This window comes from Pygocentrus nattereri, chromosome 25 (genome assembly GCF_015220715.1).
Source record: "Pygocentrus nattereri isolate fPygNat1 chromosome 25, fPygNat1.pri, whole genome shotgun sequence".
NCBI lineage: Eukaryota > Metazoa > Chordata > Actinopteri > Characiformes > Serrasalmidae > Pygocentrus > Pygocentrus nattereri.
The window spans coordinates 15,274,804-15,417,270 of record NC_051235.1 but is presented as its reverse complement, the minus strand read 5'-3'; the positions used below and the strand labels follow the sequence as shown (position 1 = coordinate 15,417,270).

At 39.6% G+C, this 142,467-nt stretch overlaps 2 protein-coding genes and 1 long non-coding RNA gene across 4 annotated transcripts; 2 read left to right on the top strand and 1 right to left on the bottom strand.

Moving 5' to 3' along the window:
* Window positions 1–30,473: 30,473 nt before the first annotated feature.
* On the bottom strand, window positions 30,474–32,755 carry LOC108424909. The gene is made up of 2 exons (XR_001857667.2): window positions 32,627–32,755; window positions 30,474–32,165 (listed from the first exon to the last, which is right to left on the bottom strand). It is a non-coding gene; the product is annotated as an uncharacterized LOC108424909 (long non-coding RNA).
* On the top strand, window positions 32,350–47,763 carry nod2 (nucleotide-binding oligomerization domain containing 2). Its single transcript, XM_017693226.2, is given in 12 exon segments — window positions 32,350–32,698; window positions 33,762–34,286; window positions 35,250–35,373; window positions 37,573–39,337; window positions 40,707–40,790; window positions 40,878–40,961; window positions 42,873–42,948; window positions 42,950–42,957; window positions 45,124–45,207; window positions 45,304–45,387; window positions 45,550–45,633; window positions 46,592–47,763. Coding segments are annotated over 11 exon segments (2,952 nt in total). The 5' UTR covers window positions 32,350–32,698; window positions 33,762–33,800; the 3' UTR covers window positions 46,665–47,763.
* An 846-nt stretch (window positions 47,764–48,609) lies between these two features.
* cylda (cylindromatosis (turban tumor syndrome), a) lies at window positions 48,610–93,244 on the top strand. Of its 2 annotated transcripts, XM_017693224.2 has the most exons (17): window positions 48,610–49,010; window positions 56,640–57,268; window positions 61,945–62,250; window positions 64,631–64,736; window positions 69,555–69,650; window positions 71,867–71,983; window positions 79,739–80,130; window positions 80,689–80,854; window positions 81,786–81,927; window positions 82,109–82,231; window positions 82,809–82,900; window positions 83,556–83,622; window positions 84,187–84,319; window positions 85,091–85,199; window positions 86,756–86,874; window positions 88,011–88,227; window positions 90,416–93,244. In XM_017693224.2, the coding sequence occupies exons 2-17, from the start codon at window positions 56,777–56,779 to the stop codon at window positions 90,598–90,600; spliced, it is 2,862 nt and encodes a 953-aa protein (XP_017548713.1). In that variant the 5' UTR covers window positions 48,610–49,010; window positions 56,640–56,776; the 3' UTR covers window positions 90,601–93,244. The 2 variants fall into 2 exon arrangements, with proteins under 2 accessions (XP_017548713.1, XP_017548714.1); XM_017693225.2 differs by lacking the exon at window positions 71,867–71,983.
* The last annotated feature ends 49,223 nt before the right edge of the window (window positions 93,245–142,467 follow it).

Below are 142,467 nucleotides of genomic sequence, written 5' to 3'. Positions count from 1 at the left end.
GTTTGCAGCAGCCATATCTTTACTTCGTACACCATAAACACAAACCAGACAAAACCAACGCTATGCTGGCCACTTTTCAGTGGCTTCAGCTAGCTAGCTAGACTTTTCAGTCTCTTATTCAAGCTTTCCAGTTCTTCAATCCTCCCGCGTTGCTGCTGCTCGTCCCTCTCTGTCTCGCTTTGTTCCTTCTCTCTTTCTTTCTTTCTTTCTTTCTCTCTCTCTCTGTTCCCTCTCAGTTCTTTTTAAAAGTCACTCACGCTGGCAGTGAGATCAGCATCAGTTGGCTCTCATTAAGTGCAGCGTGAGCACCCAAGCCGAGAGGGAACAAGAGCTCACTGCTCTGCCTCCCCGTTACCACCCCCAGCTGGCAGCTCGGCCGCCCGGGTCAAATGTGAGGTGTAGTGAAGTGGTCTCGCTGCGTAACGGGGGGTGGGACCCGGGTGGCTGAGCTCGGGACTTGCTCCTCCCTCTGGTGCACCCTTCACTTTGGTTTTGGCTTTTCTTCGTGAAATGCAGAATGTGTCAAAACTAAACACTGTCATGACTCAGATCAGACCAAACGGCCTCAGAGAAAAGGTATCAGACCAAACACAAGCCTGTTTGAGTGTATACTGGTTCAGATAACTTAGAAAACTATTGTGTATCTTGTTATAAATGCCAGTATAACATTTTCATTTTTTTTCTGAGGCCATTTGGTCTGATGTCTTTTCTCTGAGGCCATTTGGTCACCACACCTGAGACATGACGGTGTTTTTGCTCGGACGGCTGAGGATGTTCTAAAATGTACTCCGTAGCCCCGCCTAGTGCTAATTAACATATATTTTCATGCTGGTTAGTTTGAAAAAGCAAATGAAAAGTGGAAAATGAAAAGTGAATCTCCAGCAGATGGCGCTGATGTTCATTTACATTTGCCCTTTCATTCTGACAGTTAAAGCGCATCAGCGCCGAAAACTGAATCACAGACTGTCACTTTGCTGTTGATTAATTCATTTTGCATTTTCATTTTAATTTTGTCAGATTTGTAGCCGATCGCCATGAAAAAGAAATAAGACAGTAAACACTGCATTTTGATTTTAGTTTTGACACGTATTCTGCATTTCACAAAGAAAAGCCAAAGTGAAGCTTGTATTTTCTTTTCTCTGTTAGCTTTTTCATTTTAGATTTGGCCATAAAAAATAAAATAATAATAAAAATAATGACTCAAATGAAATGACAAATAGCTGTTTTCAATTAATTTTTATTATTGTCACAAACGACTTGTGCTCATGTGAAAAATGAAACTGCAAATGAAGGTATTTCATTTCATTTTCAATTTTGGCAGGATATTTGTGCAGATGTTTGGAAAAAGAAATGGCAAAAAGAGGTTTGCATTTACATTTTATTGTTTTCATTTTCATTTCTTTTTTGGCTGGATTTGCCTCCCGTACTCTCGCCGTCACTCTTGTGACTTGTGTCTGTCTGGGGAGCTCAGGATTTGTGCTCCGCCCGCTCCAGACTCATGGCTCTCTCCCTGGCGTCCTCGCCGAGGTTTGTCGCTGCTGGGTATTCGGGCCCCGCCTTCCTGCCGGCTCTCGCGGCCATCATCGTCGGGCCCGGGGCGTGGGCGCATGCCCATACAGATGCATATTCAATATCTAGGAACATTTGTTTGTTCCAAAGAACAAACCTTTACACACAAGTGTGATTTATCTGTGTGTTTTATTTGGATGATGATAAATTTGGTCATTTGTATAACTGATGATATTTTTCACACCAAATGAGTTTTTTCGACAGCAGCATTATTTTATTCACTCTTGATTAAAATTGATTATTGCAAACTTTCGTCAGCAACATGAACTCACTGACCAGGAGTTCATGTTGGGAGGCCTCTTTTGTTCTTCCAGCCATATGACATCATGACCAACCATTAACTGGAGCACAGATTGAGTGGTGGTGAGTTGAAGACATGACGTGGATCAAGGAATGAGGCTTCAACTGGGTAGACAGAGCAGAGGCACAGACAGTTAAGCACAAATCTGAGTTGAGTCACAAGTCAGTTAAACACAAATCCGTGTTGAGTTGCGAGTCATTTAAGCAAGAGCCCTAGTTGAGTTGCAAGTCAGTTAAATGCAAGTCCCAGTTCAGTCATGAGACAGCTCAGGACAAATTGGAGTTGAGTTACAAGTCAATTAAACACATGTACGAGTTGAGTTGCGAGCCTGTTATGCACAAGTCTGAGTTGAGTCAGGAGTCAGTTAAACTCAAGTCGCGAGTCAGTAAAGCACGCATCCGAGTTAAGCCATGAGTCAGTTAAGCATGAGTCTGAGTTGAGTCACAAATCAGTTACATGTGCATCAGAATGAAGAAAACAAATGATTCTATATATGTTGGAGATACATATGGGCGATATAAAAGATCCCACGTCCTGACATTGTATGAAACCAACCCGTGTGTTATTGTGCATGTTGTTCATTTTTCCTATTTTTTTTCTAGCAATGCAATTGTATTTTATAGTGCTGTTCACATGAGGATCTGTTTATCTTTAAATGTTTCTCATGAACATTCCTACATTTTTCCATGTGGGTTTTTGCACGCAAGTCTGCATTTGATTGCTTGCGTGTGTGTGTGTGTGTGCAGTTCAACTCTTAAGGTGCCTCAACCCCCCCCCCCAAATCTGCCCCAGCAGCACGGCCACAACCTGTCTCTCTCCACATGTACTCACTTTGATAAGTATGCACACATAAACATGCATGTGCATTCACACACACCCCGGCTTATCTTTCAGGGACAACCACAGAGCTTTTATATACACACACATGTTTAAATCCTCCCTGGTCCTCTCCAGGGTTCTGAGTTAAAACCCTCTGTCCACATAACACTCTGCAAACGTTCACTTTGTTCTCAACATGTCGTCTCACTTTAAATTCAGCTCCTCCTCTGCTGTATCCAACACAGGCCGCTACTTGCTTCACAAACACATCTATAAGCCAACAATTCTGTTGGCTTTTAAACCGAAAATGTTTTCTCCTGTGTACAGTATTGTATAAAAGTCAGAGACCCTTCATTTGTTTAAATTAATCATTTTTCAGCATACTGTATATATGTTTAGGCACTTGAAACAGTAAAAAAACCCTGTGCAGTAATTGTTTATTAGCTTAGAAAAACACTAATATTAGAAGACAGATAACACTGGGTAGTGATGCTTGTCAATGCCAAAACTTTATTCTTCTAACAAGATGTCTAGTTTGTTTTTGAAAACAATAAATTCTTGTTTCTTTTTACTGTGTTAATGTTATTTTACCTGCATTCTAATGACGTATGATGTTCTTACAAGCATGAAAAAAGTCATTGTGCAGACAAATGGCTTTTAATGATGTGACTCGGTCCCTAAAACCTTTGCAAAGTACTATATATTCAACAGAAAAGAGGCCTCAACAACTACATATCAGATTTTTCTGTTTTCGGTGTGTTCAGCCTTTACTTTTATTACGGCTTCCATTGTTTTTGGGAGACTTGCTTTCAGTTGCTTTCGGAAATCTGATGTTTTTCCACAGAAGATTTTTTGCTTTTTATGCTTATCATAAGGGTTGGGATGACTACTGAAAAAATTGTAGTTAACTGATTTGTAGCTATTTTCTCAAAATGTGTAGCTAGCTACAATTTAGATACTTTTCCAGAAAGAGTAGTCACTATAATTTAGGTACTTTTCCAGAAAGAATAGGGACTAGAATTTAGGTACTTTTCCAGAAAGAGTAGTGACTACAATTTAGCTACTTTTCCAGAAAGAGTAGTGACTACAATTTAGCTACTTTTTTAGAAAGAGTAGTGACTACAGTTTAGCTACTTTTTTAGAAAGAGTAGTGACTACAATTTAGCTACTTTTTCAGAAAGAGTAGTGACTATAATTTAGGTACTTTTCCAGAAAGAGTAGTGACTACAATTTAGGTACTTTTCCAGAAAGAGTAGTGACTACAATTTACCTACTTTTTCAGAAAGAGTAATGACTATAATTTAGGTACTTTTCCAGAAAGAATAGTGACTAGAATTTAGGTACTTTTCCAGAAAGAGTAGTGACTAGAATTTAGCTACTTTTCCGGAAAGAGTAGTGACTAGAATTTAGCTACTTTTTCGGAAAGAGTAGTGACTACAATTAAGCTACTTTTTCAGAAAGAGTAGTGACTACAATTTAGCTACTTTTCCAGAAAGAGTAGTGACTACAATTAAGCTACTTTTTCAGAAAGAGTAGTGACTACAGTTTAGCTACTTTTTTAGAAAGAGTAGTGACTACAGTTTAGCTACTTTTTTAGAAAGAGTAGTCACTACACTTTACCTACTTTTTCAGAAAGAGTAGTGACTACAATTTAGCTACTTTTTCAGAAAGAGTAGTGACTACAATTTAGCTACTTTTTCAGAGAGTAGTGGCTACTTTTTAGCTACTTTTTGAAAAGTAGTGTGCTACTTTTAAAAGACTTCAAAGCACAATTGTCAGAACGTTTGTGAGTCTCTACCTGACACACCAAATAAGCCCAACTGACAGTGTGAACAAGACACTGCATTTTATCCTGTGCTAGAAAGAAAAACGCAATTAAAAAGCTGCAAATATACAAGAAGATCACCAAAAAGTGTAACTAACAATCAAACTTACACACCCAAAAGGCATGATATTCAACAAAAATGAAGACTAAAGGCAAAGTCAATCATTCCAGGTTTTTACTAACAAAAATCAACAAAAACAACTGAATAAAAACCAAAGAATTTAGTGCAAAGCATTGTCAACTTTTGAAATAAAACTGCTCCAATTTAAACATTTCAGCAAGATACACTGATCAGGAATAACATTATGACCACCTTCTTGATTCTACGCTCATTATACTTTTTTTTCAGCTCCACTTACTATATAGGTGCACTTTGTAGTTCTACAGTTACAGACTGTAGTCCATCTGTTTCTCTGTATACTTTGTAAGCCCACTTTTACCCTGTTCTTCAGTGGTCAGGACCCCCATGGACCCTTAGAGCTACTCAGGTACTGTTTGGGTGGTGGATCATTCTCAGCATTAAAGTAACACTGGTGTGGTGGTGGTGTGTTAGTGTATGTTGCGCTGGTCTGAGTGGATCAGACACAGCAGTGCTGTTGGAGTTTTTAAACACCTCAGTGTCACTGCTGGACTGAGAATAGTCCACCAACCAAAAATATCCAGCCAACAGTGTCCTTTGATCACTGATGAAGGACTAGAGGATGATTACTCCATATTGTACAGCAAGAGATGTCGTCTCTCTTTTTACAACTACAGGGTGAACCAACAATGTAGGTGCGTCTAACAGAGTGGACAGTGAGTGGACACAGTGTTTAAAAATGAGTGTAGAAACAAGGAGGTGGTCATAATGTTATGTCTCATCGGTGTGTGTACAGACATGCACATTCAGAGTCTTTATTAAACTTCAGCAACAATTTACCCTAAAAATTCTCATCAGTGACTGTGGCTCTGTTTGGGGTCAGAATCAGGCCTAAATAAGCTCTCCACTGCTGCAGAGCTGCTGCAGCTCCACAGCAGAACTAGATTTTTGGAGTTAGCGCATAACTGCTAATTCAACTTTAATGCTGAAGACTGATGCACAGATTGTTGATCACCCAGCAACGCAGAGAACGAAATGAATTGATAATTTGGAGATGAACGACATGAACTTACATTTAGAAATCACTGGTTTCCTGATATGCTTAATCTGTAGCAACTTGTGAAAATGAAGTCAGCTTCTCCTTCTCCGGCTTCTAATTCGAATTCTCCCGCTCCACCTTAAATGGCGCAGCGAAACAATCTGGCACCTTAGGCACCATTTAAGGTGGAACCCAGAATTCGAACGAGAAGCTGGAGGATGAGAAGCGACTTCAACCTTGTAAAAAGTTGAACATTGAGAGACATTTTACAAGAAATTCATGGAAAAGTTTCCTGAGATACGAGAAAAGCAGCTACAGCTAAGGTAAAGGTTAAAGCAGAGCAAATTAAGTCTGAGTTTGCATTTATATTTTCAGCCTGTACATCAGCACATACTGAGACATACTTACAGTCAAGAGGGTAAAACTGATATAAAATGTCGTGCCTCCCAAGGTGATTATTAACATTTCAGTTGAGAGCCCTGAGTTAAGCCTGATCGTGAGGGGTGATCAGCACATGGGGCGAGCGTGTGCCTGTTTGATCGAGCTGTCCATGGCCCAGTCAGGTTTTCACAGTTGCCACCAGCCCAGTGAACGACCGCACTGTATGGTTCAGGTTTCGCTCAGATTGACTGAAGCCTGTAGTGAAATTGTAGCGAAAATTTACGCTATAGCTACACAAAAAATTGTAGGTGCTAAAGCTACTAGCTTCATTTCATAAAACTGTAGTGGTTACAGCTACTAGCTACTAATATTTGTAGCTAACTACAAAAAGTAGTGCACTACTTTGCTACTCCCCCATTCCTGCTTATCACTGTTTAAGTTTTCCTAACTCAGAAAAGGATGGCATGCCTTTTCTAGAGTTTTAAGTATCTCAGGATCTTGTTCACGAGAGATCAGCTGCAGGCTGGGACAGACGGCAGCATGCGGTCACTGTACCGGACTGTAGTGGTGAAGAGGGAGCTGAGCCATAAGGCAAAGCTCCCTGCTTACCGGTCAGTCTACATCCCGAGCCTCACCTATGGTCATGAGCTTTGAGTAATGACTGAAATAATGAGATTGTGGATATAAATGGCGGAAAAGAGCTCTTTTTGCAGGCTGGCAGTCTACACTCTACTTAATAGTGTGAGGAACTCAGTCATCTGGGAGGAGCTCTGAATAGAGCCACCACTCCTGTGCATTGAGAGGAGCCAGTTGGGGTGGTTCGAGCATCTGATCAGAATGCCCCCTGGCAACCTCCAGGCACAGACTACTGGGATGAGACCCTGAAGGGCATCCTAGGACCTGGAGGGATTCTATTTCCAATTTGGCCAGGGAGTGGCTTGGGGTACCCCAGAATGAGCTGTGAGGCACAGGATCATCTGGGATTCTCTGCTCTCCCAACTGCTACCATGTCCATAGCCGGATTAAGCAGTTTAAGATGATGATGGTGACTATTCAAGTACATATTCAATGATGTTGAGGTCTGGGCTCTGAGGTTTTGAGAACACCAGCAACTCTTTGATTTGCAAATGTCAAAATTCTTCTTTTTATCTATTTCCTTTTCTTGACAGCTACACATCCTTTCACACTCATAGCGCTGAGCTGTCTTCTCACAGTGGAAGGATGGACAGAAACAGCTGTGGGCATTTTCAGATCTGAAGCAACAGCGAAGATTGATTTCTCCCAAAGATGAATGCTTCAGGTACTGTTTATCTAATGGTGACAGTTCTGGTGGTCTTCCAGGTGTTGAATGAAGTCCTATTTGCTCAACATCTTTTAATCCTTATTTGAACAACAGTTTTGGAAACTACTTTTATTTATTTCTCCATCCTCTTCCTTATACCAGCGGATTATCTTGTATATTTTAATGATAGTTCTTAGACAAAAGTGTGTCTCTAGACTCTGAGCAATTTCTTCTTGCGACTCATACTGACAGATACTGCACATGGCTGGTATTACTGCTATAAAGCAAGCTGAAGCAGCTAAGCATGTGAGATCTTTATTAAGCTTTTCTGAAATCTCTGAGGAGGCCCATTTAATATTTTACAGCTTCAGAGAATGAGAGGGAGTGCGAAAAGGATTTGACTGACATACAAGTCATTCGCTCAGAAATACTATATCTATATTCTCGCAAAAAGTCGCATGCTGTAATTTTTTAAAAAAGTGATTTTACATGATGGAAGGGTTCAGAGAAAGACTCTCACTCCATCAGTATGCAATAGATGAAGGTTTTAAATGTTTTTGTTTAGAGAGCGTGATTTTTTTTAAAACCTAAAAAAAAAAAAAAAAAGTAAAAAAGGGCATCCGGCGTAAAACTTGTGCCAAAACTATCATGTGGATCACAAATATGATTGCCATACCGGATCGGTCGAGGCCCGGGTTAACAACGACTGCCTCCGGTGCTGTTGACCAGCAGGGTGCCGGTGGAAATTGGACTACTGTAGGTCGAAGACCATCAAAGAGGAGAAGGCGGGTTAGAAGGCAGCGAGAGAGAAGGAAAGGCAGGAGTGTGGAGGTTAGAGTAGGGACTCTGAACATAGGGACAATGACTGGTAAACGCAGAGAGCTTGCAGACATGATGGAGAGAAGGAAGGTAGACAGTCTGTGTGTCCAGGAGACCAGATGGAAAGGAAGCAACGCCAGGAACATTGGAGGTGGATTCAAACTGTTCTATCATGGTGTAGAGAGGAAGAGAAATGGAGTAAAGGAACAGCTTGTGAAAAGTGTTCTGGATGTAAAGAGAGTGTCAGTCATGAGCCTGAATTTGGAGGTTGATGGTGTAATTTTGAATGTGGTCACAGGTTGGTTGTCAGTTAGAGGAGAAAGAGGAATTTTGGAGTAAGATGGATGAAGTGGTAGATGGTGTCCCTAGAGAGAAGAGATTAGTGATTGGTGCAGACTTCAATGGACATGTTGGTGAAGGGAACAGAGGGGATGAAGAGGTGTTGGGTATGTATGGTGTGAAAGACAGAAATGCGGAAGGTCAGATGGTTGTAGATTTTGCAAAGTGAATGGAAATGGCTGTGGTGAACACGTATTTTCAGAAGAGGGAAGAACACGGGATGACATACAATAGTGGAGATTGGACATTGTAAAGTGGTATCAGGGAAAAGTGTAGCAAGGCAGCATAGGGTGGTTGTCTGTAGAATGAGATTAGAAACAAAGAAGAGGAAGAGAGTGAAGACAGAGCCAAAGATTAGATGGTGGAAGCTGAAGGAGGAGGATGGTTGCAGGCAGTTCAGGGAAAAATTGCAACAGGCCCTTGGGGGCAGTGAGGGGCTACCTGAGGACTGGGAAACTACAGCTAAGTTGGTGAGAGAAACTGGCAAAAATGTTTTCGGTGTTTCCTCTGGTCAGAGGAAAGAAGACAAGGAAAGTTGGTGGTGGAATGAGGAAGTCCAGGAGAGTATTCAGAAGAAGAAGGCAGCTAAAAAAAAGTGGGATAACCAGAGAGATGAAGGAAGTAGGCAGGAGTACTGTGAGTCTAGTCGCATAGTGAAAAGAATGGTGGCAAAGGCAAAGGCTCAGGCCTATGATGAGCTGTATGTGACAGTATGAGCTGGACAGTAAAGAAGGAGTAAAGGACTTGTATCGTTTGGCTAAACAGAGAGATAGAGCTGGAAAGGATGTACAGCAGGTTAGGCTGATAAAGGATAGAGAGGGAAATGTACTAGTGAGTGAACTGAGAGTGATGAGTAGATGGAAAGAGTACTTTGAAGAACTAATGAATGAGGAAAACGAGAGAGAGAGGAGGACAATGGGGGAGAGATAGTGGATCAGGAAGTGCAGAGAATTAGTAAGGTGGAAGTGAGGGCAGCTTTAAAAAGGATGAAGAATGGAAAGGCAGTTGGTCCAGATGACATACCTACGGAGGTATGGAGATGTTTAGGAGAGAAGGCAGTGGACTTTTTAACCAGGTTGTTTAACAAAATCTTGGAGAGTGAGAGGATGCCTGATGAGTGGAGAAATAGTGTACTGGTCCCCATTTTTAAGAACAAGGGTGATGTGCAGAGCTGCAGTAACTACAGAGGTGGAAAGTTGATGAGCCACACCATGAAGGTATGGGAAAGAGCTGTTGAAGCAAGGCTAAGGCGAGAGGTTCAGATCAGTGAGCAGCAGTTTGGTTTCATGCCCAGAAAGAGTACCACAGATGCAATTTTTGCATTGAGAGTGTTGGTAGAGAAGTACAGAGAAGGTCAGAAGGAGCTACATTGTGTCTTTGTGGATCTAGAGAAGGCATATGATAGGGTGCCAAGACAGGAACCTTGGTACTGTATGAGGAAGTCAGGTGTAGCTGAAAAGTATGTTAGGGTGGTGCAGGACATGTATAAGGATAGTGGCTGGAAGAGAATCTGGAGAGGAGAGGAATGAAGGTCAGTAGAGACAAGACGGAATACATGTGTGTGAATGAGAGGGAGGCAGGTGGAAAGGGGAAGGTGCAAGGAGTAGAGGTCGTAAAGGTGGCTGACTTCAAATATCTTGGGTCAACCATCCAGAGCAATGGACAGTGTAGAAAAGAGGTGAAGAAAGATGCAGGCAGGATGGAGTGGGTGGAGACGGATGTCAGGGCTGATGTGTGACAGAAGGATAGCAGCAAGAGTGAAAGGGAAGGTTTACAAGACAGTAGTGCGTCCTGCTATGATGTATGGTTTGGAGACTGTGGCTCTGTCTAAAAGACAGGAGGCTGAGCTGGAGGTGGCGGAGATGAAGATGCTGAGATTTTCGTTGGGAGTGACAAGGATGGACAAGATTAGAAATGAGCAGATCAGAGGGACAGTGAAGGTAGAGCAGTTTGGAGATAAAGCCAGAGAGGCCAGATTGACCTCAGAAGAAGGTTTACGGATGTAGTGAAGGTGGACATGGATATGGTTGGTGGAAAAGTAGAGGAGGCAGTGGATAGGGCAAGATGGAGGCAGATGATCTGCTGTGGCGACCCCTAAAGGGAGCAGCCGAAAGAAGAAGAAGATTTTTTTTAAAAACCTATACAACTAACCTCACATCCTCCCCTTTCCACCCATCCATCCATTTTCTAAGCTGCTTCTCCGTCAGGGTCGTGCTGGAGCCTATCCCAGCAGTCTTTGGGTGGAAGGCAGGATACACCCTGGACAGGTTGCCAGCCCATCACAGGGCAGACAGACAGTCACTCACACCTAGGGGCAATTTAGCACGTCCAATAGGCCTGACTGCATGTCTTTGGACTGTGGGAGGAAACCGGAGAGCCTGGAGGAAACCCACGCAGACACAGGGAGAACATGCAAACTCCACACAGAGAGGACCCTGGTTGCCCGGCCGGGGAATTGAACCCAGGCCCTCCTTGCTGTGAGGTGACAGCGCTACCCACCAAGCCACCGTGCCGCCCTCCTCCGGTTTTAATAGGGTTGGGTACCTTTATTGGAGATGCTGACCAATTTTCAAACACATTGTAGACTGCAATTATTTGCACAGTGACCAACCACTTGTTTTGGCTCTGTACTCCAGCACATTGGACTTGGAAACAATGGCTTCTGCATAATAAACCATTAAGATAAAAAAAAAAAGTAATGTATAGTAGTTTGGTGGGAAATACTAGAGATTTTATAGAAGAGAAGCATAACAAGAATTGTTTAAGTGGTGGAGATAGGAACCAGACATCTGAAGTGATTAATGTATCTAAAAATTACATTACAGAAAGCTAACACAAGTTATACTATATTTATATTACAACAGTTATTAAGACGCCATGTAAGGCCTGATACATTGTTATACAATAATTTTGAGAGGTTTTGTCATAAAACATGTTTTGTCCATTTAGAGAAATTTACAGTGTCACAACTGTTTATAACAGTACCCACAGGTACCAGATATGCAAAGCATAGATTTCTGTAATAACAAAAACAGAGACATTTGCTGTTTGGCAGTCATAATATCCAGTGTGAATTAAAAAAGAGAAGCTGTTTTAGTTTCATCTATTTTCACTATGTTGACTGTTGTATTAAACAATGGTGATAAAATTGACTAATAAAATTGGGTACTAACTTTGTAAACTGAAAAAATCCTACAGTTGTCTACCATTGTGAGTGAAGCTATAGTAAACTATAGATATATAGAACATTCAATAAAGAAAATAGTCAATATAAGAATGAGAAAACTTTACAATAGTGCTGTAAAAGATTTAGATTACGTGCTTTCCCCTTCACAAAATTTGTCACCTGTTGCTTTTTAGAAATAAAGTCACTAAGTAAAGGGTCTTAAAAGTAATTAAGTCTAGTGGCTTAGGCAGGGCAAAAGGAAGGGATAGGTTTACCACAAGAGATTAAGTGCTTGTAAAAGCCCCTAACTCATATTTCTATTAAATATTTTAGCAGGAAAAAGAGACCTATAGCTACAGAAAAAAGACACATGGCTATAGCCCAATAGTGAGACCCTAACTAACCCTGGGCTAGCTCCAGTTCTGGAAAGACAGAGATGGGTGCTGTCACCATATACCATATGTCAATTGGATGGCTGAAAAAATGATGCGGTTAAATTATGCACAAAAGTCCCTTTTAAGACGCAAAATGACAGGTTCATTTAAAGATATTTACATCTACACTGTGTGAAACAGCACATCATTTTTAGAGGTCCAAAAGTAAGTGGACAAATTAACATACAATCTAGTATTTGGTTACTAATACTTTATCAATGACTGCCTGAAATCCAAGTACCCATACACTGCACACTGACTATCCTCTCTCACTCTAAGAGTCAGTTATGGGGAATGGGGAGATGGTGGTATGAGGACATGTAGTCTCGTCTCAGAGAAGAGTAGTGGCAAGGGAATATATTAGCTAGGAGGGAACAGTTATAGACATGGTCCTTCTGCCAAAGATCAGTTGTTTCACAACTATTTTTTTTGTTTTGTTTTTATTTTCTAATGTTTCAGCTGTGGTTCTGAGTTATAGTGATTTTATCACTTTTTGAGAAATATCAGAACTTTACATTGGATGCAAATGTCAACTGTACTGGAGTCATCCCAACTAGAGTCAACTCAGGAATCTTGTTAGCTCTCTTGTGCATAAAGTACTGATGCAATGACATGCAGCAAGAAAAAAAAAGTGCAGCAAATTGTCCAGTTACTTCTGGTGTCCCAAAATGGGAGAACTATGCAAAAAAGCATGTCATTAAAAGTCAGAATGTTCTATACCAATCACAAACTTTTGGGGGGAAAGAAAATGCTGAACTTTACTAGCAGGCTTTACAAGTTTTACTACACACGTCCATAACCTGAGAATAAGTGAACTAGTTTGCATTGTAGTCTGCAATAATAAGCCTTAGTATGTCATAAGCCTGGGATTTTAAGGGCTTAGAAAAAATTAAACTTGTACATAGAGTGTAAATTCTAGATATAGAAGATTCTGTCTATTATAATAAACATTGCATTACATTATATTGGCTGGGGTAACATCCCATTAGCATTTATCTGTTGCCTGTTTAGTGTAGTAATGATAAAATGCTGAGTGGCACAGTAAGAAATTGCACAGTGCTTGGAGTTGCAAAGTGCTGGCACCCATCAACAGTGTATGTCCATGCCAGTGTGTGTACCTTCATTAAAAACAATGGGTTCAATGAGCTTTGGATGCTGCAGAACACTTCATGCCACAGCGCATCTAGTGTGTCTTCTTTCTTCTTCTTTTGGCTGCTCCCTTTAGGGGTCGCCACAGCGGATCATCTGCCTCCATCTTGCCCTATCCATTGCCTCCTCTACTTTCACACCAACCATCTCCATGTCCACCTTCACTACATCCATAAACCTTCTCTGAGGTCTACCTCTTCTCCTTCTACCCAGCAGCTCCATCTCCAACATTCTTTGCCCAATATATCCACTACTCCTCCTCAACACATGTCCAAACCATCTCAACCTGGCCTCTCTGGCTTCATCTCCAAACTGCTCCACCTTCACTGTCCCTCTGATCTGCTCATTTCTAATCTTGTCCATCCTTGTCAATCACAACGAAAATCTCAGCATCTTCATCTCCGCCACCTCCAGCTCAGCCTCCTGTCTTTTAGACAGAGCCACAGTCTCCAAACCATACATCATAGCAGGACGTACTACTGTCTTATAAACCTTCCCTTTCACTCTTGCTGCTATCCTTCTGTCACACATCAGCCCTGACATCCGTCTCCACCCACTCCATCCTGCCTGCATCCTCTTCTTCACCTCTTTTCTACACTGTCCATTGCTCTGGATGGTTGACCCAAGATATTTGAAGTCATCCACCTTTATGACCTCTACTCCTTGCATCTTCCCCTTTCCACCTGCCTCCCTCTCATTCACACATATGTATTCCGTCTTATCTCTACTGACCTTCATTCCTCTCCTCTCCAGTGCAAACCTCCACCTCTCCAGATTCTCTTCCACCTCCTCTCTACTCTCACCACAGATTACAATGTCATCTGCAAACATCATGGTCCATGGAGCCTCCTGCCTGACCTCATCTGTCAACCTGTCCATCACCATTGCAAACAAGAAGGGGCTCAAAGCTGATCCCTGATGTAACCCTACCTTCACCTTGAAACCATTTGTCACTCCAACTGCACACCTCACCACTGTCTCACTATCCTCATACATGTCCTGCACCACCCTAACATACTTTTCAGCTACACCTGACTTCCTCATACAGTACCACAGTTCCTGTCTTGGCACCCTATCATATGCCTTCTCTAGATCCACAAAGACACAATGTAGCTCCTTCTGACCTTCTCTGTACTTCTCTACCAACACTCTCAATGCAAAAATTGCATCTGTGGTACTCTTTCAGGGCATGAAACCAAACTGCTGCTCACTGATCTGAACCTCTCGCCTTAGCCTTGCTTCAACAACTCTTTCCCATACCTTCATGGTGTGGCTCATCAACTTTATACCTCTGTAGTTACTGCAGCTCTGCACATCACCTTTGTTCTTAAAAATGGGGACCAATACACTACTTCTCCACTCATCAGGCATCCTTTCACTCTCCAGGATTTTGTTAAACAACCTGATTAAAAAGTCCACTGCCTTCTCTCCTAAACATCTCCATACCTCCACAGGTATGTCATCTGGACCAACTGCCTTTCCATTCTTCATCCTAGTACACCCCTAATGGCTGGTTTACAGCGTATCTAGTGTGTGGTGGCTTTAAATGTCAGACTACCCCTAATATTCACAGTCATTGACTTATCTAGGACCTCCAGAAGGTTTGAATCATCTATCACTTTCTTAGTATTTTGGTTGTTAATCGAATAAATAGGGCCTTCTCTCCAGCTCCTGAAGTCCTAACCAACAGAAGAGCTCAACTGGTTGTATCTACCTAGATACCAAACAATCTAAACTGAACAACAAGATTTTAACCCTTTCATTTTCAACCAAAATGTAACAATGAATAAATGCAGAATTTAAATACAAGTCATGATTATTCTCCTACATAAAAATGAATAAAAAATACAAAGGTTTAGAATAGACAATAGAAATGTCCTAATTATTTGTCCCATCATTAAGACTTTCCTGAAGGACTTGAACGCCCTAATGGGTCCCTTCTGGTTTAGCTCATGGTGCACAAATTGACCTCTGGACTGACATTTGTTAGACACTCTTCTCTCTTGTTGATACTTTTTGCCAAGGGTAACATGCAAAAGCTTGAACATGAAGATTGTGAGTAACAGCAAAGCAGTCCAGGATCTGAACCAACACAACAGGACAGAAAGGTAGAAAAGGGATTTGGAATTTAACTCGAGAGACTAAAATGTAACCAATCAAATATGATGGACATACTCGAGCCGAAAATATAGGGTAATTAAAAAAAACAACACAAATCCTTCTAATTTCCTCTCAAGTATATGAAGCCGAATAATCATAATTAGTTACTACCCTGCCCCTGCACAAGTCAGTACACAGCAGGTCAGACATTTCTATTGCACTGTGGACACACTGTAGGCCTTTGCTTTTTAGTAAAATAAAATTATTAGAATTTGAAAATACTCAGGAAGGTACGAATCAGTCCAAACAATACTAGGGCACCCACTGAGTAACTGAAACTGGCTATTTCCCACCCCTGGCTCAGGAGAGCACCAGGTGAGGCACTGTCCCGGGAGAGTTGATAAGAGTGGCCGTTATCTCAGCATCGCCAAAGGCTGAGCGATGCCTGTTGCCTGTGCGGCGCGAGACGGGCTCAGCATGCTTTTGTCTTGTGCTGCTTTGAAGTGCGGATGGGCCCGGTGGGGTGCTGCAGCCTCCGGAGCTCAGACACGCTCCACACACTGGAGGGAAGGTGGGAGGGGGACTTTACCCACGCAGGAGCAGAAAAAATAAAGCAAATCCAATGATAATGTACATCTGTTCCACCATATTTAGGGGCTTTGAACATTTTTTTGTAGGCTGTATAAGTGGACCCCCTTTTTCTTACAGTATCTGGCAACTTCAAAGCAGATTGGTGGGATAATGCAAATCATCGGGAATATGCAGCTTTTTCTGTGGGCGCGAGAGCATGGAGAGAAGAAAAAGGGGAGAAAGACAGGAATTAAAGCTAATTGGTCTGGCAGCCTTTTATGTGCAGGAGGAAGAGTAAAAATAAAACACCGCGATAATTGTCAAGTTCATTGAATTAGGAAAGAAGCTGATGGAGAGGTTCAGATCACAGTGATCTCACTCTCCCGCTCTCTCTCGCCCTCTGTTTCTCTCCCTTATTCTCCACTGTAGAAAATCAGAAGTCAACTCAGCTTAAAATAATAAAGTAACTGATTACACAGCTTTTTGTGAGTTACCTTAACTGGAGAACACCAGAGTTCACCCAACTCAAACTTCTTCGTTGAGTAAAAAAGATTTCTCACCTCCCCTTTTTGTACTGTTAACTATAGAGCATTCGCATTCTTACTGAGTTCCTCTGCTAGCTGGGACTCTTTCCATCAAGCAATCTCACTAGACATTTTCTCCTCTTGGCTTTCCAGATATAGACAGCTGTGGCTTTGTTTAGTTTGAACTCACAATGTCCTGATGTTGGGATGAATTATTAGACAGGTGCACCACATGTGACCATGCAAAGATTCAAAGTTAAAGCAAGCATTTTCTCCACTGTGCACATTTGAACATTTATGGTCTATTTGATGGAAAGTAGAGGCCTGCTATAATATCTTGTAGCATGCGACTAATTTTCAGTGTTGGGTGCGGGAGCAAAGATATCCCACAAATTAATAAATAGCCTAAAGTAGCACAATCACTACATCATGTATATAAACAATATAAAAAGATAGCATAAAAACTAACTAAAAATCAATTATCAAGAGTTGTGAAGCAACCGATCACGTGAACAACAGGCAAAATTCTTGTAGCTTATATCTCACACGCTTCTGTGTGGTGTGAGCGATGCAGAAAGTCTTGTTTTTATTTCGGTGCCCATGTTAAGTGGTCAGGGCTTTCACACATGCTGCCCATGCAATGTGGGAAAGCATCCCTGATGCCACACTAAAGCGGCACAATATTTAGGGAATAGAACAGGGAGCGATTTTTTCCACGTGCCAGTTGCCTCACACTGAAAAATACACTGAAATAAGCCATGACAAATCTATGAAAATGACACAGAAAACCATATACAACTTAAAAACGCTGTTTTTTTAAAAAACAGAATTTAATTCATGACGAAATACTACTTAAACAGTGTGTGCTGCAAACAGATTTCCTGGATTCTGTGACCCTTTATCCATCTGGAAAAAGGAATGTCTGAACATCTTTCTTGCTGCCTTAATTCACAGCTCAAACACTGTATGTATGAAAGACCAGCGCATTCCAGCTGTAGCTCTCATGCTGTCTCATTGCTCACGCCACGCAGGAGTAGCATGTGTGATTCAGGCATTACAGAGATGACCAATGTGAAGTCACAGCTTTTTCATCTTTACCACCTGCTTACAGTATTATTCCTCTTAACTCAGCTGTCGGACCTCTCTCTGGTTTTCTCCTATTGAATCTGCTCTCATCTCTGAGTTAATTGCCAAATCAAATTCATCTAACTGTCAGCTTGATCCCACCCCCACCCCACTTCTTATGAAGTGTCTTAGTTATCTCTGATCCTATCTGTCATTTCATTAACACATCTCTTGCTTCAGGTTATGACCCCACCGCCTTTAAACTAAACTCTAACTGACATTTTACTCATTGGCCCAAAGTCAGGTAAATTCCACTGACCTCATTTTAGTCCTCTCTCTCTTTTGCTGTCCCATTCTTTCTTTCTTCTCTCCTGTCTTCATCTCACTATCTCTCTATCTCATTCTCGCTCTTTCTTGTCTGTCTTTTACTTTCCCTTGCTGTCCATCTTTCCCTGTCCTTTTCTTTCTCACTCTGTCTCCTCATCTCTCTTCTCCTCTCCCTCTTTCCTTTTATCTCAGACCCTCTGTCTCTCACTTTCTTGTAGTGTGCTTTCTTGTCTCGTCTCTTCTCTTCCGCTTTTCTTCCACTCACTCACTTTTTTCTTCCTCCCAAGTATCTCTCTCACCCTGGCTCTTTATCCCATTTTTTCTCTTTATCTCTCCTTCTTGCTTTTTTCCTCTCTCCTGTTCTTTCTTTCGTGTTATTTTTTGTGCCTTTCTCTTTATAACTTACTTTCTCCTTCCCTCATGCCCTCTCTTGCCCTCTTTCTCTCCCTGTCATTCACACTCACTCACCTTCTTTCTGTTTCTCACTCTTTCTTCCTAGTTCTTCATTTTTTTCTATTTCTAGCTCTTGCTCTGCTCTCTTCCTCCACCTATTTTCTTCTCTTCCTCCGATTCTTTTTGTTCGCTCCTTGTTCTTTCTTCCTCTTTTATACTATATCTCCCTCACTTCTTCTACTCCTCCTCTCTTCCACTTTTTGTTTCCCATTATCTTTCTTCCTCTTTCTTTCTCATTCCACTCTTTTTTTCTCTCTCTCTCTCTCTCTCTCTCTCTCTCTCTCTCTCTCTCTCACCTGTTTCTGACAACTCAGGGTTCTCCCAGACTCTTGTTAAAAACCTGATTTGATTGATAAGAGATAAAGTGATAAAGCAATGAGATGCTGGTTGTCTGACTGAGTGATGGGTGTTTTATTAGCCGAGTGTGAGCCTGTGCGTGTGATTTGAGTGTGTGTGATCTTATCCTGCCCTGCTGACAGTACCTGTAATGACACGGAGGATGTACATGTCACCCGGATCCTATCAAGATCTTTTATGCACCAATTACGGAAACCAGCGAGACATAAATAATCACTGTTCAAAGAGTCTCCAGCCTTCAGAGACGTTTAATAAACTCCAGCGTTTCAGAAGCAACTCTGCAGGCTGCCCCAGGCCCCGCATGCTTGACAGCTGGTTTTAGAAAAGTGCTGAAAGGAGCAGAGAGCAAATGCTTTGAAAGAGCGAGGCAGGATTTTACACTTAAACTCTTATAATGATTATTCGGAAGGCACTTTCAAATATTAAACGAGTCAGTGTCGCTGTTAGCTGGCTTCTAAAGCCGATCAATGTAGGCATAGGTAGGTTACAATGTCTGATCAAACAAGATCATCATGCAAGTTAAAATACTCACAAGAAACTTGCTGTGTTTCAAAGTTTGACTTTCAACTGCCTTAGAGGTCCTTTTGCTGTGAGTGATCCAATACTTTAATTATGCTTATTTCATTAAAGCAAATGATTTAAAAATGACTAACATTTCATTTTGTCACTCCCAAAACAATCATAACACTATGTAAACTTTACTAGATTTAGAGTTTCGGTAGTGACAATATAGGCTATTTTGAGCAGAACTCAAAAACATTAGCCATTATATGACTAACTGTCATGATTGGCCCCTCCCAGTCCTGTCCATGTGTTTGTGTTTTGGTCTAGTCCACCTGTTTTCTGTTTTGATCTGGCCCCTTGTTTTGTGACTCCGCCCCTGATTGTTCCCACCTGTGTTTCCGCCTGTCCCTCGGTAACCCTGTTTGTATTTAAGCCCCGTGTTTGCCCCTTGTGTTTGCTGGTCTTTGTATGTGCTGTTTGATTTGTTTGAATGTTCTGTTGGAAGTGTTTGGATTTGTATTCTGTGGTTGTATTTCATCATGTTTGCCCCCCATTCGATCTGTGTTGTGTATATGAACCTGAACTGTTCCGACTACGACCCTGGATTTGCCCAAAATAAATCTCACTTTACTCAGCACGTGTCTGCCTCCTCGCTCCTTGTTACACTTGTTACCTTGTAACACAGCTTTGAATAGTAAATAACATAAAATCATAACATGTTCCTTTAAAACAGTAAAAGTTTATTTAGCTGCCGAAAATGTGTCAAAATTAGCTACAGTTGTCACTACCAAAACAATCACTACTGAAATATTTAATAACATTTCTGTAGTGTTTTGGTAGTGACAGTTCTTATTGTTACACACTGATTTTCAGAATTTGGGAAACATTTAGTTCAAAACAAAGGGATCTAACTGCTCAGTATGTGGCCATAAGGGACAGGGATGCAGTCTCACTTCTCACATCTGCCGCCTGATATTCTCCTCCCCACCACAGGAGGTCACTGTCTCCAGAATACTAGATATCTCTTGATCCTTTGACCTTTTATGTTGGCCATTTTGTATATATAAATATATATATATATATATATATATATATATATACCCTGCATTTGCGCATGTTCTTTGCGAAGTCTTGTTTTGGTGTTTCAACAATTCTGAGCGTTTGTTTCTGATTGGGTTTTCTGGTGTTTTGACCTTGCTTTGTGGTTTGTTATTGACAACTCTTTTGGATTTGCCCCCTTTCAATTTGTCTGCTTTCCATGACCTGCTTTTCTGGATTTCTGACCCTCTGCTTGTTATAACCTACTTTGCACCTGGAATTAAACTTGCACTTGACTCCTGCACATTGTGTGATGCAGTTCATGACATCCTGCTCTAAAATACAGGGGTGTGGCTAAAATAAGGTTCTACCTGCATACTAAACCTGTTTGTCTCCATAGTGACAAATATTTTTTCATTTAAAAATTAAACTCATGATAAATCTAATAAAAGAGATCAAAAACACATTAAAAAAATGTAATTTAATTCAAGACTTTGGGCCAGCCACCTCCCAATAGAAAGTACGCTATAGAGGATGATTTGAGTATATTTAGTTTAATAGTATCTCATTAATGCCTTGAGTTTAAATAGATCATAATATCTCTAAGCATCTAAGATCTGAATACTTATGTATTTATTGATTGATTGATTGATTGACTGATTACTGTTTTCTCATACTGCAGGAATTGTTATAGTCAGATTTATAGTACTTAAAAAGAGAGAGTGTCATGATTGGCCCCTCCCAGTCCTGCGCATGTGCTTGTCTTGTGTTTACTTCCCAGTCCTGTCCATGTGCTTTGTTTTGGTTTTCAGTCTTGCCCTCTTGTTTCGTGACTCCACCCCTGATTGTCTCCACCTGTTTCCACCTGTCCCTCGTCTACCTTCATGTATTTAAGCCCTGTGTTTTCCCCTGTCTGGTTGCTGGTCTTTGTTTGATGTTTGAGTTGTTTGTAAGCCTGCTCTGACGTGCTGTTTGAATAGTTTGGATTTCTTTGTATTTCGTCATGTCTGTCCCTCAATCTATCCGTGCTGGCTATATGAACCTGTACTGTCATGACCACGACCCTGGATTTGCCCTTAATAAAAATATATTTTTATTATGTGCTTATCTCGGTGCATGCGTCCGCCTCATCGCTCCCAGCCGAGATCTCTCTCTCTCTCTCTCTCTCTCTCTCTCTCTCTTTGCTCCTGGGCAAAAACAGCCAACATCCTTCTGTAATTATAGCTTTAAAATGGTAAAGGACTAGTAATTAGAGTGTAAAACTCTGCAACAGCGTTTAAATCTCACGTCAGAAGTGGAAGGCTGAGAGACATATCAACATTTCATAGGTATTTGCAGTACGTAACCTGAAGGGTTGGGTAGTAACAGAATTCATGTAAAGGCATTACATAATCAGGATGTAAATAAAAGGTAACTGGGGTGGGCAATATGGCAAAAATATTATATCACGATAGTTAAAGACATTTTCACAATACATGATTTGCATAACAGTACTTTTTTATATTTTGTAGGGCTGGAACAGACAAAATAGAACCTGCAGTGCAATGTATAATATACTGTAAAGACGGCAATGATTTTGCTCAATAATTTATAAACTGCATTAAATACAATTAAACAGACCACTTTGCAATGAAACATGTAGTTACTCATTTACTACTAATGATTTCCATATTATGCTCAGACATAATTTATCACAGTAATGATAAAATATCATCACACTGCCCACCAGTAAGTACAGGAAGAAGGGTGATTACTAGCCAGATTGTATCTTCACTCATGCATCAATAGGTGGCTCCTGCATTGACCATACATAGAAAGACATAAGAGAACAAGAGCGGGTGTGTGCCCACCTAGACAATAGTGAGGGAACAGTCTTTGGCAAAAGACATGGTATCCAAGTGGATACCAAAGTATTGTGCAGGCCAAGATTAGTTGTCCAGTACCCACCTGATCCAAAGTTTTACTTCACACTTCTACAACCTAAGAATAACTCTGTTTGCATTAGTCCATTTAGTTATTTAATAATAATGTAATAAATCCTGGAGGTGTTAACAAGACATAATTAAGAAAATGGTGAGGACAAACATCTGAGGATGAAGACTCTTGAACAGAACCTTAGTTGAAATGTGAAAACATCCACAGCCCCAGAAAGGAAGGGAGCAGGTAAAGTTACAGAGACAAAGAAGGAAAGGGAGCAGGGAAAATCCCAGAGACAGGAGTAGGACAAGACTTCAGAGGTTAATGTCAGCAATGGTGGAATGGAGATCCAGTGACATTTATGAGGGCACTTGGCTGAAATTTAACAGGTACATGTCCGGTAACTTAACAAGGTAGTGTGGTCAGCTTTGGTGAGCTTAGGATCTGAGGGCCAGGATAGGTGATCCAGCAGAGCTAAAGCATAAAAAACCAAAGGAGCTGAAGGAACTGGAGCTGTACCAGGTGTTGATGGGCGAGTAGAGGTTGATGTAGCACTGCACAGTGCCTGAGGCCAGACAAAAGAGGCTGCAGCTGGAGGGAGCAGAAAGGTAGCAAATGGAGGAACTACAGCCACTGAGGCAAGAAGAGCTGTAGCTGGAGCCAAACCTGAAGTGCAAACAGAGAGAGATGAGGAAGGAGAAAATGGTGCGAGGAACAGCTTTGAAACATCATTTGCCAGACAGAGCTTATCTCAGACTGGAACCTGGACTAGAGGATAGAGCAGTGAATGGGGCTGCAGAAGCAGGCACTTCAGCCACTGTAGAAAGAGGGAAAACAGAGCTGGAGATCCTGCCAACTTCTCCAACTCCATGTCCTCACCTTGGCTGGAACAAGGGCTGAACAGTAAGTGGAGCTGAGGCTCAGGCAATATGAGACAAGAAGGTGAGATGGTAGCCACAGTGCTAGAGAATGGTGAGGCTGGCACTGTGAATGGTCTTGAACTGGAACATAGGAAATAGAAAACAGAACTAGGGTGCATGACATGGGAACATTTTCAAGACTGTATAACATTCCCCTCCTTTGCTACTGCTGCTGTCAATACCTGCTCAATGGTGGTCCTGTAGGGGGTTCTGATCATTGATGAACAGGGTAAAGTGCACCAATGTGGTAAGTGGACTTTAAAAAATTGACAAAACTGGCCAATAAGTGTGTTTGTATGAGTGGGTGTGGGATTGTACAATGCCATAATATTATTGCATTTGCTATGAGAAATTAATCCATTGCAAATAAAATTAATGTGCAAATCAATGTACAAATGCAATAAACCTTTTTGTGTGCACATGTGTACATCTCCATTTAAATATTCTCGCCCAAGTACTCATGGAAGTTGTAGTCAATTATTCAGTCAGTTATTCATGCTATTCTAACTTGGTAGTTTGTGCAATATCGAACAACTCATCCCCAGTGGTCCTCTCTGCTCAAGAGTAGACATGCAAGCTACAATGCAGGTTTAGTTCTAGTGTGTATGGTAGTTGTAGTCTGTCAGATAACGCAAACACTACAGAACTAAGTGCCTCACGATTTACAAAGTGCCCCAAAACAGATAAATTTGAAAAGTCATATTTAAAGCTGGCAACAATTTGAGAGTTTATAGTTTGAAATATAATTCTTTCTAAACAAGCATTTGGAGGCCCCCCGTTTCACCTACTTAATTACTGTGTAGAAAATCTGTATAATCTGTCCATCTGTACATTTTGTAACATGAACAGAGCTTACATGTTGCTTTTTTTCCTGTTAAAATGTCAGTTTGTTGCACTTATTAATACATATATACAAACACACACAAACACACACACACACATAATATATATATATAGATTTTATGTCATTGCTAAAAAAAAATTATTTGTGCTACAACACTTGCAACTTGCAACACTTGCCACTAGCACCAGTACATGCTCAAAAAGTTTGCGTACAACTGTGGTGTGAGTGTACAAGTGTGTGACAGACACAGGCTCAGCATACATTCCCCAACACACTGCTTCCTTCCTCCAAATATGCCTTTGATGTTGCAGATCAGTGATGGCAAAAACAACAGCCAAGAAACAGATCCTGTCCACAGAGTTTCCGCCCATTCAGCATTTTTGGGTTATGGTCGATGTGTGATTTCTGCACATTTCTAACAGTGCACATTAAAAAAAAAACATTCATAAATTTAGATCAATCAAGGAGTGGGGTGGGGGGAGTGGTGGGGGGTTGTGAGACAGCTGGAAACCGGACTGGAATCCTATTCAGAATCTAAGAGCAGATTGGTCCCAGATGTGTGCCTACGTGTTTGTGTGTGTGTGTGTTAGACAAATCTCACATTTTATGCTACTGTCGTTCACATTAATTATCTTCACGTGACACTTTTCTGACTGACCTATGTCATAGCATACACTACCTTATTAGGTCATAAAATGACTTATAAGTGATAAATGCGAAATGTTAGTTACTGATTTGTTTCTGTTTGCTAACATTCTAAACCAGGAGTTCCCAATTTTTTTGTCTTGGTCAAAGTGTAATGTTTGTGGTGGCCCGAGGGCCAAGAAAACCAAAACAATGTACGAATAAACAATGCTTTAACCCCTTAAATAGTCAGGGTCCACTGACAGGCCCAAAGTTTATCACACACTTCTATAACCTAGGAACAGCTCAGATGGTTTGCACTAATGTCTGTAATTACCACATAATAAGCCTTGCATTTAGTTTTTCAAACAAATTTGCAGGGATAATTTTGCACACTCCAAAGCTCAAAGTCTTTTGGTTGCTTTTTCTGCTTCTCATGACCCACATTCAGTCATGTTGAGGTCAGACTCTGAAGTGGCCAGTAGAATGATCTCATGTGAAAATGAATTATGACATGTATGTCATCTTTGGAGGGAAAATATACAATAACAACAACAAAATGTAGGATGTGGGCCCTTTCATACAACCCCAATTCCAATGAAGTTGAGACATTGTGTAAAACATAAATAAAAACAGAATATGATGATTTGCAAATCCTTTTCAACCTATATTCAATTGAATACACTACAAAGGCAAGATATTTAATGTTCAAACAGATAAACTTTATTGTTTTTTGCAAATATTCACTCATTGTGAATTTGATGCCTGCAACACGTTCCAAAGAAGTTGGGACAGGGGCAACAAAAGACTGGGAAAGTTGAGGAATGCTCAAAAAAACACCTGTTTGGAACATTCCACAGGTGAACATGTTAAATGGAAACAGGTGAGTGTCATGATTGGGTATAAAGGGAGCATCCCTGAAAGGCTCAGTCGTTCACAAGCAAGGACAGGGTGAGGTTCACCACTTTGTGAACAACTGCGTGAACAAATAGTCCAACAGTTTAAGAACAACGTTTCTCAACGTGCAATTGGAAGGAATTTAGGGATTTAATCATCTGCAGTCCATAATATCATCAAAAGATTCAGAGAATCTGGAGAAATCTCTGCAAGTAAGCTGCAAGGCAGAAAACCAACATTGAATGCCTGTGACCTTTGATCCCTCAGGCGGCACTGCATTAAAAACCGACATCATTCTGTAACGGATGTTACCAGATGGGCTCAGGAACACTTCAGAAAACCACTGTCAGTGAACACAGTTCGTCTCTCCATCTACAAGTGCAAGTTAAAACTATACCATGCAAAGTGAAAGCCATATATCAACAACACCCAGAAACGCCGCCGGCTTCTCTGGGCCCGAGTTCATGGACTGACGCAAAGTGGAAAAGTGTCCTGTGGTCTGACGAGTCCACGTTTCAAATTGTTTTTGGAAATCATGGACGTCGTGTCCTCCAGGCCAAAGAGGAGAAGGACTGTCCGGATTGTTATCAGCGCAAAGTTCAAAAGCCAGCATCTCTATGTTTTTATTTATGTTTTACACAACGTCCCAACTTCATTGGAATTGGGGTTGTACTTCAGGGCTGTACATATCTATCAGTTTTCCATATCAGTCTCTTTGTTACTGAAAGTCTCTGGATGCAGTGCTCTAGACCAGAGGTCTTTAATTAAAATTCTTTTAATTAAAAGTCCAGTTAAAGAAAATGTCTTGAAGGTCAAGAACATCATAATGTCTAACTTGCATCATGATTCAGCACCATATACTGTTTACTCAAGTAGCCTAATAGGTATATCAACATCTTATACAGTCAACAACTGAATGTCAAATCAAATAAAGTACAATTCAGTAATATTTCAACATTTGTCAGTTTCTCTTTTTAGAGCACAACATTTAAAATAATCTGGCTCACTTTCTTCTGCGACTGCTGTTCCTGGGCTCATCCCTCCCCTGTGTGTGCGTCACTCACTCGAGTCTCAGTGTGCTTTAAAGTGCACAGATCTGATTTGCTGAATCGAGTCACGTGTGATATTTACAACAAATGCATCAAAATGAATTAATTCTTCATAGTTAATTGCTCATAGGTCCAGGTCTGCATAGGACAGTGTCTGGGCCTGTTAGTGACCTCTGGTTCAGACTGTGCTGGTGGTGAGACAAGTCTCTGCTGTCTTCACCACAGGCCTCTATTCCCAAATGGATTTTTACCAAATCAATGCTCACCCAATGGGCCTCTAATCCATGGGACAAAGTCACCCACTCTCCCCCTCAAAAAATGGACATATTGACAGGGTCCAGCAATGGATAGAAAATGCTCTCATGTAGGGAAAGCAGGAGAGAGAGAGAGAGACGGAGAGAGAGAGGCTCCAAAAAGTTCCATTGGTTTTTAGTAGATCATTGGAGCTCTTTCTTTTTGCAACATCAAAGGGAGTGTGGCTGCTTTGATGTGGCAGCATGCTGTTTAAGGTACAGCGTGAATGGAAGGATGTCAAGCTGCAAGGTGCCTCTGTATTTTGCGTGGCGAGCTGTGCCGAGCTGGAGATGAAAGGAGCAAACAGGGTTTGATAATGAATGTCCAACAAGTAGGACCATCTCGAGCGGCGGTGCGCCCAGCGGGAGTCAGAGCTAACCTTGAACACGGCACCCTGCACCCCAGACTCTCTCTCTCTTTCTCTATCTATCTTTAGCTGCACCCTGAAAAGAAAACCTTCTTAGAAGTAAGCTTTAATCTTCCTGTCAATTAAAACTCGATACACACGCGTGTGCACGCGCACACCCTGGCGTTCATACACACAGGACCCCCCTTTCTGTACCCTTTTCTCTTGGAGAGACATTTGATCTGCTCTTCCTTTTAACCGAGCCAAGTCTCTCCGCTAATTGGGTCCCGATTTGGTGGCGACTCCAGTCAATTAGGACATCGCTTATCAGCTTCCCTTCCTTTGCTCGTTTGAAGCCATTGTCCACCTCTCTCTCTGCCAGTGGTGACTAACATCAGACACTGTGAGTGTCAACTCCTCACCGTCTTTGATCTTCTATCTGCCATCTCAAAGGAGCATCTTGCCGAGGAAACTTGCAATGTCCTGCAATGACAGAGAACTGTCACTGCTGATATGCTTTGAATTTAGTGCAACTGAAGGCTGATCAAACGATGCCAGAGCGAGACACTTGTTCCCGTTTGATCCGTGCTGAAACGCAATTGTTGTGGTATATTATTGATCACTTTGTAGCTGATGTTGTCTGCGTGTCTCGTGGACGGTTCCGTTGACTAAGCAATGCCCGATCCTGAAAAGCGTTTCCAATAAAGACTCCCAGTTGATGGTGTAATTTAATCCACAATCAGCTTTAATCTCTGTTCTTATTACTCTGACCTTCAGTACTGTTAAGCTGAGATAATTCACAATGATCTTTAGCTGTGGAAGAGCTTAAAGTTAAGAGCAGCAGAGGGAGCTAGATGGAGCCCATGAGAAGGAGAAATGGACAGATATCAAATAAACCTTCTGCTATTGTACTCAGCCGTGGAGTCTAAATAGGTTTTGACATTGAGCTGGCATGAAAAAGGTGGATGCTATGTTTCTGAAAGATTCTGCCCTTGTCTCTGGTACAGCTGCAAAGTAGAATGAGTTGTCAATCTTAATTGAGGATGAGAAAGAAAAAGAGCCTCTTTTTTAGTACTGGACGGATGGCATGGATCCCCCATTTCCCCTTATCTGTCAGTCAAAATCTTCGTGGGTCTCATCTTCGTCCTGCTTTCACTACTAACTGGCTTACATGGACCACCAGTGATGAATACCATACGGGACAGATTTCAGTCGAATGCAACCTCGTGGAATGCTCAAGAGCTGTCAGATGGAACTATAATAGCTCACATCTGACTGTAAGGTTTGCTCAAGCTTAAATTTCTTGCAGGCTGAATTAAAGGAAGGACAAAGGAGAGTGGGTGGTACTCAAGTGTGTTCATGTGCAGTGGAAGGAGGTCCAATTAGACATGGAGAGGCTTAATTTGTCCCAGGAGAAGCTGGTGCTGGTGGTAAAACATAGCTGCCATGCAATGCAGTGCAGGAAAGTTTCTACCAGCTGTTTTAGGCAGATCTGTGAAGATCATTAATTCAGTTCTAGGTAACTGGGTAAGAAGAAATGGTTTTGGATCAGTGGTGCATAAATGCCCAAGAAACACTTCATCACACTGAAGGTAAAGTAACAAGGTCAAGAAAAGAATGACTGCTCCTGGAGATCAGTGGTGAACTGTGGCTATTAAAGCTAGGCCTTCAGTTTGTGCTATAAATATCAAGACCCTGTCAAAAACCATGAAAAAACACGTCTATGTGAAATGTGCTTTTCTGCTAGCGACCAAATGGGATTTCTAATAGTGTACTACTACCACGCTAATGCTGGAGGACAAGAATATTTTTGACCAGTCTAGTTTAAACACGGATAATTAAAGCCTGTAACAGATATTAACATGTATTTTACCTGTAGCAGTATTAACAGAAAGTCCTTCAGTGAAGAGTGGCATACAGCCAGGTTCCATTCCTAACAACTGACTGAAACCTGGCTAGACTATGGCTCACATTTATATGGTTTATATTCCCAGTGTCCATCCAAAAGGTCTAGAATGACTTTTTATTCGCTTAATTGGTCCCACTCTATGCAAATGAAAACTTGATTCATGGATTTCACTGTTTTAGACCTTCTGTCCAGCTCCTGAAGGCCTATTCAATAGGAAAGCTCACTTGGCTATTTCTACCTAAATACTACAAATAAAAAAATAAATATATGAATACATTAATAAATTAACTATTTTGTTTAACTACGAAATAAGAATAGAACTGCAATACTTATACAGTTTAAATACAAGAAACATATGATTCTACTAAATAAAAATGAACTAAAAATGATAAACATGTGTTTTTTAGCTCCTGGAAATCATTAGCCCTTCTCTGAAGGAGAAGGCCCTGAGGGTTCCCAACTGCTGGCAATCTACCTTCCTGTAGTCTATTTCCAAACTGCTCCAGCTAATTAAAGGCTTCGGTAGTCCTTGACCCAGTCGTTCCTAATCGCATTACTGCTTCCATCACGCTCCGCATATATTTTCTGTTTTCTGTCACCTACACACATGAACATCTAACTAACAAGTCATTAACAATCCTCCCCATGAGCTGGGTCAAGATGTATTAGTGTAAAGACAAAGTCGCCCGGAATGGGATTGGGAGCCACTGAGCTATGTTACAGGCCGGAGTTCTTAATTCCAGTTGTGGGCACCAACTGCAGTGCACTGGTTAAAATGCACCTAATCCAAATCATGTAGGGCTTAATAATTAGTTAATTAGTTGAAACAGACGTGTTTGGGCAGAGATTTCTTGAAACACTGCAGTGGATCCCTAGAACTGGAGTTGAAAACCCCTGTTGTGTTAGTGGACTATCATTGTGTTACCACAATATTTCACAGCTCCAGTGCTGAGCACCCATTTACTGCAGAGGATATCTTTTCTCATGTGGTGTATTATTAGCTAATTATGAGCCTCTTCTTGGGCTGAATCAGGTGTACTAGAGCAGGTCTGCAGTGCAGGTCAAATACAGAAGGGGACTTGAGAAACACTGATGTAGGCCACCAAGCTATAGCCTGAAAGATTAAACATTTTCATATCAAAAATTGCATTTTGAAAGAGTGCAAAATGAAAAATCGCAAGAGCTGCAAATAAACCTAAATAACAGGCTTATATTAAAAGAGTTCAAAGCACATTTCTTTTAACTGACTTGGACTTTAGACTAATATCATTGTGCTTGGAGTTACCCTATACCCTGATTTACTTTACTTTACTAAAACAAATGATAAAACATTCCATTTTGTCACTGCTTTACCAAATGTTTCAGTGGTGACTGTTTCGGTAGAGATCATTTTTAGCTAATTTTGAGCTTAACTCACAGCTTAACTACAGGGTTGGTAGGTGACTGAGATGTATTAAATTAAGGTTAGAAATATTTATTTCTTACAAAAATTAAAAAGCAACTCTGTGGGGTTTAAAATAATAAAATCTCACACTGACAACACTGATTTTATTGGCACACTTCTTTTTTCATAACAAGCAGTCACACCAGCAGTATGTCAGCCTGCGCTTTCCTGATATAGCCTTAAAATGTGATCTGATAGACAGAAACATTTCATACTTTCATATTTCAAGACATGAGTTTTGAGGAGACATTAAAGACTGGCAGAACAAGTCAGGGATGCTAGGACAAACATTTCTATGTTATGCAATGATAAAGCCCCATCTAGTGTCCCATCTTTGGTATTGCACTTAAATTTACAGTATATCTACTCAGTATCAGGACACCTTCTGAACCAAGACATGAGAGCAATAATCTGTTAAATAACTGCAAGTCACTAAGACACATCATATCTGCTCTGTGTCAGGAAACATGACTAATGTTGTTGCAACAGCAATAACTTCACCACAAAAGCAAAAGTAGCGTAAAGGTTGTCACAGAGAACTTACACAATGTTGTAGACAGAACTAACATTTTCATTTCTACATATGGAACTCATATAACCACCAAACCTGTTGGTCATTTTCTCATTACTTAAATATGGGCGGACTCGTCAGGTTTGTCTAAAAACTTTCGCAATAGCTTGAAAAGAAGAAGAGTAAAGTTTCAGATTCATCATGGGGTGGATATGTCACTTAAAAGTTTCCCAACAAGCCCACTTAGGACTTGACTAATGGCTCACAGTGAGCTGCCTGCCCAGGGCCCATGACATTTTCTTCATTGGCAAACGACTGGCCACTCACTGTTGGCCTTGTGCAGCTCTAAATCACTGAGGGATTTCTGTAGGGGTTTGTCAGCTAAGTCAGCTCAGCGGGCCACATTGTGGAATGGTGGCGCAGCCCAGTGTGCGGTACGCATGAAGGGCCCCATGTAGGTTTTGTGTGGACTTGCCAAGGTCAAGGTTATCCAGAGTCAGCCCATAGTGAGCCAGGGGCATGTTGGCTGGGTAAATTTGAACTATCTTTAATACTTCAAATACATGGGCTGGGCTTTACTGGCTTTGATTTACTGGACTGTTTTATTTCTGAATTTCCTTATCAAAAACTGGGGCCCAGAGAAAAACATCTTTCTTAAGATTTTCTTGAAGAAGCAGACCTCGATATTGTACTAATGATCACTGATTTCTGAATTCTTTCTACTAAACCCCCCTTAGCAGAAAACAGCATTAACATCAGCATTTCAATGTAAGAAGTTCTGATGATGAATGAGAAAAGCATGAGTTCTCTGTGTGATACAGAATAGATCTATAAAGAAATTATGAGATCGTACACTTTTCTTATGGAAATATCATTCAGCTAAGACTTGGGTTGGATGAGTCACGTAAGAGTAAATCAATATTTGCAATATTTTGATCAAAGTATGAAAATCTGAGGGTTAATTCTCAGTAGACACATTTCAGAAACCTGAGAGAAGTGTCTACGTGAACTAAAGAGATCTCATTCAGAATATTTCTTTCCTCTGGGTGGCTGTGTGAATTAGGTCCTGAATGGCATATTGGCAAAGCAGCAAGGCAGGCATGACTCAAATAAAAATGTGCATTTTTATATAATGCAATTGGATTTCTCATTCCACCTTGCGACAGTTGAGGAGTGTTTCTCTGTGCTGATGATGATTCATTCAGGAATGGGCAATTCCAGGATGGAAAGGGCAGCAGACTGGCGTATCACAAAACAGAAGAACGATTATCTGAGGAAAAAAATAATAACACAGAGAAAACATTACTAAGAGCAAATGTTAAAACTGGTACGTTTCAAACCAGTACTTTGGAAAACAAAAAAAGAAAACATAACCTGCTAGCATAACAGCACAGCTAACTAGCTAGCACTCGTCAAGAGCCTCCTCGTTTCGTCAAACCGTAGTTCTGGTTTTACTTTCGGTTCTTTATTGACGTTTTGGCTGAACCCAAAGACCTATAATGACTATTTTTAACCCTCAGGGAAAATTTCACCAAATTTACAAAATCAAATCAAAGATTAACAAAGGTGTTTTTAGGTGGTTTATGGTATAAATGTTCGAAAACGTCAGGGCAAAGAAGCTCAGAGTAACAACAATTCATTTACGCCCAGGAATGAGGAAGAAAGCTCCGAATTTCCTTTTTTTTCCCTCACAGCCGAGTTCGCCTACAGAGGATTTCTCACAGTACACACCTTTGCGAGCCTGTGAGTAACCGCCAGCCGAGTTCAGCGGATTTTTACGAGCAGCGCAGACTTTCTGAACAGGTAAGCTATTTGACTCTTCATGCGTCACAGACTGGCTGTATGAACTGTACTCACTGCATTAGCGCGACTGTATAGTCAATACCGTTTTATCTGTTTCGCCTACAGTTGAGTCGGTTAGCCTCCGCAGTTATCTTAGCGTTATCTTAAAGGGGAATTCCACCAATTTTATCAAAATATCTGAAGGAGCTCATCGCAGAGAAACTCTTTTCGCCAGTGGTGATACAGGTTTTTATATATATATTTAATGACGTTACAAAGTTATGAATCTGAAAAATACAGTTTCTTTAGGGACTCTTTTGTCTTACAACACCCTGCACGTGCACCCCCACCATGAATGGATTAAAGTAAATGGATTAAAATAAATCTTTAGCCAAAACTATCATAAAATAATGTGTCAGACATCAGGCCGTGTATTCATAAACCACTTTTTAATTTTAGTGAGGGAGACTTCAAGGGTATTAAACTCAAGTATCTCTAGAATGGAGCTTCTCACACCAAACTGCTCTGAATGGCTTTGTTTACCTCCTTTTAATTATGTAGGTTTTTTTAAGCTGTGGAGTTCCCCTTAAGACTCATGAGTCATTTACTGAACACAGCTGTAAATTAAAAATAAAGAAAGGCCTAGGACAAATTCATAAAGACATATATGACAGAGAGTGTAATACCTGACGCATTGCCTAGGGTGGCAGTGGCAGCTGAGTTGAGTAGCACATTTGAAATGTATTCTGCTGTCATAGCAGTTTGAAAGGACAGCTAAGGGAGTTCTGGTTAGAAGAAGAGTATTAACCGGTTTCTTCACTGACACAGTTATATCTGTATGGTATGGATTTGCTTATCTTGAGAAATTCTCCTTTGTGGGACTAATAAAGGATTATCGTATCATATCTTATGCTCTAAAACTGCTTGAACACCCTCTAGAAGGTTCCTTCTTGGTGAGGAGCACAGATAAATGTTTCAGTAGCACTTAGCAAACATTATTTAAGATCTTTTCATCGGTTTTGTTCTGTAATAACATTGAATTTGAGAGTGATTTTTGAACTTCTCCCACCTGTTATGTGTGCAGCTGAAACCAGGACGCTCCAGATGTGAAGGTACTAGAGTTATGTCTGGACAGCAGCTCGTGTTAAAGCAGAGAGCTGAGCTCCTGGGGGCTCTGTGCTGTGGGGGAACGGCTGAACCACTGGACTGTGTGCTGGACCTGCTCCTCTCTTGGGGCATCCTTATCTGGGAAGATTACCAGATCATTCAGGGGTCAGCCAGGCCCCTCTGCTCCAACGCCCGAGACCTCCTAGACTTGGTCTATGGCAAAGGAGAGGAGGCCTGCTGTCTTCTGCTAGCAGCATTTGAACAAGTATTACCTGAGGCTCAGAAAGCTGGTCTCTATTTTGGTAAGGCTATTTCAGTGGGGAGTTATGCCAAGTGGACTCCCTCTACTTCCAGTCAGGCTTTGTTGACTGACAGACCAGCTCTGGTAAGGAAACTAAGGGACCATATTGATGGAGCGCTGGATGCTCTGTTGGAGGCTGGCTGCTTCATTTCAAAAGACTGTGATGAGGTGCTATTACCTGTGTACACGCCTTCACAGAAGGTAAGCAACACATACTTTCTACCCACATCGGACTAGTCTCTTAAATGTCTCTGTTACCTTAGATTATAATTATATCTTCATAATCATGTCTTGTTGGGTAATATTTGAAACTAAGCAACCTCACTGAAATCTTTTAATTTCTGCAATACACTGCTTAATTGTTGACCTGTCCTTAGGATTATGATTTTTTTTTAAAGAAATGGATTCTATTTAGTTCTCAAGTCATTTGTCTCTTACATGCTTCCCAAAATCTCATGCTTACATCTATGGCCAGCCGACACTGCTAAAATTTGGTAAATATTACAACTCATTCATGCTATCAGTAGCAAATGAGACCAGGCCTAAGACAGCAGCATCACCTGATGCACTGATTTGTCTGAGGGATGCATCCATCCATCCATCCATTTTCTAAACCGCTTCTTCGTCGGGGTCGCCGGGTCTGAGGGACGCAGTGCCAGAGAAATCAGAAGCGTAGCAGGCATGCTGGTGTCCATGCTACACTAAAGGCTAACCACAAGAGACTGGCTGTTGCTTCCATATATATCTCTAATGTTTGCTCCCTCAGTAACAAACTGAAATAGTGTTGCCTCAGAATGCAATTGACTGCACAGTGGAAAATGAGGGTTTGCTAAAAACATCCCTGGCTAAGCTAATCAGCTAAACGAACTGACAGTAGCGTGTTCAGTAGTGTATATGTATACACTGGATGAACCAGATAATCTGGTATAGCGCCTGCTACTCTGGAGCAGCCTAAGGTCATGAATCATTTACTAGAGGGGTGTAAAGCTTTAGAACTAATCACCCCACGCCAGTATCTGACCTCATTATTGCTCTTGTGGCGAAATGCAATCAGATCTTCATTTGACACATGCATTTAACGTCAATGTGTAAGAACAATCATACTGTCCTAGAGCAGATCCTACTGACAGGATCCCTGTCATGTTTTCCCCTTGTCTTGTGTAGGTTAGGAAGCTATTAGACCAGGTGAGGTACCGAGGGGAGGGTGCTGCCCATGTTTTACTACAATATCTACAGTACTTAGATGTTCCATCTCAACTTATTGAAAAGGAAAAGCAACTCAGTGGTGGTATGTATGTGGTTTACACTTACTTTACTCTTGAGTGGGATGTTTGTTTCACTCTCTCAAGTGACCTTTGATTATACAAACCTTACAGTCAATATGAGAATATAGTTTAACACTGGTACTTTCACTGTGTATCTTCCTCAGAATGGCAAAAGACAAAAATGACATTATCACTTAGGATTTAAAGTTGTATCACTGTTTCCCTTTAGGTAAGACATATATAAAGTATTACTATCATTATCACATGTGTTTAGAGGCACAATTTATGGGGCAATTGCCTTGGGAGTATGTACAAAATAGCTGACATTTTATTTCTTTGACAGCAATTCATCAGATCCACACAGTGAGTCAGCAAAGTGGGACAAAATTTGATGTGACCCCCATCTAAGTTTAAAAATATTGGCAAATGGGTCTGCACTGATTCCTTAAAGAACACAAAAAACAGGCACAGCAGCTGGGTTAGCTAGGTTAGCTAGTGTTAAGGTTATTGGTAGCCAATGTTGCCAGGGGTACTGATGTTGTTAGATCACGAACCAATGCATTAGCTTACAGTGTCAATGTTATCCATTTGGTCAGATGAGACATGATCAGTTGACATTGATATGCTATGTTAGTAATATAACAGCTGAATGAGGTGAACAGTGAAAGTAAAGATGCACCGATATGGGCATTGTGGGGCCTTTGTCGATACAGGTACATAAACTTTTGTAAAATTACATAGTAATATAACTTTTATGTCTGTAGGATTATAAATGCAGTTAAACAAATTAAATGCAGACAGTAAAGAGCAGTAGTGAAGCATTGTCTAAATACTCAAAGTGCAATTAATGCATCAAAATAATATATAATTAATTCATATAATAAATAATGCATCTGGTTCTTCCACAGTACAGTAAATGTGACAATCATCAGGCATTAAATGCTGCTCTTCCAGAGTACAATAAATGCTTCATCAAGTATCAGTTGGATATAGTGGTAAAAACATCTGTCTGAAAAAGCAAGTACCTGCCAAAACCTATTTGATTGAAGCGAAATCCATTTTATCCAGCACAGTTAAGTTTTTTTTTTTATCTGTTTGTCAGCTGAATGAGCTTAGAAAAATCATTAATGATAGATTTAACATGGCAAAATAATAAAGCATTTGCTTTTCATCTACATTTGTAAGAATTACAGCCTGGGACACAGATCAAGACACTGGCTCTTTTTGATAAAAGTTGCATATAGTGAAACTTTTTAACAAAATTCACACACACAGATTTCACTGACAGGTTTGTTATTGATTAGTTATGTTATTGCAGTTTGTGTATGATCAAACTCACATGTAGTAGAAGTGAAAATTTGAGCAAAAAAATGCCAAAATACCAAAACTATTATGTCATGTATCTAATACCAATAATAACAATAAAAATAGTTAATAACAATAATATTAATTATCGGTGCATAAAACAGTGCAGTTCAAAAATAGATAGACTTATTTAAAGTCACATTAATGAATAGCTATACACATAAATGGTTATAATTATTTAACAGATAAACAAATGCTGCAACTATTCCATTTAAAACTGTTCCATTTAAAGGCACTGTTTAAATTATACTGTGCTTTTGTTTTATACTACTGACAAATCCCAAACAATAACAAATATAAAACACAGCTAGTGCAGAAGAATCTCATACACTGCATTAATACAGTGATTAAATATGCAATTTTAAGAAAATAAACACACGGCACCGGTTCTCAACATTATACTGTTTCAAAAAAACTAAGACATTTGTTTACTTCATAGTTGTCGTAACTTTAACACTATGAAGTTTGGTTATTTGGGGGGCAATGCACTCACTGCTCAACTTCAACCTCCACGTATGAGCACAGCCGTTGGCTCAAGGCATTTTAACAAAATGTATGCATGAATTGAGTATCAGAAGGCTGGTGCTTGATTTCATGCACTGAAGCATTGTGCTCAAATTTATGCTAATATCTCTACATAGTAAAAAAGTTTCATGGGTCAGACACAGAGTATTTTGTATGTTTTTAGACAGTTAGATCTGCCCTATTTTTATGCAACTTTGGTGAATAAAGGCCATTGTAGTTCAGGTTGCACTTCCCACCCAGGGTGTGGCCACTGCATGAATAAAACTAATGCAGTAGTTATGTTTGTTTTGACATTTGATTCTTGATTTTCTTTTTTCTATACCGTGCACCAGAATGCCTGCTTTACCAGAAGAAACTTCGTAGTTCTGTCTCTGCCCAAAGCCACTTCCTTAGTACTTATGGTGGAACAGGAAGATTCTCCCTTGACGATATCTTCACGGAGTGCATTTTACAGCTGGCACACGACAACAGGGAGATTACAAGCCTGGGGTTGGAGGATGTGGTTGGTTTGGCTGGGACTCTTAATGAGGAAGCTGATACAGTACTTGTGTCTGGGGAGGCAGGCACTGGTAAAAGTACCCTGCTGCAGAGACTTCACCAACTGTGGGCTCGAGGGGTTTTGCTGAGGGACATCCTTTTGCTTTTCCCCTTCAGCTGTCGTAAACTAAGTGCAGAGCAGAGGATGCTGTCTTTGAAAGAGCTCTTGTTCCTGCACTGCTGCTGGCCAGACCGGGGACAAGATGAGCTTTTCCAATTTATTCTGGACCACCCTCACCTAGTCCTGTTCACATTTGATGGCCTTGATGAGTTTAAGCAGAACTTCACAGATGAAGAGCGCCACTGCTCCCCCACTCAGCAAGCACCTGTACCCATGTTGCTTTTTAACCTACTCCAGGGTACCTTGATGAAAGGGGTAAAGAAGGTGGTAACCAGTAGGCCACAAGCTGTTGGTCCTGCACTGAAACGGTACCTCCGCAAGGAAGTACTTGTGAAGGGGTTCTCACCTGTAGGAATTGACTGCTTTGTTAGGAAACACTACAATGATGCCACTACAGCTTGTAGGGTGATAGAGTCCCTGCAGGCTAACACAGCCTTGCTTGGACTGTGCCATATCCCAGTTTTTTGCTGGATTGTGTCTAAGTGTTACAAGGAGCTGCTTGGATGTGGGGAAGGTAGTCCCCAGACCATCACAGATGTGTACCTCATGGTCCTGCAGCACTTCTTTCAGAGGAGGGTGCCTCAGGAGCAAAGGGCCCTAGGAAAGGGCTGGCTGCAGGAACATCTGGACACAGTAATGAGACTAGGACAGGTGGCTCTGGAAAGTCTTGAAAGCTCCTGTTATGTGTTCCCAGAGGGAGAGCTGCAGAAATGTGGCATCACAGAGCAGGATGTCAACCTGGGTTTCCTCATACATTGTAAGGACCTCTCAGACTCTATTGACTGCAAACACTATGAGTTTCTACACATCACTTTACAGTGTTTCTTTGCTGCTGTCCATGTCGTTCTCAATAACAACAGCAACCGCTCTGTTATCCCAAAGCTCTTCCAGTCTGAATGCAGGCAGCATTCAGGTCTAACTCGTGTGTGCCTTGGACACTGTATCGACCGGCCTGGAGAGGCTGACCCCAATGCTGCAGAGACTCCAAACCTACAAATCACTGCTAAGTTTGTATCAGGTCTTCTTTCCCATCGTCATCGTGGCCTACTGTTACAGTCCTGTTCTGCTGCCTCACTTGAGTGGAAGTCCAAGCAAGTACTGAAGTGTTTGTCCAAGGGCATGCAGAGGCATTTTAAGTCTATCCCTCGTCCTGTGGAGGGCGAGAAGAAGAGCATGCACGCCATGCCGAGTTTCGTTTGGCTCATCACATGCATCTATGAGATGCAGGAGAATGCAATTGCAAAGGATGCGGTGGCTAAGCTAGAGGTGGAGCACCTGAAGTTAACATACTGTAATATCGGACCAGTGGAGTGCACTGCTCTGGCCTATGTGCTGAGGCACCTTCCAAAACCAGTTGGTCTCCAACTGGACAACAACACCGTGGGGGATGTAGGAGTGGAACAACTCTTGCCATGTCTTCACATCTGTCACTCCCTCTAGTAAGAATGTAAATTTACAGACAATTCTATAGGAATTCATTATTTATTATTATAATTAATTAATTAATTAATTTATTTATTTAATTTATTATTATTATTATTAATTATTGACTTACCTTAAAGGGGAATTCCACCTGCATATTTCAATCATTGAGGTGTAAGCCATTCAGAGTCGTTTGATGTGACACACTGTTCTAGATAAACATTAGTGACTTGGATTTCTTTGTAATGGTGGTGATAGGAACCAGGGGCTATGATACCTGCAACACAAATGTAGCCCTTTCATTTACTGTCTGTCTCATAACTTTTGCACAGTCCAAAGTTTAGGTTTTATTAAGTGGCTTAGAAAATGGATGGATGATGGATGGATGGATGTTAAATTTAGCAACTAAACAGTAATTGTGCATTAAAATGTACAGATGTGTACTCTATGTAAAGGGGTGTGCGCTTATTTACATTTAGAAAATCAACTAAACATTATTTGACCAGGATGTCCAAACGTTTGCATACAACTGCATCTGTCTACCATGAATATCTTTTTTAAAAATATATTTTAGGCCAAAACGTTCTTTCAAAACCATAGTAAAACAAAGTCTCAGGCTTCAAGCAATGTATCTGTAAATGATGTTAAGTAATAACTTTCTGTGAGGTAGCTGTTAAATGCTTTGAATGTCTGGTTACTATCACCACAGTTATGAACAATTCTGACTTTGATGGAACAAAATTTGTGGAATTCCCCTTTTATCAACTGAATACGGTCTGTTTGTTACAAAGTAGAGGGCAGTCAAATAAGTGGAGCAGGAGGCAAGAGCTTCCTGTAGAAGATCATTCTCTTGATCGCTACTAACTCTTAAAAGCCATTTATTCAAATAACCATCCAGTGTATACAACAGTCACAGATGTTGCAACATATCACCCATAGCATGTATCCATCATATTCCCAAGTTATTTTTCATTCCCTTGCTGACAAAACTTGGGAAATATCTAGGAGTACTGCTACAGTGCTTACAGATTCTTGGTACTAACTGATGTGCGTGTGCTGCCAGTGAGTCGTTGGCACTAACAGAGCTACGACCTAACACAGCAGTGCTCAAGTCCAGTCCCCTTGACCTATTGCCTTAGACAGTTTAATGCCAGCCCTAATCCAACAGTTAATCAGGAGCATCTGAGTTCAGGAGCACTAACAGATATATGGGTCTAAAGAGTATGTATCATTTGCAAAAGTTAAGGTTAAAGTTTTCCAATATGTTAAACTTCATTGCATTCATGTGTTTGAATAATGTCTATTTATCATTTCTGTCTAAAATTCTGGCCATTTTCAGGCATATAAAAATTCCCTTTTTTGCTATTCACGATTATATTATTATAGCTTGAGGAACAATAACGTATCCGATGAAGGAATACGCAAACTCGTTGAAAAAGGAGTGCACTGCGAAAGCTTCCAAAAATTAGCGTGAGTATAACAACAACTGAAATCACTTCTTTTCAGTTTTCTACTGCTACTACATACTAAGATGTCTGGTTTTTACAATTTGCACAGGTTATTCAACAACAAACTAACAGATGACTGCACGAAGTATATTGCCTCGTTGCTGAAGACAAAGAAGAACTTTCTCTCATTAAGGTAACATTTGAACTGTTTTACTCTGTTTCTTTAGGGTTTCTTGTGGACTATTTTAAGTCTGAAGAACCTTACCAGTGTAGTAATGATAAGGCTTCTGCAGTATTTAAAGAATTCTAAAAGAAATGGTACAAGATTTCAAAATGCAAGTATATACAGAGTATAGGAAAGTTTAAATGTTAGAGGCCATTACATCCTTGAATATGGCATGATCTAAGCTATTAGCTTTCACAGTTATTACATAACCGTCTGACTGTAATTAACTGAGCTGATCAAAATCATTAGGGATGATCACAATTGTTGGCTTTCACAGTATGTTTATGTCACAATAAACAAAAGATTCTCCCTTGACAAACAGTGTGTTTTCATTAGTTGGTTTGTGGTAAATAAATGTAAATGCAAACCTGATTCCAAAAAAATTGTGACAGTTGCAAATAAAAGAAAGAAAGAAGTCTTTTGTAAATCCACTTTGACTTGTAATTGAACAGAAATTCAACAAGACAATAATCTTTTATCTTATCAACATTATTGTTTTTGTTTTTTACACTGGCCATTATGCCAAAAATGTGTGAGCAAAAATTATGTTTCTCAACAAGGGATTGCAAGGATTTTAAGTATTTCACTCTCTACAGTGTATAATATCATCAAAAGATCCAGGGAATCCAGATCAATCTCTGTGTTTAACAGAAAATGCCAAAAACCAGAAATGAGCACAGCATTAAAAACTGATAGACATAACCACATAGGCTTGGGAAGATTTTGAATAAAGGTCAATAAACTCCGTCCGTCACAGCACCAACATACACAAGTTAAGACTGTATTCTGTACAGCAGTTATATATGAACAATCTCAAGAAACACTACTGACTTCTCTGGGCTTAAGCTCATCTGAAATGGACTGATGCACAGTGTAAATGTGTATTGTGTTCTGAAACAATGGACATCCTGTTCTCTGGGCCAAAGAACTAAAGGACCATCCAGTGTAAAGTTTAAAGGCCAGGGTCTGTCATGGTATAGGGCTGTATTAGTAGGTAACCTGCACATCTATGAAAACACACACACACACACACACACACCATCATCATCATCATCTAAACCACTCATCCTTCTGGGTTGTGGTGGGGTGCTGGAGCCTATCATAGCTGTCATTGGCTGGAAGGCAGGATACACCCTGGACAGCGTGCCAGTGCATTGCAGGGCATCTATGAAAACAGCATTTTTTATTATCACATTTTGGAGTGACATACACTGCTTTCTAGAGGCCAGTCACCCTTTCTTATTTCAAGATGTGTAATGAATGTATGTCAATAGCCTTTTTTCAGAAACTTCTATTTCATTATTTGAACTTGAGCCAAGTCTTTTCGGTTGGGAGCTACTAGGAATCAACATCTAAGAATCAAGATAGTTGTAGGCTTGTACCGTAATAGCTGCATATCGCTGCTGTCAGAACAAAACCTTGTATCTCCAAAATGATGACTTTACAGGAGAAGCAAAAAGCAAACATATTTTAAATAAAGGTCAGTGGAACCAGATTTTTTACCAGGTCATTTTGGGGCCATTTCTTTTGGTCCATTCATGATGAAATTTGCAAAGGACAACAGGCTTTTTCACATTATGTCAAAAACTGAAAAACAAAAGTACGAGGTTTTGTTCGGACAGCAGATATATGATCAATACATGCAATAAATAAATATAGGTCTGGATTCTTGTATATCAAAACGCATGGAAAATATTTGAAAAAACAGTCAATCTAGAATAATCTATAACCTATTCATTAAACATGTTACAAATGAAAGACAAACTGAGAAACTGAAAGAGAAAGACAAACTGATCTGTACTGTTTTTTTTTTTTCAAAGCAAAAATGTTATTAAATTATAATCTCATTTGTTTATCTGATTGCCTACTGTTGTACAGACTTGGAAATAATAACATCACATCACAGGGGGCAGAGCAGTTGGCAGAGGGGCTGAGGTACAACAAGTCACTGCAGGTTTCTTGGGTGAGATTTGTTTATTACAAACTAATTGGTTTTTTGAAAAATATGTATGTATGTACGACCCCAATTCCAATGAAGTTGGGACGTATGTGTGAACATAAATAAAACAGAATACAATTATTTGCAACATCCTTTTGAACCTATATTCAATTGAATACACTACAAAGACAAGACATTTAATGTTCAAAGGATAAACTTTATTGTTTTTTGCAAATATTCACTCATTTTGAATTTGATGCCTGCAACACGTTCCAAAGAAGTTGGGACAGGGGCATGTTTACCACTGTGTTACATCACTTTTCCTTTTAACAACACTCAATAAGCGTTTGGGAACTGAGGACACTAATTGTTGAAGCTTTGTAGGTGGAATTCTTTCCCATTCTTGCTTGATGTACAACTTCAGTTGCTCAACAGTCCGGGGTTTCCGTTGTCGTATTTTGCGCTTCATAATGCGTCACACATTTTCAATGGGAGACAGGTCTGGACTGGAGACAGGCCAGTCTAGTACCCGCACTCTTTTACTATGAAGCCACGCTGTTGTAACACGTGCAGAATGTGGCTTGGCATTGTCTTGCTGAAATAAGCAGGGAAGTCCCAGAAAAAGACGTTGCTTGGATGGCAGCATATGTTGCTGCAAAACCTGTATGTACCTTTCAGCATTAATGCTGCCTTCACAGATCTGCAAGTTACCCATGCCATGGGCACTAACACACCCCCACAACATCAGAGATGCTGGCTTTTGAACTTTGAGCTAATAACAATCCAGACAGTCCTTTTCCTCTTTGGCCTGGAGGACACGACGAACTGTGTTCACTGACAGTGGTTTTCTGAAGTGTTCCTGAGCCCATGTGGTAATATCCATTACAGAATGATGTCGGTTTTTAATGCAGTGCTGCCTGAGGGATCGAAGGTCACAGGCATTCAATGATGGTTTTCTGCCTTGCTGCTACTGAGAGATTTCTCCAGATTCTCTGAATCTTTTGATGATATTATGGACTGTAGATGATGAAATCCCTAAATTCCTTGCAATTGCACGTTGAGAAACGTTGTTCTTAAACTGTTGGACTATTTGCTCACGCAGTTGTTCACATCCTTGCTCGTGAATGACTGAGCCTTTCCGTGATGCTGCCTTTATACCCACTTATGACACTCACCTGTTTCCCATTACCTGCTGACTTGTGGAATGTTCCAAACAGGTGTTTTTTGAGCATTCCTCAACTTTCCCAGTCTTTTGTTGCCCCTGTCCCAACTTCTTTGGAATATGTTGCAGGCATCAAATTCAAAATGAGTGAATATTTTCAAAAAACAATAAAATTGATCTGTTTGAACATTAAATATCTTGTCTTTGTAGTGTATTCAATTGAATATAGGTTGAAAAGGATTTGCAAATCATCGTATTCTGTTTTTATTTATGTTTTTACACAACGTCCCAGCTTCATTGGAATTGGGGTTGTATATGTATATTTTAGGAACTTCTATTTAAAAAAGATTTTTGTTTTAGACATCTGAGAAAATCTGTTTAACTGAGTAGTAAACATTTATTTACAAAGAAAAACAGTAATATTAGTACTACACAATATGTACTGATTTTACATATGTCAGTGTATTAATTTAACCATTTTCAAACCTCTCCTTGTGGCAGCGAAGCTTTAATTGTAGTTGATATCCAATTACCTTTGTTGTGTTAAAAAAAACATATTTTCATAGTATTTTTAAAGTTAAACGTGTAAAGTTGGGGGAAAAAAAACATTTTCTTCCTCACAATTAAAAAATAAATTGACACTCTGAAATTCTAATTATCATTTCAGATTGATTTTCTGTTTTTCTTAATCTCAGAAATTCTGTTTTGACTAGTAAGGAAGGAATTTTCACATGTGTAAATTAAATTCCATTGTCAAATTCAATTTAAATTGAAAGCAATATTAAATGATAAAACAGCTTGCAATAAAATCAGTTTGAACATGTAATTACAATCTCAACATTCAGTTAAATTCCTCATCAGTGATCTGGATTGAAAGCTAAACCAACTTTCCACACACAGGATAGGGGATTCGCCAAACTTCGAATTTGACACAGGAAGAAGAGACTGTTTTAAGTACAGTGCCAGTTGAAAGTGTGAGAGGAATCTGTCAATAATGTTTGAGTAGATCATTTTATCGTGTTTTGCAGATTATGGGGTAACAAGATTGGAGACAAAGGCACTGAGGCTTTGGCGGATGCACTGAAAGACAGCACTTCACTAATATGGTTAAGGTATGGGTGTTTGTTTTATTTGAGTTCAGTCGTAGTTTGGGGAAAATCACACCTTTGGATTTAATGTCTTGTGCTGTTTTGGGACTGTATCTTTAGCCTGGTGGATAATGGCGTTGGCAGTGCAGGAGCCTGTGCTTTGGCAGAGCTTGTGAAGAGGAGCACCACACTTACAGAGCTTTGGTGAGCTGAACGATAAACACACACTTTCGAAAAACGGAAGACTTGTTTCCTTCCGTGAAGAATTTACTTCCTCCGTATTCTTGTGTTCCTCTCTTTTATTCGCCCTTTCTCAATTTCTTGTCTCTCCCTCATTTTACTCTCTACTTTCACTTGACCTCTCAGGCTAAATCAAAACAACATTGGCAGGGATGGTGTGGAGAGTATAATACATGCTTTGGAAGAGAACTCCATTGTTAAAGAAGTGTGGTGAGAGTATTTACATTATTAAACATAATTTGTGTTATAAATCTTGTGTAATAATGTAATAAAAGGGGAGTCAGTCCACAAATGTCAAAGAAAATTTAATTCTGCCATACTATAGGCCACAAGGGCTCCTATTGTGCAGTGTATAAATGGCAAACTGGTATGTGTATCTATACTCTGTTATAAGACTTAATGACTGTAGGAGTGTCATGATTACTTGATTTAACTTGATTACTCAATTTAAAAACAATGAAACAACACTCTTTAAAAGGCAATTTAGCCAAATTTATAAGTGCCTTCCTGGCTTATTTTTTCAGTTAAATGACACATATTTTTCTCATATAAGGTCCACTTCTGACAGTTTTGTTGTTTTATGTCCCAAAAAACATTCATTCCCAAATTCATAATTCATTCTCAAAATGATAATTTTCCAACCTCTCTTTATTCCTTGGAATTAAACAGGCTGTTCTTGTTACTGTACTTTTGAGATTGACATAAGTGAATGAATTGATTGGCTGCTCTGTGCTTCATTGAAAAAGCAGTCTGGGCTGCAACACTCCCCATAACCTCAGTATGAATGTTTCAGAGCTACACTGTAGGACAGATAACAACATTTTGGTGATATCATGAAAGTCAGCATGTTTTTATATATATATATATATATATATATATATATATATATATATGCTGACTTTCATGATATGACAAAAATAATTTCAGATGTTTGCATACAATGCTAAACTATTTTAAAAAGTGATGAAAGGTTTGTCTTTGAAAGTCCGAAGTTGCTGTTCAGTTAGGTTTGTTACTGTTTTTACTTTGTTTTAAAACTTTATGGCTATGTACATTTTTTGAATAACAATATAAGCAATAGTAGAAGCTCTAGCTGTATGCATAAAATGAAATATGATCCAGCAAACGTCACAAACTATAAACCTTTGGACCTATTGTGCTGTTGCAGGTTGAGGGGAAACAATCTGAGCTGTGAGGAGGTGGAGGAACTTAGTCAACGTGAAAGCAGGCTGACCTTCTGAGGACGAAAGAGCACAACGATGCCTACTACGAAACACCTACAGACTAACCTCTTCAACTAGCACTGTCTGCCCTGTAAACTGTAACACTGGCCCACAGTATTGCTGGCTACTGGTCCCTGCACTTCATTCTCCATGAATATATGGACTCTATATGTCTACCACTGTCTGCTGTCGTCCTGCTGTCTTTATCAGTTTGAGCCTGAAGAGATGTTACTTGTAGTATACACTATATTTGTACCATTATTGTTGCTGACTACATTTTTTTGTGCTATTTTATTTGCATCTATATAGTAACTTTTTTTCTTTTGTTCTTAATTTTCAGTTTTTGCATTCCATTGTTTTTTTCTAAACAGGCTGAAGTTGGAGGAATCGTTTTCATGTTATCCTTCTTTCTATAAGAGAAATGGAGAACTGTAAATAAAATTACAGAAAGAGTAAGCCTCTAATATTTCAAGAATATGGCTGGAAAAACATATGTTAAAAAGAACCCAACCAGCATAAAAATGAACATTTCTAAATGGTTCTTAGGAAAAAAAATATTAATATAAAACAAGATTGGCCAATGTTGGCCTGTTCCAATGTTTGTTTAGGCATACCAAAACGTTACCCTTATCCAACACCCTCACCAGTGACAGAACATGTTTTTTTGTTCTGTATGTAGCTTATTAAACTCTTATTGCTTTTTATGTTTCTATATTTGAGTATGTTACTAACTTCTAAAGCTACGTTTGAAACCAGCCAACCTCTGACCCAGGGAGGCTAGTATTACACTACTTACTGAATAGATAACACTGACAGTCTTCAAACCATGCGGGCAAAGCCAGATGATACAATACAAGAGTAGCGTCTAAGGGAAGATGAGGGTGCAGATATTTGGTCAGTTTCCTCACCAATTGGGATTACAATGTAAATTTTTACACATTACACTTATCTTTATTCATTTATTTGTGTGTGTGTGTGTGTGTCTAGGAATGGATTACCCCATTTTTACTTTTTGGAGGGTATCAATACTCCCGATGTTTCTTTTTGAGAATCAATTCTAACATGAAAATATCCATATGAAGTGTTTTCTTTAAGCAGTAAAATGAATTTTCTGCTACTTTTCCTCCTCTCTCTCTCTCTCTCTCTGTTTCTCAGACACACAGAGGCACAGACTGCCACAACAGTACATGTTCAATAATGGCATATTACTCCTGTTTACAGTCTACATACATCTAGAAATCACAAAGAGTCTTTACACTTTTTACATGTGCAAGAATTTTAAAAGTTTCAGTATTGTTATATGGAGTCCCACTCCCTTCGCTTTTCCTGGCAGAAGTATGTCAAAAATTGAAAGAATAATGGCTTCTTACAATATTGACATTATGTCAAAAATAATGATTTAGTATGTCACAATAATTATCTCAATATAATAACTTATTTTTTTAAATGTAATAATGAAGTAATGTTTGGCATAAGGCCCTGCGATGGACTGGCGGCCTGTCCAGGGTGTATCCTGCCTTCCGCCGGATGACCGCTGGGATAGGCTCCAGTACCATCCCCCCCCATCCCCCCGGGACCCTTACGGAGAAGCGGCTTAGAAAATGGATGGATGGATGGATGTTTGGTATAAGAAGAAGTCAATATTTTGAAAGTCATTATTTCATGAAAATGAGTTTCTTGAAAATGCTTCACTATTTCATACACACACACACACACACACACACACACACACACACACACACACACACACACAGCCGCACCGGCACCCCTCACTGACCGGCAGTGACCCAGAATGATCCTCTTCAGCCACTTCTAGCAGGAGACCTGTCCCATACTCTTCAACCAAACTACTGGAAAACCCCAGAAGGTTGGCTTTAAGAACGAGCCATCACAGCGACCAATCAGCGATGAGAGAGACTCCCCTCAGCCAATCGGAGAAAGAATGCATGTGGCCCAACAAGTTCAGTTGGTATGACACTGTAAATGATACCATTTAAATTTGAAATAAAAGTCAGTTTTCATTTCACAGCGATCAGCTGACTGCTGTCTGGAGCATTGTTCGCCGACGCGTTTTTGGGTAGTCCTTTGTATTGCTTAAAGAAAATGTGCGGGAAAGTGAAACTGAGCTGGTTTACTCTTAGCACCGCTGGAGAATGCTAGTCGGTGTTAGCCTGATAGCCCTGGACTCGTACAGTCGTAATAGTGACTGGGAAGCAGCCGGAGGAGACTGTTTTCTAGACGGCCGGCTGGATGGACCTGCCCTGTCTCGCATGTAAACACCGGGAATAAGAGCGCTGAAGGATACAGCTCCGCAAAGAGGGCGGCTAGTTTTCATTCAAGGAGGAGCTGCTGCAACTGTATGAGGTAATAGAAAAGTGCTTTAAAGCTAAGTTAGCTTAACGGCATCCCCTGCGTAGCTTCCTTGCTTCAGCGAAATTTCGTAAATTTCTCAATTCGTGCTACGACATTCATTGATTGACATTACCGCGTTATTCAAAATCAGCAACAAGTGCGTGGCGTAAACGTAAACGTTTAGTGATGTTAGTGACTCACACAGCGAGCTGAGACACCGTGCTGTGTGAAACTGTAGCCGTTAGCCACTGTTAGCATTGATGACTTCACAGTGCTGGTTTGATTTACGGTGATGTCATCGCCACTGAGCGCATTTAGGCTCCCATTTATAGCTTAAGCTGGTGTAGTTTGGCTATTGCTAATGTGCTGCTCTGTGTTTGAGTACATGCACGTTTATCACAGGTTCTGTAGTCATGTTGCCAGGTAGCTCAACTGTGCTAGCACTAGGAGTGTCCTCTAGCAAATATCAAATATCAGGTTGCCGAGCCCCCCAAGAGAAGATAAAGCTGTCAGAGCTGTCATCACAGACCTCTTTCCTCCCCTGCCCACTGTGTACTAAGTACACTGCATTGTGTTATCTATCTAAGTAAGTTAAGTAAGCCCCGACGTTGTCTGTCTCCAAATCTGACATCAGTACTGTTGTGAATGGTATTTTTCTTGCTGCTGATTAGACCAAACGCTATGTTTGGTATGCTCTAGGTCCCTCTTTACTGTCTCTTACTTTAGCAGAGACTCGTTTGTTCAGAGACGTGATTACTAGTACATCAGGATCATTTAAACTTGGGTCATTAATCTGTAATATTTTTCTGTACACATAATTGTTGGCCATCCTTTTATACTGAGACAGCAGGGCTGGACAGAATACTTTGGAAAAAGTATTGATGGCTGAACACTAAATACACCGTCCCAAATGTATCAAGTAATGTATTGCATTACACCAGGGGTGTCAAACTCATTTTCACAGAGGGCCACATCAGCACAGTGGTTGCCCTCAAAGGGCCAGATGTAACTGTAAGACAGTATAAATGTAACTAAATGTAACCAAATGTAATGTAGAATAAATGTAAGTACTCCTTAATGTTAAATAACTCTGAATTTATTTACTTATTCAACTTATAAATATTTGCATAGATGTAAAAATATGTTTGCTTGTTGCTCTGTTAACATAAATCCTGTTAATTTGTCAGATTAAAAAACTCGTATTACTCCATCAATCAACGATTAAACTATCCAAGTGAATAAAGAAAAATATCATCAAACACAAGTTATGACATTAACTAACTGAAAACTTTGTCACAGTTGAAACGGGCAGAATAACAATACAACCAACAGCTGTGAGCTGCTAAGAACATGTGTAACCGATGTGGCATTTTCCAAAAAACAAATGGCTGCACACATCCTTACAGAGGTCATACATACACTTAATGACAGGTGGTTTGATTACAGTAAACATTTGTCTGCAAAAAACACATAAACCTGTGTAAACACTAAATACACTGCTACGCATATAAAGTAGTATATGTAATAAACAGGGTTTATTTATTTACCTGCTCACAGACCTTCAGCATACACTGCTTCAAAAATGCACCCTCTGAAAAAGACTTAGACGCGCGAGCGATTTCTTCAGCTACAATAAAGCTAGCTTTCACAGCTGCGTCGTTTTGGGCCGAAGCTCTTGTGAACATATTCTGCTGCGATTGCAGTTTGCCTTTTAATTCTTGTACAATTTGTTGCTTTTCTTGAAGGCTAACTTTGGCATACTTAGCTCCGTGTTTGGTATCAAAGTGCACTCCTTGACAACTGCCACCGCCTCATAACACAAAAGACATACCGGTTTGAAGCACGAACATGTATTCGCCTTCCCATCTCTCTTGAAACGTCTTCCATCAGCATCAATTTTTCTTTTCCTGGACATTTTGGGATCAATATTTGTAGCTATTTCTTGATTCCACTTGTTGAAAAAATCACATCGAAGAGTTCACACTGTAATCTAGTGGCTTAATGCCGTCGCTTCACGGGTAACATAATCGGCATGAATTGTGGGAAATGTAGTTTAAGGCCAATGCACGCTTTAGAATTAGTGGCGGAATAATTAATAATTAAATCTAAAAGCGTGCATTGACCATGAACTCCATTTCCCACAATTCATGCCGATTATGTTAACCGTGAAGCGACGGCATTAAGCCACTAGATTGCAGTCAATCAGATCTTTTAAGCTCTTGTGGGCCACATCAAATGACACGGCCGGCCACATTTGGCCCGCGGGCCTTGAGTTTGCCACATGTGCGTTACACCGTATAAATGACCATATTCAGAAGACGTTTAGAATACATAGAATACAAAACTCTGCCGTTGTAATTTCTCTTTAATTCATATTGTTCTTCACTGTTTGATTTACTATTGATTGACCGGTTTCTTCATGTAATTCACCTGTTACCTAATAATTCATTTATTGAAATATTTTGGTTCTCCACTGCTGCTCCCATAATCCCATTGCCGTCTCCTGAACTAAACAAACAATTCACCATATTCCAGAAACAAAATCTTGCATGCTTGAATATAAAGTGAGTAGCTATGTGATTTTCAGTTCACAAGTGTATGTACACTATATTGCCAAAAGTATTCGCTCATGTGCCTTCACACGCATGTGAATTTGAGTGACATCCCATTCTTAATCCATACAACTAATTTGATAGTCAAATAAGCTGTTGATTACTGCAACGAATAATCGATTATTTGGATTATGAATGTCTACATTACCAAATACACTGTATTTCCAAAAGTATTCGGTCGTCTGCCTTCACAAGCATATGAACTTGAATGACATCCCATTCTTAATCCATAGGGATTAATATGATGTCGGCCCACCCTTGGCAGCTATAACAGCTTCAACTCTCATGGGAAGGCTTTCCACAAGGTTTAGGAGTGTGTTTATGGGAATTTTTGGCCATTCTTCCAGAAGCCCATTTGTGAGGTCAGACAGTGATGTTGGACGAGAAGGCCTGGCTCACAGTCTCCGCTCTGATTCATCCCAAAGGTGCTCTATCGGGTCGAGGTCAGGACTCAAGTGTACAGGCCAGTCAAGTTCTTCCACACCAAACTTGTTCATCCATGTCTTTATGGACGTAGCTTTGTGCACTGGTGTGCAGTCATGTTGGAACAGGAAGGGGCCGTCCCCGAACTGTTCCCACAAAGTTGGGAGCATGAAATTGTTCAAAATCTCTTGGTCTGCTGAAGCATTAAGTGTTCCTTTCACTAAGGAGCTGAGCCCAACTCCTGAAGAACAAACCCACACCATAATTCCCCCCTCCACCAAACTTTACACGACACTAGGCCATCAGAAAGGTACCATTCTCCTAGCAATCGCCAAACCCAGACTCGTCCATCAGATTGGCAGACCGAGAAGTGTGATTCGTCACTCCAAAGAACACGTCTTCACTACTCTAGAGTCTAGAAATTCACAAGGAATTCTCTGAGCTCCTGAAAGCGATCCATTCTTTTACAAATGTTTGTAGAGGCAATCTGCATCCCTTGGTGCTTGGTTTTGTACATCTGTGGACATGGAAGTGATTGGAACATTTGAATTCAGTGATTTGGATGGGTGAGCTAATACTTTTGGCAATATAGTATGTCTTTCCATGAAACATGTGCACAAGTCCAGTACAACACAGATGGCTTATCACATAAACATATCCACTGCTGAGGAAACCGTTCAGTTCCATCATCCCATCAATCATTTAGTAACACTGGAAAATAAGCTGGAACTTTCCTGTTTGTAAAAATGTTGTTCCTCTTTAAAGTGTTTTTTTACATGCTGTGCACTGATGCTAAAATGGTGTTTATTTAAAAAGAAATGGTTTATATTTTTTATATACTTGGTAGGAATTCTAAAAACATTGTCCTTAAAATGTTAATAGTTATTCTGAATACTGCCTTTACAAAATGTTACTTGGTCTGGATAGAAACTTAATTTCTGTATTGTGAATACATATTCCCAGTCCTTACATTCCGTTACATTCCAACCTTGTGCGACAGTAATATTTAGGTGAAATTAAAAATGACATTTAGGGCTGATTTTGGTCTCCTGTTGCCTCATTATGGCACATTACAAGCACAGCTCTGATTGGTTACAGACCTATTCAAAGTGTATCTTGGAAAGGTCTTTAAAGTTCATGCCTCATTTCACTGTTTTGTTGCAATATTAGTCAGTTCATGTGCTGAGTGAACAGGAAGACTGAGGGGTGAGTTAGTCTCTGTGAAATCCCCTGCACCTTCACTGACACGGTCTCCAGCACTGGGGGAAATCCGAACATGCATATGTTCAGTGAGTCAATGTGTGCGTGATTGAATGAGAACTCTGTAAGCAGTGCTTGCATGAGATTCTCACCACATGAGGACAGTTGAGTTTACTCTTAACCTCACCCCATCCAGCATGCGTTCCATTTATAGAAAAGCCATTAGTTGTGATTAGTTGGCAGCTTGCATGATGATGCATATTTAAAATTCTCCTGCTGGTCTTTCTTACAGTAAGAAAATGGCTGGAACAACATGCTTCCAAAAGATATTTCCTCACTTTTGTTGATTGTATCTACAGGCCTTTACATACTGAGCACAATTGGTGTCATTTATTCAGACATCGGTAAATTCATTTGAATGTGCGAAACTGATGATTTCTTGCCTCCCAAAGGCAGTCTTTTGGGTGCCATAAGTGTGTGTTAATTTTTCCACCCTCTGTATTTATTCGCCCCTCACTGGCCAACCATCGTCGCCTCTGACATTGGCATTGATGACCAAGATTACCGTTTTTTTAAACAAATGTCAAAAGCAAGAGATTGTCTTTTGCTTCTGCTGTGTAAAGTAGCTCATTAATATGAAGAATGAGACTTTCCGAGCTACTTTCACATTTCCGGTATGAAAAGTAAGCTACCCAGTGTCACCATTTGCCCGTGTTGCCAAGGTGTGTTTTTGCAGTGTTCTTTTCTCACATTAACATTTCTCACATTTGGGCATTCGTGGGCTGGAGTTTAGGGAACTGGCCCTGTAACCGGAAGGTTGCCGGTTCGATCCCCAGTTCCAACAGTCCATGACTGAGGTGTCCTTGACCCCCAATTGCTCCCCAGGTGCCGTGGATAGGGCTACCCACCACTCTGGGCAAGTGTGCTCACTGTGTGTGTGTGCTAGTGTATGTGTGTGTGTGCTCACTGTATGTGGTGTTTCACTTCACGGATGGGTTAAATGTGGAGGTGGAATGTCCCCATTTGTGGGGTTAAAAAAGTATCGCATAAAACTTAAAATGCTGTAGCCGTTTGTGTGTTTTTGTTGTGCAAAAAAACAGTGAACATAAAAAGTAAACAGTGTTTATTTCTGTAAATCTCCCATAGATATTTGACTGGGTTTAGATATGGGTACAACAAAAGCCATAGCATATTATGTAGATCATTTTCATACTTTTCAAACCATTCAGCTAAAGCACAACATAGCCTAGCCACCACAACCCGTACTGTGGGGTTCAAGCAAGCGAACCGTATAGTTCTCTTGACGTATGCTGCGCATGCACTCACCCACTTGTGGAGAAATGGTCAAATGAGTCATCCTTCACCAATCACTTATTTCTGCATCTCTGTAGACTCATTTCTGTAGTGCCTGTTGTCCTACTAAACACACTGTGCATTTATCTTTGCAATTAGAGATTTATGCTCTGCAACACTTCTAAAATATCGCACTCTGTGTAGTTATAGATGGACTGTTCCTGCTGATGCAGTCTGACCTCTTTCTTGTTATTCTCAGTTACCTGATGAGCAGTAACTCTTCTGTTTTCCATTATGTGCCATGCTAATGTATCTGCATCATGGTCTTTGAATCTGTGCTTTTGACCACATTTTACAGACTTATTTATTAGGGAGGCATGAGGATCATAGTGGTATTGACAGATATTTGCCTAGAAAAACATTGCCATAGGACAGATGTTTGCTTTTTACTGATATTTCAAAATCAGTATTTGATGCTGTATTTATTGTCCTTTGGAAGATATGTTTTGGTGATGCTGGGCTGCTATGCTTAATGCTGCATTTGGAACAGAATTTTTCTTCCCTTACAACAAATCTGTTTGCTCAGACACAGAATTAATTTTAGCAGATCAGATTTTGTGGGACGTCTGACCACTGCAGTAGCTAACTGCAACCATTGTGATAGCTAACATGATCATTTGTGATGATGAATCTCATAGATGCTTTTCCATTGACTGAAATTTGTTAAATTTGCCACACGATTCATTCAATAGGTGGTCCTAATGGCCAGTGCAGATGTTTATATCTGTTTATCCCTGATTGCATTGCATTCTCATGCCATCCCTAGATGCAGACTACAGCTTTAATTGCACCTTAAATTTTGCTCTGAACCTGAATTTTTGTCCAAGCTCAACCTTACCTGATACATGGATTCATGAGCGTGGGCCTCTTGGATTTCAGTGCAGAGTGGGAGACATCAGTATGGCAAATTGAAAACAGTTTAAAGTAGTGAAAGCAGTGAAGAGCAAAGTAAGGAGAAACATTGAAGCTGGAGAAAACACAGGTCACCCAAGTGGTGGGTGAAAACCCAAATGTGAAATATTAACCTGTCCCAAACCCAACACATATTTGAAATGATGTACTAAGCAATCAGATAAATATAAATGTTGTATAAGTTCTAATTATTATTTTATAAGCTCTAATGTAGGCATAAATGCTGACTTGCTTATAGCTTACTGTGTGTGTGCGCTTGTCTACATGCTTGTTGCTTATCTGTTGGGTGCAGCATCTGAATAGGTCTGCTTTTACACTTGTTTGACGCCACTGCATTTCTGCTCAGCGTAATCATTCAGGTTTTCCTCTTTGGCAGCTGGCTGCTGCTATTGTTAGACACAAGTAGCAATAAAACATGTTCTCAGTGGGCAGCAGGGTCCATTTCTTATTCATGCTGTTTGAATTCTCACTTTCACTTTGTTCATTCTCAGATGTTCAGCTGAAAGTAGGTTATGTCTGTCTGTGCAGTGGAATGCACTAGTCAGGGATATCACTGTGGGAAGACTGAAGAACAGCATTGTGTAAGGCCTAAATCTGCCGCTGTGGAGATGTAATCATGGTTAATTCTGCTGTGCTAGCTTTCTCATTCCCTAGCCACTCTGACATTCTTACTGCAGAAGTAAATGTACACTTGTATATTTCACTTGTCACGTTTAGCATATTTGATTATTGTCAGTGTAACCTATAGATATTACATTTAAAAATAACAATTGTTAAAGTATCTATGTGTTTTATTTAATATTTCAAGAATTGTGGGAATGAAAAGAAGTAATTTATGTTACACTGTCATTATCTGCCTTGAGGTTTCAACACCACTTTAAAAGACATTCTTTACTTTATTAACTTTCTTTTTTCTTGCTTTTATTTAACTTTCATTTTTTATTTATAACTTTTTTTTACTCATTTTACACTCATCTACAATTACATTCATTATTCACATTTCAAAATTGCTTAATCATCTTTTGCAACTTCCCTATTTGTAACCTGTGATTTTGCTTCGGACTAGCATGTATCATATCTTAATTTGCAACCAGATTGTTCTTATATTGAGTTTGAAATATTATCATATTTTCTTTTGCAGCTCCTGACACGTTTATGATGTGTCTAATCCACTGAAAGGTCATGAGAGTCTACCTCGCCTGCGTCCACTGACGCTTCACGTCTCGACCTTTTCAACGGACTGCTCCTGTCGCCTCTCCCTTGGCCAGCGATGCAGCCATGAGCTCAGCGCTGTGGAGCCAGGAGAAGCCGGCGGGCGGCTTCCGCGATGACTGGCGCTTCTACATGGTGGTTAAGGAATGTGTGGTGGAGAAGCCACCTCAGAAGACCCTGCGCATCCCACGCGGCAGCCTGGGCCAGGCGTGTCAGGAGCGCAACAGCCTGGGTCGTCCGTTGCCGCCCAGCAAGGGCAAGCGCAGTCTGCGTATCCTGGATCAGACCAACGTGGTGGTGAGTGTGGATGAGCGCGATGTGCTGGAGCTGGACGAGAAGCTGGCTGAGCTGCTGTTCCCAATCACCAATTGCGAGGAACGCTATGGCCTGCTGTGCAACAAGCCCCGCCTGGACAGAGCCCGTGAGATTGACTGTGGCTCCAAAGTTCGTGTGCAGCTGCGCTCTGGTGATGAGCCTTTACCAGGTGTCGTCAGGTTCAAAGGGGCTCTGCTGCCTGATCGAGCGCTGTCTGGCATATGGTTCGGAGTGGAGCTGCTGGTGAGGAATGGGGCTTGCTCACTGGGGTGACTACTAGGGCTGGGTAGCATGACATTTGTACCAGTTGACCAAATGTTAGCTAGTGGTGGGTGATACAGGTTTATCCACTATACTAGTTGAAATTCTTCCTCTGGTATGGAGGTTTGTCATAACCGTTATCCCACATACATGCAGATAACGTGCTATGCAGGCAGTGCAAACCACGTTAATATTAGCCTCTGTGGCTGAGTTGCTGAGCCATGGATGTTTGTCACATTATAACTATAACTAAATAGCTGTTATACTGGTGTATAAAGCACAGACAATGCAACATACAAATAGTGCAAACCAAGCTAACATTAACCCATTTAGTCAGGTCACTGAGCCAGGGATGTTTTGGTCACGTTTTAAATGGAAATGAAATTGCAGCAGTCCATGGATCACCTTCCGCTGTCTAGAGTGTTGCATCTGAAGTAGTCCATTTTGTTTGAGGAAGCAGATTTAAAAATCTTAAAAAAAAAAAGTCTTTTGGGGTTAGTCATAGCCTAGCATGGCTAACCAGATCACTTCTGTTTCCTCTCGTACCACCTGAGAAGCGGGAGGCAGGATAGCTGAAGTTGCCTTTTTATTGATCTTCCCATTCCACATTCACTAATGCAGCAGTTACATTCAGGTGCCTGTACAGGTACCAGAAAGTACATTCCTCTCCATATAAGGTGGAATGGAAAATATGAACAGAAAGCTGTCCAATAAGAAGCCAGCTTTAGCCTTGTGGAAATTTAGATGTGACACAAAGTTTAGCATCGCTTTTGTGAGATCAGTCATGCTAGTGTTACAAAGCAATATTGACGGGCTTGCTTAACATATGGTTTAGTTTTGTTTTTTTACTTTTTTTAAGCAATGAAAGTATTTCAGATTTACTTGGGTGTGAAAAAATGGGGTTTATTAAAAATGGAGAATTCCCAGAATAATAATCCACTGTTAACCTATAAAAAATATTTACTTAAGCTGAAATATACATATATATTGTGAAATGTTCAGAAACCTTTGGCCATGCTGCTTACTACTTGCTTCATCAATATATTTGATAGCATGCTATCCGTGGCATAATCTCTATATAACAGCATAGTTGCTTTTGCCGAGCAGTTTACTTTTAGTTTTTAATTTTATTTTGTGCATTTTAATCATTGTATCCAGATCAGACAGTTGACAGCAGTGTATGGGTGCTTAAGATTGTTTTTAAATAACAGTTTTAAATCCATAAAATCATAGATATGTTTAGTTTTCTTCTGTAAATCTGGCTTTACTTGTTTACAGTACTATGTAAGGTTCCATTTTTAATAGAATTTTAAGAAACAAAAAAAGACAATAATCCAATCAAGATATTTTATACCAAGTTTTTAAGATGTCCTTTAGTCAGAAATCATGGGTCATTTTAATAATGCTAACTTCAATCTCATACCTCATGCGTTTGGGAAATATAAAAATCAGGATATCAAATGTTCATAACTAGCATCCAGCCCTAGCAGGTTAGAGAGCTTATTCATTTGTGAACTTTTAAACTGGAGTGTTTAGGCCTTATCTATAATGATATAATATAGAGCTGTGCTAAAATTATGATTAATCACTGAATCATGGTGCTGTTGTTTACTATTTGTCTTGCATTTTAGTGTATTTTTGCTGTAACGTCCACTTCAGCTTGGGAAGACTGCTTAATTAGAAGTATATCAGAGCACAGGGGACTGCCAGGACCAAGGTTGGGGATCACTGCTTTAGTTCGGTCAGTGTGGATGAAGTACCTGTTTAATGCCTATAGATGGCAGTAGCTACGAAAGACCAGTAAATCTTGTAAGACTTCTTTAGCTTATATATCTGGTCAGCTGTTTCTACACATTGGCCATGGCAGAGGTATGACAAGTGTAGAAGCAGACGTTAAAGTTGAGTTTTTCATTATATTGTCTTTTTATTTATACAGTTAAGATAAAAGCCATTTAGAGTGATTTGATGTAAAATTCTCGAGAAACTTACCAAGTCAGAATTGTTTGCAGCAGTAGTAGCAGGAGTAAGAATCAAACATCTGACGCTGTTAATGGCTCTAAAGGCACCCTGGCAGGAAGGTTTTACTTGAAATGGTAACAAAAATGCTGCCTAATGTCTGAGTCATTGTTTTTTGGTAGTCTTGAGAAGCTTTTGGCCTCAAATGTATTTGGTAAAACACATTCATAGAGGGGTACACACAGGGTTTGAGTGTTCCCCAAAGATATCATTTTTTCAGATTTCCACTTTTTTACCATTATCAACATTGCATATAAAACCTCATAACACATGTAGATTCACTGGTGGTTTTGGATGGTGAATAAATGGATATATATGTGTTCTAAACATCATAACCCCTGGCTCTTATCGCCCCCATTATAAAGAAAACTTATAAAAAAGTTATGAAGACAGAAAAAATTGGTGGAAATCCTCCTTAATACCAAACACTAATGATAATTATAAAGCAGAAGTAGTGGTAATATAAGTATTATGTACTTATAAATATTATGTAATAAATATCATGTAGCAATTTTCACACACAATGATCCGTATCACAGCAACGGAAGGCAAAAATGCATTTAGGTGACAACTAAGCTGAAAATGAACTAAAGGCTCAGTTGTTTTTGTCTTGGTTGCACGTAGAAGCTTCTTTAGTGTCAGATGGTGAGTGAGGGAGAGATTTGTGTCAGTGCTGAGATGGTTCGAGTTCTGAGCATTAGCAGAAAGAGGGTGTGCCACAGGACAATGCTTCATTTGTGTCCAGCACTGGGGGCTGGTGGAGTGGGTTCAGGACATGATGTATCCAGCCTGCTCCCCTATTTCTCTGTGTGGAAGCTCCACTGGAATCCCAGGCATGGCACAGTGTGAATTGTAGGAGTTCAGTTTAATTTTCTGTAGACCTAACATTAGCCCATACATGGAAGCAACAATTGTCTGTTCACTAGGTGTGTTTGGCAGTGTGGGATATACAGTGCGGAAGAGTGAGGGGCATGTGCTTTGTCAGAACCCTCTCTATTTAGTGGGTGCCTTCTAAAGAATATGTTCTTCTGTCTAATTTTTAGTTCTTATTTAATATCATCCTCATGCTTGTTGTATTTAAACTCTGCAGGTATCGCAGTAATATTCTTATTTCATTGTTTTAATTGGAAAATAATGTAGAACAGTTAAATTCTTGAAATGGCCAATGGAAAATAATCCAATCAGGATTATTTTCCATGGTATTTAGGTAGAACTAGGGCTTCAAGAGCTGAACTGAAGGCCATGTTAGATTAACTACCAACATAAATAAAAAAAATAAAATAAATAAAAAACGACAGGAATGAACAAATCACATTTCCATTGGTTTTGACCAATTTTTGTGAAACTTATTATTGTGAAGCTGCAACGCACAGGGTAAATATATTTGAATATGTGAAGTGCCATTATCTTATCAGTTACATGCTACTAGAGTCCCATAGGGGTACTAGCAGAAATTATTTGAAGCTTTACTGTAGAGCTTTTACTCTGACCTCATGGCCTAGCTCTAATAGTTGCTCTTTACCACTGGTAATGTAGTTTATGAAGAGTTCAAGATTCAAGAGTTTTATTGTCATATACACAGCAGAACAGGCAGTTACATTGCACAATGAAATTCTTACTTTGCTGTTCCTCCATTCACCTAATATAATCTTAGAAGATTGCAATGAACAGATATAAACAGTAGTGTTCTGTGCAAGTAACAGATGTAAACAGTAGTGTTCTGACAGCAGCGGTACAGTGTATGTAAGGTGCAGTTACTGAGTGTAAGTTTTGTTCCCAGCTGCATTGTAGACAACTATGTAGAAGTTTCCCTTTTCATGATTTATGTTGTTGGGAGTGAGCCTTACACATGCAAGAATTACAAGTGCAATATTATGCATAGTTGCTGTTCTTTTTAAAAACTCCTGTTCAAAAGCAAATGACCAAGTTAACATTATACATTTTCTGCAAACCCAAGTCTTTCAGTCACTGTGCATCTTCTTTATGTTTCAAATTTGTTAATCAGAAAGGTTTTCATATGTGCTCATCATACATCAGTCATAAATAGGTGAACTAATAAACAAAGAAGTATTCCTTGCCCTGCCCTGACCTTCCATTTCATTACATAACTTATCAGAGTCATTAGGTGTAGTTGTGGTTGTCCAGCATTTTGTCATTGTACTTTTAAATACCATGGTGAAAGAAAGTCTAGCAAAGAACAATGAGAGCATACTGGAAGAGCAAGTGAAAAATTCCCCTGCTTAGGTGGTGAGTGCCGCAGTGCACGTGCAGTGAGTTTTATTTATTTATTTATTTATTTTTATAAACTGGATTAGTGTAAAATATATGACAAACATACTCTGGAAACAATACCACTTAAAAGTGGTCTTTGTATTCGAATCATACTGTAAATCTAAGATTGTAAAAAGTGGACAATGAGTTTCTTCCTTGATGCCATTAGTAAATTGGCTTTATTATGTGTGTATTATATGCTGTATATATTACACTGATAAGTAAGTAATTTCATATAGCAGCCTTTTGGTTTTGGCAGTGTTGTGTTTATTTATCTGTATTGAATTCAATGTTATCCACTCTGTGTCTTTGTCTGTTTCCTTCTATATCTTCTCTCTGCATCTCTCTCTCAATCTGTGTCTGTCTCTCAGGAGGAAGGTCGTGGTCAGGGTTTCACAGAGGGTTCGTATCAAGGCCAGCAGCTCTTTCGATGTGAGGATGAGTGTGGAGTCTTTGTCGCGCTCGATAAACTTGAGCTGTGGGAGGATGAGGAGCTGGAGGTGGATCATGTGACCCTAGTGGATAACGACCTGGAAGGGGAAGGAGATTTCCCACCACTGGAGATCAACTCACGTGTGCTGGTTCAGACCCGGGAAGGTCCCGAACGAGGGACTGTCATCTTCTGTGACCTGTTGCCTGGCAACGAGACACTGGGCTATTATGTCGGTGTTGATATGGTAATTTTTTTAAAACTTCAGTTATATTTCAGATCCTCTTGTGTGCTAACCTGAAAAGATTTTTGGTTTATATGGGGGGAGTGGGGGGGTGGGTTTGCTGCTGAGACTGTTGAAGCAGCATCTATGTCTTTTGACTTGGTTTGGACTGTCATATGTTTTGAAGTTACTGGCCCATCACTTTAGATAAGTATGTGCAGGCCCATTTGTATTGATGTTTTAATGTAGTAAGTAAACAGTAGTAGTACACCGCCATTCAAAAGTGTGGAATCACTGTTTTCAGTAGCATGAAGCCAATTATATGTTAATTTAAACCCAGATACAAACATTGAAACTTTGAATCAAGTTGTACTAAATTCATTATCATGATTATATTATATTATATTATATTATATTATATTATATTATATTATATTATCATTAAGGTTTTAGGCAGCTATACACACTTTATATTATAGCATGCATTATACACTTGACCATGTTGGCTGAATATGTATTCTGCTGCTTCAGACAGCTAGCTAGCCAGAGTTTCTCATAGTAAATACAGATAAATACAACTGAGAACATACTGTATAGCTGTCTGGAACAGTAGGACTGTACTGCACCGACCATTAAGACTGACTGTTGACTCAAATTGAATAGTTTCAATTAGCAAACAAATGACTCTTTACCCACTGAAGTGCAAAGAATTTATTGAATAATAATGTTATTCATACATAGCACCTCTACTTTGAGTAGATAACTGTGCAATGTTTATGATATTATAACTTCGTTATTCCCCAAAGGTTTATTTATAAAAATATAAATTTAACATAAAAAACCTTCTCGTGTCTAGCTTTATAGTATTTCAGTCTGATATGATTGAATAAAATAACAGCAATTATTAATATGACCACAGATTTCTAACTTTTGAATGGACGTGTGTATTAGTATTGGGTGCTATGGCCAAAAATGTATATCATGGTGTAATTTCTGGCCTTTGGACCTGCCAGATGTTGTTTCATATCTTAATTTCTATAAGGTTGAAATTGACTTCTTATTTGCAAGCTTTTTATTCAAATTTTCTCATCCACTTTCAATGTAGCAGCAGTTCTGTGAATTTCCAGTTCCAAAAACATGAAAGAAGTCAGTGGAGCCTATGTAACTATGGGCAATGGTTACAACAATCTGGCACATGTACAGTCACCTAAATGTAACTGCTTTACTCTCTAAGGTGGAAAGGGAAATTCGAATAAGAAGCCAACTTCCACTTTGTTGAATCTCTGAAATCATTTGTCTCATATGCATTTGGTATGAGAGGAAGCAGAAGCTGTCTGGTTGGTCACATTAGACTAAGGTTAACCCCAAATGACCAGCCATTTCTTTATTTAGTGAGTCGGCCACTCAGCTAAGCGGGCTATTGTTAGCGTGGATTGCACTGCTTGTACATTGCATTATCTGTGCTGTATCTGTATGCTGAGTGAACCTAATGCATACATTTGACTTCTAATCAGTTTTAACCCCTGTTTTGAAACTAGATCAAATATTAAATGTTTTATCTTAATCCTTGCACTGCTTTTTTCAGTAATGTTCTGTTAAACATTCTGTCAAATGTCGTAGTGTGGTGTAATGACTGACTAATGCAGTCAGTGAGAGCACTATATGTGGGATGTTTTTACTTCAGCTCTTGCCCTCTGTGCTTTGCTGTCGCCGTAACCGTTGACTAGCGGCCCACTCGCTGTCGGGCCTAAACAAAAGAGCAGTCACGCTTTAGGGAGGGCGGATGGAGGGATGAAAGGATGGAGCGATGAGAGGGGAGGGAGAAAGAGAGAGTATGACCAGCACTGTGGCCTGCTGCCAGACACTCGGTCAAGACACCGCCATCGCATGCACACACTCCACTAGACCCAGCCCTTCAGCTTCAACTAGATCTACATACAGCCAACAGAGCAGACCAGAGATACAACACACTGCCTTTGAGTTGAGCAGAAGTTGTGGAGCCTAGATTGGATTGGTCTCAGTGCTAATAGGATAATTTCATCAGTATTTTGTTCTTGGTGTGAAGCAAATGCTTGGATAGTTGATCTAGTGAAGCAGTCAGTTTTCATATAGATGCTCTGGATAGTGTTATAGGGACTCGCATAGGTGACCTGTGAGAAATAGGTATCAAAATAAATGGTACCGAGTAGAGTAGATTAGGATTTTGGAAAGTCTTGTTAGCCCTTGCTATTTTTTTGTTAGAATAGGTGAGTGTAGGAAAAGGTGTATAGAAACTAGACAGCCTTGGGTTTGTGTGTGTATATGTATTAAGGGGTCCTAAATAATGGTGGTTGAGCAATAAATGTAGGGTGTGAGATGAGCTAGGTGAGTGTCAGTAATAGGGTGCTGTACGTCTCACCCTCAGGACAATCCTATTGGAGACTGGGACGGCGTGATCGATGGGAAGCTGCTGTGTAATTTCGCCAGTCTTGAGCACACCCGTCTCGTACCCATCTGTGACGTCATGCCAGGTAAGTGCTTGCTTTTTCACCTACCTGTTTGGCCTGAACTGGTCATTTTGATGGTATGGAATTGAGGTGTGTGGGTTTGTGTGCTATGAGTTCCAGCCAAGCTGTGAATTAACAGGCTGCTTTGTATTGTTGGTTGAGAACAGCCATTCCTGACTCAAACAAAGCATGTTTGTGTGCTCATTGCGGTTAAAGGTTAGAGCACTTTAACATGTTTCCCATGCATGTGCCTGTACTTGCGTGTAGGTATGTTGCCATGGAAGGGACAGTCAGAGAATTTACTGTTCGCACACATTTTCCCACTTACTCTAGATTTAGTTTGTTAGCTAAGACATGACTGGAGACCAAAGTTGGCTTCTTTAGTTTAGAACTGGAGTCATGAGGACTACTACAATTTTATACTAATATACTCTAAATGTCTGTCTACCTCAGACTGCATGCAGGTGTTTATGAACATTGCAGGAACTCGTCAGTTTGGTTTATGATGCAGTATGAACTATAAAAATTAATAAAACTCTGTGTACCTGAAGCTGTTGACAGACACAGTTTGAGCTCAAATAAACAAACATTACTCAGCACTGCCCCTAAATGTTACACCACCAGTTAACATTTAAAACCTTTTGTTTTAGAAAAATTTATCTAAATTTTCTACTTTTCTACTATTTTATGTCCATCTATTTGAATCCCAACAGATGAAAACAGACCCAATTTCCATTCTATTTGTTGTATTATGTAATGATTATGAGAAGCCCACTCCAAAAACAGTGCTCTCCATATATTTTATTTGCCTTTGTAGGCCATAGTTTTAAATATTACCCAAACAATGTACACAGGGTTAAAGTGCACATTCTCAGATAAATAAGGGGGATTTTTACATATCTGTTTGCATCTTCTGTTTGTGAAGATTTATGTGTTCAGTAGTCATTGACAAATCCCTCCTTTCTTCTTAAGAGTGCTTCTGATCAGTTGGACAGGTGTAAGGGGATTTTTCTTCATTATAATGAAATGCTTCTGTCATCAGCTATGGTGGTGTTCCTTGGCCTAACGTATATATTGGACTTGTAATCAGTTTTAATCACCTCTGAAACTAGACCAAATGCATGAAGACCAGTCCCTTTATGACCAGTTTTCTTTCTTCTTAATAATGTTCATCAACATTTGATTTTGGCAAGCCAAAGGTTTGGCCAGTGTTTCTTATTGTTCTGTTATGGTTTCTCAGCCTTATAGTTCCTTGACTCTTCTTTTTGACAAACAGCAAACTCCATAGATAACCAAAAGCCTAGAATCATGAGTAGATGCTAAAAGCTCTCTTATGCTTACACTTATGAAGCAAGTACACGTTCTTGTGTAATCCCAAACACTTTTGAAGGCCTGTGTTCCAAACAGTATGATGCATTGAAGTTGGAACAGGTGGTATGTATAAAAAGTACTGTAATTTCTACATGGTAAAACTATATGCAATTACCCTTAATTAAAATCTGGAGTGTGAATCTGAGTGTGAATCTTCCACGACATGTGAATTGTTTTAATTATTATTTTAGTATTAATTTATTATTGGCATCGTACAGAGACAGATAAATTCTGCCAATAAAGTTCTACTATTGATTGAAGTTGCTTGTTTATTGTTATAATTAACACAAGTGAGGAAAACTGGACCTTTTATAAGGATTTTAATGGTCTCAGGTTTGTATGTTTTGCACAGAGATTGATTGCAGTTCTTAGCTGCTCATCCTCTTCACAGCAATACAGGCTGAAAACATACTTGAACTAGAACACAAAAAACACAGTCGTGGTTAAAATAACAAGAACATGCAAAAAGTATTCAGACTTAAATGCCTTTATATGAGGGAAAACTAATGGCAAAATCAGAGCTCTTTAATAGAAACCAACATAACTGTTAAGAATACTAGGAAGTGGCACTACCATTACTGGAGTTTTTCAACAGCAATTGTGAACTGAATATCAAATTTGACTATTCAAAGTAAAGCACTATTTAGCTAAAACAGTAACTAAAAATGGCATCATTGTCTATAACAAAATTTTCCTATTGATCAGTTCTTAAATGTAACAGAGAGCTGATGTGGTGTGTGTTTCTGTGTGATGGGGGTAGAAATGTTGCATCTGTGCAGGTGATCTTGTGTGTCGACAGGCTGCAAACAGAAGCGCTGTCATCTAGTTTTCAAAATTGTGTGTGGCTTCAACTTTGTCTGTTCCCTCTGTTTGCTAAATGATTTATCAGTTTGTATATCCACGTGTGTCGATGTAAAGGATGTTTTATGTAAGATGTGTTTCATTCTGAAGGTGCAAAAAATTGATAAATGTGTTACTGCATTACAGAAGTGTTCATACTGACTGGAGAGTTCTTAGTTGTGTAGGCCTACAGAATGCAGCCTAAAAATGTGCATGTAGAATGTGTATTTCAAAGTCTTCTGTTAATTTAGAAGAAACTACTTTTTTCTGTTTGTTCGGCAGATTTCAAGAAATAATGTCATTCTGTCTGAGAGATTGCATGCAAATTTCCTGTCTTGCATTGTCATTAGTTTCTGAGATTTAAAAACAGGCTGCTTACAGGCTCCGTCTTATTTGCCTCAGAATGAAGCTATGGAAAATCATGCCTACATTACATTGTTTTCCCTAGATAATTTCAAAGCCATTAGTAGTGTTGTGCATGTGGGGTGTCATCAAACTCTTGTGCATTATTATTTTTTAAAATACGGTGGATATAACCAGTTTTACTTTCTCTATACGTGTGTTTTAAAGAATTGAAAAGGTCTAGTAAGCAATTTATAGTCAGTTTATGTCAAAAGAATTAATGTGTGACTGAATACTTTACAGTTCATACTGGGTCAGAGAACAATGTACATGTTTTTCCATGTATGAAGATAAATAAATAAATTTGCGTTTGATTATTATCACTTGAAGAATGCTTGTTGGGTGCCTATGTCTGTAAACATCCAGAAGGGGGAGCGCTTGCTGGTTTTACTTGTTGATTAGACAGCAAAACTGAAACATCACACTTGATCATTTATCCTTTATTAGTGGGTACAACAGCATACTTCAACAAAACCAACTTAGACTAATACAACCCCAATTCCATTGAAGTTGGGACGTTGTGTAAAACAAATAAAAACAGAATACAATGATTTGCAAATCCTTTTCAACCCATATTCAATTGAATACACTACAAAGACAAGATATTTAATGTTCAAATGGATACATTTTGTTTTTTGAAAATATTCACTCATTTTGAATTTGATGCCTGCAACACATTCCAAAAAAGTTGGGACAGGGGCAACAAAAGACTGGGAAAGTTGAGGAATGCTCAAAAAAACACCTGTTTGGAACATTCCACAGGTGAACATGTTAATGGGAAACAGGTGAGTGTCATGATTGGGTATAAAGGGAGCATCCCTGAAAGGCTCAGTCGTTCACAAGCAAGGATGGGGCGAGGATCACCACTTTGTGAACAACTGTGTGAGCAAATAGTCCACCAGTTTAAGAACAACGTTTCTCAACGTACAATTGCAAGGAATTTAGGGATGTCATCATCTACAGTCCATAATATCATCAAAAGATTCAGAGAATCTGGAGAAATCTCTGCAAGTAAGCTGCAAGGCATAAAACCAACATTGAATGTCCGTGACCTTCAATCCCTCAGGCAGCACTGCAGTAAAAACCGACATCATTCTGTAACGGATATTACCACATGGGCTCAGGAACACTTCAGAAAACCACTGTCCACTGGTGTGGGGGTGTGCTAGTGCCCATGGCATGGGTAACTTGCACATCTGTGAAGGCACCATTAATGCTGAAAGGTACATACAGGTTTTGGAGCAACATATGCTGCCATCCAAGCAACGTCTTTTTCAGGGACGTCCCTGCTTATTTCAGCAAGACAATGCCAAGCCACATTCTGCACGTGTTATGACAGCGTGGCTTTGTAGTAAAAGAGTGCGGGTACTAGACTGGCCTGTCTCCAGTCCAGGCCTGTCTCCCATTGAAAATGTGTGGCGCATTATGAAGCGCAAAATACGACAACGCAGGCGCCGGACTGTTGAACAACTGAAGTTGTACATCAAGCAAGAATGGGAAAGAATTCCACCTACAAAGCTTCAACAATTAGTGTCCTCAGTTCCCGAATGCTTATTGAGTGTTGTTAAAAGGAAAGGTGATGTAACACAGTGGTTAATGTGCCCCTGTCCCAACTTCTTTGGAACGTGTTGCAGGCATCAAATTCAAAGCGAGTGAATATTTGCAAAAAAAATGAAGTTTATCTGTTTGAACATTAAATATCTTGTCTTTGTAGTGTATTCAATTGAATATAGGTTGAAAAGGATTTGCAAGTCATCGTATTCTGTTTTTATTTATGTTTTACCCAACATCCCAAATTCATTGGAATTGGGGTTGTACTTAAATAGGCGGAAAAGCTCGTCATGATGTGTCACTTTAGTCAGGATAAACTATTGAAAAAGAAAATATCACTTGCATATGTACCATCTTGTACATTGCTATCATCGAGGTTTGCTAGATGGTGTCCACTTTTCTCTGCAAAACTTGTCACAGATGGATTCTTTGTGGTTCAGATATGGAATACACTTAGCTGTTTGAATGCAGCCTTATGCTAGTTCAATTAACAAATGTACGATTATACTAAATTTTAAAGTTGATATTCTGACATTATTTGACATAATTAAGTATGATATGGTCATTTTGGAGATCTTCAGTGATTTCACTGAAGTTGACACCAATCTGACCTGTTTCGGATGCTAGAATGAGTTACTGAAGTGTAGCCATGCATTTGCATGTGTCTTTATTTCACAGAGTACTCCATGCAGGACCCGAGGCTGTCCAAACCCAGCTTTACTTCAAGAGGGAGTGCTGATAAGTCTGGCAGCCAGGTCAAACCAAAGAACAAAGGTACCACAGCCTGCTTCTTCCCCAGTCTCCCTAGGACCTTATTTGTGTCCATTTTACACATTACCTCTATACCCTTCTAAGCTACAAATCTGATTTTAGTGCAACATTATTTAGTATTCATTTCTTTAAAAAGTTAAAGAATGACATCGGTTTTAAGTTGAACAGTTGCCTTTGTTTAAACTGAAAGCTATGCGAGAAGTGGATCATACCAAGAGGAAGTAAGTACATCTAGTCAGCACACTGCCAAAGCCTCCCTTACATCCTAAAGCAGTCTGTCTGCAGGATTGTGAACTTCAGTTTGTCTGCAGAAAGTATGTAGTCTTTTTCTTTGCTCTAGTGTCATCTCAAATGTGCTGTTTTTATGCATGTTAGTTTAATTGATAGTTCATTCGAACTGTGCTGATGTTGCTAACGGTGAATAAAAGATGACCCTTAAAGGCATTAGCATTTTTTATTAGCCCAATTACTGCTATTGGGTTGAACTGTACCTTTAAAATAAATGTCAATTATAATCTAAATGTACCCGTGATACCAAGTAAGTGTCAATTTTTCAATTCATTTATTTGATGTGAGTTTCCTGTTAAAGTTATTCAGGAAAATAAAGTACGATAAAAGTTGGTTGAGAAATCTCTTCATCCTTAGAATATATCTAACTTTTGGCATTGTCAGGAATGTCATCTGGATGTTCTTTTGCTCTGTGGGGGTGGGTTATTTTGGGGCTTTCTTCTTGTCAGGTTTTGCTGAAACTTCTTTTTTCTCCTGAGCAAGCATGAGCTGATGTGGATATAATGAGCTATCTGTGCACAGCATGTCTCCAAAGCAGCAGTCTCTCTCTCTCTCTCTCTCTCTCTCTCTCTCTCTCTCTCTCTCTCTCTCTCTCTCTCTCTCTCTCTCTCTCTCTCTCTCTCTCTCTCTCTTCCTTTTCTCTGTTTGTCATTTTTTAAGAAAATAAAGTAAAAAAATAATGTTATGTTCTGAAATCTCTTGTTGAAATCCCTTAAAGAGTTTTGTTAGTTATCTATGACGCATGCTTTTATTATCTGTTTACTGGTTTTGACATCTGTTTCCTGGACCTATGTTCAGCAAACTAGCTTGCACACTATGGTAGAGAGCTTAAGCAGTGAAATCCAATTCACTTACTGACATTTATGTTGAGCAGTCATCTTAAATAATCCATCCTGTATAGTTCAGACTCTATCTTGTTTGCTTTAGTTTTGCAGTTAATAATATCCATGTTTTATTTTGATTATTTTGACAGTGCAGCAAGCTTCTCAGTTATATCACTCTGAGATTAAATTATATGTGCATGGTGAGTGGACAAGATCAACCTGCTCAAAGAGTGGAGGCTACACTCTGACATAAAGTAATACCACATTTACATAAATTTCCCTTTACTCAGGATGTAGTTTTGGGTGTAATCAGCCATGACATTGTTGACTAAGAAGTTAGTTTCTTTAGTTTTGCACTGGACCTACAACACTAATATAGTCAACAAGGAAGTAGGAGGCTTGAAACCACTAATTAGCATTATGCAAATTGCATGCCAAGTTTGCACAATGTGAAAGACATAGACTTATATGATTTCTGACACCATACAGTGTACTTTTGACAAATTAGCAATAACGTCCAGGCTCCATGATAACTGCCAGTACTGTTTTTAGTCATGTATCATACTTCTGTCCGTTTTTAGAAGACAGTATCATACAGTTTTAGAAACATCTTGAGCAAGTCTTTTTGAGATTACGTGAGACAAGTGTGTGATGATTTAAACGTTCAGTTGGTGGTGTGTATTCCATTACTTGTTTGCTACATCAACCTTGTAGCTATATGCAAAACTAAAGAAACAAAAAACAGACATGTCTTGTAAAGGGGAATTCGGTTTTGGGTAGTAAACTAAAACCTATAAATTCTGTACAGATGTTCAGATTTTTAGCAAACTATCTGGTGGAGCTTAGTTGATGCTCAACAGTGTTAGGGTTAGGATTTGGATCAGGGTGAGGGTTAGTCTTAGGATTTGGGTTGAGATTAAGTTTAGGGCCAGGTTTGTGTTAGTAAACATCAAGGTGAATTAATTGCTGTTTAGCTAAATGTAAGTCAGTGGTAAGTTAAGTATGAATCTGAATTATACTATCCAAATATATCTTTTTTTTTGGAAACGCACACACACACACACACACACACACACACTTACTCATTGTTTTCAATGTGTTATTTAGGGTTAGGTCTACAGGCTGCCAGCAGAAGCAAGTCTGAGTTTTATTATACGCTAAATGGTAGCTCTGTCGATCATCCAGCCCAGTCCAAATCCAAAAGCACATGGTACATAGATGAAGGTAATCAGTGATCATGTGTAAACTGATTAGTGGATCTTATCAGCAAGGTCCTATCTAGAAGGTACTCCACATCCAAGCACAAGTTTTATTTGTGTCTGTTTTAGGGGTGTAACGATGCATGTATTTTCAGGTTTGATTCTGAGGTCAAAATTTGATTAGATTTTTTTCCGACTGACTACTGTGCCAGCCATCTGACAAAAGAACCTGAGAAGAAATCTGACGTGTCTAAATATTAACGAAAACATACGAAAAAATAAAATAAGTCCCTTGAGCGTGGGTGTGCACCTACATGAGGAATACTCAGAAAACATAGATACACTGTATATTGCATTCAAATTGTTGTACCTTTACTATATGTATACAGTAGATGTGTTACAATAAAATGCACCATATGGTATCAAAATGTATTGCATTGTGCTGTAGGGCTGCAACAAACAACTAATTTGATAGTCGAATAAGCTGTTGATTACTGCAACGAAAAATCAATTATTTGGATTATGAATGTCTACATTACCAAATACACTGTATTTCCAAAAGTATTCGGTCATCTGCCTTCACAAGCATATGAACTTGAGTGACATCCCATTCTTAATCCATAGGGATTAATATGATGTTGGCCCACCCTTGGCAGCTATAACAACTTCAACTCTTCTGTGAAGGCTTTCCACAAGGTTTAGGAGTGTGTCTATGGGAATTTTAGACCATTCTTCCAGAAGCACATTTGTGAGATCAGACACTGGTGTTGGACGAGAAGGCCTGGCTCACAGTCTCCGCTCTAATTCATCCCAAAGGTGTTCTATCAGGTTGAGGTCAGGACTCAACTGTGCAGGCTAGTCAAGTTCTTCCACACCAAACTCACTCATCCATGTCTTTATGGACCTTGCTTTGCGCACTGTTGTGCAGTCATGTTGGAACAGGAAGGGGCCATCCCCAAACTGTTCCCATAAAGTTGTGAGCATGAAATTGTCCAAAATCTTTTGGTCTGCTGAAGCATTAAGAGTTCCTCTCACTGGATCTAAGGGGCAAGCCCAACTCCTGAAAAACAACCCCACACCATAATCCTCCCTCCACCAATCTTTACACTTGGCACAATGCAGTCAGACAATGCAGTAAGTACCATTTTCCTGGTAACCGCCAAACCCAGAGTCATCCATCACATTGCCAGTTGGAGAAGCACGATTCATCACTCCAGAGAACACGTCTCCACTGCTCTAGAGTCCAGTGGCAGCACTTTGTACCACTGCATTAGACGCTTTGCATCGCACTTGGATGCAGCTGCTTGGCCATAGAAACCCATTCCATGAAGATCTGTACTCACTGTTCTTGAGCTAATCTGAAGGCCACATGAAGTTTGGAGGTCTATAGCGTTTGACTCTGCAGAAAGTTGCCGACCTGTACACACTATGCGACTCAGCATCCACTGACCTCTGTCATTTTACATGGTCTACCACTTTGTGGCTGAGTTGCTGTCGTTCCCAGTCACTTCCACTTTGTTATAATACCACTCACAGTTGACTGTGGAATATTTAGTAGTGACAAAATTTCACGACTGGACTTGCTGCACAGGTGACATCCTATCACGGTACCACACTGGAATTCAGTGTGACCCATTCTTTCACACATGTTTTGTAGAAGCAGTCTGCATGCCTAAGATTTATGCACCTGTGGAAGTGATTTGGAACACCTGAATTTAATTATTTGGAGGGGTGACTGAATACTCTTGGCAATATAGTGTATCTTTTATGTAGCTATTAGGTTTTAAATTTAGCTTAAGGTTGTTTTATGCATTTACTAACTAACAGTGAAGACAAAGATGAGTAACATTCAAGAAATCACTGTTTTAATCACTGTCCTGCTAATACAAAAGATACAACCCCAATTCCAATGAAGTTGGGACGTTGTGTAAAACATAAATAAAAACAGAATATGATGACTTGCAAATCGTTTTCAACCTATATTCAATTGAATACACTACAAAGACAAGATATTTAATGTTCAAATAGATAAACTTTATTGTTTTTTGCAAATATTCACTCATTTTGAATTTGATGCCTGCAAAGAAGTTGGGACAGGGGCATGTTTACCACTGTTACATCACCTTTCCTTTTAACAACACTCAATAAGTGTTTGGGAACTGAGGACACTAATTGTTGAAGCTTTGTAGGTGGAATTCTTTCCCATAGTTGCTTGATGTACAACTTCAGTTGTTCAACAGTCCGGGGTCTCCGTTGACGTATTTTGCGCTTCATAATGCGCCACACATTTTTCAATGTGAGACAGGTCTAGACTCCAGTCTAGTACCCGCACTCTTTTACTATGAAGCCACATTGTTGTAACATGTGCAGAATGTGGCTTGGCATTGTCTTGCTGAAATAAGCAGGGATGTCCCTGAAAAAGACGTTGCTTGGATGGCAGCATATGTTGCTCCAAAACCTGCATGTACCTTTCAGCATTAATGGTGCCTTCACAGATGTGCAAGTTACCCATGCCATGGGCACTAACACACCCCTATACCATCAGAGATGCTGGCTTTTGAACTGATAACAATCCGGACAGTCCTTTTCCTCTTTGGTCCGGAGGACATTACGTCCATGATTTCCAAAAACAATTTGAAATGTGTACTCGTCAGACCACAGGACACTTTTCCACTTTGCGTCAGTCCATCTCAGATGAGCTCGGGCCCAGAGAAGCCGGCGGCGTTTCTGGGTGTTGTTGATATATGGATGGAGCGACGAACTGTGTTCACTGACAATGGTTTTCTGAAGTGTTCCTGAGCCCATGTGGTAATATCCATTACAGAATGCCCCATCCGTTTCAGGGATGCTCCCTTTATACCTAATCATGACACCTGTTTCCAAATAACCTGTTCACCTGTGGAATGTTCCAAACAGGTGTTTTTTGAGCATACTTCAACTCTCCTAGACTTTTGTTGCCCCTGTCCAAACTTCTTTGGAACGTGTTGCAGGCATCAAATTCAAAATGAGTGAATATTTGCAAAAAAACAACAAAGTTTATCCATTTGAACATTAAATATCTTGTCTTTATAGTGTATTCAATTGAATATGGGTTAAAGTATTTGCAAATCATCGTATTCTGTTTTTATATAGTTTTTATATATGTTTTACATGTTTTTCCCAACTTCATTGGAATTGAAAAAGAATAAAACTCCAACATATTTTTTTTCCTAAACTGTTTGAATTAAAACAGTTTTCTTTTAATCAAGTAAAAAAATTCCATGAAAATTTAAATTACGTTACTTTTAAACTGTGCAGTCTGTGCATTCTGTTTTCTGTCTACACTTTGCTGCAACTAGATTCTGAAGTCACAGGTCCTTAGTGAAACAGAGGAAATCAGCATCTCTCTGTGCTCCTTGAGAGGTCTGATCTCCTCTGAGAGCATATATTCATACCACTGCAGAGGAGATGTGCTCTGATGGAGCGGATGGGAAAATGGCGAATGCTTGTGGCAACCTTGTTCTCTATGAACAGTTAAATGAACGATTTTGCATAAACACTTAATTTCAGCGGTAACCCTTCGTCCAGTTGCTCTGTATGTCCACTGAGAACTACGCCCTGAAACTGATTGCGAGTGGAGCTAAACGTGTGTGGAGAACAGAAAACTGCGAACGGTCTCCAATGTTCACCGAAATTGAACACACTGGCGGTCTCGATGTTAAAACAACGATGCAGTTTTTTAAATTGTAAATGTTTTTTGTAAACTGGGTCGCTGTGAAGAATAATAGTTACTTGCTTTTCTGTTCAAACTCCATTAACTATACCAGAGAACCTGCATTTCAAAATACAAATTTTACAAATCATAACATGAAGTAGGACGGAAATCAACATTAACTATCGCCATGTCCGAAACCACACACTTCTGTATTTCACACACTACACTAACGAGTGCACTTCTAATGGTATATGCGCTATTTAGTGTACTGGTATGCAGTTTAAAAATAGGCTTTACAATAGGCTTTACAAATAGCACAGCTGACAACCTTTTTTTCTCAGCTACCACACTTTTGAGAATTTAGTTCTTGAGTCTGCCATTGCCCTGTTGTTAAGTCTCCGGTGAGCGGTAATGTCAAAACGTTCCTAATGAGCGCGAGAAAGATGCGCAATGACATCACCAACTAATTAACATCTAATTTGGTTGTCGGTTTTAGTCGACTAAGTCGAATAATTGTTGAAAGTCTGAAATTTTGTACTTTTATACAGTTTAATACTTTTATAAACTTGGAATGGAAGCTTAACACAATTAACATTAGACACATTTTCAGGCGCATTTTTTTGCAAAGCCATTATATCGTTTTGAATGGAATTAAGAAGTTTGTGAATTGTTACACCCCTAATATACATGCTCTATATGTCCAAAAGTTTGTAGACACCTCTGCATTCAGCATTAGTTTTTCATTCGACTGTACTGATAGGACGTTTGTCCCTCCTTTGCTGCAGTAACAGCTTCTGCTGTTCTGTGATGGAGCATTGCTTTGAGAATTTGATTTGCATTTGGTCACAGGAGCATTAATGTGGTCAGATACTGGTGTTGGATGATCAGTTCTGGATCACAAACACCACTCCAACTCACCCCCAAAGATTTTCACTCCAGAGGAGGTAAATGCGGTACCAATGCAGCACCATTGTTCCACAGCCCAATACTGGGGTGCTTTTTAACCTTGTAGCCAATGCTGGACATTGGACGTGGTGAGCTTGGTCATGTATGGCTGCTCCAGAATTTCAGTGCTTCTCTCTGGAGATTATGCAAGCTTTTATACGAGTGTGATAATGCTATAGAGATTATACAAGCTAAAATTCTATACAAACATTTTTGCAATTGAACACCTCTGCCAGCAGTAGGTGCACCTTGAAGTAGATAACTGGACTAATTAGAAGAGGTGTCTGGGTACCTTTGGACATATAGTGTATTTGTCCCATTTTGTTCCTTGAACATTATTTTATTAGTGTGAGTTTATTTATTTGCTATTGGAACTTGCTGCTAAGAGTCTTACTTCTCCCATATCTAAAATAAGCCAGAGTGAATGTCGGTATCGATCTGTAAGCAGAGGGCTTTTATGAATCACTTTTTTAATGGATCACTTTTATGGCTGTTACCAGACAAAGTGTTATGATGTTCATATTACTTAAATAATCTGACAGATTATTACAAATCTATTTTACAGTTAATTCTAGGCAGTGTTGCCATGGTTAAAAAAAAAAGGTTCTGGCTTCAGTCAGACTGTAGGTTTATTGATTGGCACTGAACAATTCATTGTCTGCTTTTAATGAACAACACAGGATCTGGCAATACTATACACTTGTATGTTCTGGTAAAAGCCTTTTGCAAATGATGATTGATTCCACCCTGAATTTTTGTATATGTGTGCATGCACGCATATTGCACCTCTCAGTGGTCTCAGCCTTTGCGTCACAGTGGGTTTGTGAATCACTATGACGTAAGTGAATGTTTCTGATTGTCATCCTCACTTTGCGCTGCATCCCTCACCTGCATGAAGAAACATTTCGAGGTGTGCTGTGGTGCTGGTGGAAGGGTTAATGTGGTCACAGTCAGGAAGGGTGATGGCATTGTCGTGGGTTGCATGTTAAATGGGTCACTGCTTTGCTGTTGCATAGTGATGTCTGTGGGTTCACGTTTCATCTTATTTTTTGTGCCAGCTTCTTCCTTACCATCATTTTCTCATATTTACCATTCCCCATATTTCAGCTGTCCTTCTCAATGTGTACTGCTCTAAAAGACATGAAGGAGCAGTTTGCAAAAAGATGAAATTTAAGCAATTTTCCCCATTTACCCCAAACGTACAATGATCAGGCCTGGCATTTCCTTCTTAGTTTTGCTGGAGCTATGAATGTAGTAGTTAAGAAAAAAAAAAAGTTAAAAAAAAAAACTTCAGATTAGCACTATACTGATTACTTGTAAAATGGACAAAAGTGCAGAAAAAAATACATTTGTAATTTTTTTTGTTTGTTTGGACAAATGTGCATCATTTGTTGGTGGCATTAGTGGCATTTGCACTGGCTTCAGTGCAAAATTAAAGAAGCAAACTTCAAACATCAACCAACCAACGTGGCTGATCAAGTACATTTGGGGTAAAGGGAAAACAATATAAACTTGATTTTTTTTGCCAAACTATTCCTTTTACATGATTCATTTTGCAGTTGTACCAATGTGGAAAGGTTCTTTAAGTAGTGTATAGGGCTGGCCTGCATAATTTCATTATTCAAATACTTGTTCATTACATTAGTATTCAGTTCTGTATTTAGTATTCAGAAGCTATAAACTACAAAATTTTACAATGTATTTCATTCACAAAAGCCTGTTCAAAACAGCAGTTATCGTAGATGGGCTCAAAATATTACTTTCTTACTTTGTTTATTTAACACCAGAGGGAGAATAATGTGACTTTACATTCAAACTCTCCAAGCACTGATGGAGTGAGATCACTTAAAAACTTAGTGTTTGAGAATTTGAACCAGATTTTCCCATATTTAACAAAAATATTACAGCGAAGATGCCGATTTGATGTTTTACTAAACACTTTCAAGGCTTATTTACATACTCTCGGGCAACTTAAGGGTAGTCTTATATGTTCGTGTCTAGCTTGTTGATAGTAAGCAATGTAAGGAAAAAATCATAGTGTCTATAATTCATCTCTGATTGATCTAAAAATTATTCAAAATAAAGTAGACCATTTTTACCACTTTTTTTTTTTTAAACCGCTGTGAATCCAGCATGACACCTAGATTTAAGAATGTTCAAAAATGAATTATTATACCTTGTTTCATCGGACATAATGAAAAATTCTCAGTGAAAAAATCTCAGTAATGTATTTGTATACAAAAGAGACACAGGTTTGATAAATCATCTCAAATATGTAAATATATGAAGGTGATGCTAAAACTTACAACCTCAAGCTTATTTTTTGCAGTGAGTTTTGGCCGTGTTGAAGCAGGGGCAAACTAGTGCTCCTGCTATTGCAGTCATGTCTAGGCGCAGCAGCCTGGGGTGGGGGTCTAGCTGCTTTCTTCAGTCCACCCCTCCACTCTCTGTAGCTCGACTATACAAAGCTGAACTTGGCCTGTGTTTCAGCCTGCTGCTTTTCATGATTTACAAAAACAAAAACTAGCATAATAAATCAGTAACATGTATAAATAAATGCAACATAACTAAAACAAACTGAAACTGCAATGTAATAATTAAGATGTAAAATTATTCTAATTTGTTACCCCCTTGGCCTCTACATAACTCATAAAATGCTTGATTTGAATGAGTGAGCTACAAACGTGCTGCTTCAGCCTGACAATTTATACATCATTGCTGCCAACTTGGCATCTGTTATTACAGACTGAATTGCATGATTATGAATTGCAATTATGAAGTGTAAATTGTGATTAAAAGTGATTTTGAGTTTTCGATTACTCCTTCGGAAATGTGATTAAGACTGAAGGGCAGTGAGTGGAAGCCCAACAAACACTCAAAGCCTGTAAGATGCTGTTTAGGCCAGCCGTAGTGTGGGAATAAACAGTCTGTATATTTAAATTTCTACATTCTCATAATGGGGAAAAGTCTAAGTTTACAGACTCAATCATGATTTTTGAAGTCAAACTCAAACCAGGCCAAAAAACTAGTTCCGTATCTTTCATGGTGCTTTTCCACATTGGTCCATTGCTCACTCTTTGCACTGAAAATATTTTAATGCTTGCATTAAATTTACTTACTCTTTGCTGTCTTTCCTGTCAGTCGGTGAAGACCCGGCCAAGTCCCTGACGGAAACGCCCCCCGACTTCAACCAGGCTTCGCCCCCTCCCAGAGCTCCATCAACTGCAACCTCACTGTCCAGCGACAACAAGTTCCACTCGTTGCCTTTTAGTCTGAATCGCAAGAGTGGGCCCAATGGGAGCATGAGCCACGGTCCGCTCTCCCTCTCCGTCCAATCGGTGATGGGAGAGCAGCAGGAGGCCCCGCCTCCTGTGACAGCCCCTTCCCCGAGACCAGCGTCTCCCCCAAAGGATCAGCCAGGGTTAGAGGTCGGTTCACTTGTAGAGGTGAAGGAGAATCCACCTCTTTGTGGGGTGATACGCTGGGTCGGTCTGCCGCCTGGACTACTGGAGCCTCTAGCAGGGCTGGAGTTGGTGAGGGTTTTTTTAAGGGCTCACATCATTAAAAACAATTATCAGTAAGTTTGATTTACTATATAAATTTTGCCCCTGCCAGCAGGCACTGGCCATTTAAGACATTTAAAAAAAAAAAATAATAATAATACTCTTTTAGAACTTAACAGTTGGTTTCATACATTTAAGCTTAAACCACTTTTTGAACAAGGCACCATAGAAAGGCAGCCAGGCGGAACAAGGATTATTTAATTGCATAATAATTGCATAAAGGCACAATAACAATAAGCCGGATTAATTCTAAGTGATAAAGAGGGGTTGAAATGGTCGTGTAAAAATGAACTAGAACTGTCTTTCCTAAGTAACTTATTATGCATAAAACCACACAAGTGTCATAAGTGGACCTCAGTGGGAGAAAATGTGGAAGAATATTGTCACTTAAATTCTAACGTCTTCAACAGTTGGTGGATTACTATGAAAGGCACTACATGTACTGGTCAGAGATACAGTAGCCATATGTTCTACTCAAGCTCTGTCTATGAAAATGATTCTATTGTCTTCCGTCTGGTGTGTTTGTAGGAAGAAGAATGTGTAGGATGCACTGATGGTACATTTAAAGGCACACGTTACTTTACCTGTCCTCCGAAGAAAGCTCTGTTCGTCAAACTGAAATGCTGCAGACCCGATTCTCGCTTCCCTTCGCAACATCACTCGCCCAACCCAATTGAGCGCTGCAATTCTATAGGTAAAGATGCAGACATACACACTCCCACCACCGCATCAAGCCTTCCACTCCATGCATTGCCATGAGGAGAGGTTTGGAAATTATTAAATGAAAATTGATTTTGCTTTTCTCATATCTATCTATATCTATATCTATCTATCTATATATCTATATATATATATATATATATATATATATATATATATATATATATATATATATATATATATATATATATGAAATGTGTGATTTATGTAAAATAGATATATATCATTTCATAGGTGCATGTTTTTCACACTTTTGTAAGTAAAATAAGTTAACAAGTTAATCATCTTAAAAAAAAAAACTATTTTTCTGCACATTTTTGTGCACAATTTCTATTCATTTGTTAGCTTTAACATACTGGGGAAAAAACAAACAGGACAAATGTGGCGGAATTTTTGCACAGGCCATATTTTATGCTTTTATGGTTTTGGTTTTTTTTTTCCTCAACATGTTAAATTTAGCAAATAAACAGTGGTTGTGCATTAAAATGTACATAAATGTGTCTGAGGACTTAGCACATCAACAAAACGTTTAATTTGGCCAGGGACACCCTGAAATTGAAGTCTCAATTTGTTGTTTTTATTTTGGCAGATCTGTGTTGTGTTCTATGAGATAAATACATAAGGCAGGTGCTCTCACTGTTTTCAATTGTTGCTGCTATGCCTATAAAAATGTTGTAACATAATAATGAATAACTCATTGTATTAAATAGCCATTCTCAAGTATACTGCTGACTTTAATCATCACACACTTGCATCAAAGCCTCAAACATATTGACTAATTTTCCATATTTATGGCTTGTGGAAAAAAAATAAATTTTCTCCTGAGCTATGGTTTAATTAGGAATGCTCAGAATGAATAATGAAGACAACTGTGGTAAGTTGGTTTAATGTCTGTTTGTCTGTAGCGTTCGGGGGTTACCTGAGTGAGGTGGTGAACGAAAACACCCCCCCTCGAACTGAGAATGATGGGTTGGAGGTGATGGTGGGGAAGAAGAAAGGCATTCAAGGCCACTACAACTCCTGCTACCTGGACTCAACACTGTTCTGGTACACACATGCTCACAGTTTAATATGCTTAAAGAAATAGCCTAAGAAGGAATAAAGACTTCAATGCATGTGAAAGTCTGTTGCATGTTACCTCTAACAGGAATCAACACCCAGTCAACACCCTGTACCCAACAGTATGCAGCAGTTGCTTACCTCTCTTTTCATTTTCTTTCATTCTCAGCCTGTTCTCATTTAGCTCTGTGTTGGATACAGTATTACTGAGGCCAAAATCTAAGACTGATGTAGAATACTACTTAGAGACACAGGAACTCCTACGCACTGAGATAGTCAACCCACTGCGCATGTGAGTCTTCCACACCTACACACAATCATATACACATTATGCCGTCCTCTTAAGAACCATGTCCATTTACTGTTAGGCTAAAAGATACACTTCCATTAGTTCAGCATGTAGGGAATAGTGCAGCTACTGACTGTAAGGGGAGATATACTTCAAATTCGATCTCACAAAAAAAAGAAAAAAGTAAGAAGCCAGAATTTTGTAGCAATTAAGTACAACAATAATAAGTTATGGCAAAAGACAAATGATAGGATTACACTGTGGAGCTTCCTCCAAGTTACTTTATATTTACATATGGAGTAAGTTTTCTAAACCCAACTTTAACCTCAGCATCCAAAAAAGAATAGGTTTACTTGACTCGTAGCTTCTGTAAAAAAAGAATTTTACAAACTCTGGACCATTTTATTTGCGCTAACATTGTAGGACAGCCCTGTTTTACTCTATTTTTCCTACAAAGTCAGGAAAGTCTGTCCTGAAAATGTATGAAAATGCACATCCACACACATGTATACTTGATGCTCATTTTCTAGCCTTTTTAACACTTCACATCTTTGTGTACTTATCTTTGTGGCTGTGACAGACACGGCTACGTGTGTGCAACTAAGATCATGAAGTTACGGAGAATTCTAGAAAAGGTGGAGGCAGCGTCAGGCTTCACCTCTGAGGAGAAAGGTGAGGCACACTGTAGTGAGCTGCCAAACTTCACTTTTTAGTTTGTAAGTTATCTTACTAGATTGTACATCATGCCCTTCACTGGTATCCGTTATTGCATCAATAAGCTGGAATGGGTGCCAGTATTTTTCTGTCTCCTTTGATGGAAAAAAATCTGAAAAATGGCACTGGCGCATGTTGTAGTTTTTTAGAGGAATATTCAACAGATTCTCTGAACCTGATTCATACTGTGTGAATATACTGCCCCCTGCTGACAGCACACTCAGCAGACAGGCAAGTGTTGTAGATGGTTCAAAGTGAATTGGAAAACAATTGAATTGGAACTGCATTTTCCTTTTGTACCATGGAGTATTTGTTAGGTAGGGCCTTTGAGGTACCTTATAATTTTTCACTCAGTAATAAGGTGGAATTAGGAAGTAAAACATGATATGAGGCGATATTATTTTTCATTTTTGGGGGTTGCGAAAAGTCATTAAATTTTGATGAAAGATTATGGCAAAACAAAAATTTTGTGGATTATATGATGAATGGTGCTTAATTGCCAATTTACGTTAAAAGTGGCCAATTTTTACTTCAGGTTGCCTTTAGGGTGATTTTGCTGTTTGTATGGAAACATGCAAAAATGTCTTAATATCTTTCTTTTGTCTCCATACAGATCCTGAAGAATTCCTCAACATTCTTTTTCATCACATTCTGAGGGTCGATCCACTGCTCAAATTACGGTTGGTTGTGTGTGTGTGTGTGTGTGTGTGTGTGTGTGTGTGTGTGTGTTTGTTTTATTTTTTAACATACATTTACTGCATACATGACCAGCACAGAGCAGGTATTATTTGGGTGGTGGATTATTGTCAGGACTGTGGTGACAGTAGGTGGCATGTTGATGTGTTATGCTGGTACAAGTGGATCAAACAATCAGTTGCTGGAATTTTTAAATGCTGTAGCAACTTACTGTCCAGTCCTATCTTGGTTGTTCACCTTGTAGATGTAAAGTCAGACAGTAACTCATCTCTTGCTGCACAGTTTGTGTTGGTCATCCTCTAGTCCTTCATCAGTGGTAAAAGGATGCTGTCCACAGGAGACTGTGGGCTGGATGTTTCTACTGGTGGACTATTCTCAGTCCAGCAGTTACTTTGAGGTGTTCCACTCGTACCAACGCAACATACATTAACATGCCGCCACCACCACATCAGTGTCACTGCATGCAAGCTTAAGTTCTTAAGTTAACTATGATGAAAGGATGTGTAGATTGGTGTTAAGTGTTCTCATAACATGTTTGTATTTGACAGCTCTGCAGGACAGAAGGTTCAGGACTGTTACTTCTACCAAATCTTCATGGACAAAAAGGACAAAGTGCTTGTGCCTACTAGCCAGCAATTGCTGGAGTGGTCCTTCATCAACAGTGACCTCAAATTTGCTGAGGTGAGCACATATATACACACAGTGTAGTGGAGAACTAAGTGCCCAGACACATCAAGCTTATGAAGAACTCATGCCAATTTAAACCGACTGATGATCACCTTGTGTCAACTCACCATCACTTCTAGTCTTCTGTCATAGTTGTACTTAAACACAACCATTTTCCAATATTTCTCTATCCCTCAGAATTAAAGTTTTAATATTTTTTTATTGTGTCTTGAAGACTCATATGTAAATGACCTCTGTTCGAACTAGCTGCCCTATACTGTACTTCAGTCAAAAAGCCTAAGCTGAAACACTCTTTAGAACCTCAGTATGAATGGACAGAGCTAAACTGCTGTTTTTTTGTGACATCACAGAAATAATGAATTCAAAACAAGCTGTTGCAGCTTGGTTTATGTATGGCCTGTGTTGACTGTGGAAATATTTTTTTTTAAATTTCAACCCTGCCTTTTATTTAAAGAAAAAAAGTAATAAAAAGGAATATGGTTCCGTGATATGGGCCTTTATAAATCCATGATGTGGATCTTATGCTTATATTTATATTAGTGTGTTACCACACCACCTACAGTGCTTTAGTGGATGCATGTTTATTCATAACTATTACATTTTTTCTTGTTGAGAGCACAATATTCAAATAAAATTAATTAAAAACCGAATCTCTTTGACGGCATGCGATGGCCAACATTCAGCTTCATGTGTCAAGGCTTAAAACCTTATTGTTCTACAGACATGTAAACATTCCTTTTCTCCTCTCTCCTCCTCGTGGTCCAGGCTCCGTCCTGTCTGATCATTCAGATGCCTCGGTTTGGGAAGGATTTTAAAATGTTTAATAAGATTTTTCCATCCCTGGAGCTGGACATAACAGATCTTCTGGAAGACAGTGAGTCACTGACTAAAACTCATTTAGCTGTGCACCCTAATTAAAGGACTGTAACTAAATGATGATTATATCCATATGTGGTGTAGCATAACCACTAATTGTCGTTGTTCTTGCATAATGATTCATTTTAAGTAATCAGTCACTTTTTTGTGACAAAAAGGCAAGGCTTCTTTGGCTATTCCCAAAGCTACACTGGGCCTTGCATAGCTAGATTTGCTTTGTAGAGAACATCAGTGTAACAGTATGCCCTTGAAGGTGAATTCCACCAATTTTTTTTTTTAATTTATGTGTAATTCAGTCCTTGAGATGTAAACAAAGTCATCTTCAGTGTTTTGCTATGAAGTGGTTCATTGTAGAAAAATTGGACTTCTTCACCGTGGTGGTGATTCTAAGGATGTTTATAAAGCAAATATAGCCATTTTATTTGTAATCCAAAGTGACCAGTGGACCTGCACATGCATTCGGAGTTCTGTCTATAATGTTGACAATGCTAAAGTCATGATAAAACTCTAACAAACTATGGGCACTATTTTGACGAGTACATTGTGCATTTACCTCTCCACCCTGCATATGCGTAATGTTTTTGAAAGGTTTGTTGCAAAATTCTTTGCAAAACTATATCAAGCAGCCTGTTTCTAACTATTTTATGTAAAAATATTTTGGTTAGGTAGCTTCAGGTCAGGCAAACTCTTCAGAAGTCTAGTTTCTATCACCAGTTATGAGTAAATCTGAGCTGATAATGTTCCCTAAAATAGGAAAATTACTTTTTTACATTTTAATGACTAGGTTGCGTACAATATTTCACTGAAATTTCTCTTTTAAGTGAACACTCTGGCTTTTCTCTACTCAAAGTTCACATGTGGACACGTGAAACACACTAGCACTTTCCAAAGTCACAATTTAAATATGATTAATTGCTCTTTAATGAGCCGAGCTTGTTTTTTAAATTCTTAAATTTAAAAAGTCACTTTTTTAAAACAACATGAATCAAATAAACACATGCATAAGAACTGAGTAATATTTATGAAGCAATATTTGAGTATTTATACCCAGCTTATGCTACTAACCACAAGTTGACATAAGATGTTATATGACTTTGCATTGACCTAAGGGAGCTTACACTAAAGTAATGGACATCTGTACTATTTCACAATAACACTGTTATGAATCATCATTCCCAAGTAATTAAACTTAGATAGAAGTTCTAGTTTAGAGCTTTATATCAGTTCTACGTAAAAAACATGAATTAAAGTACAAAACACCTCAGGTACTGTGGCTTCTGGTATCTCATGATTACTGGCATAAGTGGCCCATAAATACTCAAGTATTGCTTTATAAATACCTTAATCAATGCTTATGCATACATTATGACATCATTATGTATGTAGCCTTGAAAGTGTTATCTAGTAAACTTGACGATTTTCCGATTGCGTGTTTGGAATAAAAAAATCCGATTCCAGTTTTGGCCAGTTGCACATCACTAATATCAATAAAGCAACAATTATAAGTCGGTTTTCTGTCCTCTGATCAATCTAAATCTATGTGTGTGTTTACAGCACCCAGAGAATGTCGTATCTGTGGGGGTTTAGCTCTTTATGAGTGCAGGGAGTGTTATGAAGATGCTGACATCACAGCTGGGAAGATTAAGCAGTTCTGTGAAAAGTGCAATACGCAGGTAAAACACACAAACACCCAACCCCCACCGCCCCATCCCAATGCACACTCATGCTGTGGCAGCACTTTTCACTTTGTGCAATATGCTGTATCTCAGCTAAACACTAGATGGAGACGTTTCTACAGTTTTTGCAAGTGATGGTTCTACAGTACTTGAGTTCTGTTCAGTTTCACCTCTCTAATGAAATGTAATGTCTCGTACTCTGAATGTTCTTCTGTCATCTGTATTTTCTGAGGTTTTAATCCTATCAAACTGAGCACCCTGCCTGTGATTCATTTGGAGAACTTCGCGGTGACCTATTGTTTAAGTAGACTTGTTTTAAATATGTATCCAGAGGACTTAGGGCACTTAAATGTTCATGTTAAATACTCAGTCAGAGCACAGTTTCATTTGGCACTTGTATATATTTATCAGACTAACATTTATATTCCTATTCTTCTGTTTTCTTGTTCAAAAATGTAGTTTGTGAAACAAAAATCAACAAAAATCTATAAATTTTCTGCTTTGTTAGATTTTTTTTTTTTTAACAACTCTAATAAATACAACAGCAGCATTGAGACTTCATGTTATTGACAGAAGAGAGCCTATTACACACCAGAAACAGCTGTGTTTTTGGATCGGCCTTAAAAAGCTAAAAGAAAAAAGCAACAGCCTGAGTCAGTCTGCAGAAGAAATGCTGTGTTCAGTTTACTACTGAATGGAGCAAAAGAAGATACCATTTCTTATAAAATACAAAACCTGAACACAAAAACTGAACAAAGAAAGACATGTGAGTAGCCTGTGCTGCTGCTTTAAGAACTAAAAACTAAAGAGGTTCAGATCTTTTCAGTATATGACAGATAGTAGAGTCAGCTAAGTCTGTCAGAAGGTTTAAACTATTTTACAACTTTTCTCAAGCTTAATGATTTGGAATAGCCCCCCCCCCCCCCCCCCCCCCCCCCCCCCCCCCCCCCCCCCAACAATGGCTGCACTAAATCTGAGAACAGTACTGTATATTGTATAGTACTGTGTGCTGTGAATATGATTGCTGACAAATAATGCATATTATCTGTGATTTTTTTTTTTGATGTAGGAGTTTAGGAGCACACTTTATATGTTTCCTTCCTGAATACACACTTGTTTGTGTTTGAATGTAGGTGCATCTGCACCCGCGGCGCAAGAACCATCGGTACGGTAAGCTATCAGTGCCTAAAGAGCTGCAGGAGGGGGTCTGGCGGCAAGGTTCCTTCCCCCACCAGCAGATGGAACTGTTCGCTGTGCTCTGCATCGAGACCAGCCACTACGTCGCCTTTGTCAAATACGGCGCAGCCGACTCTGCCTGGCTCTTCTTCGACAGCATGGCCGACCGAGACGGTATGAGGAGTTTCTTGAATCATGATTCCAAACTGTTTATAACACGTATGAAGCCAGACTGAAAAATGCCAGTCTGATTACAGTAAGTCTGACTTTCATATACAGTACTGTGTTAAAGTCTGCATCTGAGACAGCAACATCTAAAATCATTTATCTGGGCAGAAAGCATTTAATTGTTTATAAATCACCAACAAGAATAAATACAAATAAAACAACCTCTCTTCAAGGAAGCCCAGTATTTACAGTTACCATCAAATGCCTGGTTTGGCTGATCAGAGCTGTATTCAATTAAATGAAATGCTTTTGGAATTAATCAAATCCAAGCAATGGCTAGAGTGTGGCGAGAAGTCAGGAAGCAAACCAGTTGTCTTCTAACTGTATTGTTCTAACAAACATATTCCTTAGTTAACTTCACTGAAAACTACACATTCCTCTTACTTTTTTTGCCAAGATAAATGGTGGTAAATAATTTCACAGTGTACTGTATGTTTCTTCAGCATTTCTTTATAAGTGTAGTGGGAAATACAAATAATCATTTCAGTTTCGATCCTAATGACATGTTAACATTAGACAAATGCAATCAGCCCACATAGGTTTACTGTCTGAAGTTTGCTTCTTCAGGTAGTTAAATAGAATTCAGTGCTTTTCTTTCCCTTTTATATGAATGAGTGTTCTGCGTTCTGATCTGTGATCTGAAACTCCAGCGATGGCTTTACTTCACTTACGCACGCAACAGTGAGTTGTTCTGTGAGTGGCTCACACTGGCCTGCCGCCGCATGGGAAAAAATGTCATCAGAAACAGTATTTTTCATTCTGTGTTATTTTAATGTCTTTTCACACCAGGTTATTTTTGCTGGGCAGTTGTGATTTTTAACACATGAAAACTTGCACTCTGATACTTTCTATTAGTAATCACTAACTGCAAGAGGACAAAGATAAAGAAAATGGTTCAGTGGTTTAGTAAGAGAGGAAGGTATCATTTGTCTTTTAGCCGTTCCCCCTCAAAGACAGCCCCACAAAAAAAAAACTTAAAGCTGAAACTCTGCAAAGCAGCCACTGTGAGTGTGGGTGGAGTTTGAGATTCTGCTTCAGCTCTGAGCTTTTGAGCGTTGAAAGGAGGAAACAAACAATGAGTGACCATGAGCTGTGACATGTTAAATGTCATTAATATGTATGTTTTCCAAAGATATACATGTATGTGAAACTTAGACTTCTACAAATGACAACTGTGATGCTCCCAAAAGAAAATTCCTGGCCGAAAGTGAAATTTAGGACACGCTGGCATTATATTATCATTTATGTTACCATAAAAATAATTTGTAAACCTTTTTTACTCTCTGTTATAAGTCAGTTTAAACTTCGTTTTTTCCCCCACTTTCTTTTTTGCAGAAAACCAAAAATGGCAGAAAGCCTGAAATTTGGGAGCATTCCTACAACTGTCGTAGAAATACTGAATGTTACTCTAAAATTACCCATGAGATATTAAATTTCATTAATAAACTTGTTCCAACTTCTCAGTTTTTAAACTGCTTACTCTCCCAGCCCTAGTTAAGGTGCAAATAGTGTGAATTTCACATTTCATGAAGCAGTTCCACATTTCTCATACAACTCATACAATGTGTCATTGAATCACAAATGTTTACTTAATTTAGAAAATAAGTAGTGACAATTCTTAGGGTTATACATCGGTTTTCAGGATTTTTGCTATGCATTTACCCTAAAACAATGGGATCTAACTGCTCATTATGAGGGACAGGGAGCAGTCACTTCGTGCTCCAAATGTAGGAGTGTGGCTAAAATAACGCTTCGCCTATGTGTTTGTTCCAATTTTCAACTTCACTTTATAATAAATTAAAATAATTGTTTTTTGTGTTTTTTTTGTTTGTTTGTTTTGTTTTTTCTTTTCTCTTTAGGGATTAGGGTTTGGGACAGCCACGTCCCAGTAGTACTTTATAAACAATTATTTTGTATACATTTGCTTTATTACTATCTCGATGCCTTGAGTTTAAATAGATCATAACATGATCCTGGTAAACAAGTAAAGTCTCAATACTTTTTATTTATTTATTTAGTTAGGCAAATAAATAAATGTGAGACCACAGTTTGAACTAATTCACTACAATGGTTAGTATGCAAGTGACTGTGACTGAAATTTACTCTCATCTTTTGTGTGTTTGTGTCTGAGCAGGTGGACAGAATGGTTTTAATATCCCGCAAGTGTCCCCGTGTCCTGAAGTGGGGGCATACCTGAAGATGACTCCAGAGGAGCTTCACGCCCTGGACCCCAAAAACATCCAGGGCTATGCCCGCCGCTTGCTCTGTGACGCTTACATGTGCATGTACCAGAGCCCCACCATGAGCCTCTACAAATAGATGGAGAGAATGGACAGAAGGTTTGGGAATGAAGCCAAATAGGAATGGAGATGTACAGAAGGGGAGAGAGAATTGGAAGGAGAGAGAGAGACGGAGATAAAGACAATAAAATGCTGACAGGTGAAGAGAATAAATGATGTGAGCACACTGCACAACATGCCTGCTCTCTCGTGACATTGCAAAGAACCAACACTCCCTAACCTGTTGTATCATTTATGCCTGATTCTCTCTGTATATAGTCAAAGAGTATGAACAGGGCAAGGGGAACGGAAAAAAGCTGATTTGCACTGTTTTTGTGTGTGCGTGTTCTGTATATGTATGTATGCGTGTGTGTTCGAGTGCTGTTGTTTCTGTCCTCTGTGTCGTAGGCCGTGGACAAACACCAACCCTCCAAAAAATCCATGGTGACTCGGTTTTAACACCCCAGTATATGACAAAGAAACTGCTGTAATAAGTACTCATTTGAAACGCACCTGTAACAGGTGATCTATAGCACATCTATACCAGCCACTCAGTGTGCAAGGGACACGACTCCTCCCTGCTATCCTGCTGAATGGATGGACATGTCTCTCTCTCTCTCCCTGTATAAATGGAACAGGGCTCAACCAAGAGTCCTCATCCTTAAACCTTTGTACCTATAAACCCATCTATAAACGCAAATGCACGGCAGATCTGTCGACTTGTAGTTTATGATACCTGGTGTCTCTGCTACTGGTTTCAGCCTCCATATTTAGCTGTGATGTCCTTGTCCTGTGTACCAACCTACAGCACAGTATCGGTGTATGAAAGCTTGAAGGAGACACTTGGCTTGACGTGCCTATTGAATGGAACTGAGATACTGTCATAAAGCACACAAGTATTTTTGAATACAGTTTGGTAACCGTTGGTGATTTTTCAGCCTGGAGTATTGAATGCTTTCCCCTTTGAGCTCGGCCTGTAAGAGAGGAATTTAAAACAGGTATAATTGGCGTTACCTGCTTCTGATATAGGTATATATGCATATAATGTGCTCTAAATTCATGCTTATTTTAATACCAGCGCAATTATTGCTCTTTAAGTATATCAATATATGTGAGGGTGAATGCACCACCAAACCATGCTTTGGGGTCCCTCAGGAGAATAACAATTTCATCTCATTTCATAAATCAGTCCTGGGTCATAAGATTCAGCGAGAAAATGCAAATGTTTTTGAAAGTCTTTCCATCCACACATCAAAAGGCTGTATAATTTCTTGCAAATAACAGTGTAGACATCAGCGGCTTCACTCTGGTGCAGTACTGCAGTGAAAAGTCAATGTTATTTTTTCTACTAAGGAAAAATGAATTGGATTGGTGACATGTATCTTGTAAAAATCAGCACTGTATAACATACACATGCCATCATTAATGAGCCTCAATTTTAAGGCAACTTTATTAGTTTTTTTTTGGCAGTAATTTTTGCATAAGCCACACCCCCCCACCCTCAGTGTCTTACATTCAGCAGATAAACAATAGTTGTACATAAAATTGTGTAAAACATTTGTGTACAACTGTGGCTTTACACTCGATAAAGCAAGACTAACTGTGCTGTCTCAGGCTGTGTTTGTTACCAGCATAAAGTGACAAATCACATTTTTATTTTTTGCCTTTGGTGGTGGATGTTTGGATGTTTTTAGAGCTGTGGGGGCACAAATCTGTGACCAGATTAGAATTCATTTTTGTTTTTTGTTTTTTTGTTTTTTTTTTTGTTTTTTTTTTCCCCTCCCCAAAAAGATGCACTGTCATTGTGTTAACATGGCAGCTTAACTTGAAGTTAACACCCATAATCTCCGCAAAAGCAATGCGTCTGATCTTTTATTCTCACACAGGCTTGTTCTGCTAGTTTGATTATATGTTGTTGGTCATGATGTACATGGCGTATTCATATGACATGAGTTGGAAGTGCACATGCAGGTCATTACAAGGCACAGGTTCGTTCAATTTAATGAAATGTGAGTCAGTTTCTCATGCTAATGTGAACCTTCAAGTTGGAAAGATCAGATCTAAAAAGTTGAACGTAGCCTTGGACTGCCGCAACTGCCAGGGTTCAGTTGCTGTCTCCTGAAAATAAGGCAAAATTACCACATGGAGCCCCTTCAAAACCCTTATTTTAACCAAACATGCAGTTGGTCATATCGCCCAGTCCTAAATATTCAAACATTTTGTGGGTTTTGGAGTGTTGATCTATGATCAGTTTTTGTCTTTTATACTTAAATGAATTTTTTCCAGACTGGTCAGCTTCCTCACATCCATATGATCATATTCATTGTGTTAAACAGGATAAATACTTCACCCAGGATCAACACTCCAAATGTTTCCAGAAAGGTTTTCAGCTCATTCCTGGATTCAGCATCACATGATCATCACTGAAGTAGTAAAGCTATCTAGTCATGGCATAACCTGTGAAGGTATTGACACAAACTTGTGTAATGGCCACATAGACCAGGCATTGCTCATTACTGCACAGCTGAAGCTGGTGAACTGTACAGGCTGGTGATGGAGCTTTCATGTTCAGGGAGAATGGGCTGTAACTGGTGTACCTGTTTAAATCGATCCCTGGTTAAGTTTCTTCTGTTTGTGCTGTTCTTGTAAATGTTAACTAAATTAAAACCCTCTTTTGAAAAGAACGTTTTTGTGATGGAGTGATTTTGCTTATGTGGCTGGACATATGTTCATTATACAGTGCTGTGCAGAAGTCATTTAATTTCTAATCAACATATATATTACATGTTCAATAAATGATTGTTACTTATTGTTCAATGTCAGGAAAGAAAAAAGCAGAAGTAGTGAAACAAAAATACACAAAAGCGCTTTAGTAAAGGGAATGGTTCCGTATATACAGGCTAGATAGAACCATATTAGGCTTAAATGGTTCTTTAGATTGATTAACAACAGTCTTATATAAGAATGAGTTTTTACAAACTAGATACTGTAACAAAAAAAGAGCCCAAAGAAAAAATCTCCCAAAAAAAAAAACTTCACAGGAGAGGGCAAAAACAGCAGGAAGGTCCTGGGTGCGGTTCCCTGTCCGGGCGACCTGGGTCCTCTCTGTGGAGTCTGCGTGGGGTTCCACTGGGTGCTCCGGTTTCCTCCTACAGTCTAAAGACATGCAGTCAGGCTAATTAGATGCACTAAATTGCCCCTAGGTGTGGATTGGCGACACGTATCTTGTGAAAATCGGCACTGTTTAACATACACGTTGTCATTAATGATCCTCAATTTTAAGGCAACTTTAGTATTCTTTTTTTTGGATGTTATATGTACTGGAAAAAATAAAACTAACTAAAATGTGCAGTAATTTTTGCATTTTTTTTTCTTTTTTCCAGTTCTTTCCATTTATCTTTCAGTAACATTCAGCAGATGAACAATAGTTGTACATTAAATTATATAAAACATTTGTGTACAACTGTAGCTTTACATTCAATAAAGCAAGACTAATTATGCTGTCTCAGGCTGTGCTTATGTTGCCAGCGTAAAGTGACATCACGTTTTTTATTTTTTGCCTTTGTTGATGGATGTTTGGGTGTTTTTAGAGCTGCATGCGTGCAAATCTGGTCTTTTCACATCAGATTTAAACTACTTTCCTGTGTGGTCGTATATCAGATACACATCCATTTGATGGCCATGTGACCAGATCAGAATGCATGTTGTTTTTTTTTGTTTGTTTTTCCCCCAAAAAAGATCCACTGTAGTGTTAACATGGCAGCCTAACTTGGAGTTAACACCCATAATCACTGCAAAAGCAATGCGTCTGATCTTTTATTCTCACGAAGGCTTGTTCAGCTAGTTTGATTGTATGATGTTGGTCACGATGTACATGGCTTATTCATATGACATGAGTTGGAAATGCACATGCAGGTGTAACCCACATGAAATATGGAATTACTAACAGGGGGCAGTCGTGGGCTGGAGGTTAGGGAGCTGGCCCTGTGACCGGAAGGTTGCTGGTTCGATCCCCAGGGCCGACAGTCCGTGACTGAGGTGTCCTTGAGCAAGACACCTAACCCCCAACTGCTCCCCGGGCGCCGTGGATAGGGCAAGTGTGTGTGTTCACTAGTGTGTGTGTGTGTGTGTGTGGTGTTTCACTTCACGGATGGGTTAAATGCGGAGGTGGAATTTCCCCGGTTGTGGGATCAAAAAAGTATCACTTAATCCATCCATCCATTTTCTAAGCCGCTTCTCCGTCAGGGTCGTGCTGGAGCCTATCCCAGCAGTCTTCGGGCGGAAGGCAGGATACACCCCAGACAGGTCGCCAGTCCATCGCAGGGCAGTTAATCTTAATCTTAATTTTAAAATCCCATATCATTAGAAGTAACATCCAAAAGAGGGCGCCACACACTGTCTGCGCGACAGTAGTAGTAGAAGAAGTAGCTTCTAGGGTTTTTTTTCCCCCCCTTTTCGATAACCGAGCCCTGTGAACAACGTCCTGCTACAGCTGAAGACTCCCGGTATAAAATTATTGCAAAATAACAGTAAAATGTTGAATATTGTCATGTATTTAGGCTAATAAGCTGTTCCCATGTTAGTATTTCAGCTGTAACCGTGAAGAGAAGCGGTTCCGTCGTGTATTCAGTGTTGAGCTCCTGTGAGTGAGAGAAGCCGTTTCTTTGTTCTAGTTTGGCTCTGAAAGGGGGAGTTCACCCAACTCCAAGTTTTGATGCTTTTGCAAGAGAAATAAAGAAATAAATAACCACTCGGAGTGATAAGAATGTTTTAGCAATTGAGTTGGTGCACTAAAGTGAGTGTTTATCTTTATTCGATGCTAACCGCTAGCTAGCATTAATCGCTAAGCTAGGGCTAAGCGGTTACCAAGAGCACTATTAGTCTAGTGAAACCTTAAAAAAAGAGTATTTTACGGCATTGTGTTGGTTGAATTTATGTATTTTGATGGTTTTGATGTAAGTGTGTTACTATTGAGTGTATTTTGGATATCAGAATGTGCACTTTATTAGTCTAGCTTTGTATTCAAACTGATGTTAAAAAAAGTTAAAAATACTGGTTACTGATAAAAACAGTAAAAATGGTAATACATGGTCATCGATAAAATAGTAAATGGTTACTGTTAAAAAAAAAACAATTCATATTTGGTTAGCCGAGTATACCCTAGTTGGTTGTAACTTGTTTAAAATGAAAGAGAAGAGTTCATGAGATCTCAAGTTAGTAGAGTACAGAGTAATTTATTATTCTGCATTTTGTGTAGATTGTTTTTTTTTTTTTTCTAGAGCTAGAGAATGTGTTGGAAACTTCTGTTATGGTGAGCCGAGGCCAGTGAGACTGCCGATGGTTGTTTAAGCGGTGTGGCCTACTGTTCGACTGCATGCAGAAAGCCCTTGGATTTCTCCAACTGATCAACCAATGGCAGATAAGATCTTGAGCACACCATTTATTCTACCCGGGTAGGTTTTAGACATAGTCAGAAGAAACAGCTTCAAAGGAAATTTCTTTGCACCAGGACACAACCTGAACTCCGCCTGTTAAGGGACAGTGTTTTTCCACATAAAAATCCATTTCCCAATTTTCCATTTTTCTATTTTTTCACAAAGCTCTATTTTATTTCTTTATTTTCTTTATTTAATAAATCAGCGCTGAATGTTTTATTGCATTGCTTTTGAAGCAATAAATGTCTTAATCCTTCAACTTCCCGTCAAGGTCCTCTGTGACTTTAAGGCGTACCGCTAGCCGAACCTAGCTCGATGTTAGTGTCACTTGTTACTAGTTTAGTAAGCACAGGTGCTACACAGGTCACAGGCACAGGTTTATTCCCATTAATGCAATATGAGCCAGTTTTTCATGTTAATGTGAACCTTCAAGTTGGAAAGATCAGATCAAAAAAGTTGAACGTAGCCTTGGACTGCCGGAACTGCCAGGGTTCAATTGCTGTCTCCTGAAAATAAAGCAAATAGGTGTGGATGTATATGTCTGTGTGTCTCTGCCCTGTGATGGACTGGCGACCTGTACAGGGTGTATCCAGCAGTCTACCTGATGACTGCTGGAACGGGCTTAGGCACTGCCCCCTCACAACCGTTTCTAATCATCATGAAATTCTCACACATCGTGAAGGACAGCTTGTTAATTGCAACTATAGTAGTTTAAGACTTCTTATCTGATCTCTATTAAGATATTAAAATTTGACATTATGTAACATAATTCTTTGATAGTAGCAAAAAAGTAATTCTATCTACCATAAAGGTATTTTGATACCAACCCCTACTTAAGGTGTCTGGCGATGACATGAGAGAACCTAATGAACAGCAGTTAAACTAATAAATGAATGTAAACATGTAGTGTTGTTGATACGACACTGTTGCGCAGCTGTCCTCTTCTTCACCTGACCCTAGAGGTCGATTTTCCTGCATGTCCATTACTGCCAGTGGCTTTGCAGGTGTGATGGTGCTCTCACCTGTCATCTAGGTTCATGTCGAATTAACATGGTGTCACAGCCAGGGCAGGATGACAGTTTGACCACATGGACTGGACATCTGGGACACATCTGTCCTGCGGACATAGACACCTTATCCAATGCAGGTATGTTGTGTTGTTTATGTTTGTTTGCCCCTGCCCCCAAGCCTGAATTCCTATGACTCTCAATGGCAGAGAGTCACTTTCAGAAGATGTTCAGGATGCATCTGCCTCTTAGCAAGCCCCCCACATGCTCATACACACACACTTTGCCCTATTAAAAGTTGCTGCCACTCATATCTGTCCTGGCTTGCTGAATGCACAAGTGCCACATGAGTATTTTGTCAGCCCAGCAGCTGGCACACAATGCCCTCTTGTAGCTTTATGCCACAGCATATGCCCGCCATGCGATATGTGCTAATTTAGCCCTGCGTTGGTACCTATAGCAACAGATGGAGTGCTGCATTGTCATTCTCACTCCCCAACCTGAGGCCTCAGGGGGACGGACGTGAAATAAAATCAAAACATATGGATCTCTCTCTCTCTCTCTCTCTCTCTCTCTCTCTCTCTCTCTCTCTCTCTCTCTCTCTCTCTCTCTCTCTCTCTCTCTCTCTCTCTCTCTCTCTGGGACATGTTTACAAAAAACTGTGGGTCTCTCAAAATTCAGAGCCTACAGGAATGTACACTGGTTGGGAATTCTCTATGCGCATCCATTAGGTACATTTTAATCATTTTTGTTATTTTATAAACAATAGTTATACAGCAGGCTACATTCATTTGAAAATGAATTTGAGCACTGAGAATGCTAGTCTTGTGCAGCTTCACAGCTTTCAAATAATTTGTTGAAAAACTGTATAAATAATTCAATAAATAAATAAGACACTTAGATGTGTCCAGAACAATAAGCAGAGCTGTAGATGATTCTAAAAGCTTCATAATATTGATCATTTTTACTCATTCAGCACTTTTCATGCTGGTGGCAGCTCAAAGTGCTTTACAGACAGGTGATAAAGCTTAACAGTAAAACAAGACATCATAAATTTGAATATAGAATCATATAAGAAAATTCCATAGATCAAATTTAAAAAATAAATAAATACCCTGAGACATAGAGTTTGACACGTTTTTAGATGCGTCTTTAAAGTGAGCGCTGAGCTTGGCTGTCTGAAAGGTGGAACTGAGTTCCACAGATTAGAAGCAGAATAACTGAACAAGACCTCTTCATGTTTTCTGTATTTTACTGCATTTCTTGGTGATCAATCTACGCATGAACTTACTAAAGGAATGGATCAGCAAAAATGCTGAAAAAAAAAAGTTTTCCATTTAGTCAATCAGCCAAAACATGCTTGTTAGTCTCATAGCTCCAGTACTAAAGATGTACAATTAGGACACAATGCATGTCAGGCCAGATCACCTACATTTGGGCTAAGAGGAAAATTGTGTAACTTTGAGTTTTTACTGGGCTGCTCCTTTAAAATGTCTTATATTTGCAATTATGTAATGGCTTATTTCTGTGCTTTGTATCTAGGTCCCAGCACTGACTCTGACTGGTTAGCTGAAGAGTATCTGACGTATTTGTAGTAGCTAAGACTACACACTCTGAGTGAACAGCAAAGTACTTTAGTAAGTCTTTTGGTTTAAGAGCATCTCCCACATGCCGTAAATGTAAGTTTGTATAAAACCCCCACAAATAATGAGAACAAGTGATTCTAAAGTTTCGAACTCATGTAAATACTATATACTAGCCACCAATGTATATATTTGAGTATATTTGGAATAACAAGTGTTATAAAATGATAAATAATACAGCTGAATTTTCTGTTTACACAAATTTGGCAACTTAACTGCCTCTAGATTTCATTACCTAAAAAGGGGCATCCTGGATTATATTTTAATTATAGCTTCCATTGTGATGTTATACATCTTCCCATTTACATAAGAAAGAAAGAAAGAAAAAAAAAAAAAAAAAGAAAATAAAAAATAAATATATATATATATATATATATATAAATAATCATATTTTTAGATATATACTGAGGAATCTGTTAAGAAGATGATGCAGGAGACACTGCACTTTAAGGGCTCTTTTATTAAACAAGCAGCAAGGGAGATGTCCACTCTGCACTGAACTGAGATAGCAGGCAGGTCATTTCTGGCCAGATGCTTTCCATTCATGATACAACACTACACTGCACCAACTACTTCACAGCCCAGCACAGAACAACACAAACATCGTATATCCACATCTCTCCTTCTGTGAGCATGGTTCCTCCCGACAGCCCTCCACCCTACAGGACACTACAATATATTCCTTTTTTTTTTAATGGTGACTCCAAATTTTTGAACTGTAGTGTGAACTGGAAATGCGCCTAGATTGTACTTGCTATGTCTACCAAATGCATACAGCTAAACATTTAGCAAAGCATTTCACTGCAATGCACCTAAGCTTGCAAGTCTTTAAGCCCTGCTCACTTTTGAACAGCACTTACTCCATGCATACTTATTATGGAAACAGACTAATAACACAGGCACTGAATGCGTGGTGTGATAACATAATTTTGCTCGTGGCAAATGAACACCTCATGATAGAAACTGTCTCCCTAGATTTAACACCCTGTTCCTAACCCTCCTGTTCCCAAGGGAAAAAAAAGCAGCGCACAATGACCCTCCTTCATCTTAAACGAAGGAAATCACTGTTTTCCTGTTGGCTGAGTGAAACTCTATTGCTTTACTAGGCCAAGTTGAGACAGAACAATTTCAAGCCAATCAGCCCTAACGCAATGTACCACTTATGATTCGCTTTAACTCCAGCCTGATAACAGCTTTTATGCTCGGCCTTCAAAGCTCAGATGATTATCTAGGTTATGCTGGGATGATCAAGACTGATAGCATTAACCTGACTGCTTCTAAGGTTCTCTGCCAAAGTCTTTCTCACCAATATGTCTTAATGTCTGTGATCAGACTTAACTCAATTCACTTGATCTATTTTGAATTTAAATATAGTCCACACTTTGAGACTGCTCAAAGTTAAGATCCTTTGGGGTGTCAAGAGGTTACTTGCAAAACGTGCATGATGTTGCAGAGGCCACGTTATGTTGTGTTGTGCACTAGTCAAAGCAGGGAAACGGCAACAAAAGAACCCACCTATACACATCAATATATCAGTATTGGTGTGCTTGTGATGTTCTATGCATTTAATTATGTACAGTGCAGATAGTATGGTAAAACACTGCTGCTCAGTTTTGAATTTAGGACAAATATATGGTAAAATAATTTCACTCTGTCTATTTTCAGTCCTGCTCTCCTACTTGTATGTGCCATTTTGTCCCATAGTAAATTTGTTCCCCCTCACTTGGCATGAGAACCACATTAACAGCACTTAGCTTGTGACCTTATGACCTCTTAAGGGCAAATCCTGGGTCATGGTCCAGGTTCACATAGCCAACACGGGGGCAGGTGTGACAGACAAACCAGAATCGAGCAGAACAGAACAAAGAGAACATCCAACACAGCAGATAACAAAGGCCAGCACCAGACTAATGAAAACACAGGGCTTAAATACAAGAGGGCTAACGAGGGTTCACAAGACACAGGTGGAAACACAGGTGAGAATAATCAGGGGAGGAGTCACCAAAACAAGGGGCCGGACTAGGAAACCAAAACAAACGCACATGAAAGATGAAAACACAACACGAACACATGGAGGGGCCAATCGTGACAGATAAGATGTGAGCAAATTTTATTTATTTTTTTTAAATTTCAATTGTTACTTAAAAACTCAAATGAGTACCCAATCATTAAGACACAATTAGCTAGTTATAAATTAATATAATTTAGACAGCTTGTGGTCATCGTTATTAGTAAGTCAGCACATTTACCTCTGCACTCAAGGGGAAATATTCATTGATGTAGCTTTCTAATGACCCACTTGTCCCAAAACTGTGACCCACTGGTGTGTTGCACCCCACAGTTAAAAAAAAAACACGGCTTTAGATCTTTTGCCATTTATTACTTCCATTACACTTTTTTCTTCATATCAATTTGGTGGGGCTTTATCTATGCTGACTCAAATCTCTACCACTCCTGCAGCCAAAAGCAGTGCTTCTGTATTTCCTTTTCCCTTTTCAGCAAGTGAAATACTGCTTTATATAAATTGGAAGACTTCCTTTGCAATTCATAATTGGTTCCTTAGAAAGTGTGGTTTGCTGCATCATAATGAGTGGAATCATTTCTGTTCACTTTTGAGGTCACCGTGCTATCTTTAGCCTATCACCAGTTCCAGAGGGTCCCATAAATGCCTAAGCCATTACACTACTTCCACCATGTTTCACAGATGAGGTTGTGTTCAAACTGTCTGATGTTTTCTTCTTATTCCACTTGTTAATCATGCTGGTAGTTATCATCTGTTTATCATCTGGTCTGCATGTTTAGCCATTAACATTCTACTCTACTGTTCCTACCCAATACCAAACATGGGACAAGCATGAAAGCAAAGCAAATCCTTCTCTCAGTTCAGGATAAAAGGGCAATATGTACCATCCCGGCGCTTCGAGTGAGGAGTCGTTAATGAGCTCTGAAGCAGATGCTACAGCTGGCTGTTTCCTCCTGACAAGCAGGTGTAGCCAAACTGCATATGCAGCTTAGACACGTAAAATATTTAACGTCATATCTGTCACCTCCGCCAAGTGTTTTTACTACACATCACCTAGGGGAGGGGAAAGGTGGGGGAGGGCTGAGACTGCCATAAACACATGCAGAACCTGTACACACACCTTAACGCTCAGATATCTTCTGCTTCTACCAGAGAGCATGTTATTTGGCGTGTGTACGGTGGTAAAAGCAGAGAGAAATGGGGTGTGACTCATGGTGGGACTGGGGTGTTAGCCGCCACACCTGCGCATTCCTCCGTTCTCCACTACCCCTCCCTCATTTCTCTCTCTCTTTCTGTATCTATCTGTCTCTCTCTCTCTTTGGCCCTCTCTCTCTCCCTCCCTCCATCCAGCCACCTCTTGTCTGTCTCCTTTAACACTGCATTATTTACAGGTGTTTACTGCAACATGGCGCAATCTGCTCTCCAGATAAAGTAAACGTGTGTAACAGATGCATGTTAATTCCGCCGGATGTTGCGAGGTAATCTCTAACTCCTGTGTACTTGCTTCATTAGGCTCTAATGCCAGGCAGCGAGTATCTCCATAGCCACTTCTCGATACAAAAATGAATGCATCCATGTGCATTAGTTAGCTTGAGCACCACAAAGCCATTCATTATGGATCTAATGGCATGGCCAAGATGGAGCCACTGATAAAGACATCAGACCCAATATTAATTTGTTGACAGGTCTGCTTAGAAGAAAAGTTGTACTGAACAGCTACACTATAGATCAATCAGCCATAACATTTAAACAGTGTCAGTGTTATCAGCTCCAATTAGCATACAGGTGCTCTTTGTTGTTCAGACTGTATTCCATCTGTTTCTCTGCACCATCACAGAGCAGGTATTATCAGGGTGGTGGATCTTTCTCAGCACTGACACTGAGGTGGTGGATCAAACACAGCAGCTGGAGCTTTTACTCACTGTCCAGTGCTGCAGTTGGCACAAATGAAGAGGAGAGCGGGTTGGTGATGGTGAGGAGGAGGCCCTGATGGTCAGTCTTCCAACAGCGTTCAGCAGGAAGGGGCGGCAGTCATTATCTCAGGAAGAGTAAAGAGACAAAATTAGTTCTGCTCAGGAGTATGACTGTTGGAAATATAATTTTTTTCCCCTGGAGTGTGACTGGTGACTCCAGCAGATCTAATTATAACAGCATAAACTAAAAGGAGAGAACCAGAAGGTAACATAGATATGAGAGTACCCTGAGACACTGGGATCCCCCCACTCCACCATCAACAAACCTGTGTAATCGTGTGAAGTGATGGGTCAACAGCATCAACATCTCAATTTACCATAAGCCTCTGTGTCCATGAAACACTGGATCTCCTGCCTTTATCTAAAGGGAAGGCTAATTATCAAAAGCTAAACTAAACAAATATGTTTTCAGTCTAGACTTAAAGGTTGAGACTTTGTCAGAGTCCTGAACATTAACTGGGAGATTATTCCACAATTTGGGGGCTTTGTAAGAAAAAGCTCTTCCACCCATTGAAGTCTTCTGAATTTTAGGAACCAGTAGAAAACCAGCATCCTGTGATCTGAGTAAACCTGGCAGTTCATAATGGGAAATAAGATCTTGCAGGTACTCCGGTGAGACCATGCAGGGCTTTATACGTCAATAAGAGAATTTTATAGTCGATACGGAATTTGATAGGAAGCCAGTGTAATGCTGATAAAACTGATAAAATTTTCTGGTTTTGGTGAGTACTCTAGCTGCAGCATTCTGAACTAATTGAAGTTTATTTAGGTTTCTGTTGGAGCATCCTGACAGCAATGCATTACAGTAGTCTAGCCTTTAAGTTATAAAGACATGTTCCAATTTTTCAGTGGCATGTAGGGATAACGCATTTCTTAACTTTGAAATGTTTCAGAGGTGAAGAAACGCTGTCCTTGTAATATTACCTATGTGTTGATTAAACGTTAGATCTGAACCAATCATGACACCAAGATTTTTAGCTACTGAACCAGGTACTACAGAGAAGTCTGCAAGATTTAACATTAAATCTGAGCGTTTATTCTGAGCATCCTTTGGACCAAGAAGGAGAACTTCTGTTTTATCTGGGTTTAAAAAGAAATAGGTTCTGCAGCATCCAGTGTCATATCTTTTACACAATTTTCTATTTTATTTAATCTGGATTTATCATCTGGTTTGGCTGATATGTACAGCTGTGTATCATCAGCATAGCAGTAAAAACTAATTCCATGTCTATTTATAACTAAGCCTAATGGTAACATGTATAATGTGAATAACAGAGGACCTAAAACAGAACCTTGTGGAACTCCATATTTCACTTTTGTATAATTAGATGATACATTATTTAATTGTATGAACTGAAACCGGTCAGTGAGGTAGGATGTGAACCAGGATAATGCTATTCCTGTAATTCCAACCATGTTTTCTAATCTGTCCAAGAGAATAGAGTGATCTATAGTGTCAAAAGCTGCACTTAGATCGAGTAGTACCAGCAAAGATACGTGGCCTTGATCGGAGGCAAGAAGAAGATCATTTCTTCTCTTAACTAAAGCCGTCTCTGTGCTGTGGTGGGGCCTAAAACCAGATTGGAATTTTTCATATATGTTGTTCTTATGTAGGTGGGAACAGAGTTGCTGGGCTACAGCTTTTCTAAAATCTTAGAAATAAATGGTAAGTTGGAAATAGGTCTATAGCTTGACAATTCGCTGGGGTCAAGATTTGGCTTCTTTATCAAAGGTTTAATCACTGCTAGTTTGAATGATTTGGGTAAATGACCTAGGCTAAGAGAAGAATTAATTATTGTTAAAATGGGTTTAATTATAGCTGGTAGTACTTGTTTAAATAAGTTTGTTTGAATCATCTCAAGTGAAATCTTCTCATCTGTTGCTGCAGAGTTTGTGTTGGTCAGCCTCTAATCCTTCATCAGTGGTCACAGGATGCTGCCCACAGAACGCTCTTGGCTGGACATTGTTTTGAGGGTTGAATATTATACAAGTTTAATATGTAGCCATATCACAGTAATTTTATGGTCCAGATAACTGTGAAGTTACAGTATGCAGTTGTTATTTTACAATTACATACTGTTAATATTGTACAGCAAATTATTGTGAAAGTACTGAAAGTATACTAGTTTGTCATTTACTATAATTTTACACTGAATTTTTACAGTGATTAGATTAGACTTCTAAAGATAATTAACCCTACTATTATTACCATTTAGTTATATCACCACTTCTGCAGGGTTAGAGTCTGTATAGGGACTGGCAAACAGTAAAGTAATATTATTCACGATAATTTTACCTCAATGTTTATGTTTACAGTTACTCAAAAAGCAAACAGACAAAAACCAGCCACCCACCCAGAACTTGCCTAAATTTAGGTCTTTCCTTGTCATTCTACCAATTGGACAATCTATGTCCCTTACATTAGGACAGCAGTTCAACCGTTAGAACAAGGGATGTGCATGGGTCCTTGAGTAGTCAATTAACTGTTGTGCTGTTAACTGAGTGTATGTATTCAGATACTCAAATAATCATTGTGTGTAAAAAAAACAAATTGTATATTGCTCAACTGAGAAACTAGAAATGAGTTTTAGGAGAATTTTTAACTAAGCAAAGAATTTGGGTGGCATCCTCCAGTTGAGTTAACTCAAGAACAGCAGTGTAAACAGTTACCTTATAATTTTAAGTAGTGAGTAGAATTGCCTCTCAATAATGTCTTCTGCTTACCATGCTACAAGCAGCAGCAGAGATACTGGTGTGTTGGCAATGCAGGAATGAGGATACCATGCCTATCAATGCCATGAACCTGAGCCAGCCGGAAATGGAAGCCACCCAGGAAGATTGGCTGCCACTGTGTACTTTGGGTTGAGAGCAGCAAAAACTGGAAACAACTCACTGCCCTCACTGACACTGGCTCATGTGGATCACTTCTACGTACAGGTGTGCTCCGTTGCACTGAGAGCAGCACACTTTCCAACTGGGAAGCAACAATGGTCAAGCTCCAGTCTGTCACTGGTGGCTGAAATGATGTAAGAAGTAGGTGAATTCTGGTCAAGGTAGAGGGCCTTGGAGTCAAGTTCTTGCTCATGTCTACATAGGATATGTGCATAATCACCTTGGACTTCCTCACAGTGGCTGGGGTCATCCTCAACCTCAGGAAGGAATCACTGGGCTTGGAGATGGGACAAGTGAACCTGATTGTGGGTGCCAGAGGTGCATCAGAGAGTCAGGGCTTCCCAGTAGTTTGGCCTTAATTCTCTTCAGGGGAAGCTGTCAGCTGAGGAGAAGTGTGCTCTTTCAGGTTGAAGGGCACTGCACCTTGCCCATTCTGGAGGAGCTGAATCCCTGAGGGCTGTGGGCAATGCACATAAGCAGCACCCTCTCCAGTATCGACAATACAGTGGACAACAAAGAATGTGGAAAGTGCCTGAGGGTAGTGCCGCCGCTACTGTTGTCACCCTAGTAGCACCAGACTCTGGAGCTCTGCTGCAACACTGAAGAGGACACCCATGGGGCTCCCCTACTAATCTGCCAGGGGTAGAGAAGGATGTCACAGCTAGAGCAGGGTATGCCAAGGAGCAGCTGCAACAAGGACACTGCTCCACAAGAGCAGGCCAGGATGCTGTCTGCCCCAGGGTTTTTATTAAGACTCTGTGGATTGCTGGGATGGCTAATACTTTGGAGTAGGGGTGTGTAGCATTAATCAGTTAATTGTAACTGAGTAGGGTGGGTTAGATGGTGTTGGAAGTGTCTACTCTCATGCCTGTTCTAGACCGATTTAGACAGACCTTTTATTTCAAGCCTTGACCCTGAAAGTTTCTCTCAGTTAAAAGCTAAAAGTTTACTTTTAACCTCACTTACCCAGTAAGTTTACTGTTGGAGAGCACTGTATGTACTACACCGTTTAAAATGAGCAGAGAGAGAGAGAGAATGAGAGAGAGAGAGAGAGAGACCCAGCCGTGCTCTCAGCTCTATGATGAGTGGTCCACCCCTTCATAGTGAGATAAATCTCATAAACAGCGCTTGTTCACACACAATAGCATCATTTCACGCTGCTGGCAGCTCCCATTGTGCACTATGGCAGGAGCGCGCGGGAGCCCGCCTGCCCGTGTGCGTGCGTGTGTCCGTCCTCCGCGCGCGCTCACGCCCTCCCGCCTCTTGGTCGTTTTCTCCCTGTCAAATCCGCTCGCGCCGTTTCCCGCCGTTTGCCTTCCCGATTAGATTTGCCATTTCCGCGCGCGACTTGGACTGTAGCAGTTAATAACGGTCGCCTCATTAACATGAGCGCCGGCTCTCGCGCGCCATCGATTATGACGTTCGGGTCTCCTCGCACGCGCGGTTTCATTAACGGCTCGCCGGTATGGATTGTTATTAATGGATTGTTATTAATAAAGCGCTTCTGCCGGTTCGGCGCGAGCGTTATTAATGGAGCAAATTAGCAAGGGCGGCATAATCAACTTAGAGCCCGCGCGGGCCGCGATCATCGACGCGGGGTTCGGCGGGGCGGACTGAGAGATCACCTCGTTAACGAAAGTTTAACGGTCATCATAGCACGAGCTGCCTGGCAGGAAGGTCGCCTCTGAATGTCACTGGCGCTCGCGATTGATTCGCGTTAAACGGAATCAATGTCATGTTTGGGGGAGAACAATAAGAGCTAATGGATGAGCCTTAAGCAGAGGCCAAAGAAACGTTTGGTTTTGACAGAGAGAGAGAGAGAGAGACAGAGAGAGAAGGAGAGAGAGAAAGAGAGAGAGAGAGAGAGATTTTGGGATGCTGATTGTTCAGCTGCTCTCATAATTCATCAGTGGTAAATAAGGTGGATGTCAGAGGTTTGATAATGAACACTGGCCTGCTGGATCTCTGCAATGGACAGGGGGAGCTGGAGACTGGCCAGGTAAGAGGGAGAAAGAGTGAGGTGAGAGACAGAGGACAGAGTGAAAGAGAGTGTAGAGAAAGGCAGGAGAAAAATATAAAGAATGAGAGATGGGAGAAGGAGGGAGAGACACAGAGAAAGAAAGACAGAGAGGGCAGCAGGAGAAAGAAAGATAATTGAGGAGATAGGGAAAAGGAGAAAACAAAACAAATGGAGAAGGATCAAAAGAAAGATAGAAAGGGGGGAAGGAGAGAGGGAGAAAGTGAGAGGGCAGAGGAAGAATGAAAGCAAAAGAAAGATATAGAGAGAGGGAAGAGAGAAAGTAGGGAGAGAGCAGGAAAAAAGAAATGGAGAAATATAGATATATAGAGGAAGAGAGATAAAGAGTGGGGAGAAGGAGAGCAGGAGAATGTAGCTTAAGTGCCCTTTAATGTAATCCAGTTTTCCTGTATTTTATTTATTTTTTTTTATTTAGTTTTTGTTGCTGTACCTTTTAAGACAGATAAATTAGCTCTGTTGTGATTGGCTGTCTGTATTTTGTCTCATTTAAAGAGCAGTCCTGGCTGAACCCCTTTTTATTACTTCAGTGTGAATGGGTGGGGCTGAAGTGCTGTAAGTTGAATAGGCGGATGGATATAAACCTGTGACATCACAAAAACAAAGAATTCAGAATAGGCTGTTCTTGCACCTTAGTATCCATGTATGGACTGTATGCAATGAGGATTCCACACACACACACACACTTTCTAAGCCGCTTCTCCCTCAGGGTCGGTTTTACATTCAGTTTTACATGAAATGGGCTCTTTAATGGTGGTGGTTATGAATGTCAGTCCTGGAGCAGTTTTCTGTACACTCACCTGGCCAAAACACATCAGGGGCTTGTTAATTAGTTAGAGGAACTCTCCAGCCTTTTTCACCATAATCTCTATTGGCCACATCTGTAGCATCGTGTGGATAACCATGCTCATTAATTTAAAGGCAGATCAGAAAAGATCACACTTGAAATGCGTTTATAAAAGAAGCCAATGGACTGGTGCTCCAGATAAGTACAAGGAAATGTGGTGGAATTACTGTAGCTGTTTGATCCAGATGTGGCCCGATGGACACTATGTTAAAAAACAAAAAAACACTGTTATTCCTTTAATGAATGAAGCTGAAGAGGAACATGATTATGGGAAAGCTTTACAGCCACACAGGTAAACAGCTATAAAATGTTTTTGTTGCAGTTGTTAAGCATCCAAATGCATCTCCCCCTTCATCACGCCATTCTTTGTGTTGGAACAGAAGCGAGCTTGTTCTCTGTAGGCCTCTTTCTTTTAGCTCTCTCCTCAATTCTTCCTCTCGTTTGTCTTTGTTCCAGGAGCCTGGACGCTCGCCAGCAGCGACAAATCCTCTTGATCCGTTACAAAGCTGAGGAACTTGGTCAGAGAACGTGAGTGGTGGTGGTGGTGGGGGGGGTATAGAGATGTGGAAATAGGAGAAAGGAGAGGCTGAAAAAGAAAGAGAGAGGGAGAATGAGAATGAGAGGAGAAAGGGAGAGAAAGACAAAGGTGTGGCAATAGAAGATAGAAAGAGGAGAAGGAGAAAAAGGAAAGGGGGAAACAGAATGATGTGGCAACAGAAGAAAGAGAGGGAGAAGGAGCAAAAGGAAAGGAAGAAAAAGAGAAAGAAAGACCAAGATGTGGAAACAAGAAAGAGGGAGAAGGAAAAAAAGGAGAGGGGGAATAGAAAAAGACAGATGTGGGAGCAGAAGAAAGAAAAGGAGAAGGAGCAAAAGGACAGGAGAAAGAGCAAGGTAGATGTGGGAACAAGAGAAAAGGAGAAGGAGAGAGAAAGAGAGGCAAGGAGACCATGAAAGATCAAGATGTGGGCACAGGAGAGAAGGAGAAAGAGAAGATGAGAGGAAGAGAGAGAGAAGAGTGATAAAGAGAAGGACAGAAAGGAGGGAACAAGAGAGCGAGAAATGAAAGGAGATAGAAAAAGGGATTTAGACCCACTGAGGCCTTTGCAGAGAACACCTGGCCTCTCTCTCTCTCTCTCTCTCTCTCTCTCTCTCTCTCTCTCTCTCCAGCTGGAGGAACAGCAGACGTTTCCATCCAGAGGAGTGTGAAATTTCACACTTGTTTTTCACAACACATCTTTTAATATGCACTGTGCTTTTTTCCCCTCCCTTCTTTTTCTCCCTCTATCTCTCTTTCTCATTCACTCCCTCTCTTTTCCTGCTTCATGTATGAATTCTTTTCGATCTCTTCGCCCCTTTGCCTGTCCTGCCAATCATGTGTGAGCGACAGCACGTACAATTTTCCGCCGCTGTTTGCACCCCTTAAGAGGAAAATTGCTTTGGCTATAACCTCTAGCTGGCGAGACAACAACAACAATAAAAAAGGAGAGAGAGAAGAGCTACAACTGTAATCCGTCGGGCCGCTGTCAGCTCCGTGGTCGGGACAGGCTGAGAGGAGAGAGAGATAGGGCGAGAGACACTTTAACCAACTCTGCTCTGTAATATGCGCACCTGGGCTTGAATGAATCTCGCTTTAAACATAACTGACTGCCATTGTCCTGAGATGACTGCTATGAGAGGTAGTTGTCAGATATGCTCCAGGCTTGCTGGTGGGAGTGTGTGTGGCGGATGGTCGTTTATTATATGTTGTGTGGTCTTCTGTCGGCGCGTGTATTGATTTGGCGGGGTCACTTTGATCGGAGCAGCTGACATTCCATTACCCGAGAAAAAAGGGCCTCAAAATAAAGAGGAATATGTTAAGGGACAAGCGGGCGGCGAGGTGCGATATGACTGTAATTAAGTGCAGGGGTGGCTGGTGCCTGCTGAAAGAGCGAGAGAAAGGGAGGGGAAAGGAGGAAAAAAGAGGAGGGCCGTGGGAAGCTATTGTCTGCAGGAGACGAGTCATGTTGCGCTGATATTATGCTTGACCTTTCCTCCACTACTCCTCTGTGCTCCAATCTCTTCGTCACCCCTTCTTCCTCGATCCTTTTTTCTCATCTTTTACTCTAGTCCTCTTCTTTGCTATTTCTCCTTCTCCTCATGCTCCACTTGCTCCTGAATTTGAGCAGGCAATCCCAAACTTAGTCGAGTGATGCAGGACTACAGCTGCTTTGCATTCTGCATACATACGGATGTGGTTGTAAATGCCATATATATGTACAAAGCAAACGTGCAAATTAGAAAATGCAACAGAACATTTGAAAATGCAACAGATCCAATAGCATAACAGCAATTCCAAAAAACAGCTGCAAATCCAAAAGCACGACAAATCCAAAAGCAACAGGGAGCTGTAAAGCCCAACGACAACTCTGAAAAGCACAACAGTGAGTCCAAAAATGCAACAGCAAATCCAAAAATTCATCAGGAAATTAAAATATTCAACAGAAAAACTGAAAGCACAACAACAAATCCAAAAACATCATTGCTAGTCCAAAATGCAATGGCAAATTCAAAAGTGCAACAGTCCTAGAAGTGTAATTCTAATAGTGCATAACTAAAACTGGCTTGCTTTGTACATTCTAAAAAGGCTGTGAACCAAAGCAAACTGGCCAATCTGAATACACAGCAGTAAAACTGAAGCCCAACAGCACTGCTGACACAAAACACATATTGACATACAAACCTTTCAAGTTTGTTAAAGTTAATTTTTCTTCTTGTATGGAGTTTCTATTGCAGTGGGACAACGTTTTCTCACAACAGCAACCAAATCCAAAAACATAAGAGTTTATTTGAATCTGCTGTCTTTGGTTTTGCAGTTGAGTGATTCCATACACATATTTGAGGCAATAAAAACAGGCGTGCTGCTGGATATTTCAAAATCTCCATTGTGTTTTGTGGAGAATCTTTCAGAATCTTAGCTGGGCTCTCATTGTCAATGTCCACTTCACCAAAATCTTTCAACAGCTTATGCTGTTTTTTTATGGGAAGAAAAAAAAGTGTTTCTGCTGCTTGAAAATAATGTGAGTCAAACAGGTTAAAGCAGCTGTGATGTTACATTTGATATTTCTGTCAGCTAAAGCTCGTCTTCTGGAGCTGGCTGTTTGGGAATAATCTGAGGGACTCATCTTTGTGTGTGTGTGTGTGTGTGTGTGTGTGAGAGAGAGAGAGAGAGAGAGAGAGAAAGAGAGATAGGCAGACGTTATTAGTGAAGCATTTTGAAGCCTACATCTCTTCAGTCTGTCAGACGCATAAGAGCATCACTTTATCATCGTTTGTCTGACTGGTGTCCCTATGGACTGTGTGTGTGTGTATGTGTTTGTGTGTCTGTGTAAGGGACACAGCGTAATAAGTAAACACAGTCGTTGGTTGCCTGTACTTTTCTACAAACGGTTATATTGTGGCATTTGAAAAAAGAAGTTATTGTATTTATTATCCTGTACATTATTGTGTGTGTATATTAGGGGTGCCAGACAAAACCAGTTAATTAAAAGCATGTTTTCTTAATGAAGATCTCAAAAATTACAGTCATTTCAAATTTTGGAAATTCTTCAACAACAGTAACAGTGATTCAATAGTTTCAATAATATTTTTACAGTATTTTACCATAATGATGTGTAATAACCACTGAAATAAAATTGTCTGTAAAAGGTGATCATTTCTATTTGTGAATTTATATTCTCTTTTGCATTAAAATACTGGATCTTTTATTTACATTTTTGTAAATACTTTGGTTTTTAATTTTTTTTTTGTCAAAAAATGGATATTGACCATTATATTTTACAGTACTTTAAAGAAAGTAAAGAATAGCTGTCCTTTCATTCAAAGCATTTTTATGAAACATGTTTTGAAGGTTCAAAAGGTTAAATGTAGGTTAGTAAATGTAGGCCAGTTTCTGCCACAGGGGCCTAGGCCACCAAGGGCCTCCCTGCTATCTCCCACTGCCAATACGGCACTGCACCGCTCCACCATGCTGGACCTTGTGGGTGGTCGGCCCACATGGCCTCCCCACGTTGACTCTTCGGGCTGAGCCCGGCTGGGTTACGTGGGCTTCCCGGCCACCAGGTGCTCGCCATGGAACACTACCCACAGGCCTGGCTCCCGGGGTAGGTCCCGGTGACCCTTTCCTGGGCAGGGTACATGATTTTTTGTGTATGTCCTGCATGGTGTGGCTTGGATTGCGTTAGTCTGGGTCTTCACTCCAGACCTGCTCCCCCTGGGAGACCCTACCAGGAGCGTATTGCTCCTGAAGACTTCTGAAGATCCCTAGACCACACAAGCCCCTCCACCACGACAAGGCCCTGATCCAGGAAGGCCCTAGCCTGGAAAAGGACGGCATACCCACTCCAGGTAAGGGGAAAGGACGTGCCCCAGGTGGAGGAGTTTAAGTACCTTTGGGGTCTTGTTCACGAGTGATGGGAAGAGGGATCGTGAGATCGACCGCAGACTGGGACAGGCGGCAGCAGTAATGCGGTCACTGTTCCAGACTGTAGTGGTGAAGAGGGAGCTGAGCCAAAAGGTGAAGCTCTCTGTTTACCGGTCGATCTACATCCCGACCCTCACCTATGGTCATGAGCTGTGGGTAATGACTGAAAGAACGAGATCGCGAATACAAGCAGCGGAAATGAGCCTTCTTTGTCAGGTGGTGGGCTACATGCTATTTGATAGAGTAAGGAGCTTAGTCATCCGGGAGGAGCTCAGAGTAGAGCCACTACTCCTCCGCATTGAGAGGAGCCAGCTGAGGTGGTGTTCCAGACACGGCCTACCGGAACAAGACCCCGGGGTCGTCCTAGGACACGATGGAGGGATTATATCTCCAAGTTGTCCTGGGAGTGAGCTGGATTAAGTTGCGGGGGACAGGGTCATCTGGGATTCTCTGCTCTCTCAACTGCTACCGCGACCCTATCTGGACTAGCGGTCAACGATGATGATGATGATGATGATGATGATGAGGTAACAGAATATCAGATAATATCAGTCTGAGGTGAATCAGTCTCCTCAGAGGTGAGTTGTTCTGCTTAGAGGTGAATTACACTCTTTAGAGCGGAATCAGTGAATTGGTCTTCTAAAGGTGAATGAATCTCCTCAGAAGTGAATCAAAGAATCAGTCCTCTTAGAAATAAGTCAGTGAATCAGTCTCCTTGGAGGTGAATTAGTGAATCAGTATTCTCAGAGGTGAATCAGTGAATCAGTTTTCTCACAGGTGAATCAGTGAATCAGTCTTCTCACAGGTGAATCAGTGAATCAGTCTTCTCAGAGGTCAAACAGTTTAGTTTTTTCAGAGGTGGGCGTACAGTGGATACTTGCATATATACACTACTACACTTGTGTTTAGACTGGAATCCAAGCTCTCATGAACTTAGATAGGACCAAAGTAACACTGATGATGGTAAACACATCAACCATAAATCAGTCAACAAGTTCACACAAACACTCGTGCATATATACACACAAGTGCTCTCTTGTCTTTGTGCCTTAACCCAAGAAAGCAGGGAATTCTTAAAGGGAAATTCCACCAATTTTTCAAAATGTATGCATAAGATGTGAACAAAGAGTGGTTTAATGTGAAATGTGCCTCAGAATCTGAATTGTTCACAGCAATGGTGACAGGAAACAGATGAAGGCTGAAGAGTTTTATGATCTTTTTACAAGATTTTGGTTAAAAATGTATTTTTATAATTCATGCAGGGTGTTTTAAGCATAAGTTTTCATTTTATCATTATTTTACCTTCTCAACATTACATATAAAACACATGTAGGTACACTGGTGATTCTGGATAGTAAATAAAATGGCTCTGTTTATGTTGTAGATGTCACTGCCTAGTTCTTGTCAGCACCAGTCAGTATGTTTCTCCACAATTCAGTCAAAATAATCTGAATGACTGCTCACACCCCAAAAACTGAACTATGCAGAGCATTTGAAAAATCAATGCAAATTGATGGAATTTCTCTTATACGTCTTTAATGATCATTCTGAATAGATGACACAATGATTCTATGTGTTATGATTGCTAGCACTACAGTACCAAGCATCTTACTGGTAATTGAGTTAATAAGACATTCACCTCAAGTTTCTTTATCTGTATAAGGTGTCTAGATCATCAACAGCCCATTGTACACAAGGGCGAAGACTTGAAGAGGCAGGTCATACATAAAGCACTGTGTTTAAGGTCTTAATTCAGCTGAGCATTAAAGGAAGACATGCTCAAACAAAAGAACTGCAACGCTCAGAGCAAGATATACACACTGCAAAAAACTGATGAATATTTGCTTTCGAGATGACACGCCATGATGCATTTGCTATGCAAATGAAGTACGTCCAGAGATGAATCGGCTCTAGCTTGTAAACTTAAAGCGGCAATTTGCATATTCATATCACACGTGACCAATAATAAGCGCGTCACCTGGAAACAAACGGTGCTATGTCAATGCAGGGCTCCAACATGGCTGATTGCGGTGCTTATTAACTTGTGAGAACTGATATCTTCAATTATTCACACAATATGTGCTTCCCCAGATGTATTGCGCTGCATTTTGACAGTAAGGAGTCGCAGAAGAAAGAACATAATGGAACAAATGGAGCCTGTACTTATTATAAAAGTGGTGTTATCAAGTGAAATGAGGCTAGAGAGAGAGAGCGATGCTATTACTTTAGCATTGTGTTCCTGTAATAAACCAGTCGAGACAGTGAGTTACACGTTCACCGCAAAGTCACTAAAACTTTATTATTCTTGCCACAAAAACCTCAGACATGAAGATATAGATTAAAAGTGTTGGGAGGAAAAAGAAAACCTCAGGCAGTAAAGTATTTTCTGTTCTTAAGCCTATGCAATGGGAGGCCATCATCATTATGGCTGCTGAGAACATGTCACTTTATACACAGCCGTAACAAATGGATAAATATATTTGAATTAAATTACTGTAATACCAACGTTGGCCATTATTCAAGAGCTAGTGTCATCCTTCTCAAGATGACCAAGGATTAGATTACATGTAGGGCCTACAATGCCATATGTACAACACTGGCTGACAAAAGCATATGCAGTATGCGGAAAGCTCAGAACCATACTTGGTGCATTCAAAAGGAAAACCGATATGCAATATGATAGATTGAATATTAAATTAGTGATCTGCCGTGCCATATGCTAAGCACTCAACTCATCCTTTTGTTCTAAAAAGTCATTTAGAAAATAAATCAAGTCTCCATTTGAACCCATGTGAATGGAAAGCCATTAGTTTAATGCTGTCTGGCTAAGGTCACGGTCACTCTATCAGGGTCTGAATGGGGCTACTTTAGCATTGCTGGATGCGTGACTTCTCAGGTTTGTGCATTGTGTTCATCAGGTTCCTTGCTTCTATTCAGACCTGCTAAACAGACAATTTAGAGTGCAGGCTCAGCAGGTGTTAAGATTCCAGAGCCAAGCCAGCTCAGCTTTCTCTGAGTGAGTGAGAAATAGCACCCCTGGTCAACTACTGCATCAGGTTGGACAAACATCAACATGAAGATTGTTTGATTTGTGCTTCACATCTTTTAGTTGGGGTTGAAAAGTTTGAATTCATGTGTGCAGTTGCATTGTGGCTACCTACAGACAATGCATACAATTTTTTTAAGGAATCACTGATAGTATTGGACAACATTGGTAAAAGGACTCGCTGCTGTTCTGTTTCATTAAACCTTTTTGATCCATTTTTAAATACTAAAGTTGATGTAATTTTGAAAGGAATAGTTCTGAATTTCCTTGATTTTCCATTTGCCCTAAAAGAAGTTGATCAGGCGAAACGTGTTTAATGTCCAACTTTTGCTTCTTTACAAACCCAATTCCAAAAATGTTGGGATGGTAAGTAAATAGAATATAGAAATAGAAACAGAATGAAGCATTTTGTCTTTGAAAGGTATTTAATTGTAAATAGCAGAAAAAAAAGATGTGTAAAATTTTATTTGATCAACTTTTTGGGATTTTTATCAACATATAAACAATAATTCCAAACTTGATACTTGCAACACATCCCAGAAAGCTGGGACAGGGATAATGTCCCAAAAGTTTGTGAAACACCTGTTTTAGAACTTTTCACATGTAAGGTAACAGATGAGGCCAAAAAATAAATACAGAACGCCTATGACCTTAGATCCCTCAAACGTCTTCTGTAATAAATATAACCACATGGATTGAACAATAAAGCCACATTATAACCAAATGGAAGACTATAGAAAACCATTGGCACTACAAATGCAAGTTAAGACTCTACTATGCAAAGCATATGTTTAGAACATCCAGAACATCCACTGACTTCTCTGAGAATGGGGCTCATGCAAACTGGAAATGTATACTGTGGTCTAACTGGTCCACCTTTCAAACTGTTTTTGGAAATAATAGACATCCTGTTCTCCAGGCCAAAGAGAAAAAGGACCATACTGATTGTTACCAGTACAAAGATGAAACGCCAGCATCTGTCATTATAATTTGGGGGGGTTAGCCCCAATGGCATGGTTACTTGCATGTCTGTATATGTGCAGGTTGGGTAGATAAGTCGTGGTATAGAAATCAGAATGACTCTCCATGTAACTAAAAAAAAAAGGGGTAGTCATTTAGAATAAATGAGAGATCTTCGCTCCTGAGAACAATGTGGTGTAGGTAGAGAAGCTAAGCATGTGTACTCGGAAAAGCAATACAATGTCCAATTATAAATGAGGGCCGCATTTTCTGCACAAATTAGCCTCAAGTGCATATGTTTGTACCTGAATACAAACATGAAGAAATACAGCATGACAGTGTTAGCACAACAAAGAAAAAAGATACATTGCACGATGCAGATGATAATGTATTTCCAATTTTAGGATGTGTAAATAAAATCTATCCATGCTACTTTATTACGTCATTTGTTAAAAACTAGTTTACATAGCTTATTTGACCCAAGGACTTTAAAATGGCTATTTCAGGCTTCACAGTGTGACATGCAATAGCACACGCACATCAGTTTAACATGTTCTTTTTCTCCTGACTCAGTAATGCTTCTTTTTTCAACAGAAGTCTTACATTCTGCAACTTTAAATAAAAATGAGCCAAAATTACAGACATGTATCTTTAAATTCCCAGAAATTATTAGGGCTTCTCTTAAAAGGCCTGGCAGGCCCTGAGGGTTCCCTCACTGCATATCACCCACCCCTAATTAGAACCGTTACTGTGACTTCTTCATTCATAAACCAAATACAGCTTCAAATGAAGAGAATGAAAGAGCAAGGGGAAGCATCTGAGGATGAATTATGGCTTTCGCCAGCCATATTTCTTAATCAGCCCTAACTCGTCATGGCAGGACCCACTTTGCTGGATTTACGCCTTTGGTCTGAAATATGAATGAAGTGCCGACATATCAGTACAGCAATGACGCCGCTAAATCTAATCAGGGAGTAGAAAATGGATTTTAAAAGGTCTGTCGCTACAATCCACTCTTATAGGCCATCATTATGTCCACATTTAACTCAATTCCTCTAAAAACAGACCGAGGACAGGAACTTCACTATGCTGCATAAAGACTCTTCTTTTTCCTTCCTCTGAGTTTGACAGGCAGAATGGCATTTTAACCTCAGCAGTATGACAAGGTGAATTAGAGCCTATGAGTGAATAATAAACAATGTAAAAATTTCATTATGGTTTCTCAGCCTAATGACATTACATGGGAGAAAAAAATTCGGGGGACATAATGGTAAAACATAGAGTAGCGGATTGAGAGCGGTATGCTGGTCATTGAGCGGGCAGATAGGGCTGTTGTAATCCATAAAACACACTGTGTTATCTGCTCAGGGATAAATACATAAACACTGTTTACAACAAACACTGAAGCATTCAGTCTATCAAGCAAACACTGAGTAACATACCAATTGAGTATAATGGAAATATAGCCACACACATACACATGCACACCCTCTAAAACGTTTCATGCATGATAAAATCTCGTTTCTTTAAATCCTTTCGCTCTCACATCTCATGAGATGTGAATTTCACACTTGTAGCTTGTGCTGTCAAATCAAAAGCTTTTGAGGAAAAAAACAGGATAATAACTATATTGAGCTGATATGAAATATCAAAAGCCTGGTTCAATATCTTCGCCCAGCAGAGTGAAATTGCAGTACACATTACGAGCTCATAAATCAATAGGGAAAAACACAGCAGTTAAGAATCCGACACAAGCTATTAAATCACTTAGCTGGATATTAAGTCGAGCTATGTCAGCTGCCAATACGTTTTAACACCTCCTGCTAAGCAAGCAGTATAGATTGGCGCTGATTGCTTGAACTTTTACACATACTGAAATATTCAACACAGCATGCCACGCTGCCACAGATCTTGCAAAACAGGTGAAAGCTCTGATGTGTTATACCGCCCCAGACAGAAATCCAGGCAAAGAGAATGGAATGGGTAGAGAGAAAGGAATGCTGGGCTATTTCTAAACATGTGCACGCTAAATTCTTGTGACTGCGTGCTCTTAAACATTAAGGCTCCTAAATGGTTCTTGGCTTGGATGTTTTGTTCTAGGACAAACCTTGTTACTGCTATACAATCTTTACAATAAGCTTTAAACTTTTGAAGGGGAACTCTACTGATTTTTCAGAATTTAAATGTAAAAGTTATGATATAAACAGTCAGTTCATTCAGAGCTGCTTAACGTGGAATTCTTCATTGTAGAGCAACTTACAGACAGAATTGGTGGTGATAGGAAAGATGCGTCCAAAGCATTTAATGCCACTAAAAGTTACTTCACTAAAAGTTCTTGCATAAATTGTTTACGAGTGTATTGCCTGATGACTGAGACCTGTAAACAGCATACTCTGATTTCTGGAAGCTAGGTTTAGAAATCTGATTAAGAAATCTAGTGAAGAGAGTTGGATTTTAGCCATGGATTTCTCAGTGCATGTGAGAAATTCTGATTTCTTTTAGATTTCTCGGTCTGTGCATGTACAAAAACAGTCCGCGGTGCCAGAAATAAGCAAGCAGTGTAGATGCGAGTGTTGGCATGCTGCTGATACCAACTGCCGCTAAGTGGCTTCTTGACTAAATGAAGGATTTAAATATTCTTCATCTTCTAGATGATGTATGTTCATATTTTCAGGTAAAGTGATGTTTGAAGTTTGAGTTTTACTTTATGTTTATATCATGTCTTCATGCCATGACCAGTTGCAAACAGAAATCAGAAGCAGAAAGAAGGTTACTGCCTTACTCATGTAGACCTAGACTTTCCCCATTATGTAATTACTAGAGTGCATGTAAACACTTTGATCAGATTACTCATTTAAGTCTCATTTTCTGCAGTTATCAGATTATTAAGTGCATGTAAACACACTCACTGTTTTAGGTTATTATTTAGGTTAGAGATAAGCTTTTGGCCTAATACTTTATTTTTTCATTCATTCATTTATGGTGGAGAGGCACATGGAGGGTGTAAGCCTTTAGTACCCAATAGAAATTTTTAGACGCGTTTTGTCTTCATCAATATTACACATAAAAACTCCAAATACATGTGTATGTATATATTTACAGTAAATAAAATGACAATATTCACATTGTAGAACCCTGGTTCCAATCACTATCACTGCAATTAAATCCAAGTTGGCAAGTTTCTCTACACTGCAACATTTCACTCTTAATCAAACCACTCTGAATGACTGTTTTCATCTAACCAAACAAATTATGCAGAAAAAAGGGTGCAATTTGCTTTTAAAAAGGTTCTTAATACTTGCTCATCTCATTTATAAAAATGTTTCTTGAAAGAACTGAAGAAAAGTGAATGAGAAAAAATTGCACACAAACCAAACATTTCTATTTTTTTGTCTCTTTGGTTAATGATATATGGCCTTCTGTAGCCTCTTTCTCTAGGCCCTCTAGTGGCTCTGTTATTTTTAATTAAATTCATAAAATAAATATTCTGTAACTCTTGTCTGATTGACTAGGACATTGTTAGGTCTCTTTGAAATGTTGTGACTCTGCGTTGAACTGCTAGTGAGAAATGAGGGGCGGAAGGGGAGGGGTGTGAACGGCCTGCTGTCAAAACAGACCTCTAAAGACAGATAAAATAGATAGCACAACTGCCAAAATAAAAATAGCTTTTAATAGAGTTATAGAATAACCAAAGCTTAAGGGGAGGTACACGCCTGAAACCCATCCTCTTTCCAGTGTAGCAGCCTATATATTCCTATTTTCTCTATTAAAAAAATATGATAACCATTACAGTATCTTAGTTTATGTAGTTTCAATGTATTATGGTCATTTTCTTCATAACAAGCATAAAAAATCACTAGTAGTATGCTAATGTCTTGGTAGCTAGCTAGCTAAATTTCCCATTCCACCTTAAATAGTCCAGCAGTACTGATGCCTGATGCGCCACAATGTAACTACTGGACTATTTAATGTGAAATGGGAAATTTAGCTAGCCAGCTACCACCTAGCACTTTCACAGCATTCTTCAAACGAGAAGCAGAGGAATAGTTGACTTGAGCTTCAGTTCACCAAAGAATTAGGGGTGGGCGATAATAAATAATTTTTGCTGCCCCCCTCTTTCAAAGCATATGATATTGATAGTATCAACTTGAACGCTCTATTACCCTACAGGTGGAAACCCACAACTAACATAATGTGAATGTGTGCTATTTCAGAATAGAATTTGTACAGGATTGATTTGGATTAATATTTTTTCCCCTCCAATGTGCAATCCAGTGTTTACTGCTACTATCAGCCTGAAACAGATCCCACTGAAACCCATCAAAACTAATACATGGTGTCAGATGGTGCCATCTTTGATTGGTACAGAAGCTTTACATTTTGTTTAGGTTCTTTACACTTTCAGAGCACTCTTTGTACACACACACATCTTATTTACCAAATTGGGTCTTTAAAGTAGTGGTTCCCAGACTGGCCTTCAGGGAGCCCTGAATTTTGAAGCAAATCATCTGGACCATCTAGGGGTCCCTGAGGATCAGCTTGAGAACCATTGCTTTGAAAAATCATCCATTGAAAGGTTCTTTTGGGAGCCAACAGTGGTGGGTATTAATTACATTTACTCAGGTACGTGTACTTAAGTAATGTATTGATTGATTTTTACTCTCCTCATAGTTTTAATTTTGTGTGACGTTTGTGGTGGCAACATCTGTTCTGCTTTTTGATTGGTTGCATCAAAGGTTTTGGAGTTTTAGCTATTTTGGGCATTTTTCTCCCAATTTGGTCCTGTCCAACTCCACCCACTAGCTAGGTCTCCCCCAATCAAATGATACCACCAGTGCTAAGAAAGTCAATGAAGCCAGCTAGCCATTTTTGAACTGCTGCTAATGCAATATCATTGAGATGCTTAAAAGGAGAATAGAGTGTAACAATCTTCAGTTCTTTTACTGATAGATGCTGCATTTACTAAGATGTTTCACTGTTTTCACCTGACACTTTTATACTTCTACTTAAGCTGTTTTTTTTTTGGAAGGTTTTATGGCATCGACACAAAGAACCCATTTGGCACCTTATTTTTAGTTTATTTTATTTTTAGGAGTCTAAGTCAGGCCTCTGTCCATATGTGAATACAGTCTTGAGGTACTTTCTAAAATGTTTTACATGTTGGAGCTTCTTTAATGAAGTGTAGTGTCCCAGTTATGCTGTTTCTCACACACACTGGCTGAAGGGACACAGAGGGTTGAGCGCCTGTCGTGCATTCAGTAATCCGATCATATCAATCATAATTGTGTTACATGTGGTCCACCCAAGCCTCAGTGAACAGAGGTCAAGCAGGAAGCAAAGTCCCACTTACCATCAATTACGAGAGAGAGAGAGAGAGAGGAGGGGGGGGGGGGGGGTACAGAGGGAGGGAGGCTGGTTGCAGATCAATGGGGTGCAGAGCTACTGTCAGGCCTGTAATAGTGTAATGGCAGTTGGTTCTCTCAGAACAGATCAATATTGTGTCTCCTCTGGTCTCAAACTGAGGGACCAGGAGCTGGAGGACACAGGACCATGCCTGTGTGTATGTGTGTGTGTGTATATGCATGTGTGTGTGTGTGAGGGATTTGCTTGAGGTGGAGTAAACAGCACTTCTTTTGTGCCCGGTTTATCACAGCCCCCTTTATTTAATCTGGCCATGACCCACCCGGGCATTAATGGTGGAGGAGCGCCTTTGACAGAACTGGAAAGTAACAAAGTAGAATAACTTTAAGTACTCAAGACTTGACTACTTACTACATTTCAAAAGAAAAATAGCTACTTTCTAATCATTATATTTCAATATGAATTTGTTACTTCATTATCTGCATTTTTTTGGAAATCATCAGGTGATTTTCACATTTTCACACTAGACACATTCCAAAACAGTCAAACAAACATCCGATTCCTGACTAATTGAATGCTCTCGTGTTCAGAAACTTGCCTGCATATCAAATTTGATGCTTATATATATATATATATATATATATATATATATATATATATATATATATATATGCTTCTCTATTTTTTGCGATAATACAGCAGAATCTGAATCTGAGTCGCGCTTTCCATTCCACTTTATCATGAGATCATATGTGACTCACATCCAGAGTTCTGAAGCTATGAAGAGGGGCTGAGATACATGTCATCTGCCTCTCACAAATTCCATCTACATTTTGTGCGAAACTGACCAATGGACACTCAGGAAATCATTAAAGACTGACCCATCATATCAGAAACCCTTCGTTCTTCATTCAGCTTCTATTCAGTTCTTCAGATGACTATCACAGTGAACAATTCTGACTGGGTCAGTTTCTCTTAAATGGAGCAGTTCACATCAAACCACTCTGAATGCCTTTGATTACATCTTGGTAATTTAATAAAGCTGAATTTTGGAAGAAATAGGTGGAATTCCCCTTTAATGCAGGTCTGTAAGGCTTAACTATTCAGTTTTTTAAACTTAGGACTTAACAATCAGTATAAATCATTCACTAACTACAATGACACTAATAAGTAAGTATTGCAGTTATGACAGTGAGGAGATGCAGTGTGAGGCTACAGACAGGCCCTCACAGTTTCAGTGATAAATTCTATTTTACGCACACCTGTGAGAGTATACTGTTTCTCTTCTGTGGTATTCTGTCTTCTTTGTGGTCAAATTACAGCTGTTTCCTTTCATAACAGCGAAGCTAACAGCATGAAAAATGAAAGATTTTATCCTGTCCAGACAAACGGCTGTTTTTTGGAGACACAATAAATTTTTTGTGCACTGACTGTACTGCCAGGCTGTGCTTTGCTTTCTATGTGCTGTTAGACGTGTTGTGTCTGAATGTGGAGTCTGGTTGAACAGTTCTTTGGAAGCTGTTTTCACCATGAAAACCTTCAGCCAATTACCGTCATTAATGTTATTTAAGCACAGGAACAAACATGGGTTTTGGCACACAGCACTAATGCGGTCTCTCTCTCTGTCTCTCTCTCTTTCTCTCTCTCTTTGTCTCTCTCTCTTTCTCTCTCTGTCTCTCTCTCTTTCTCTTTCTCTCTCTCTCTCTCTCTCTCTCTCTCTCTCTTGCTCCTTCTCTCTCTCTCTCTCTTTTGGTCTCTCTCTGCCTGTTTGTTGTTCTATTTGTCTCTCTGTTAGTCTCTGTTACAACGAGAGAGCATGAAAGAGAGAGAAACACGCACAAAGCGCTCACACGTAACAGTCTTTCTCTGCCTGTTTGTCTCTCTGTTTGTTTCTCTCTGTTGGTCTCTCTTTCTGTCTGTTTCTCTCCATCTCTATCTGTACCTCTCTATCTATTTATCTCTCTCTCTCTCTTTTGGTCTCTCTCTCTCTGCCTGTTTATTTCTCTATTTCTCTCTCTCTCTCTCTGCCTGTATCTCTATTTCTCTTTTGGTCTCTCTCTCTGCCTGTTTGTTGTTCTATTTGTCTCTCTGTTAGTCTCTGTTACAACGAGAGAGCACGAAAGATAGAGAGAGAGAGAGAGAAAGAGAGAGAGAGAGAGAGAGACGCACAAAGCGCTCACACGTAACAGTCTATCTCTGCCTGTTTGTCTCTCTGTTTGTTTCTCTCTGTTGGTCTCTCTTTCTGTCTATTTCTCTCCATCTCTATCTGTGTCTCTCTATCTGTTTGTCTCTTTCTCTCTCTCTGTGTCTCTCTCTCGCTCTCTCACTGTCAGTGAAATCAAAGATTTTAATTGATTTCAATGTTTATCAGTGCATGAAAGATCTGGAGGCTTTTAAAGAGGTGCTATGAGGAGGCAGTGTGTTCAGTATGTGATGATGAGCTCTGCTCCACACCACAGTTCAGCTAATAGACACTGTTGACCTGTGCGTGTTTAGTGTTGTTTTTATTGTGTCTGTATGTCGCCCTATGTAATTTTCTTAATTTATTGACTGAGATGAGAATACTGGGTGATCCCACGGTATGAAGTGTTCAGGATAAAGGACCACCAAAGTAAAAAAGTCTGTCTCTCTCTGTCTCAAAGAAAAGGGCTAACAAATAATGATCATATTAGTTATTTTAATTACAACATTACAGTGTTATTATTGTGATTATAATTATTCTAAGTAATAAACTAATAATACTGGGAGATTCACTCGAAAAAGGCATCAGAAATTCTGTTGTAAATCCCATTAGGATGAAGTAATCTGAACCAAAAAATACACTATATACCTTGACGTGTGTAACTGATTGCATTATATGCGATACTGGAATTGATCTATGTTTTCTGCCAGACACATTTCCACACAATGCTCCATATTCCTGAACGTATCAGCAAGCATTAGGGAGGTTAAACGTCGCAACAGCTGTCCGGCTCCTACCTCCTCACTCCGACGCAGGGGCATCCTGGCTTCATATACTGAGGAGCACATTGCACATTGTTTCGTTCAGATTGCTTCATCCTAGAGAGACTTATTACAGAATATTCAGGGCCTCTTTCATGTGAATCTCCCTGTATATCTGTAATTTTGAATGTAAATAATATAATGTTGAGGGTCAGTAAAGTGGATTGGGGGGTCAGTAGGGTGGGGATATGGAGGGAGTTTTTCTTTCTGTCTCTTCTCTCTCTCTCTCACTTTGTTTGTATCTCTCTTTTTCTGTATCTCTCTCTCTCACTTTGTATCTCTCTTTTTCTGTATCTCTCTCTCTCTCTCTCTCTCTCTCTCTCTCTCTCTCTCTCTCTGGGCTTTCTGTCATCTCAACAAGCAGAACAAGAAGCCTTGCCAGTCCCATCAGAATTTCAATGCAGGCGGAGGTGACAAGGATGCACAGAGAGAGAGGGGGAGTTGGAGTGGGGGGTGTGCAGGTGGGAGCACACTGCAAACATATTGACAAACAGATACACACTCTCTGACAATCACACACTGATCCTGACAGACAAACGGACACATTCACACTCGCTGATACACTGACAGGCACACACACTCTGTAACAGTTACACACACACACACGAACATCATGTTCTCACACACACACACACACACACACACACACACACACACACACACACACACACACACACACACAGAAAAGCAAAAAAGGAGCAAAACAGCAACTCCATTCACAAGAGGACCACACACACATATTTGAGAACTGTTTAATCAATTAAGCAGTGTTTTGCTGTTAAAAGCAAATTCCACCAATTTTTCAAAATCTTTTCAAGTTTATGTAATGTTATGATAATATGATTAAGATGGTATGATGTGAAATGTATCATTCTAGAAAAACTTAATCCAAACATCTGAAGTGAAAAGCTCTTTCACTGAAAGTTCTTATGTTAAAATAGTTATGAGTATGCTGCCTTTATGACAGTTCAAGATTCTGAGCTAAAGCTTATTCTACAAAATCCAGTCGAGCTGGAAAGACATATGTGAAGAACAATAGTGTTGGTATAAAGTTTTTTTTTTGATTAACCATTATTTTATCATTATCAACATCACATAAAATCTCAGAAGGTAAGAAGGTGTAAAGGTTCACATGTCCTTAAATAAAATGGCCATAATTGGGTTGTAGATATTAGGACACCAGGTTCCATTCACCACTACTGTAAAGACATGAGCTGTAGAAAACATCATTTCTGCAGAAAGCATCATTTTAAATCAAACTAATCTGAAAGACCTTATTTATATCTCAAAGACTGAATTCTGAAAACCCTCTGGGGTTTTGGAGGCTTTCATTTTTTTGGTTTTTGCATATGTTCTTTGAATATGACATGGTACCCATATATTATATAACAAAATGTATAGAACAGTCTCAGCTTTAATGAGCTGAATTGCTGAAGTCAGCAATAAGACCCATTTGATCTGAAACACTGCATAAAGAGATAATTTGGCTAAAAAGCTGAAAAAATCAAAATTGGTTTTATAAAATCTTAAACAGCTCTTGTGTAAACAGCTTTATTCATGTTGATTAATTGTTTTGTTTGAACTGGGTTTACTAAAGTCTTAGGCTCACAAAAGTAGTGAAATGTATGAATAAAACAGTAGATAAATGTTATCCTCATCACTACTTTACCAAACCGCTGAACGTCAGCAGCTGCGAACTTTTTAGACCACTCACATCTGTGTCTGAGGCAACTGAACGAAAAGTGAAGTGTTTTTGATGTGGTGGTCAGTCCTTAGTGATTTCCATTCATCAGTGATTTCCATTCCATTTCATGCAAAATATAGACAGAAACACAAATCCACCAATTACTGACGAGAGGCAGGTGATAGACACCAGCATTTCTCAACTGACTGAGTCATCCACGATGTCATGATGGGATGGAATGGAAAGGGTGGCCTCCATAGATTCACGAACTGTTTGTACCATTTTTCTGTGCTGTATTATCACAAACATATTAATAGAAGCACAGAGAAACGTCTAATTTAATGTGCCAGCACATTCCTCAGTCCCAGAACATTACATATTATAAGTAAAGATGCACCATTCAGGAATTTTTATGAATCATTCTGATTCTTACAGTAAAAGCACTGTTGACAGTTTTGTTTTTTGGACCAGTTTTTGATTTACTGTGTGGGTTACATGAATACATGAAATATCCCACTTGGACTATTTATTAGCAATGTAGTAAAGTCATAATAGAAATAACCAGTATGTGAAATTCTCCTGAAAGAGTCATGTGATTCAGAATAGAGCTGTATAAGAATATGATGACATTTTCTATGGAAATATTATTCAGCTAATACTCTGGTGAAATGAATTAGACACAAAAGAGTCAATCTATATATGTGAAAATATCTAAGGGTGATATCTCAGGAGCCAAATTTCAGAAACTAGTGAAAATGACTTAATTTTCAAGCTCCAAATAGGACTATGTACTTCTTCTAGATCCATTGAGGAAATACATGAGATTTAATATATTTCTTTCCTCTAGGTGGGCCATTTCTATGGGTCCATACATCATGAAATGTTCACACAATGCAATAAGAAACTTGAAATTTCTTCTTATAACTATGCAAATCAGTGAAAATGAACAAAAATGGAGGTACAAGGTGTTTGTAATTTCTGGTGTTAGTTTGTTTGATATAGCTCTCTTACTCTTACTTAATAAACTGTGGGAAAAAGCCTCAAACCTCATGTTGGCCAGTTTTTATTCAAAAACATGATCATATATCGATCCCCTGCTGCTGTGTGCCTTGTTTGCCTTGCCTGTACTGAAACAAGGTTGCTTAAATGATGCTTTAAATGTACTTGATTTAAGTGTGTATGAAATATATTATATCAGCATAATTATTAAGTGTAACTACATAATATAATTTAATTAATGAAGTTGATGTAATTTGTTACATTTTTTTTCCTATGTGCAGATGTTCAGTAACACATACAGATTCCTTGAATGTGTGTTGGAGTGAGAGAGACTGCAGTGTGGGGTCTTGACGCCAGGGGGTGATGTGCTCCAGTTTACAGAGTTCAATCAGCAAAAGGTGGCTTTCCCACACACACACACACACACATACACACACACACACACACACTTCAGACAGACAGACACACACATACAAGTTTTTATTTATATTCTTGAGGGATATTAAAAACTGATTTAACGCTTTCCCACAACATCAAAATGTTCATCGTCCTGGGGACATTTAGTCCCCACAACGAGCTAAATACACACAAACACAATGCAGGCCTCAGTAAAACAGTTGCACAGTTGGAGTGTGAAAGTGAGGAGGGGGAGACAGCGGAGGTGAAAGCTCTGTGCTAATCCAGATGTGTTACGATGCCCATCCTGAACAAGGAAAGGAGCATGTTATGGGCAGCTCAAACACAAAGCTGAGAGCATTTTTTTTTTTCTTCCTAAACTTACACTCATCCCATCACTTCAGCACTGATGCAGAAAAGGTATATATATATATATATATATAAACATAAAAACATGAATAATCTCTGATCAAATTCAGATTTTTGATTAATTAATTAATTTATTTTTCCATATAATTTATTCTTCCAAATAATCATATTGTTTTGTATTTGAACTGACTTTTTTTGTGAATAACATTATTATAGAATGAAACAGACACCAGGGTGACCAAACATTGTAAACAGATAATAAGTGCTCTAAATAATGCCATACTAAAGTGTTTGAACAGACTTAAGCTGGTCAACAAATTACTTTTTAGAACATGATTTTTTTCTATTTGCTGTATATTTTATTGATTCAGTTCACTGAACTAATGCATTTGTTTTTAACACAAATAAAGTAGAACTTTTCAGTTAAAAACCCCTGATTTTAAATGACTTCATTTTATCCCGCTGTTTATCCTGTGTATGCGTGTAGGCATTTTAGTTATTACAGCTATTTATCCATTTCTTTCTGTCTCGTAATTAGAAGCCACAGTGGGTCGCTTGATTTGAGAGGACAGCCAGAAATTAAAGCACGACCCATTTGCTGACACACACCCATAATAAAGAGAAAAATACAGAGTAGAGAATTCAAATACATGCTTCTCTCTGTTTTAGGTGCACCTTAGTTAGTGAGATGTGGGCTAGGGCACAGCGTAGGTTAATGGCAGTGGAATGGCAGTCCGGATACATGGCCAATTTCAGCACAATTACTCTTGTTGACCTCCCTTCCAGGGTGACTTACAGTACTCCCACAGTGAGTGTGTGTGTATAGTTAAAGCGAGGCTGGCATGGCAGACATCAGTCCCTTGTGTGTGTGTGTATAAGTAGGAGGGCATTTACTGTAAGAGTTCCTCCATTATTGAACCTCCCCCTCCTCTAAAAAGTCTGTTTTTAAAGCAAAAAAAGGTGTTTGTTATGAAAAACTTGTGTTTTATTCCATAATTTGCAATTTATTCAATTTTAGATATAGCCAAGAAGCTGTAATAAAGCCATAATGAAGTCAAAGAATAAAAAATTAATCCAAGTCAAAGAATGTACAGGATAAATACTGGATAAATTTGATATTACATTAAATTGTTGAGGTGTAATTTTAAGGCAAAGTTTCAAAACTGCAGTTATTAACTGATATACAAAAGATGGGAGTCCTAAAATACGTAAGACCTGGTAGACCACCAAAACTGTCACCATCATATAAACAGTTCTTAAAGCTTTGATCTTTGAGAGAGAGGAGAAAATCAAGCTCCACTGTTGCTTCAGATCTGAAAACAGCCACACGTGTTTCTGTCCATCCTTCCACTGTGAGAAGACACCTCAACACTATGAGTCAGAAAGGATGTCCAGCTGTCAAGAAGCTGGTACAAAAACCAGTAGACAAAAATCCAGCTAGGAAGCTGCTGGTGTTCTCAGAAGAGTGAACTGACCACCCCAGAGTCCAGACCGCAGCGCTTGAATGTATTAGCTGGATTCCAATAAGCAGAAAATGCAACCAACTTTTAAGACTGAACTTTGGAAGTGTGGAAAACTATCTCTGCAGGATTCTTTGCAGCTGTAATATAGTCACAGTATGGCCACAATGCATGCTGTATTATATTTAATTTCATCTGTGTAATTTTCTGTTAAATATACTTTTTCCATTTTTTTTTCTTGATGGTAAAAATGAATGATGTGCACTTCATAGCTGTTTTGTCTGGAAATGGAATAAATAAAAGGTGGTCACATTTGATGTAAATTGCAAATATAAAATGCCCTGATGAAATAGAAGAAATGATCTTTGGCAAATTTAAATGAAAAAGCTACAAAAACCCTTTTCTATTTTCAACACCAAACTCAAAAAATTCTAAAAATCTATGTATCTTGAAGTAGCACAAATTTTCCATTTTCAATCCAGGTCACAGCAGACATGCCATCTCTCTCTCTCTCTCTCTCTCTCTAAATGTCATGAGGCAGTTTGGTCCATAAGATTACCATTCATATACACTGTGAGCTCCAGCTACGTTTGTCTGTTAAAGGCTAATTAGATCAGTGTCTGTACAGTTGATCATTTAATATCATGTGGCTGCCTCTTGTTTGTGAAGCGTCACGCAGGTTTGAGCAGAGCTGCTCTTTAGACGCAGCAAGAGCTTTTTTTATGGTGTGAAAGTATGAGAGCATGATTTGATGAACGTGAACCTTATATCAATATATTTAAATGAATAGAATATATTGTCATTGTCCATAAAAAAGCATGTTCCTTTTCTTTTGTTTTTATTTCTCTACATCACAACACAACGGCTGAGAGCAAATTTGGGTATAAGGGACCGTCTCTAAAAACTCTGCACATTAACGTACAATAAAAGTTAGGAACGTTTTCTGCTGTAAAGGAAAATATTCATTTTTGACCACAGAAATAGAATAAATAACCGTGTTTAACATCACAGTTTTCATCAAAGGTGACAATGAAAGCATATTCATCACTCAAAGCTCACTGAGAAAACCCTTTTTTTTTTCAGGAATCAAATGTTTTTATTTTCAGGACAAACAGCACACATGTTGAAAAATGAAGCAACCAGCATCTCACACCAACCCCCACCCTCAAGGCACCCAAGCAAAGGAGAAGAGAAAAATAAAATGTACAAAAACATTTTCAAATAAATACGTATGAAGTAATAGAATGAACCACAATAAGACATTATATAATGTAATGCCAACCAAAGCTAATAGAAATAATGCAGGTAATAGTTCACGATAGGCCACTAATCCTCTTATCCACACATTCCTAGAGTCTAATGTGCCCCCAGAAAGACCAGATTTGAGTTTGTAAGCAGATGAGGATGTATTTTATTATGATTGTTGTGCAATTTTGTAGAAAAAAAACATCCTTTATGTTTTTGTCATTTATTGACATTAAAATAAATAGATAAATGTCAGGGGTACAGGCTCGAATGTATTGATAAAGAATGTAACCACAATTCCTGGCATAATGATGTAATTACCTATTAATTACATTGAATTACTTTAACATCAATCATAATTCTACACTTCTAAGGGTTAATACTAGTGTGTTATGAGTGGTTTGCTCTTGGAGATACTGTGTGACATTGACGTGGTGGTCGTGCACTCTAAATTCCGTTCTGCATTGTAACGCTTTAAAAGCAGTGGTTCATACTCTCTCTCTCTCTCTCTCTCTCTCTCTCTCTTTCTCTCTCTCTCTCTCTCTCTTTCTCTCTCTCTCTCTCTCTCTCTCTCTCTCTCTCTCTCTCTCTCTCTCTCTAGCTCTCTCAAAACAAAGCAGTGCTAATCGTTCTCTGTGGCCGTGGTCGAGCTGGAGGGCTCTTCAAACTCAAGAGCAGGAAACATGCTGGGCACCGTGGGGTTCCCACAGGTATGTGAAGCACACACACGAGTGGCACAAGGAGCGGAACAGCCTCACAAACGTTCATGAATCTCTCACAAGAAGATTATAACCAAAAGGCTGAACTAGACGTGCCTGTGTTTTACTCATCACTCAGTCTGACTCATGCTTAGTAGAAAACTGTGCTTTCAGAATTGAACAATTTCCCAATTGAAGTTTCACTTCTTTTTCTGTGTCTCTGTTCTGAACCTGCACTTAAATATTGGCCTCAACTTTGTTCAAATATTTCTGCATTTTTCACCAGTTCATGACACTTTATTTTTCAGTGCTCCTTTTTAAATGAAACAAGCACTCAACGGACTCTCAGTAACAATTTAAAAACTGGATGAGGTTTTAAGTTGAGGTTAAGGTTAGGGTTAGGATTAGAGCCAGAGTTTTGCATAATGGAAGTGACATATTAACTATACATCTACTTTATGTATGTTTCAGCAAAACATCTGCAAGATATTTAGTTATTAATGTACTGAGATGCTGCACTACTGCTAATATGATATGTTGATATATGTGGATGTATTACTGCTTATATGTTAAGAATATATTAATCATCTACAAAGGACCACTCCAAATACAGTGTTACCCATTTTTCCTACAAGTCACAAAATATGAATAAGAGAAAAACTGATGATGTTGCCCTCCTGAGCAGAAGTCGGTTCTCTGTGGAGGAAAAATAATAGATAAGGCTAAAGAGGCACTGTGTACCATCACTCTGCAGCAGTTTCTAACATCCGTTTTTAGTCAGATTTCTTCACCTATTACAGGCTAACACACTTCAATTAATCTCTGCAGGCTCCACCCACAAATGCTTTCTTTTGTAGCATCTACTTTTTTTCCCTGGATTGTGTTGTTTTCAGTTTAAAATGTGACAAAATACACATGATCTGTCCAAACAGTGTGCCCTGTCCACAGACAGGCAAGATAAATAACATTGTAAAATACAGGTAATTAAAAATGACCCGTTAAAAATAACAGGTTTTGTATTTTGACAAAAATGGACAATTTTGTATTATTTCGAAAAGGATTATCACTAGCATTCTGTGAAGTTTGTCCAGACTTGCAACTATCCTTACTGATGGATACATTTGTGGGAGAGACATAAGTAGATAAACAGCTATATGCAGATGTTTTAACACTCAAATTACATGTTTTGTTGTTTTTAATATACAATACATTGAAAATATATTTTTTAAATTCTATAACTTTAGAATGTGCCATAACTTTTACACAGACCACATTTTTGTATTTTCCCAATATGCTAAATTAAGGAATCAAACAATAGTTGCTTATTAAAATGTAGAGAAAATCAACTTAGAAAATCAATGTAGTTTTCCAGGGGTGACCAAACTTTTGCATACGACTGTAACTCCATCATGCTGGATTAGTGTAGATGTGCTCTGCAAGTGTTAATAGCTATATTAATTGATCCAGCTCTGCTGGTAATGAAAAGAACCTATAAGGTTCAGCGTATAGATGTACAAGGACTTGTGGAAGCCACTATCCAGTGATTCACTGAAGGAGAAAGAGTATACAACTGATGTCACTTTATAAGCATTGATTTTATTTTATGTATTTTGTTACAGCTAATGTTATTGGTTTGCACCACAAATATTAAGCCACGTCTAAGGTTTTTACACATTGTCCTACTGCTTCAACACTCGGTTTTAGAGTGCATTAGTTGTGAAAGGCATTTGAAATTGCATTTGGTGTCCCGGCATTAAAAGTAATCTTGATCTTGTTAACACAATAGATCTTTCTGTGAGGATTTTATGCTGCCCATTTATTGTGAGGCTTATGAATAGTGGAGGACATCATTCCTATGTTGAGATAGCTGTAGTTTAGATATTTCAACATTAAACAAGCAAAACTGGTCCCACAATACAAAGACAACCCTGCTGTCAGAACAAAATTTCAATTTGCAAAATGATAACTTTACAGGAGAAGGACAGAACTTTCTTAACTTTGAATTGACGTTATTGGAATGAGTGATTCTGGAGCATAATGCAGTCATTATGAAATACAGCACTTTGTAAAGAATAGCTGGCATTTTCAAATTCTGTAAAAACTAATTTAAAAATGACAAAAGTGAAGCAACAGTGTTTGTTCTGACATGGATAGTGTACATTTTCATTGTTGGTACTTCAGCTTCAGAACATTTCATGATGAAGGAACTAATGGAAAAGCAAACCATTTTATGTTAATATTTAAACAAATTTTGAGTTAAGGGGCCATTTTCATCTAAAACTAGCATTTACCATGTAATTTGTCATGTGATGTAATATTCCATAGCACAGTATTGAATCCCATAGCCTCACAGGTCAGACACAAATTTGTATGCTTTTTGTCCTTATATTAGTCAGTGCTGTCTCACAACACTACCCAGCAGACATTCTGCAAACACATCATACAACCATTCTGAACAGGCTACTACAGATTCCAGACATGATATTCAGCTTTGTTATCGAAATGCCAGCTAAAAAGGTACTAATTTGTTGGTGCGGTGGTCCAAGGGCATATCTTCAGTACCTTTTGTTATAGAACATAACTGTGCCAAATTCCATTTTAATTATATTTTTAAATTGCATGTGGTCTCTACACCTGGTCTTCACTTCTGGCCTTTTAATTTTATTGTTCTGTTTTACAGGAAAGGTACAAATATGCACATTTCCCACGGGAAAAATGTAATGAAGGTACACAATTGGACCATAAGACCATTGTTGTACCTTTGAGAATACATTTATGTTGTTTGTACCTTGAAGAATGAAAATGTACCGGCAGTATTTTTGACAGTATGCCTAGTTTCCTTTAGCATTTTATAGCTAAATGGGGAAAAAAATTCAAACAGCCTGTATTCAGGTGTCTGCCCCAAAGTGCCTGTAGTTTTTCAAATGTTCCTTCCACCTTCAAGATACATCATCAGAATCCTAATCTTTGTACCATAAAACCTTGCTCTAGGATAGGGCAATAACAAATATTCAATAATATTCATTAAATTTGATGACGGGAACAGAACAGCCATTCCAGTGACCGACACATTTACCAATTTTATGAACCCAGACTCTTCTGCTAGCTCTGCACACCAAACTCAGTGTGGACTCCTTGTGATTTGGTGCACAACTTGTGCAGTGTTAGAAATAAAGGCACTGTGCAGGTACATTTTTCTTTCATCAAGGTACAAACCGTGTAAATGTTCCCTTAAAGGTACAACTGTGCTTTTAAGATCCAACTGTCTACCTCAAATAAGTTTTTTTCCCAGTGGAAAAGTATATATTTATAACTTTTCACCACCAAATGTTTTAAAACAGAGCAATAAAATAAAAAGCCTGGGGTCGAGACGGGTGTGTGGAGTCAATTCAGCTTAGAAAATATAGTTTCAATAGATTATGGTACAATGATGTCCCATGACTAAAGGCACTAAGATGTAGCCTTGAGGATACCACCCCAGTGACAAGAGAGGAACTGAGCCAGTGACAGTCTCATACCTTTATTTCTAAGAATCTGAGACTCTTGCAATTCCAGGCCACAGTGTCAGTTTTAATTCCAGGTGCAATACAAGTTTCCAACTTCTCTGGATTGCTGCTAGCTAGCAGGCTCTGAGTTAGTATTGGGAATAAGCGAGATTGTTCAAGCTAGTTAGCTGTCCAGAGCTGTAGGAAAATGAATCCAATTGCATTTGCTGTTAAAGCCAGCATACCAGAATTTAATGCATTCTTGAGTTTGACGCAGTTTTGAGGGGCTTAAAAACCTTCATCACCCATCAGTTCACTGACAAGATCTCCCCAGAAAGTTGTTTTCAATTGTTTGATTTCGTTATTCAAGATGTTTTGAATAATCCACTGAATATTACCTTCTTATTGTTCTTTTCAGCATAAACGTTTAGCGTAGCAACAGCTAGAGAAGGTGGCAAAAATGTTGATTTGGTCAAATTGGCACACAGTAGATCTGCCTCTTTGTAGTTTGTACTAAGCGCAGAGCTAATATGACTCAAACACTACATCCATCCACTTCCAACAGGCACAGATCAAGTAAAGGTAGTGAAGTAAAACATTGCTAACTATAGCTGTAAAGTCCTGAATATATAATTCAAACACAGTCTCAGCTGGTGAAATCAGAAAGAGCGTGATATTGCTCTGCATTTAGACCCCAGTGTCTGCTCAGATACAGATCTAACACTACCTCACAGTGCCTCCTCTACATCCAAAACAGCCTCTTAGTGAGGCAAGAATACAAATTAGCATGCTAACACTAAGCTGCAACTGAGACACAGAAGCATGCTAATGTTAAGTGCTAAATGCTTAAATAGCTTTCACTATCACTGCAACCAAGTGAGCATGTTAGCATCAGTGGCTGGCTCTGTAACCTTCACCGCTATGGAGATTCATTTACAGAAGTAGTTTGTTTTGGTATCATTTTCAAATGTAATAATTCTGTCATTACATATTTAATTACAAAATAAGTTACACAATAGATTACATTCAAATTTGATAGTTTTATTATATTTAAATTTGATGATATTCTGTGTTTTAGTTTTAGTTGTGAATCTGCACTTCTGACAGAATTTCTCTTTTCACTTGTTTTAGCGAGCACTTCACTATTAATATAATTCATATTAAGTCACAATATACTATTATTATTGTCGGTGATAAGTGCAGCTACTAAGGGTTAAAGTGGAAGTGGATACAGTACAATGCAAAAGTCAGAGTCTTTATTCATTTAATGTCCATTTAATGTCCAATCAAAAAGGCCATTATGTAAAAGTTGCTTTTTCAGGAGATCTAAGGACGTTGGAGAAAATCAAGCTCCACTCATATTTCAAATCTCCAGGCATTTCTGTCCACCCTTCAACTGTGAGAAGACGACTCAATGATATGAACCTGAAAGGATGTATAGCTGTCAAGACACAGTTACTGAGAAAAGGAAATAAAAACTGCTGGTGTTCTCAGAACAGTGGACTGTCCACCCCCGAGTCCAGACCTCAAAAGCACTGAATGTGTTTGGGATTATTTGGATCATGAGAGGCAGAAAATGCAACCAAATTCTGAGACTGGACTTTGGAGGCTTATGTGTAATTTTCTGTTAAATACATTTTTTTCAGTTTTAAAACATGAATAACTTTTACTTCATGGCTGTTTTGACTAGAAATGAAAGAAATGTGGTGGTCTCTGACTTTTGCACAGCACTGTATCAAATTATTACTAATGTAATAAATGTTTCTGTTTTCATCAGTGATAAGTTCAGCTTCTGAGGGTGAACAGTAAAGAAGCAGAAATGGAATGATCTACTGATCAAAGGAAGCTCATTTATCTACACTGACATGCTGTAGAGTGCTATAAGGCCATGTGTTTGACTGTGTGTGGGTGTGTATTTGCATGAAACTCGTAAAATGCTTGTAGAAGGACAGCTGACAGATACTGCCTTGGCCTGTAAGTCATCTGACACCTGTCAATAGAAGAGGTGGGTCCAGGCCCACACCTGATAATCATTTCATTATACACACAGCAAGCTCTCTCACTCTTTCTCACTCTCTCTCTTTCAATAAACCCCCGATACCCCATGGCCCAGCTGCTGTCCTCAAACCTCCCACTTTGAGGGGAGTGGGGAGGGCACCCCTCACCCTTCCTCCCCCAAATCACGCCTCACTGGCTCCTAATACACCCGCATTTCCTCTAACGGTGCAAGAATGAAAAGATACAATTTCGGCCGGCCGGGAGAGCCGGTGAGCATGGGACAAAAGAGACAAGATACTGCAATTTAGGGGTCACTGCCATTCTCCTCACAGTAATTACTACACTTCCCTTAACGCTACCTCTACTAATGCACCTCCCCAACACACAGCTAAAGCTAGCAGACTCGTATTAGCAAGAACAAGTGTCCAAACATTGGCTATATTGTGAAATAGGGACAGGCTCTATTTTCTTTGGAAGAGACTCTAAGGATTTGGCACTTGGGAACACTGGGTGGCCTATATAGTCACACTATGTGAGTGAGAAAGAGAGAGAAAATGAACCAACTTATCTTGACATATCCATCTCGCTGATTGTCTATGGATGAGCGAAATGGCCAAAATGAAATTGGCATTCTCCATTCTCCAGCCTAAGCCACCAGTCTATGAATATGTCAGGGGCATTTTGAAAGGGCATAAGTCATTGTCTGGAGTGAGCTAAATTGAAGAAAACGAATGGCCGAGAGAGTGTCCGGCCCCGTTGTTGTCTCTGAGGCCACACAAAATGAAAATCGCCTTCACCGTCCGAGAGAGCACCTGAACCTCAAGATGATTGACTAGATTGAGCTTTATCCCATCTCAATGCACAATGGCTGCAAATGGGTTCCAGAGGTCAATGAGACTAAGAATGAAAGGCTGATGTCTTACTTGCTGCTGGTTGAAAGATTCTTGCCTAGAAAAATAAAAACATTAAATTATCTTTCATTCATGGGGGAGATGTAGGTATTCCACACCTTGGTATTCTAGAATAACATTCTTCACAGTAGGACTCTCTGCTCTTTTACTGATTTTCTTTTCAACCTGATACCAAGTACGATAGTATTCTGATGTACCAATAGTGATGTTTTTGAAAGACTTTTTGTACAGGGTAAGTGATTTTGATAGTAAAACTTGTTCATGTGAATATCATTTTTATTAGTATTACCCATTTGAGGACTTGTTCTTCATAGTATTACTATCACACCAAACCTTTTATGTGTGCTGTACATTATGGGCCCTGGGTAGGTTATCAAAGCACATCAAACGCCACAGTCAGTGGGGCAGTAGAGTGCAGTAGATTTCCTTGCAACTGTGATAAAAACGTTTTATTTGAGAAAACAAATGGCTCTCAATGATACCTCATTGCGTTCAGCTCCTTGAAACCACCGATGGTTCCAAAATGTGCTTCGTCATATTCTTCATAAGTTTCATATTTCAAATTGATGGGTGATGTCATTTTAAAATCTTATACTAAAAAGGAAACTGAACAATGTTTTTTCTACTGAAAGTCGACCCATTTTTCCACAAATCTGGGCTATAAACTGTAAACAGATGGTGTCACTTCATTGATCTGCTCTGTAAAAAATATTTTTATGAAATAATACAAAGAGTGTCTAAGAATTTTGGCTTTCAGCAGTAAATTGTAAGCATATAGCAATATGTGCATGATCGTAGAGCACATTTTCTGTTCATTTGAGTTGAACTTTTACAAAAAAATAAATAAATAGAATAAAAATGTACATCTAGTTCATGCAGTTACTGAATAATTTGCTTTACGTTTTGGTCAGGTAAATTCAGATGGACAAACCAAAATATGCCCTAGAGAATAAGAGGCTAAGAATAGAAAATTCTCATGCAGAAGACAATGAGCAATATTACAGTACTGTTATGCCTTCCTCCCTCATTATGCATCCTCTTCATCAGATTAAAAATGCACTGGTTCAACACATAAATAAATAACTACAAGACTGTATGTTTTACTGCTCTTTGTATTTTGTTAATATTGCCTTCTGTGACACAACTCCAGAAAGGTTGGAAAAACTGGCATTTCTTCATTTCTAAACCAAGTGCACATCACTTTCAAAATGAATTCATTCAAAATGATTTGAAGAGGACAGAATCATTTCATAGCCCAATGTGTGCTCATTTAAGAATGGATGAATTTCCGTTGTGGCCCTGAGGATCACAACACAATGTCTTCGAGGCTGAATGTGCCTTTTGTTTTGCCATTTACATTGTCTGAACATTTCATGGCGCAAGAACTAGTAGAAATGTTCCAAAATTGTTTGGGAAAATTAAGAGTTACCTATTACCTAAAGTTGCCTAAAGGCCTAGTGAAATAATTGGAGCTGTTGACACCTTGAAACAAAACTGAAAACAACAGTTTGGTGATGAATGTTATTAATAAATGAAGTCTTTCCCAAATAAGCATTCTACAGGGATATTCTATTTTTAAGAAGACAGACTTCGTGTGCACATTGCGGCCACATCACAGCATATTTTGTATCTTGTGTGTGGTCCCTAGAGTTTACTGTCATGGTAAACATTCTTTCAGCATGCGTTTGAGGCTCTTGCCTCTGTCTAACTGCTATGACTGCTGCCATTATTGTAGACAACATATCTGGTGAAACTCTTGCAAATGTTCACTGGATTTTAAAAGGTGAAGGGAAATTGATGCAAAAGCAGTCGCCGCAAATTGCTCAAACCAAATATGTCATCAGCTACATTTTAGAAAAGACTTAGTACATCAGGTATTACCCTTACAAACTATATTTTATGTATTTATATATGTTTATATGCAGTGATGGACTAAAGTACACAAATCATGTAGTTTGAGCTAAACTAGAGATACGCAAGGTAAAATATTACTCCAGTAAAAGTAGAAGTTCCTCTCTTTAGACCTCCACTTGAGTAAAAGTACAAATATCCATCCATCATCGTTGACTGCTAATCCAAACAGGGTCGCGGTAGCAGTTGGGAGAACAGAGAATCCCAGATGACCCTGTCCCACCGCAACTTCCTCCAGCTCATTCCTGGGGACCCCAAGCCGCTCCCAGGCCAACTTGGAGACATAATCCCTCCAGCGGGTCCTAGGGCGACCCCGGGGTCTTGTCCCGGTAGGCAGTGCCTGGAACAGCCCCACCGGGAGGCGTCCAGGGGGCATCCGGTTCAGATGCCCGAACCACCTCAGCTGGCTCCTCTCAATGCGGCGGAGTAGCGGCTCTACTCTGAGCTCCTTCCGGATGACCGAGCTCCTCACTCTATTGCAGAGCGTGTAGCCCGCCACCCGACGAAGAAAGCTCATTTCCGCGGCTTGTATTCGCGATCTCGTTCTTTCAGCCATTACCCACAGCTCATGACCATAGTGAGGGTCAGGATGTAGATCGACCGGTAAACAGAGAGCCTTTTGGCTCAACTCCCTCTTCACCACTACAGTCCGGTACAGTGACCGCATTACTGCTACCGCCTGTCCCAGCCTACGGCCGATCTCACGATCGCTCTTCCCGTCACTCGTGAACAAGACCCCAAGATACTTAAACTCCTCCACCTGGGGCACGTCCTTTCCCCTTACCTGGAGTGGGTATGTCATCCTTTTCTGGGCCTTCAAATGTTCACTGCTCAAAAAATGAAGGGAACACTTAAACAACACAATATAACTCCAAGTAAATCAAACTTCTGTGAAGTCAAACTGTCCACTTAGGAAGCAACACTGATTGACAATCAATTTCACATGCTGTTGTGTAAATGGAAAAGACAACAAGGTGGAAATTATTGGTAATTAGCAAGACACACTCAATAAAGGAGTGGTTCTGCAGGTGGGGACCACCTCTCAGTACCACTTCTCAGTACCTTTCTGCTTTCTGGCTGATGTTTTGGTCACTTTTGAATATTGATGGTGCTTTCACACTCATGGTAGCATGAGACGGACTCTACAACCCACACAAGTGACTCAGGTAGTGCAGCTCATCCAGCATGGCACATCAATGCGAGCTGTGGCAAGAAGGTTTGCTGTGTCTGTCAACATAGTGTCCAGTGGTTGGAGGCACTACCAGGAGACAGGCCAGTACACCAGGAGATGTGGAGGAGGCCGTAGGAGGGCAACAACCCAGCAGTAGGACCGCTACCTCCGCCTTTTGCGAGGAGGAACAGGAGGAGCACTGCCAGAGCCCTGCAAAATGACCTCCAGCAGGCCACAAATGTGCATGTGTCTGCACAAACGGTTAGAAACCAACTCCATGAGGATGGTATGAGGGCCCGACATCCACAGATGGGGGTTGTGCTCACAGCCCAACACCATGCAGGACGCTTGGCATTTGCCAGGGAACACCAGGATTGGCAAATTCGCTACTGGCGCCCTGTGCTCTTCACAGATGAAAGCAGGTTCACACTGAGCACATGTGACAGACGTGACAGAGTCTGGAGATGCCGTGGAGAGCGATCTGCTGCCTGCCACATCCTTCAGCATGACCGGTTTGGCAGTGGGTCAGTAATGGTGTGGGGTGGCATTTCTTTGGAGGTCCGTACAGTCCTCCATGTGCTCGCCAGAGGTAGCCTGACTGCCATTAGGTACCAAGATGAGATCCTCAGACCCCTTGTGAGACCATATGCTAGTGAGGTTAGCCCTGGGTTCCTCCTAATGCAGGACAGTGCCAGACCTCATGTGGCTGGAGTGTGTCAGCAGTTCCTGCAAGATGAAAGCATTGAAGCTATGGACTGGCCCGCCCGTTCCCCAGACCTGAATCCGATTGAGCACATCTGGGACATCATGTCTTGGTCCATCCAGCAACGCCACGTTGCACCACAGACTCTCCAGGAGTTGGCGGATGCTTTACTCCAGGTCTGGGAGGAGATCCC

What these genes read in the sequence shown, in the direction of transcription:
- cylda (XM_017693224.2), top strand. Translation starts at nt 56,777, where the DNA reads ATGAGCTCAGCGCTGTGGAGCCAGGAGAAGCCGGCGGGCGGCTTCCGC. An exon ending in CTTCACCTCTGAGGAGAAAG is followed by an intron (nt 82,901 to 83,555) that starts GTGAGGCACACT and finishes GTCTCCATACAG; the next exon opens with ATCCTGAAGAATTCCTCAAC. An exon ending in GATCCACTGCTCAAATTACG is followed by an intron (nt 83,623 to 84,186) that starts GTTGGTTGTGTG and finishes TGTATTTGACAG; the next exon opens with CTCTGCAGGACAGAAGGTTC.